This window comes from Salvelinus alpinus, chromosome 11 (genome assembly GCF_045679555.1).
Source record: "Salvelinus alpinus chromosome 11, SLU_Salpinus.1, whole genome shotgun sequence".
In the NCBI taxonomy this organism is placed as follows: domain Eukaryota; kingdom Metazoa; phylum Chordata; class Actinopteri; order Salmoniformes; family Salmonidae; genus Salvelinus; species Salvelinus alpinus.
Window position 1 is genome coordinate 67508338 of NC_092096.1, and position 144179 is coordinate 67652516.

At 43.5% G+C, this 144179-nt stretch overlaps 1 protein-coding gene across 9 annotated transcripts; it reads right to left on the bottom strand.

The window, feature by feature from the left end:
- Positions 1–18710: 18710 nt before the first annotated feature.
- On the bottom strand, positions 18711–72023 carry elavl2 (ELAV like neuron-specific RNA binding protein 2). Of its 9 annotated transcripts, none has more exons than XM_071334053.1 (8): positions 71572–72023; positions 53772–53862; positions 43876–44116; positions 34304–34407; positions 29573–29726; positions 28024–28249; positions 26520–26558; positions 18711–21315 (listed from the first exon to the last, which is right to left on the bottom strand). In XM_071334053.1, exons 2-8 carry the CDS (start codon positions 53841–53843, stop codon positions 20985–20987), a joined length of 1167 nt encoding a protein of 388 aa, XP_071190154.1. In that variant the 5' UTR covers positions 53844–53862; positions 71572–72023; the 3' UTR covers positions 18711–20984. The 9 variants fall into 9 exon arrangements, with proteins under 9 accessions (XP_071190154.1, XP_071190156.1, XP_071190152.1 ...); XM_071334055.1 differs by having other exon boundaries at positions 28063–28249; positions 43876–44119; XM_071334051.1 differs by having other exon boundaries at positions 43876–44119; positions 71572–72022.
- Between the last annotated feature and the right edge of the window lie 72156 nt (positions 72024–144179).

Sequence of the window (144179 nt, forward strand, 5' to 3'; positions counted from 1 at the left end):
GATACAGGGGACCTACAGTAACCTGCTTATACAGCGGGTCCTACAGTAACTTGCTGATACAGTAACCTGCTGATACAGGGGACCTTCAGTAACCCGCTGATACAGGGGACCTACAGTAACCCACTGATACAAGGGGACCTACAGTAACCCGCTGATACAGGGGACCTACAGTAACCCGCTGATACAGGGGGACCTACAGTAACCGGCTGATACAGGGGGACCTACAGTAACCCGCTGATACAGGGGGACCTACAGTAACCCGCTGATACAGGGGGACCTACAGTAACCCGCTGATACAGGGGGACCTACAGTAACCCGCTGATACAAGGGGACCTACAGTAACCTGCTGATACAGTAACCTGCTGATACACGGGAACCTACAGTAACCTGCTGATACAGTAACCTGCTGATACAAGGGGACCTACAGCAACCTGCTGATACAGGGGACCTACAGTAACCTGCTGATACAGGGGGACCTACAGTAACCTGCTGATACAGAGGGTCCTACAGTAACCTGCTGATACAGGGAGTCCTACAGTAACTTGCTGATACAGTAACCTGCTGATACAAGGGGACCTACAGTAACCTGCTGATACAAGGGGACCTACAGTAACCTGCTGATACAGGGGACCTACAGTAACCTGCTGATACAAGGGGACCTACAGTAACCTGCTTATACAGGGGGTCCTACAGTAAAGTGCTGATACAGTAACCTGCTGATACAAGGGGACCTACAGCAACCTGCTGATACAGGGGACCTACAGTAACCTGCTGATACAGGGGACCTACAGTAACCTGCTGATACAAGGGGACCTACAGTAACCTGCTGATACAAGGGGACCTACAGTAACCTGCTGATACAAGGGGACCTACAGTAACCTGTTGATACAAGGGTACCTACAGCAACCTGCTGATACAAGGGTACCTACAGCAACCTGCTGATACAGGGGACCTACAGCAACCTGCTGATACAGGGGACCTACAGTAACCTGCTGATACAGGGGACCTACAGTAACCTGCTGATACAAGGGGACCTACAGTAACCTGCTGATACAGGGGGTCCTACAGTAACCCCCTGATACAGGGGGTCCTACAGTAACCCGCTGATACAGGGGGACCTACAGTAACCTGCTGATACAGGGGGACCTACAGTAACCTGCTGATACAGGGGAACCTACAGTAACCTGCTGATACAGGGGGACCTACAGTAACCTGCTGATACAGGGGACCTACAGCAACCTGCTGATACAGGGGACCTACAGTAACCTGCTGATACAGGGGACCTACAGTAACCTGCTGATACAGGGGACCTACAGTAACCCGCTGATACAAGGGGACCTACAGTAACCCGCTGATACAGGGGGACCTACAGTAACCCGCTGATACAGGGGGACCTACAGTAACCCGCTGATACAGGGGGACCTACAGTAACCTGCTGATACAGTAACCTGCTGATACAAGGGGACCTACAGTAACATGCTGATACAGTAACCTGCTGATACAAGGGGACCTACAGTAACCTGCTGATACAGTAACCTGCTGATACAAGGGGACCTACAGCAACCTGTTGATACAGGGGACCTACAGTAACCTGCTGATACAGGGGGACCTACAGTAACCTGCTGATACAGGGGGCCTACAGTAACCTGCTGATACAGGGGGTACTACAGTAACTTGCTGATACAGTAACCTGCTGATACAAGGGGACCTACAGTAACCTGCTGATACAGGGGACCTACAGTAACCTGCTTATACAGCGGGTCCTACAGTAACTTCCTGATACAGTAACCTGCTGATACAGGGGGACCTACAGTAACCTGCTGATACAGGGGAACCTACAGTAACCTGCTGATACAGGGGGACCTACAGTAACCTGCTGATACAGGGGACCTACAGCAACCTGCTGATACAGGGGACCTACAGTAACCTGCTGATACAGGGGACCTACAGTAACCTGCTGATACAGGGGACCTACAGTAACCCGCTGATACAAGGGGACCTACAGTAACCCGCTGATACAGGGGGACCTACAGTAACCCGCTGATACAGGGGGACCTACAGTAACCCGCTGATACAGGGGGACCTACAGTAACCTGCTGATACAGTAACCTGCTGATACAAGGGGACCTACAGTAACATGCTGATACAGTAACCTGCTGATACAAGGGGACCTACAGTAACCTGCTTATACAGGGGGACCTACAGTAACCCGCTGATACAGGGGGACCTACAGTAACCTGCTGATACAGTAACCTGCTGATACAAGGGGACCTACAGTAACATGCTGATACAGTAACCTGCTGATACAAGGGGACCTACAGTAACCTGCTGATACAGTAACCTGCTGATACAAGGGTACCTACAGCAACCTGCTGATACAGGGGACCTACAGTAACCTGCTGATACAGGGGACCTACAGTAACCTGCTGATACAGGGGAACCTATAACCTGCTGATACAGGGGGACCTACAGTAACCTGCTGATACAGGGGGACCTACAGTAACCTGCTGATACAGGGGACCTACAGTAACCTGCTGATACAAGGGGACCTACAGTAACCTGCTGATACAAGGGGACCTACAGTAACCTGCTGATACAGGGGGTCCTACAGTAACCTGCTGATACAGGGGGACCTACAGTAACCTGCTGATACAGGGGACCTACAGTAACCTGCGGATACAGGGGGACCTACAGTAACCCGCTGATACAGGGGGACCTACAGTAACCCGCTGATACAAGGGGACCTACAGTAACCTGCTGATACAGTAACCTGCTGATACACGGGGACCTACAGTAACCTGCTGATACAGTAACCTGCTGATACAAGGGGACCTACAGCAACCAGGTGATACAGGGGACCTACAGTAACCTGCTGATACAGGGGACCTACAGTAACTTGCTGATACAAGGGGACCTACAGCAACCTGCTGATACAAGGGGACCTACAGCAACCTGCTGATACAGGGGACCTACAGTAACCTGCTGATACAGGGGACCTACAGTAACCTGCTGATACAGGGGAACCTATAACCTGCTGATACAGGGGTACCTACAGTAACCTGCTGATACAGGGGGACCTACAGTAACCTGCTGATACAGGGGAACCTACAGTAACCTGCTGATACAGGGGGACTTACAGTAACCTGCTGATACAGGGGGTCCTACAGTAACCTGCTGATACAAGGGGACCTACAGTAACCTGCTGATACAGTGGGTCCTACAGTAACTTGCTGATACAGTAACCTGCTGATACAAGGGGACCTACAGTAACCTGCTGATACAGGGGACCTACAGTAACCTGCTTATACAGCGGGTCCTACAGTAACTTGCTGATACAGTAACCTGCTGATACAGGGGACCTTCAGTAACCCGCTGATACAGGGGACCTACAGTAACCCACTGATACAAGGGGACCTACAGTAACCCGCTGATACAGGGGACCTACAGTAACCCGCTGATACAGGGGGACCTACAGTAACCCGCTGATACAGGGGGACCTACAGTAACCCGCTGATACAGGGGGACCTACAGTAACCCGCTGATACAGGGGGACCTACAGTAACCCGCTGATACAGGGGGACCTACAGTAACCCGCTGATACAGGGGGACCTACAGTAACCTGCTGATACAGTAACCTGCTGATACACGGGAACCTACAGTAACCTGCTGATACAGTAACCTGCTGATACAAGGGGACCTACAGCAACCTGCTGATACAGGGGACCTACAGTAACCTGCTGATACAGGGGGACCTACAGTAACCTGCTGATACAGAGGGTCCTACAGTAACCTGCTGATACAGGGAGTCCTACAGTAACTTGCTGATACAGTAACCTGCTGATACAAGGGGACCTACAGTAACCTGCTGATACAAGGGGACCTACAGTAACCTGCTGATACAGGGGACCTACAGTAACCTGCTGATACAAGGGGACCTACAGTAACCTGCTTATACAGGGGGTCCTACAGTAAAGTGCTGATACAGTAACCTGCTGATACAAGGGGACCTACAGCAACCTGCTGATACAGGGGACCTACAGTAACCTGCTGATACAGGGGACCTACAGTAACCTGCTGATACAAGGGGACCTACAGTAACCTGCTGATACAAGGGGACCTACAGTAACCTGCTGATACAAGGGGACCTACAGTAACCTGCTGATACAAGGGTACCTACAGCAACCTGCTGATACAAGGATACCTACAGCAACCTGCTGATACAGGGGACCTACAGCAACCTGCTGATACAGGGGACCTACAGTAACCTGCTGATACAGGGGACCTACAGTAACCTGCTGATACAAGGGGACCTACAGTAACCTGCTGATACAGGGGGTCCTACAGTAACCTGCTGATACAGGGGGTCCTACAGTAACCCGCTGATACAGGGGGACCTACAGTAACCTGCTGATACAGGGGGACCTACAGTAACCTGCTGATACAGGGGGACCTACAGTAACCTGCTGATACAGGGGACCTACAGTAACCCGCTGATACAAGGGGACCTACAGTAACCCGCTGATACAAGGGGACCTACAGTAACCCGCTGATACAGGGGACCTAAAGTAACCCGCTGATACAGGGGGACCTACAGTAACCTGCTGATACAGGGGGACCTACAGTAACCTGCTGATACAGGGGGACCTACAGTAACCCGCTGATACAGGGGGACCTACAGTAACCCGCTGATACAGGGGGACCTACAGTAACCCGCTGATACAAGGGGACCTACAGTAACCTGCTGATACAGTAACCTGCTGATACACGGGGACCTACAGTAACCTGCTGATACAGTAACCTGCTGATACAAGGGGACCTACAGCAACCTGCTGATACAGGGGACCTACAGTAACCTGCTGATACAGGGGGACCTACAGTAACCTGCTGATACAGAGGGTCCTACAGTAACCTGCTGATACAGGGGGTCCTACAGTAACCTGCTGATACAGTAACCTGCTGATACAAGGGGACCTACAGTAACCTGCTGATACAAGGGGACCTACAGTAACCTGCTGATACAGGGGGACCTACAGTAACCTGCTGATACAAGGGGACCTACAGTAACCTGCTTATACAGGGGGTCCTACAGTAAAGTGCTGATACAGTAACCTGCTGATACAAGGGGACCTACAGCAACCTGCTGATACAGGGGACCTACAGTAACCTGCTGATACAGGGGACCTACAGTAACCTGCTGATACAAGGGGACCTACAGTAACCTGCTGATACAAGGGGACCTACAGTAACCTGCTGATACAAGGGGACCTACAGTAACCTGCTGATACAAGGGTACCTACAGCAACCTGCTGATACAAGGGTACCTACAGCAACCTGCTGATACAGGGGACCTACAGCAACCTGCTGATACAGGGGACCTACAGTAACCTGCTGATACAGGGGACCTACAGTAACCTGCTGATACAAGGGGACCTACAGTAACCTGCTGATACAGGGGGTCCTACAGTAACCCCCTGATACAGGGGGTCCTACAGTAACCCGCTGATACAGGGGGACCTACAGTAACCTGCTGATACAGGGGGACCTACAGTAACCTGCTGATACAGGGGGACCTACAGTAACCTGCTGATACAGGGGACCTACAGTAACCCGCTGATACAAGGGGACCTACAGTAACCCGCTGATACAAGGGGACCTACAGTAACCCGCTGATACAGGGGACCTAAAGTAACCCGCTGATACAGGGGGACCTACAGTAACCTGCTGATACAGGGGGACCTACAGTAACCTGCTGATACAGGGGGACCTACAGTAACCCGCTGATACAGGGGGACCTACAGTAACCCGCTGATACAGGGGGACCTACAGTAACCCGCTGATACAAGGGGACCTACAGTAACCTGCTGATACAGTAACCTGCTGATACACGGGGACCTACAGTAACCTGCTGATACAGGGGGACCTACAGTAACCTGCTGATACAGGGGGCCTACAGTAACCTGCTGATACAGGGGGTCCTACAGTAACCTGCTGATACAGTAACCTGCTGAAACAAGGGGACCTACAGCAACCTGCTGATACAGGGGGACCTACAGTAACCTGCTGATACAAGGGGACCTACAGTAACCTGCTTATACAGGGGGTCCTACAGTAAAGTGCTGATACAGTAACCTGCTGATACAAGGGGACCTACAGTAACCTGCTGATACAAGGGGACCTACAGCAACCTGCTGATACAGGGGACCTACAGTAACCTGCTGATACAGGGGAACCTACAGTAACCTGCTGATACAGGGGAACCTACAGTAACCTGCTGATACAGGGGGACCTACAGTAACCTGCTGATACAGGGGGACCTACAGTAACCTGCTGATACAGGGGAACCTACAGTAACCTCCTGATACAGGGGAATCTACAGTAACCTCCTGATACAGGGGAACCTACAGTAACCTGCTGATACAGGGGGACCTACAGTAACCTGCTGATACAGGGGGTCCTACAGTAACCTGCTGATACAAGGGGACCTACAGTAACCTGCTGATACAGTAACCTGCTGATACAAGGGTACCTACAGCAACCTGCTGATACAGGGGACCTACAGCAACCTGCTGATACAGGGGACCTACAGTAACCTGCTGATACAGTAACCTGCTGATACAGGGGGTCCTACAGTAACCTGCTGATACAAGGGGACCGACAGTACCCCGCTGATACAAGGGGACCTACAGAAACGCGCTGATACAGGGGGACCTACAGTAACCCGCTCATACAGGGGGACCTACAGTGACCTGCTGATACAGGGGGACCTACAGTGACCCGCTGATACAGGGGGACCTACAGTAACCTGCTGATACAGGGGGACCTATAGTAACCTGCTGATACAGTAACCTGCTGATACAGTAACCTGCTGATACAAGGGGACCTACAGTAACCTGCTGATACAGTAACCTGCTGATACAAGGGTACCTACAGCAACCTGCTGATACAGGGGACCTACAGCAACCTGCTGATACAGGGGACCTACAGTAACCTGCTGATACAGTAACCTGCTGATACAGGGGGTCCTACAGTAACCTGCTGATACAAGGGGACCGACAGTACCCCGCTGATACAAGGCTGATACAGGGGGACCTACAGTAACCCGCTCATACAGGGGGACCTACAGTGACCCGCTGATACAGGGGGACCTACAGTGACCCGCTGATACAGGGGGACCTACAGTAACCTGCTGATACAGGGGGACCTACAGTAACCTGCTGATACAGTAACCTGCTGATACAGTAACCTGCTGATACAAGGGGACCTACAGTAACCTGCTGATACAGTAACCTGCTGATACAAGGGGACCTACAGTAACCTGCTGATACAGGGGGTCCTACAGTAACCTGCTGATACAGGGGGACCTACAGTAACCTGCTGATACAGGGGGTCCTACAGTAACTTGCTGATACAGTAACCTGCTGATACAAGGGGACCTACAGTAACCTGCTGATACAGGGGACCTACAGTAACCTGCTTTTTACAGCGGGTCCTACAGTAACTTGCTTATACAGGGGGACCTACAGTAACCCGCTGATACAGGGGGACCTACAGTAACCCGCTGATACAGGGGGACCTACAGTAACCCGCTGATACAGGGGGACCTACAGTAACCTGCTGATACAAGAGGACCTACAGTAACCTGCTGATACAGGGGGACCTACAGTTACCTGCTGATACAAGGGACCTACAGTAACCTGCTGATACAGGGGGACCTACAGTAACCTGCTGATACAGAGGACCGACAGTAACCCGCTGATACAAGGGGACCTACAGTAACCTGCTGATACAGGGGACCTACAGTAACCTGCTTATACAGCGGGTCATACAGTAACTTGCTTATACAGGGGGACCTACAGTAACCTGCTGATACAGTAACCTGCTGATACAAGGGGACCTACAGTAACATGCTGATACAGTAACCTGCTGATACAAGGGGACCTACAGTAACCTGCTGATACAGTAACCTGCTGATACAAGGGGACCTACAGCAACCTGCTGATACAGGGGACCTACAGTAACCTGCTGATACAGGGGGACCTACAGTAACCTGCTGATACAGGGGGCCTACAGTAACCTGCTGATACAGGGGGTCCTACAGTAACTTGCTGATACAGTAACCTGCTGATACAAGGAGACCTACAGTAACCTGCTTATACAGCGGGTCCTACAGTAACTTCCTGATACAGTAACCTGCTGATACAGGGGGACCTACAGTAACCTGCTGATACAGGGGAACCTACAGTAACCTGCTGATACAGGGGGACCTACAGTAACCTGCTGATACAGGGGACCTACAGCAACCTGCTGATACAGGGGACCTACAGTAACCTGCTGATACAGGGGACCTACAGTAACCTGCTGATACAGGGGACCTACAGTAACCTGCTGATACAAGGGGACCTACAGTAACCCGCTGATACAGGGGGACCTACAGTAACCCGCTGATACAGGGGGACCTACAGTAACCCGCTGATACAGGGGGACCTACAGTAACCTGCTGATACAGTAACCTGCTGATACAAGGGGACCTACAGTAACATGCTGATACAGTAACCTGCTGATACAAGGGGACCTACAGTAACCTGCTTATACAGGGGGACCTACAGTAACCCGCTGATACAGGGGGACCTACAGTAACCTGCTGATACAGTAACCTGCTGATACAAGGGGACCTACAGTAACATGCTGATACAGTAACCTGCTGATACAAGGGGACCTACAGTAACCTGCTGATACAGTAACCTGCTGATACAAGGGTACCTACAGCAACCTGCTGATACAGGGGACCTACAGTAACCTGCTGATACAGGGGACCTACAGTAACCTGCTGATACAGGGGAACCTATAACCTGCTGATACAGGGGGACCTACAGTAACCTGCTGATACAGGGGGACCTACAGTAACCTGCTGATACAGGGGACCTACAGTAACCTGCTGATACAAGGGGACCTACAGTAACCTGCTGATACAAGGGGACCTACAGTAACCTGCTGATACAGGGGGTCCTACAGTAACCTGCTGATACAGGGGGACCTACAGTAACCTGCTGATACAGGGGACCTACAGTAACCTGCGGATACAGGGGGACCTACAGTAACCCGCTGATACAGGGGGACCTACAGTAACCCGCTGATACAAGGGGACCTACAGTAACCTGCTGATACAGTAACCTGCTGATACAAGGGGACCTACAGCAACCAGGTGATACAGGGGACCTACAGTAACCTGCTGATACAGGGGGCCTACAGTAACCTGCTGATACAGGGGACCTACAGTAACTTGCTGATACAAGGGGACCTACAGCAACCTGCTGATACAAGGGGACCTACAGCAACCTGCTGATACAGGGGACCTACAGTAACCTGCTGATACAGGGGAACCTATAACCTGCTGATACAGGGGTACCTACAGTAACCTGCTGATACAGGGGGACCTACAGTAACCTGCTGATACAGGGGAACCTACAGTAACCTGCTGATACAGGGGGACTTACAGTAACCTGCTGATACAGGGGGTCCTACAGTAACCTGCTGATACAAGGGGACCTACAGTAACCTGCAGATACAGGGGCTCCTACAGTAACTTGCTGATACAGTAACCTGCTGATACAAGGGGACCTACAGTAACCTGCTGATACAGGGGACCTACAGTAACCTGCTTATACAGCGGGTCCTACAGTAACTTGCTGATACAGTAACCTGCTGATACAGGGGACCTTCAGTAACCCGCTGATACAGGGGACCTACAGTAACCCACTGATACAAGGGGACCTACAGTAACCCGCTGATACAGGGGACCTACAGTAACCCGCTGATACAGGGGGACCTACAGTAACCCGCTGATACAGGGGGACCTACAGTAACCCGCTGATACAGGGGGACCTACAGTAACCCGCTGATACAGGGGGACCTACAGTAACCCGCTGATACAGGGGGACCTACAGTAACCCGCTGATACAAGGGGACCTACAGTAACCTGCTGATACAGTAACCTGCTGATACACGGGAACCTACAGTAACCTGCTGATACAGTAACCTGCTGATACAAGGGGACCTACAGCAACCTGCTGATACAGGGGACCTACAGTAACCTGCTGATACAGGGGGACCTACAGTAACCTGCTGATACAGGGGGTCCTACAGTAACCTGCTGATACAGGGGGTCCTACAGTAACTTGCTGATACAGTAACCTGCTGATACAAGGGGACCTACAGTAACCTGCTGATACAAGGGGACCTACAGTAACCTGCTGATACAGGGGACCTACAGTAACCTGCTGTTACAAGGGGACCTACAGTAACCTGCTTATACAGGGGGTCCTACAGTAAAGTGCTGATACAGTAACCTGCTGATACAAGGGGACCTACAGCAACCTGCTGATACAGGGGACCTACAGTAACCTGCTGATACAGGGGACCTACAGTAACCTGCTGATACAAGGGGACCTACAGTAACCTGCTGATACAAGGGGACCTACAGTAACCTGCTGATACAAGGGGACCTACAGTAACCTGCTGATACAAGGGTACCTACAGCAACCTGCTGATACAAGGGTACCTACAGCAACCTGCTGATACAGGGGACCTACAGCAACCTGCTGATACAGGGGACCTACAGTAACCTGCTGATACAGGGGACCTACAGTAACCTGCTGATACAAGGGGACCTACAGTAACCTGCTGATACAGGGGGTCCTACAGTAACCCGCTGATACAGGGGGTCCTACAGTAACCCGCTGATACACGGGGACCTACAGTAACCTGCTGATACAGGGGGACCTACAGTAACCTGCTGATACAGGGGGACCTACAGTAACCTGCTGATACAGGGGACCTACAGTAACCCGCTGATACAAGGGGACCTACAGTAACCCGCTGATACAAGGGGACCTACAGTAACCCGCTGATACAGGGGACCTAAAGTAACCCGCTGATACAGGGGGACCTACAGTAACCCGCTGATACAGGGGGACCTACAGTAACCTGCTGATACAGGGGGACCTACAGTAACCCGCTGATACAGGGGGACCTACAGTAACCCGCTGATACAGGGGGACCTACAGTAACCCGCTGATACAAGGGGACCTACAGTAACCTGCTGATACAGTAACCTGCTGATACACGGGGACCTACAGTAACCTGCTGATACAGGGGGACCTACAGTAACCTGCTGATACAGGGGGCCTACAGTAACCTGCTGATACAGGGGGTCCTACAGTAACCTGCTGATACAGTAACCTGCTGAAACAAGGGGACCTACAGCAACCTGCTGATACAGGGGGACCTACAGTAACCTGCTGATACAAGGGGACCTACAGTAACCTGCTTATACAGGGGGTCCTACAGTAAAGTGCTGATACAGTAACCTGCTGATACAAGGGGACCTACAGCAACCTGCTGATACAGGGGGACCTACAGTAACCTGCTGATACAGGGGGACCTACAGTAACCTGCTGATACAGGGGGACCTACAGTAACCTGCTGATACAGGGGGACCTACAGTAACCTGCTGATACAGGGGGACCTACAGTAACCTGCTGATACAGGGGAACCTACAGTAACCTCCTGATACAGGGGAACCTACAGTAACCTGCTGATACAGGGGGACCTACAGTAACCTGCTGATACAGGGGGTCCTACAGTAACCTGCTGATACAAGGGGACCTACAGTAACCTGCTGATACAGTAACCTGCTGATACAAGGGTACCTACAGCAACCTGCTGATACAGGGGACCTACAGCAACCTGCTGATACAGGGGACCTACAGTAACCTGCTGATACAGTAACCTGCTGATACAGGGGACCTTCAGTAACCTGCTGATACAGGGGACCTACAGTAACCCGCTGATACAAGGGGACCTACAGTAACCCGCTGATACAGGGGACCTACAGTAACCTGCTGATACAGGGGGACCTACAGTAACCTGCTGATACAGGGGGACCTACAGTAACCCACTGATACAGGGGGACCTACAGTAACCCGCTGATACAGGGGGACCTACAGTAACCCGCTGATACAAGGGGACCTACAGTAACCTGCTGATACAGTAACCTGCTGATACACGGGAACCTACAGTAACCTGCTGATACAGTAACCTGCTGATACAAGGGGACCTACAGCAACCTGCTGATACAGGGGACCTACAGTAACCTGCTTATACAGGGGGTCCTACAGTAAAGTGCTGATACAGTAACCTGCTGATACAGGGGACCTAAAGTAACCCGCTGATACAGGGGGACCTACAGTAACCTGCTGATACAGGGGACCTACAGTAACCCGCTGATACAAGGGGACCTACAGTAACCCGCTGATACAAGGGGACCTACAGTAACCCGCTGATACAGGGGACCTAAAGTAACCCGCTGATACAGGGGGACCTACAGTAACCTGCTGATACAGGGGGACCTACAGTAACCTGCTGATACAGGGGGACCTACAGTAACCCGCTGATACAGGGGGACCTACAGTAACCTGCTGATACAGGGGAACCTACAGTAACCTCCTGATACAGGGGAACCTACAGTAACCTGCTGATACAGGGGGACCTACAGTAACCTGCTGATACAGGGGGTCCTACAGTAACCTGCTGATACAAGGCGACCTACAGTAACCTGCTGATACAGTAACCTGCTGATACAAGGGTACCTACAGCAACCTGCTGATACAGGGGACCTACAGCAACCTGCTGATACAGGGGACCTACAGTAACCTGCTGATACAGTAACCTGCTGATACAGGGGACCTTCAGTAACCTGCTGATACAGGGGACCTTCAGTAACCTGCTGATACAGGGGACCTACAGTAACCCGCTGATACAAGGGGACCTACAGTAACCCGCTGATACAGGGGACCTACAGTAACCTGCTGATACAGGGGGACCTACAGTAACCTGCTGATACAGGGGGACCTACAGTAACCCACTGATACAGGGGGACCTACAGTAACCCGCTGATACAGGGGGACCTACAGTAACCCGCTGATACAAGGGGACCTACAGTAACCTGCTGATACAGTAACCTGCTGATACAAGGGGACCTACAGCAACCTGCTGATACAGGGGACCTACAGTAACCTGCTGATACAGGGGGACCTACAGTAACCTGCTGTTACAGGGGGTCCTACAGTAACCTGCTGATACAGGGGGTCCTACAGTAACTTGCTGATACAGTAACCTGCTGATACAAGGGGACCTACAGTAACCTGCTGATACAGGGGACCTACAGTAACCTGCTTATACAGGGGGTCCTACAGTAAAGTGCTGATACAGTAACCTGCTGATACAGGGGACCTACAGTAACCTGCTGATACAGGGGAAGCTACAGTAACCTGCTGATACAGGGGAAGCTACAGTAACCTGCTGATACAGGGGAACCTACAGTAACCTGCTGATACAAGGGGACCTACAGTAACCTGCTGATACAGTAACCTGCTGATACAAGGGTACCTACAGCAACCTGCTGATACAGGGGACCTACAGTAACCTGCTGATACAGGGGGACCTACAGTAACCTGCTGATACAGGGGGACCTACAGTAACCTGCTGATACAGGGGACCTACAGTAACCCGCTGATACAAGGGGACCTACAGTAACCCGCTGATACAAGGGGACCTACAGTAACCCGCTGATACAGGGGACCTAAAGTAACCCGCTGATACAGGGGGACCTACAGTAACCTGCTGATACAGGGGGACCTACAGTAACCTGCTGATACAGGGGGACCTACAGTAACCCGCTGATACAGGGGGACCTACAGTAACCCGCTGATACAGGGGGACCTACAGTAACCCGCTGATACAAGGGGACCTACAGTAACCTGCTGATACAGTAACCTGCTGATACACGGGGACCTACAGTAACCTGCTGATACAGTAACCTGCTGAAACAAGGGGACCTACAGCAACCTGCTGATACAGGGGGACCTACAGTAACCTGCTGATACAAGGGGACCTACAGTAACCTGCTTATACAGGGGGTCCTACAGTAAAGTGCTGATACAGTAACCTGCTGATACAAGGGGACCTACAGCAACCTGCTGATACAGGGGGACCTACAGTAACCTGCTGATACAGGGGAACCTACAGTAACCTGCTGATACAGGGGGACCTACAGTAACCTGCTGATACAGTAACCTGCTGAAACAAGGGGACCTACAGCAACCTGCTGATACAGGGGGACCTACAGTAACCTGCTGATACAGGGGGACCTACAGTAACCTGCTGATACAGGGGGACCTACAGTAACCTGCTGATACAGGGGAACCTACAGTAACCTCCTGATACAGGGGAACCTACAGTAACCTGCTGATACAGGGGGACCTACAGTAACCTGCTGATACAGGGGGTCCTACAGTAACCTGCTGATACAAGGGGACCTACAGTAACCTGCTGATACAGTAACCTGCTGATACAAGGGTACCTACAGCAACCTGCTGATACAGGGGACCTACAGCAACCTGCTGATACAGGGGACCTACAGTAACCTGCTGATACAGTAACCTGCTGATACAGGGGACCTTCAGTAACCTGCTGATACAGGGGACCTACAGTAACCCGCTGATACAAGGGGACCTACAGTAACCCGCTGATACAGGGGACCTACAGTAACCCACTGATACAGGGGGACCTACAGTAACCCACTGATACAGGGGGACCTACAGTAACCCGCTGATACAGGGGGACCTACAGTAACCCGCTGATACAGGGGGACCTACAGTAACCTGCTGATACACGGGGAACCTACAGTAACCTGCTGATACAGTAACCTGCTGATACAAGGGGACCTACAGCAACCTGCTGATACAGGGGACCTACAGTAACCTGCTGATACAGGGGGACCTACAGTAACCTGCTGTTACAGGGGGTCCTACAGTAACCTGCTGTTACAGGGGGTCCTACAGTAACTTGCTGATACAGTAACCTGCTGATACAAGGGGACCTACAGTAACCTGCTGATACAGGGGACCTACAGTAACCTGCTTATACAGGGGGTCCTACAGTAAAGTGCTGATACAGTAACCTGCTGATACAGGGGACCTACAGTAACCTGCTGATACAGGGGGCCTACAGTAACCTGCTGATACAGGGGAAGCTACAGTAACCTGCTGATACAGGGGAAGCTACAGTAACCTGCTGATACAAGGGGACCTACAGTAACCTGCTGATACAGTAACCTGCTGATACAAGGGTACCTACAGCAACCTGCTGATACAGGGGACCTACAGTAACCTGCTGATACAGGGGACCTACAGTAACCTGCTGATACAAGGGGACCTACAGTAACCTGCTGATACAAGGGGACCTACAGTAACCTGCTGATACAGGGGGACCTACAGTAACCTGCTGATACAGGGGGTCCTACAGTAACCTGCTGATACAGGGGGTCCTACAGTAACTTGCTGATACAGTAACCTGCTGATACAAGGGGACCTACAGTAACCTGCTGATACAAGGGGACCTACAGTAACCTGCTGATACAAGGGGACCTACAGTAACCTGCTGATACAAGGTGACCTACAGTAACCTGCTTATACAGGGGACCTACAGTAACCTGCTGATACAAGGGTACCTACAGCAACCTGCTGATACAAGGGTACCTACAGCAACCTGCTGATACAGGGGACCTACAGTAACCTGCTGATACAGGGGGACCTACAGTAACCTGCTGATACAGGGGACCTACAGTAACCTGCTGATACAGGGGACCTACAGTAACCCACTGATACAAGGGGACCTACAGTAACCCACTGATACAGGGGACCTACAGTAACCTGCTGATACAGGGGGACCTACAGTAACCCGCTGATACAGGGGGACCTACAGTAACCCGCTGATACAGGGGGACCTACAGTAACCCGCTGATACAAGGGGACCTACAGTAACCTGCTGATACAGTAACCTGCTGATACACGGGGACCTACAGTAACCTGCTGATACAGTAACCTGCTGATACAAGGGGACCTACAGTAACCTGCTGATACAGTAACCTGCTGATACACGGGGACCTACAGTAACCTGCTGATACAGTAACCTGCTGATACAAGGGGACCTACAGTAACCCACTGATACAGGGGACCTACAGTAACCTGCTGATACAGGGGGACCTACAGTAACCCGCTGATACAAGGGGACCTACAGTAACCCGCTGATACAAGGGGACCTACAGTAACCTGCTGATACAGTAACCCACTGATACAGGGGACCTACAGTAACCTGCTGATACAGGGGACCTACAGTAACCCGCTGATACAAGGGGACCTACAGTAACCCACTGATACAGGGGACCTACAGTAACCTGCTGATACAGGGGGACCTACAGTAACCCGCTGATACAGGGGGACCTACAGTAACCCGCTGATACAGGGGGACCTACAGTAACCCGCTGATACAAGGGGACCTACAGTAACCTGCTGATACAGTAACCTGCTGATACACGGGGACCTACAGTAACCTGCTGATACAGTAACCTGCTGATACAAGGGGACCTACAGCAACCTGCTGATACAGGGGACCTACAGTAACCTGCTGATACAGGGGGACCTACAGTAACCTGCTGATACAGGGGGTCCTACAGTATCTTGCTGATACAGTAACCTGCTGATACAAGGTGACCTACAGTAACCTGCTGATACAGGGGACCTACAGTAACCTGCTGATACAAGGGGACCTACAGTAACCTGCTTATACAGGGGGTCCTACAGTATCTTGCTGATACAGTAACCTGCTGATACAGGGGGACCTACAGTAACCTGCTGATACAGGGGGTCCTACAGTAACCTGCTGATACAGGGGGACCTACAGTAACCTGCTGATACAGGGGGACCTACAGTAACCTGCTGATACAGGGGGACCTACAGTAACCTGCTGATACAGGGGGACCTACAGTAACCTGCTGATACAGGGGGACCTACAGTAACATGCTGATACAGGGGACCTACAGTAACCTGCTGATACAGGGGACCTACAGTAACCTGCTGATACATGTGGCCCTACAGTAACCTGCTGATACAGGGGGACCTACAGTAACAGGGTCATTTCTCAGGTTACCTAAACACGCACTTCCATATGGGTTATGGTCTGACGCCTGCAACCTTGTGATATGGGCCACACCATCACCCAGTGCCAGGGACACCAAGACTAGACAGGACACAGACATCTTTAGAACTGTACCTCCCACTTACATTATTTAATTAATGTAAAAAAAAGTAAAATAAACATCTATATTATTAGCAAATAAAATACCTCAAACTAGGTTGAGTGCATTTTGCTATGGTCAGGGATCATTGAGTCGAACTATCTACCTTGTATCTTCCACGGTGGTCTTCCTACCTGCTCTTCCGTGTCTACTGTCTGGTAGCCAGGCACCAGCCGTTCCCTTTGTGGAAAAAAGCAGTATAAAAGGAAAATGAAGGGATGGAGATCAATCACAACCAGCAATAAAGTAAAATCCACATGGACATGCTTTGCAACACATTGCCTCTAGATGGTATTTTCCACTAAATATACACACAAAAGTATGTGGACGCCCCTTCAGAATTAGTAGATTCGGCCATTTCAGCTACACCTGCTGCTGATAGGTGTACAAAATTGAGCACACAACCATGCAATCTCCATAGACGAACATTGGTAGTAGAACGGCCTTAATGAAGAGCTCAGTGACATTCAATGTGGCACCGTCATAGGATGCCATCTTTCCAACAAGTCCGTTTGTCAAATTTCTGCCCTGCTAGAACTGCCCCGGTCAACAGTTAAGTACTGTTATTGCGAAATGGCAACATTGGAGCAACAACGGCTCATCTGCGAAGTGTGAGGCCACACAAGCTCACAGAACGGGACGTGCTGAAGCGTGTAAAAAAAATTGTCTAACTCACTATAGCGTTCCAAACTGCCTCGAAGCAACATCCGAAACAAGAACTGTTCGTCGGGAGCTTCACGAAATGGGTTTCCATAGCCAAGCAGCCGTACACGAGCCTAAGATCCCCCATGCTCAATGCCAAGCGTCGGCTGGAGTGGTGTAAAGCTCGCCGCCATTGGGACTCTGGAGCAGTGGAAACGCGTTCTCTGGAGTGATGAATCACGCTTCACCATCTGGCAGTCTGAAGGATGCATCAGAGTTTGGCAGATGTTAGGAGATGCTACCTGCCCCAATGCAAAGTGCCAACTGTAGAGTTTGGTAGAGGCTACGCCCCTTTGTGCAAGTGAAGGGAAATCTTAATGCTACAGCATACTATGACGTTCTAGATGATTCTGTGCTTCCAACTTTGTGGCAACAGTTGGGGAAGGCCCTAGCCTGTTTCAGCATGACGAAGTGAGGTCCATACAGAAATGGTTTGTCGAGATCGGTGTGGAATAACTTGACTGGCCTGCACAGAGCCCTGACTTCAACCCCCTTTGGGATGAATTGGAACGCTGATTTTGAGCCAGTTCTAATCGCCCTAACATCAATCCCTGACGTCATTAATGCTCTTGTTGCTGTCCCCACACAGCAATGTTCCAACCCCTAGTGGAAAGCCTTCCCAGAAGAGTGGAGGATGTTGTAGCTGCCAAGGGGAGAGGAGGGGACCAACGCCATAATAAATGCCCATGGTTTTGGAATGAGATTTTTTGAAGAGCAGGTGTCCACATACTGTTGGTCATGTAGTGTAATATGAGACATGTTGGAGAAGTTAACTCGAGGGTTGTGCTGAACACACAGGGTCCATCCACAGAGCTGCATTTCCCTTCAACGTATTTATTGATGTACTGAACATGAAAAAAGACAACGTATTCAAAAAACACAAAGAAAATAACATGTACATCCTTTTAAATACTCAAGATATATTCTATCCCGAAAAAATGCTGTGGAACCAAGTAATACTGTACAACTTCAAATAAATAATAATTCTTCACATTTAGAATTGAAATAAAGTGGGTGGGTGGGGGCTCATTTTGCCATGCCTAGATAACGGACCCGAGGGAGGCTCTGACTAAGTTATCCTCAATCAAGACCAGAGAGAGGCCCGGGGCATGAGTAAAATGGGGGCCCCCTCCCCCACAGCAGCAGTGTCACAGCTAATCTATAATCAAAGTTGAACTTGTACAAGTAACCAAAAAGAAAAGAAAAAAAGTCTAAGAAAAGCAGTTGGTAAATATATAATGTATATATATATATATATATATAATGCACAGCACACTGCTCGATAAGGAGACGCATGACTAGTAATGAGCTCAAGACAAAGCAGGATGCAGGTGCAGGACCAGCCTCTGTTCGAGAGAAGCAAGATGTTGTTCGGCAAATCTCTTGCAACCCTTTTTGATATGGTCATGGAACCGCTTCAAGTGAATAAAGCAATATACACCTTTTACGATTTTTTTAAAGACAGGTAATTATGCATTACGTATATATGAATGAAAAAAAAAAGTAAATCAGATAGCTAAAAACTGGTTTATATCCATTCTTTACCACATAAATATATATCTATAATGTTTATATATAAAACAAACTTAAATGTCTATAGTTTTCTTAATAGCAGAAGCAAGACCATCTAAAGACCAAATCACCAACAAATCTGACACTGTAATGCTAGTCCATAGGACAACAAATCAAGTATTTTAACTGAATGTGAACAACTTTCAAAGTCGAACTGAAAATCAAAATAAGGCAATCTCTCCCCAGAAAAATCTATAAATCACACTGTAGTCACTCAAATAAAAAAGCACTTTGCCATAAAGTCCCCCAAAAAATAAAAAAATATGCTAGCTAAATACTCAACATAAAAAAAATGACTTATTTACATAGCTCTAAACCCAGGAGTAATCTTCCCCCATCGTTCATTCAAACTACTTTACTTAAATCAGCTGCCTTCGTCAGCTGGTCCTCTCCCTCTTTCATACAAAGTAGGTAAAACCCTTATTTGTTTAATATAAAGACAAAATGAGTAAATTATATAGTAAGTACACCAAAAACCACCATGAGCTCTGTCTGAAGGGAATTCTTTAGGAAGAACTGATTTTTATCCCCCCCCCCCCTTTTTACCTTAAAGATATTTCCACTATAATTTCCCATGCACTTTTGCAAATAAACCTTTGTATTTTTTCTGTCTGCATTTCCAAATAAAAAGTGAATGGGAGTTGCTAGTTATAACAGCCAGGATGATAGGACAACCCACAGATAATTATACAAATGGAAAACCATCACTGCCATTGATTCTAGAATTGAAAGATAATACAAAGCTCTCAAAAAGTATCTTTTACATCAGAAATCTCTCCAGAAATGTCAACACACTGCAAACTTCCTGGTGTCATATGAAGATATTTCTCAAAGTATCCAAGTCAAAATATTTGTTCCAGGTCCAGTAAAAAGTTACTCCAAATTTGTCTTTTTATAAAAATAGATGCTTTTTAAACCCACATCAAAGAGGTTCTTAGCTCTTTGGCAAGGTACTGCTTTAATATATCTTTTTTTGTGTGTTTTTCCTCTCCATTAATTTTACAATAAGCAATATTATGCAGCCAACCAATAACTAACTCATATTACGATAAACATAATACTAACATTTTTTCTTTTTTTTTTTTTTTACTGAATAATCAAAAAATAAATACTTCGTTAACCACTTAAGACTCAAAAGCACCAAGGCAAATCAGGACACAGAAAAATACAAAAGAAAAATCACTACACAAAGCCTTACAAAACTTCCTGTTTTACAGCAGATGTGCAACAAAACAACAACAAAAAAAACCTTTAGTAACATTTTAAAAGGTCCAGCTTTAAAGACAGGCGTGAAAACCTGCAGTATTTTTTCTGGTTTAACGCAAAGTATTTTAAGAAGTTTCAAAGCCTAGCGATGAAGGAAAAGAAAGAAAAACCAATGTTGGACGCTAAGTATAGTTTCCCTTCGTAACACTGATTTACAAAGATGTTTTTACTAATGTAGAAAGTTTACGTTCGGTACGTTTCCATTTTAGGTTTTTCCATAGAGTTTTCTATAAACAATCCGAGATGGAGATTAGGCTTTGTGCGTTTTGTTGGTTTTGAACGAGACTTGCAGAACTCTGTCCCCGAGGCGATATCCGTTCAAGCTGGCGATGGCCATGGCTGCCTCGTCGTAGTTAGTCATGGTGACAAATCCGAACCCTTTGCACTTGTTTGTGTTGAAGTCCCGGATGACCTTGACGTTTGTGACGGCGCCAAACGGCCCAAACATCTGCCACAGAATACTTTCGTCTGCATCCGGAGCCAGGTTATAGACGAAGATGCACCAGCCGGTGCCCGCGTGCCCTGGGATGTTGATGCCAGCCAGGCTGGTCACCCCATCGATGGCCATGGGGGAAAACCGGCTGTAAAAAAAGACAAGCATGGGTCAATACAAAACCCAAACAGCAGACAAGCATCACTTTAGGTGGCGACAATATTTTTGTCATGAAATACAGTACTGCATTTGTGACTGTTCATTGAAATTAAATAGCTTTTAGGTTTATATAACTGCACAAAAACTGATGTTCACTTGACACAATCACTTGCCACTGCATGTTTATGACCACATTAAGGTCGAGCCAAAATCAAAACGTACCCCATTTAGGGATGACCATTTCAGTCAATTTTGCTGCCCGACTAACTGACCCTCATTAACCAGACAACAGTAAAATGACGCGACCGACAGAAAATACTATCAGAGACCTGTATATAAATGACAAGATGCTTATGTTTCCGACCCAAGGAGGAAGGCAGGTGGACAAGCTTAGGCCCAAAATAATAGAAACGCAAATGGGCTTATTTAGGACAGATTTTGGTGAGCATGAAACCTCTCGCTTCGCCCTCTCTGATACTATGCATGTATACGTGGACTGGACATTTTTCAAACAGCTTAATAGAAACCAGCAACAATAGCAAGCCTATCGTCTTGTTTGATAATAGGCTATATGTCAAAATGCAATTAGAGGAAAACCCAGTTCTAAAAACAGCACAACTTAACGCGAGTAATTCCATGTGACAGATGAAAATCTCAGTTATTAAAAAATAAAAATAACTTAGAAAGAGGAATCTAATACCAACAACTATGATAGGTTGCTAATATGACTAGGATTGTGCCTTTGGCTTCTGGAAAATGAAAGAATGTTGATCTGAAAACCAATAGAACAGGAGAGAAATGCTGGTTAAATGGCATGAGGAAGTCTTTATAAAAAAAAACATAATTGCCTCCATGTTTCTGTGGATGGACTTTCACTAGGCTACTTTGAAGCAAGGTATGACATGCCTTTATTTAAAGTAAATCGTTGAGGTTTCAAAACAATTACACTGCCTCAAGCTCCCAGTGCAAAGTGGTCAAGCAGTGGGTGATGCGCTGAGAGTCAACAATAGGCAGGCTATGGTTGCAACCCTATTCAGGTCGAATGGGAGGCGTCGTTTAATTACAAGTTGAGACTGGAAAAATAATAAAAAGCTCCTTTTAAAATCATGGCCATCAACGCTAACACTCGATTGCATCTAGAAATGGTTATTTGTTGTGCAATGACTGGGCTGACCAATGAATGGGCGCTTACAAAAGGCTTACAAAAGACTACTTGAAGATCAACTCTGGTGCTGTCTGACAGGTGGTAGACTATTCCTCTCCTAAAATAAAATAAAAGTCCCCTTTTCAGGTCCCTGTCTTTCAAAGATAATTCATAAAAATCCAAATAACTTCACAGATGTTCATTGTAAAGGGTTTAAACACTGTTTCCCATGCGTGTTCAATGGACCATAAACAATTAATGAACATGTACCTGTGGAACAGTCGTTAAGACACTAACAGCTTACAGACGGTAGGCAATTAAGGTCACAGTTATGAAAACTTAGGACACTAAAGAGGCCTTTCTACTGACTCTGAAAAACACCAAAAGAAAGATGCCCAGGGTCCCTGCTCATCTGTGTGAACGTGCCTTAGGCATGCTGCAAGGAGGCTTGAGGACTGCAGATGTGGCCAGGGAAATAAATAGCAATGTCCGTACTGTGAGACGCCTAAGACAACGCTACAGGGAGACAGGACGGACAGCTGATCATCCTCGCAGTGGCAGAGCACGTGTAACACCTGCACAGGATTGGTACATCCGAACACATCACACCTGCGGGACAGATACAGGATGGCAACAACTGTCCAAGTCACACCAGGAACACACAATCCCTCCATCAGTGCTCAGACTGTCCGCAATAGGCTGGACTGAGGGCTTGTAGACCTGTTGTAAGGCAGGTCCTCACCAGACATCACCGGCAACCCCAGTCGCCTATGGGCACAAACCCACCGTCGCTGGACCAGACAGGACTGGCAAAAGTGCTCTTCTCTGACGAGCCGTGGTTTTGTCTCACCAGGAGTGATGGTCGGATTTGCGTTCATCGTCGAAGGAATGAGCGTTACACCGTGGCCTGTACTCTGAAGCGGGATCGATTTGGAGGTGGAGGGTTCGTCATGGTGTGTCACAGCATCATCGGACTAAGCTTGTTGTCATTGCAGCCAACCTCAATATGTGCGTTACAGGGAAGAAATCCTCCTCCCTCATGTGGTACCCTACCTGCAGGCTCATCCTGACATGACCCTCCAGCATGACAACACCACCAGCCATACTGCTCGTTCTATGTGTGATTTCCTGCAAGACAGGACGGTCAGTGTTCTGCCATGGCCAGCGCAGAGCCCGGATCTCAATCCCATTGAGCACGTCTGGAACCTGTTGGCTCGAAGGGTGAGGACTAAGGCCATTCCCCCCAGAAATGTCCAGGAACTTGCAGGTGCCTTGGTGGAAGAGTGGGGTAACATCTCACAGCAATAACTGGTAAATCTGGTGCAGTCCACGACGAGGAGATGCACTGCAGTACTTAATGCAGCTGGTGGCCACACCAGATACTGACTTACTTTTGATTTTGACCGCCCCCTTTGTTCAGGGACACATTACTCCATTTCTGTTAGTCACATGTCTGTGGAACTCTCAGTTTGTCTCAGTTGTTGAATCTTATGTTCATTCAAATATTTACACGTTAAGTTTGCTGAAAATAAACGCAGTTGACAGTGAGAGGATGTTTCTTTTTTGCTGAGTTTATAATTAGGCTCTGTATGCTGTCTGACATATTCCTCTCAATTTAGGCTCTGTATGCTGTGCGCGTGATAGATAAAATGCATGACGATTAGCAAAAATATACACACCAATTTAACTTCACTAAATGATGCATATTAACCCAAAAGCAAATGTATTTTCGGTGACTAACCGATTAACCACCATAACCCTACTTTCTCATTGCCACGTGACCACCGTAGGAAAAACATGGGATACTTCCTAAATAGCACAGTGGAGGAATTTCCTGGAAAAACCAGGAGGGAAATCCCACCATATGAAATTAGATGTCAGGTTACAAAAAGACAATAATGAAGTCTCCTGAAAATCTCAGCTCGTAGGTAATCGTGGTTTGCAGTTTGAGAGAGAAAAAAATAAAATGTAAAAAAAGCAAAGTGCACAGGAGAGCATGAATTATTTCAGCAGTTGTCAGATGAGATGAGCTGCTTCAGTTGTCCTCTCTGGGAACATGCGTCATGACAGGTGTGCTCAGAGCATCACAGAACCAAGACACCAGCCCACGAGCAGTAAGAAATCACAAGTCTACCAGTGAAGGAAAGGAGAGCCTTCAGAAGGATGGAACTTCCAATCAGGCTTCAAGGAAGAAAGGGGGGGGGAAATGAAGCTGAAACAAAAAATGCCAGACCGGAGTCAAGTTCCTGAGAGGCGGCTGACACTGCCGTCTGTTGTTTAAAAACGGGACACGATTGTCAATAATGGATCATGGTAAGAGCGCGAGAGGCAGAGCGTGCGAGAGAGAGAAAGGCGGAATAAGAGAGGCAGAAAGAGTGCCCAGGGTTATAGGATCAGGTAGGCACTCACTGTCTGACATGTGACCCGTCACTGGCATCTCTCCTGCCAGCGTGAATCAGCCTCAGAACCCAGAAGCTTGTTCGCCCCTGACCCGCTCTCCTTCACACACACACACACACACACACACACACACACACACACACGATGCGCGGGTTGACCTGCAGTTCCCACGGTGATATCCGTGAGGCGGGTCGAATTGAGAGAAAATAACTTAGAAAAACATCACGTTCTTGTGCAATTTCTATCTATAGGCTACATTGAGGTTTTTCTTTCATTAGTGAAGTCTATCTGGTATTAGTGAGTGAGTCTGAGCTTTAGAGAATAACTGTACATGGGCCCAATAGCCTACACACCAAATACTTTTGGGAACGGGGAAGAAAAAGTTAATGTCCATCCACGGAGGTAAAAAAGGGCAATGTCAACGTTTAATTCAATAAGAGAAAGCTGTGGAATGGAGAGTTGAAAAGGAAGGAGAGTCAGAACAGTAATGTTTGGGAAAGATTTTAAGGGGTAGAAGAGGATGATGGCAGTGCCTATTTTATGTGTGTTGATTGTGAGGCGCTATACAAATTCGACAATCAAGATGGGGACTTCAAAATAGGCCTACGGCACCATAAGGGAACTCTAGCCTACTGTTCAGATGGGTTAAATGGAAACTGAAATCTAGACACTGAATGAAGGTCTATAAACTCACACAGCCTTAATATTAACTCCTGCAGAATTAAACATTTTAACCCAAATGTTTAGACTCGGGAACTGGAGTGGGAGAAATATGATTTCTTCATTCAATATTTTGAATGTGCAGTTCAATAACGTCTGTGTAGAGGTGCAATCTTTATCAGCATCATAAAAGCTGATAGTATTTTCCAACCACATAAAATATGTATCCAAGCCAAACTGAAATCTTATCAGAAACATGTTGGGTCGTTTCCAAAGCTTTCCATGACCTTAAAACAACCGGTCAAACTGATATAATTTGAAAATTTTGCACCAACATTTTTTAAATTTTTTTATTGCATTTTTGCCCCGGTCCCTAAACATCTTTGTTCCACGAAAGATGCAGCGATGACAGAACTTTACAGATGTAAACTAGATTGAAACATTCATTCTATCATTCTGGTGAGCAAGGGATTTATTTTAGTCTTACAGGGCAACATATGACAGAAGAGAAGCTGCATGTATCTAAATTATAGACAAGTAGACTAACAAATAGCTTACCAAAATACAGGAAGTTGTAAGCAGAAACATATCTAGAAATCAGGCCAACAAAATCCTGCATCCCCTGTCAAAATCATCCCGCCATCTGACTGTAGCCTACAGAGCATGTTCTATATTAAGAGGGTTAGGGTCGGGTGCAGCCCTCGGATTGTCACATCTAGTCGGGTGGTTGAGGAACCAACAGCTGACCCGCGCTCCACTAACACACACACACACACACACACACAACCTCCCCATAGCCCTCACACTGGTTTACACAAAACGCCAGAATATTTGACCGACAACCTCAAAATTCTAGTCAGTATAGGGTTCAGGGAACAGCTGAATACAGTCATGGGGAAATGATCTAGGCCTCACCTCGGATGGAAAACACCCAATGAGTCCCCCAAAAATGTCCTAATGCAAAACTGCAACTGTAATAGATGTATTACCTCTTGACTCCATATGCCATGTTGAGCAGATTGTCCAACCTGAAATAAAAGAGGAGTTCAGTTGAAGCAAATACAGCAGTCTGCAGAACATTGAAGTTCAACACATTCATAAAAAGATGACCCCCAAATGAGCATATGTTTTCAGAGATTTGTCTCTCATAATGGACTTGGCCAACGCGAGCTAAGCAATTTAACTCGTTGGGAATCCCCAGGGAAATTACATTCAAATTGCCTTGTTTACATTGTGTGGTATAGACGCACTAACGTTGATGTAAAGGACAAGTGCATTGCCATTATATGTCAACAAGAATAATGAAAAGAAATACAAAAGCCATTGTGCATTACAAGTGCACACAAAAAAGGCAAATAAAAAAAGTGAGTCACTAGGGAAGATGAGTATTGTTAAAGTCCCAGTGCAGTCAAATGTGATTTTCCTGTGTTTTATATACACACACAATTCCACACTATGATGGAATAATACTGTGGAAATTATCATAATGCCATTTTCGTGTTTGAAAAGACCGCCTGGATTCTCTGCCCGTTTTGGTGGGATGGAGTTTTGGCTTTGCATAGTGACCACCAATCACCATGCAGTAAATTAGCTAATAGACCAATAAGAGAGTTCCAAACCTCTACCAATAAGAACAAAATGTTCTCTTTTCTCATCCCCACTCAGTCCAAGCTAAAGGCTTTTTAAAAAATCACTTCAATTGAAAACAAAAATTACAGTAAGGTACTTAAATAATTACCCAGAAGTGGTTTGATATTGAGATTATTTTTTTTTTTTTAAGGCTGCATTGACCCTTCAATAAATATTCAGCTTTTATGATAGTTACATTTCTTACACCAAGACTGCCAAAAATGTGCTAAGACTGTCACCAACATTTCTTACACCAAGACTGCCAAAAATGTGAATTTGGACAGCTCAATAAGAAGTCATTCAGCAGCAATAGGAAGGGTGGCAATACAGAACATAAGCTAATTTGTTTGTTTTTTTGCCTCTTTTCCTTGGTGAGCAAGGGATTTATTTTAGTCTTACAGGGATGGGCACTTAAATAGTTAAGTGTTTTAATGACCAAAATACACAAATCCCTTAGACCCACATTCAACAAGATTAGATATTTGCAACAGGAGGAACACAAAGTAAAAATGTGAAGAGCGTAATTATTTTTGAATAACTCTGGGATGTTTTGATAGTAAGTAAAACAGAACGTTATAGAGTCATGTAGTCTAAAGTATTCCACTGTAAAGTGAGACAATTCAAATGAGGTTTTTAAAAAATGTTTCTCCCCTATGAGGAATAAATGGATTTCATGTCATTGTAGGTAGGCTATGACTTGGTTCTAATCATAAACGCAGTAGGTGGGTTTGTTTTTGGTGTACCCCTTTTACCTGAAGCGCTGTGCCTGCTGTGGTAGGTGGGTTTGTTTTTGGTGTACCCCTTTTACCTGAAGCGCTGTGCCTGCTGTGGTAGGTGGGTTTGTTTTTGGTGTACCCCTTTTACCTGAAGCGCTGTGCCTGCTGTGCGAGGGGTCCGGGGTACCTTCGATTGGGCGACTGGTACAGCTGAGAGAGCAGAGCCTGGCTTGTCTTCTGGCTGGGGTTGTTGGCGAACTTCACGGTGATGGGCTCTGTGGCGCCCGGTGGCTTCTGGCCATTCAGGCCCTTGATGGCTTCTTCGGCTTCGATTCGCCGGTCAAACCGGATAAAACCCACCCCTCTGGAGACACCTGGGAAACACAAACGTCATGTTTACACAGGTGGCAATATCGTGGAGCTCTGTGACTTGGTTAGCTACATGTCATATTACTAAGTAAGCCTAGTCTGAGCCAGAACTGCAGAAAAAGTGAGGCAGCTTGACGTACACAAGTACACCGCCTGTACAGGACGCTAGAGTGAAGACGCTAGTTGCCAGGACCGTGAATCAGAAACACTGCTAGTTTATTGCAAGGCAATGTCAACATACTTGGGAAAATAAAAAGCTGTATATAAAACAGACATTTGTGGTCAACCTGGGTCATCAAAAAATCAAGCCTACAACTGATATTAGAAAATGAAGTTATTTTTCAAAATCAGCACAACAAATCCCACATGGCAACGATATCATTTAGTCAATAAGCTAACTGAACCCATCCGCAGACAAAGAAGTATGAATAAGATTCCTTCTCCAAAACCCACTATAGGCACACATTCTTACACAAAAAAAATTATAATTGTATTGGCAACAAATTACATTTGGAAGCCTTGTCCCTAACCCTTGACTGAATATTATACATTTCTACAGCAGAGAGGTTGTGTTTATTAGTATTTCATAAGGAGCGTACAGATTCCATTTCCACATGGCAGTTTGGAAATGGAGGAGATTATAACATTTATATTATTTCTTGCCATGAAACAGACATTACAGCTACACCTTCAGGGGCAATACGGAGGGAGAGCGAGCCAGAATGAAAGAGCGAGGGGAGGGCAGAGAGCGAGGGCAGGGCAGAGAGCGAGCGGAGGGGAGGGCAGGGAGCGAGCGGAGGGCAGGGCAGGGAGCGAGAGGAGGGCAGGGCAGAGAGCGAGGGGAGGGCAGGGCAGAGAACGAGGGGAGGGGAGGGCAGGGCAGAGAGCGAGGGGAGGGCAGGGCAGAGAGCGAGGGGAGGGCAGGGCAGAGAACGAGGGGAGGGCAGGGCAGAGAGCGAGGGGAGGGCAGGGCAGAGAGCGAGGGGAGGGCAGGGCAGAGAGCGAGGGAAGGGCAGGGCAGAGAGCGAGGGGAGGGCAGGGCAGAGAGCGAGGGGAGGGCAGGGCAGAGAGCGAGGGGAGGGCAGAAGGAAGTTGTAGATAAAGAGGGAAGATGTACATACTATTAAATTACTACACTTCAATCTTTCTACTCTACAATCAATTTCATATTTCATCCAGCTATGTACATCTATGAAAAGCCACAGCAGTAAAATGGCATGTTGGGACACAGTGGTACCTCAAATTTATTCCTGAGGCCTGGCTGGGGGGGGTGGGGGGGGTACTGGGACAAAACACAAAGAGAGAGCGAGTGGGGACTTCCTACTCACCGGTCACTTGGTCCACCAGAATGCGTGAGGTAATGATTCGTCCATACTGAGAGAAGAGCTGCTCCAGTTCTTTCTGAGTCATGGTTTTTGGTAAGCCACTGACGTACAAATTTGCATCTCTAATGGAGGCTGAGCTTGGACGAGCGTAGGAAACCTAGAGCGGGAGCAATTACAAGAGACTGGTTAATTGTCCTCTTCAATACACCAACCACAGACTGGTGTATAGAAGAGGACACTAACCAATGACAGTTCACAGTGAAGAATACCACTAGTGCCCTTACTGAAACGGCGACGACAGCCCTGACACACTACCAGCAGTGGAGAAACGCGCAAAAATCCCCCCCCCCCGTGTTTATGTCTAACGAGTGGAGGGCCAATCAAAAGCAGTGAATTCAATGATCAACATCCAGTGCTCTGAATAAATTGTTGTTTATTTGAACAAAAAATAATAATAAATCTACTTCTGACACAGTTACGGGGAAATTCATATTCACGAGTCTCCATGACAGCTTCTGGAATGTTCCAAACCCAAGGCGGCGTGTGAACAGCGGGGAGGAAACAGAACCTGGGTGGGAGTGACACCAAGTGTTTTCTGTACTGATGAAAACATTTCAGGTTCCAGACCTTTTTGTAGACACTTAGTAGGCTTGTTTGATATAAAAAAGTATTGAAGGATAATATTTATAATAATAAGTGGGCGTTTGCGGGAGGTTGGTATTAGGGATGGGCACAAATATTCAAAAGGGATGTTAGTATTTGATCACTTGAATGAGTTTAGACCCATTTGGGGGAAAAAGAAAAGCTGATTAAATTGTATTATCCTTGTGACATCGTCACACACACACACAACTATAGTGTATTGAAAGCAGGTGGTTCCCGAGTTAATTAAGCAATTAACATCCCATAATGCTTAGAGTCATGTATTAAAATGCTGGGTGGGCCATTATTTTGACTACCATGGCTGTGCCCCCATAGGATGACAATGTCCCCAACCCACGAGTGGTAACTGAATGGTTTCCATGAGCATGAAAACCATGTAAATCACATGACCGTCTCAGGTCACCAGAACTCAACCCAATTGAACAAGTATGGAGTTATGGGAGTTTCTGGAGCGACGCCTGAGACAGCGTTTTCCCGCACCAACAAAAACACACCAAAATGAAGAAGGGTGTCACATCCCTCCAATAGACTTCCAGACTCAATCTATGCCAAGGTGATCTGAAGCAGTTCTGGCTCGTAGTTGCCCAACGCCCTATTAAGACACCTTGCCGTTTCCTTTACTTTGGCAGTTACCTGTATATGGTCCATTCAAGCCAGATCTCATACAGGTCTGTTGTGTATGTTGTGTAGGCTTAGTGTGTGTTGTTCACCTTCCATAGACAGGCTAGCTGGTTCTGACTTGGTTGGGTTGTGTATGTTGTGTAGGCTTAGTGTGTGTTGTTCACCTTCCATAGACAGGCTAGCTGGTTCTGACTTGGTTGGGTTGTGTATGTTGTGTAGGCTTAGTGTGTGTTGTTCACCTTCCATAGACAGGCTAGCTGGTTCTAACTTGGTTGTGTTGTGTATGTTGTGTAGGCTTAGTGTGTGTTGTTCACTTTCCATAGACAGGCTAGCTGGCTCTAACTTGGTTGGGTTGTGTAGGCTTAGTGTGTGTTATTCACCTTCCATAGACAGGCTAGCTGGCTCTAACTTGGTTGGGTTGTGTAGGCTTAGTGTGTGTTATTCACCTTCCATAGACAGGCTAGCTGGCTCTAACTTGGTTGGGTTGTGTAGGCTTAGTGTGTGTTGTTCACTTTCCATAGACAGGCTAGCTGGCTCTAACTTGGTTGGGTTGTGTAGGCTTAGTGTGTGTTATTCACCTTCCATAGACAGGCTAGCTGGCTCTAACTTGGTTGGGTTGTGTAGGCTTAGTGTGTGTTATTCACCTTCCATAGACAGGCTAGCTGGCTCTAACTTGGTTGGGTTGTGTAGGCTTAGTGTGTGTTATTCACCTTCCATAGACAGGCTAGCTGGCTCTAACTTGGTTGGGTTGGGTATGTTAGGGGTGAAGCCTCACTCTGTTCCAGAATCTGAAGGGGCGTAGGGCCTAGGGGGGCAGGGAGAGTCTGAAGGGGCGTAGGGCCTAGGGGGGGGGCAGAGATTCTGGAGGGGCGTAGGGCCTAGGGGGGCAGGGAGAGTCTGAAGGGGCGTAGGGCCTAGGGGGGGGGCAGAGATTCTGGAGGGGCGCCTGAAGAAAAGAGTTCCAGACAGTTGTAGAATATATATCAATTTGCATTGTCCTGGTGGCCCAAACGCCCTACTAAAAGACAGCATGTTGGGGTTTCCTTATTTATGGCAGTTGCCTGTACCATGACATATGACATTCTTACTTTAATAAAAACAAGTTGATTTTCTCTTTCATGTTGGTGTTTCACATGAAGAGATTTTACCATCATAGTGCATCGCTGCCATTCCCCCCCCCCCCCCCATAACTTCAAAAAAGCAATTATAGGCACGCACTCATCCAAGTTCTTCTGTACACAACCTGTAGGTGCGTTTCGCCTTAACACTGGGACCAACTGGTTAGCCAGAAGAACATACATATACATATAAAAATAGTTTAAAAAAAAAACACATCCGTGTAATAGAAAACGCAAGGGTACCAGATAGTCCACTAGACCTGAAGATCAATAGAATACACACCTCAACAGTCTTTTCATTTTCTGAGGATACCCTCCCCTTCTACACAGGGCACGTACACACAGAGTGAGAGTTTAAGCGTGGGGACAGTGTTGAGCAGTGTGGGTGGCTGCCTACAGGTCTGTGTGTGTCAGACCTGTGTATTATCTGGGGCCTTTTACCACGGCTGTATTTCATTAGGTGTCAAACTCGCTAAACGGTCCTCTACCAAGACCAGCTTCGCAATCTGGCCCGATGGATTTGATCAATAAAATTCACTCACTCCAATTAAACTCCAAACACACTACATTTGATGCCAATATAAAGTATATTCTACTGGCTCATGTTCTTTTGCACTTCTGAAAGAGCAGCTGGAGAATTTTGTGTGATATCTCTCTAGATATCTCTCTCACACACACTTTCGGTGGTTGTGGACAACCCTTCCAAATAGTGGATTCGGCTATTTCAGCCACACCCGTTACTGACCGATGTAAAAAAAAACAAAAAAATCCAGCACAGCCACGCAATCTCCATAGACAAACATTGGCAGTAGAATGGCCTTATTGAAGAGCTCAGTGACTTTCAACGTGGTACCGTCATAGGATACAACCTTTCCAACAAGTCAGTTGGTCAAATTTCTGCCCTGCTGGAGCTGCCCCGGTCAACTGTAAGTGCTGTTATTGTGAAGTAAAAACTGCCTCTGGAAGCAACATCAGCACAAGAACTGTTTGTCGGGAGCTTCATTTTATTTTAAAAAGGCAAGTCAGTTAAGAACAAATTCTTTTTTACAATGATGGTCTAGGAACAGTGGGTTAGTGGGAACTGCCTTGTTCAGGGGCAGAAGGACAGATGTTTACCTTGTCAGCTCAGGGATCTGACCTAGCAACCTTTTGGTTACTGGCCCAACGCTAACCACTAGGCTACCTGATGCTCGTTGCTGAATAGAAGCAAGTCCCCGCAGCAATGTTCCCAACATCTATTGGAAAGCCTTCCCAGCAGAGTAGAGGCTGTTATAGCAGCAATGTTCCCAACATCTATTGGAAAGCCTTCCCAGCAGAGTAGAGGCTGTTATAGCAGCAATGTTCCCAACATCTATTGGAAAGCCTTCCCAGCAGAGTAGAGGCTGTTATAGCAGCAATGTTCCCAACATCTATTGGAAAGCCTTCCCAGCAGTTGGACTAGTAACCGAAAGGTTGCAAGATCGAATCCCCGAGCCGACAAGGTACAAATCTGTCGTTCAGGGGCAGAACAAGGCAGTTAACCCACTGTTCCTAGGCTGTCATTGAAAATAAGAATTTGTCGACGGACTTGCCTAGTTAAATAAAAAAAATAAAAAAGGAAAGGCTATTTACTTAACATTCCTGTGTATATTTGAATAAACGTGCCCATTCCTATTTAAGAGGTCGGGGGGGGGGGGGTTTAGAGACGCAGAACACGTTTTCACAAGCAGCCATTTTCTCTCCCTCTTGGATCAGGCCAGTGTATGTACCGTGGAAAATCACATCCAATAAAAATCAGCCCCAGCGTTCACAGGTCCTGACGCACTGCATGAAGCAAATGAGTTTCTCCAGCACATCAATACCGGCTCTGCCAGATGAATACCAATAAGAGAGCCACCTCCCTGTACCGGCATCATACACAGGCGCTCGGCGCACTACAGCAGCACATGCAACCATAGAAACAGCTCTGCTCTACATATTACAGGCTCCCCTCTCCTTGCTTCACAATGACTCTACTTAATACCGAACAGGAAGTTAGAACATTTGGACAGCACACAATTACCATGCAATGGTCCTTTTTTGCAACTGGATACTAAGCGTATGGAAATAGCTTAGAATAACAGAATAGAGTAACATAATACAACATTAGAATATAACAGTAACATAATAGAACATTGTTATATTCTAAAGTAACATAATAGAACATTGTTATATTCTAAAGTAACATAATAGAACATTAGGATAACATAATAGAACAATAAGAATAAAGTTACCAGGTTAAAATTCCATCATAGTGGACAATTGGATGAACAATCCCATTTGATACTTGAGTGATCGGTGGGTGTTTGCTTACCTTAATGGTTTTGGTCTGTAGTCTCAGGCCATTTAATGTGTTAATGGCTTTCTCTGCGTCTTTCGGGTCCACGTAATTCACAAATCCATAACCTAGGCTCTGCCCTGCAATCAGAAAACAAACCAATTAGAATTACTAAAAGTTCAACTGTGGGCAGATCAGGTCTTTCTTTTATTTAACTAGGCAAGTCAGTTAAGAACAAAATTGTTATTTACAAATGACGGCCTACCGGGGGAAAGTGAGTTAATTGCCTTGTTCAGAATGAGATTTTTACCTTGTCAGCTAGGGGATTCGATCCAGCAACCTTTCGGTTACTGGGCTAACGCTCTAACCACTAGGCTACCTGCCACCCCACCAATGCATAAGAGTAGATAGATGTACAACAGTTCAACAGGATGTACAACAGTTCCACTTTAAAGAGCATATGATGAACTTGAAGCCACAATGGTTCTGAGCTAAAGTCACACACACAAAAAAAATCCAGATTATCGACTTTGAATACCACAGATTTAGAAGGTGTTTGGAAGTGGAAAATGTCACTGAGTCTGTTGAACACCGAGGAAAACTAGTCCTGGAGCCCTCCCATTCTCATTACATACTGCACATCTCTGGCCTCATTTCTCTTCATGTTCTGTTTGACTGGCTGGTGATTTAGAGTCTCCCATGGCCCAGTGTATTTAGCTTAAGCCGTATGCTGCTCGTGCTAACTACCTCAGATGTTGGGTAAATCACCAGACGTCCTCCCCCACCTAGCCTGCAGCCCTGTACGCCCCGCACTCTTCTAGCCCTGTACGTCCCGCACTCTTCTAGCCCTGTACGTCCCGCACTCTTCTAGCCCTGTACGTCCCCGCCCCCTTCTAGCCCTGTACGTCCCCGCCCCCTTCTAGCTTCTAGCCCTGTATGCCCCCGCCCCCTTCTAGCTTCTAGCCCTGTATGCCCCCGCCCCCTTCTAGCCCTGTATGCCCCCGCCCCCTTCTAGCCCTGTATGCCCCCGCCCCCTTCTAGCCCTGTATGTCCCCGCCCCCTTCTAGCTTCTCGCCCTGTACGTCCCCGCCCCCATCTCGCCCTGTACGTCCCCGCCCCCATCTCGCCCTGTACGTCCCCGCCCCCATCTCGCCCTGTACGTCCCCGCCCCCATCTCGCCCTGTACGTCCCCGCCCATTTCTAGCTTGCAGCCCTATACCCTGGATATCTACAATAGAGGACATCCAATGTCTTTCAATAACAATGGATTCAACCACAGGATATTCTAAAACATGAATCCACATGCCAACTGGCAGCATTTGAAACAGCTATTAAGGCCTAGGCTCAGAATCTTGGCCCATCTTGACAAAAGGTCGTGAAGTCACCAATTGCCGGAAGATTCCTCTGCTTCGAAGTGAGTCATCTGACACAGACGAGCGCCGAGGTTCAACGTGTTCCCTCTATCATTTATTTCCAAAATCTACAATAGATTGACACCCACTCCTTATGTGCACACTGTCAATTCAATTTCCTCCACCCACTCCATTTAGTCTGCAATTCGACTGGTGGTCAAGTTCACAAGCAACTTCAAAATATATGAATAAATAAAGATAAATAAATTAAGATATGGAAACCTAAAATGAGATTGAAATCTTGGGGGGGGGGTTGGGGAGGGCATTTTCATAATCCCATGGTAGCACCCACAAATTACCCCCTTAAACTAAATTCACAAACGTACACATGTAATGCTTCAACGTGGGATGCAGATTCAACGAAGGGTGGCTTTCTACAGACCTCTCTTCAAACAGTCTGCCATTTCTACTTGCTATAAAAAATTAAAATAAAAAAAAAAGAGAGATTGGGAGATTCACTCCCACTCTGGCTCAATGTGGGCCATCACCGTGAGCCCAGTGCTTACACGGGTTCCTCGGCTGCTATAAAGACCAGTTGATAAACTTAAATTCACCTTGCATATCGGGGAAGCGCAATAGCCAGGAGAAACAGTGAGCCTTTGAAATGAGCCGGTGAGATGACACTTCCATTTGAGCCTGGAGGGCAAACAAATCCTGACTGGATTCTGCTATGTTGAGAAAACTACAGATCTTTCCTATGGATAGTCCTTTCCTATGGATAATCCCTTTGTTCTGATTTGGCAGATGTTTGAGGAGCCCATACTCTAATTGGTTCCCCAGACATTGCAGGCAATCCAGGGGGGGGGGCACATTTAAAACAGGAAGAATGCACTAGAGGACATACAGGTTAATCTCTCAGGATGTCTGGTGATTACTCAACATCTGAGGTAGCTAGCACGAGACACTTCCTGTTGTTCACACTCGTCTGAAGATTTAAAAAAAAATTAAAATAATCCATACCCAACTCACTTGCCAACAGCTAAAAGCTTACCAAAGCAGACAATCACACTTAGTCCAAACTATCATAACAGTACTTAGCCACCTCATAGTTACATTATTTAAACACCGTTGTCAGATTAACAATTCAGACGTATTCCAGACAATTTCCACTAATAATCTCGTCTGTCAAAAGTAACACACCACTCAAGGCTGATCTGTTTGTTTAGAAGACTACCAAGAGAATAAAAGAAAAGTCCCAGTCTCATTATTAGTCCCGGGACAATGCCAGTATTGCAATAGGTTTCATGGCAAAAATGCTGCCGTATGTAAATATTGTGTGATTATAGCTTGGATGACAATGTTTCCAACATTAGGGCCGTTTTCCTAAAGAAGTTAAAACCACTTTGTGTTTTATTTCCTTTGCCACAACAAGAACGAGTATTGCGACGCCAGTATCGTCCCCGACTCCTATCCATTCATACAGTTTCCATACGCATCTCTCATGGGAGAAAAGGCTTAATCCAGACATCATTCCATGTGACAGTAAATAGTATAGCCAGTTCACATGCAAAATGCATCACTTTTTCAAAATGGAGACAAGCAGAATATGGCACAAAGCACAGTAATTTCACAGGTTGTTAGCCTCGCTGCGTATTGTGTATAATTATGGCGAGTGGCTTTTTTTCCCTCAGAGAGAATGGGTATCCCTCATTAGACACAGAGCACAGTGTAGTACCGGGCATGCAGGGACATGGATGCATTTAGCTCAAAACACTGAGAGCATTGTATTTTTAGACTTGAACACACCATTACGAGGTGGAGTTACAGAGAAGCACGCACAGGAGCCTACCAGGAGACAGTCTTTCGTTTGAAAGCTTCTCAGCTATATGTAAGCATGGTAAAATATTCAACACCATTCATATTTTAGAAGGGAGAGGGTTGTTCGTTTACAGGTAGGCCTATTTAATGAAGACTGGTTACACCGGGAATAGATCAATATCATTGACACATCATCTACAGCTCTACTTCAATGTGACTAGTATTACTAGAGAAGTTGGTTGTGTAATTATGAACCGAGCAGGTGCCTTATTCCTAAGGACGATTGACACGGGATTCCTTTTTCCAAACCACCCCATGTAAAAAATATATACACTGCTCCAAAAAATAAAGGGAACACTAAAATAACACATCCTAGATCTGAATGAATGAAATATTCTTATTAAATACTTTTTTTCTTTACATAGTTGAATGTGCTGACAACAAAATCACACAAATTATCAATGGAAATCAAATGTATCAACCCATGGAGGTCTGGATTTGGAGTCACACTCAAAATTAAAGTGGAAAACCACACTACAGGCTGATCCAACTTTGATGTAATGTCCTTAAAACAAGTCAAAATGAGGCTCAGTAGTGTGCCTATATGACCACGTGCCTATATGACCTCCCTACAACGCCTGGGCATGCTCCTGATGAGGTGGCGGATGGTCTCCTGAGGGATCTCCTCCCAGACCTTGACTAAAGCATCCGCCAACTCCTGGACAGTCTGTGGTGCAACGTGGCTTTGGTGGATGGAGCGAGACATGATGTCCCAGATGTGCTCAATTGGATTCAGGTCTGGGGAACGGGCAGGCCAGTCCATAGCATCAATGCCTTCCTCTTGCAGGAACTGCTGACACACTCCAGCCACATGAGGTCTAGCATTGTCTTGCATTACGAGGAACCCAGGGCCAACCGCACCATCATATGGTCTCACAAGGGGTCTGAGGATCTCATCTCGGTACCTAATGGCAGTCAGGCTACCTCTGGCGAGCACATGGAGGGCTGTGCAGCCCCCCAAAGAAATGCCACCCCACACCATGACTGACCCACCGCCAAACCGGTCATGCTGGAGGATGTTGCAGGCAGCAGAACGTTCTCCACGGCGTCTCCAGACTCTGTCACGTCTGTCAGATGTGCTCAGTGTGAACCTGCTTTCATCTGTGAAGAGCACAAGGCGCCAGTGGCGAATTTGCCAATCTTGGTGTTCTCTGGCAAATGCCAAACGTCCTGCACGGTGTTGGGCTGTAAGCACAACCCCCACCTGTGAACGTCAGGCCCTCATACCACCCTCATGGAGTCTGTTTCTGACCGTTTGAGCAGACACATGCACATTTGTGGCCTACTGGAGGTCATTTTGCAGGGCTCTGGCAGTGCTCCTCCTGATCCTCCTTGCACAAAGGCGGAGGTAGCGGTCCTGCTGCTGGGTTGTTGCCCTCCTACACGTCTCCTGATGTACTGGCCTGTCTCCTGGTAGCGCCTCCATGCTCTGGACACTACGCTGACAGACAGAGCAAACCTTCTTGCCACAACTCGCATTGATGTGCCATCCTGGATGAGCTGCACTGTGGGTTGTAGACTCCGTCTCATGCTACCACTAGAGTGAAAGCACCGCCAGCATTCAAAAGTGACCAAAACATCAGCCAGGAAGCATAGGAACTGAGAAGTGGTCTGTGGTCACCACCTGCAGAACCACTCCTTTATTGGGGGTGTCTTGCTAATTGCCTATAATTTCCACCTGTTGTCTATTCCATTTGCACAACAGCATGTGAAATTTATTGTCAATCAGTGTTGCTTCCTAAGTGGACAGTTTGATTTCACAGAAGTGTGATTGACTTGGAGTTACATTGTGTTGTTTAAGTGTTCCCTTTATTTTTTTGAGCAGTATATATATACAGTGGGGAGAACAAGTATTTGATACACTGCTGATTTTGCAGGTTTTCCTACTTACAAAGCATGTAGAGGTCTGTAATTTGTATCATAGGTACACTTCAACTGTGAGAGACGGAATCTAAAACAAAAATCCAGAAAATCACATTGTATGATTTTTAAGTAATTAATTTGCATTTTATTGCATGACATAAGTATTTGATCATCTACCAACCAGTAAGAATTCCTGCTCTCACAGACCTGTTAGTTTTTCTTTAAGAAGCCCTCCTGTTCTCCACTCATTACCTGTATTAACTGCACCTGTTTGAACTCGTTACCTGTATAAAAGACACTTGTCCACACACTCAATCAAACAGACTCCAACCTCTCCACAATGGCCAAGACCAGAGAGCTGTGTAAGGACATCAGGGGTAAAATTGTAGACCTGCACAAGGCTGGGATGGGCTACGGGACAATAGGCAAGCAGCTTGGTGAGAAGGCAACAAATGTTGGCGCAATTATTAGAAAATGGAAGAAGTTCAAGATGACGGTCAATCACCCTCGGTCTGGGGCTCCATGCAAGATCTCACCTCGTGGGGCATCAATGATCATGAGGAAGGTAAGGGATCAGCCCAGAACTACACAGCAGGACCTGGTCAATGACCTGAAGAGAGCTGGGACCACAGTCTCAAAGAAAACCATTAGTAACACACTACGCCGTCATGGATTAAAATCCTGCAGCGCACGCAAGGTCCCCTTGCTCAAGCCAGCGCATGTCCAGGCCCGTCTGAAGTTTACTAATGACCATCTGGATGATCCAGAGGAGGAATGGGAGAAGGTCATGTGGTCTGATGAGACAAAAATAGAGCTTTTTGGTCTAAACTCCACTCGCCGTGTTTGGAGGAAGAAGAAGGATGAGTACAACCCCAAGAACATCAACACAACCATGAAGCATGGAGGTGGAAACATAATTCTTTGGGGATGCTTTTCTGCAAAGGGGACAGGACGACTGCACCGTATTGAGGGGAGGATGGATGGGGCCATGTATCGCGAGATCTTGGCCAACAACCTCCTTCCCTCAGTAAGAGCATTGAAGATGGGTCGTGGCTGGGTCTTCCAGCATGACAACGACCCGAAACACACAGCCAGGGCAACTAAGGAGTGGCTCCGTAAGAAGCATCTCAAGGTCCTGGAGTGGCCTAGCCAGTCTCCAGACCTGAACCCTATAGAAAATCTTTGGAGGGAGCTGAAAGTCCGTATTGCCCAGCGACAGCCCCGAAACTTGAAGGATCTGGAGAAGGTCTGTATGGAGGAGTGAGCCAAAATCCCTGCTGCAGTGTGTGCAAACCTGGTCAAGAACTACAGCAAACGTATGATCTCTGTAATTGCAAACAAAGGTTGCTGTACCAAATATTAAGTTCTGCTTTTCTGATGTATCAAATACTTATGTCATGCAATAAAATGCAAATTAATTACTTAAAAATCATACAATTTGATTTTCTGGATTTTTGTTTTAGTTTCCGTCTCTCACAGTTGAAGTGTACCTATGATAAAAATTACAGACCTCTACATGCTTTGTAAGTAGGAAAACCTGCAAAATCGGCAGTGTATCAAATACTTGTTCTCCCCACTGTATATATATTTTTTTTTTTACTTCTCTCATTCAATTGAATCATGACGGAAAGCTAGAGACTTTATTCTAGGTATGAAGATATTCAACAACCTGTCGAGACAATATACGGCTACACTAATAACTCGTGCTTGGCTTCCAAATGTATAGGTGTCCCCATAATATTTTGAGGCAGCGTGATCATTATTTTAGCGAGCCACAGTAGACGCCCCCCTCCTAATGAAAACACACACACCCCCCCCTCCGCGAGCTGCTGAACAGCGCACCTGAGATGCGTTATTAGGAAGTGAACTTGCCATTTCCAAAAAGTTTAGCTCAGTGGGGAAATCTGGGATTTTTATTGCCATTTAATTAAACTGATAGATTTGGAGATGTTTACCTTCTATTCATTGGCATAAAACATGCTTATAAAACATAAGTACTCACTTTGAAACTTGATAAAAATGTAGGTAATTCATATGAACTATATATGCACAGCACTTTATCATAATCAGTTGTTTTCTTGCTCAAACTGCAAGCAGCACCTGTCAAAGGAATGTCTGGTAAAACACAGGCCTGTTGCACGGGGCAAGTACTATCAGAGGACCTTGGGAGTTTGCCAAAATAAATACTGTACTCGCCCGCCATATAAAAAATAACCGACATGGCAGGTACAAACAGGACTAAAATTTACAAACTTATGAATGTTTGCTCAAATATTATTATTTTTTTTGGGGGGGGGGGGGGGGCAAATTTGTTCACTGAGCAAATTTGTTGTGCTGAGCGTGAACGTGAATGTTGTAAAAAACTCTGCAACTTCCAGCGCTCATTTACTGTGAACACGGAGGCTGTACCAGTTTTAAGTTAAAACTAACAGTGGCCAAACAGGCTAATATGGCTATTTTAATAATTTAGGGCTACCATCAAAAACAATGGAGAAAAAGCCTTCCATAACATTTTACCAGCTGTTCTATCAGTTAGCATACAGTAGCAGGCATACATTGAACATGTACATTCCATGAGACTTTTGAAAAAAACATGCAAGGCTTAAAAATGAAACTGTTTATCCACTTGTCCTTCAGACACGGTGACTGAATGTTTGATGCAAGAAACCACGTTACAAAAATAAAAAAGACAATTCCCATAAAATTATTACAGAAAAGACAAATTATGCTACCCTCTTCATATTGGCTAATTCAAGCCCATTAAAATACAACACCCCTTTAAGACAAAGAGAGAAAAAAAAGCGATTTTCAAAGACAGAAATGTACACATTTTGTGCTCTTGTAGGAAGCACCCCTATTGCTGACTATAAAATATCTATACCTGGGCTAATAACTCACTAACAACAAATATGAACAAAAATGTGCACACGTGGCTACAGTACATGCAGCTTGTTTTGAGAACAAAGCGAGAGCTGCATCTACTCATGACCGCTCATGCTGTAAACACAGTCCAGTTCAAAAGGGACTGACAGATCCATACGATAATTATGCATTTGCATATAGATGTGTTCTGCCTACAACCAAAATCTCGTGCATAGTTTGTTTTGGTATGTTGCATTGAAAGTCGCAAAAATTGTGTTGATTTGATCAACTGCCACGTTAAAAAGGGAAACGTTGATAATGATAACAGGGGAAAAAACTCCAGAAAGTTGAGTGAAGTTGAAATCTCATGTTTCTTTCAGTGGGCTGATATTTCTTCTACGCAGCAGTCTTCTGGAACATTGCTTATGAGTACAAAAACACATTGAGTCAATTCAAATTGTTCCACTTGTTCTGGGTGGTGGGGGGGGGGGGGGGGTCTTATACCATTGGTAGACTCTGAAGGTCATAAGGCAACGCACTACACTGAGGCACGGTAAATAGTTCAGGGTTAAATGAAAATGGATACAATTCTCACTATAGCTACAGACTCACTACCAAGTCCCTGTGTGTGAGCGTTATAACCAGCAGAGAGAGGTCTAGGAAACCTTGATACACTGAGCAGTCATGATCCAGCGACATCGGCCTCATCTACCCCAGGGGTCTCAAACTCTTTCCATGGAAGGTCTAGTGTCTGCTGGTTAATTACCTTCAATTAAGACCTAGACAACCAGGTGAGGGGAGTTCCTAACTAATCATTGACCTTAATTCAATCAATCAAGTACAAGGGAGGATCGAAAACAGGCAGACAACTCTGTCCTCGGTGGAATGAGTTTGACACGTGATCTACATAGTCATGTCCGAGATGTCACGTCAATGTGTGCTTATGCCTTTTGCTTGAGCTCGGCAGCGTTTGCCCTTCCTTCCCACAGCCACTGATCGAAAAATGGTGACATTCAGATTTCCACCTAGAAAAGCCATTCAACAAATACAGGTGTATTACAGTGAAAATGTCACCTCAGGTAAAATTTCTGGACAAAATCCTGTAAAATGTTAACCTCGGAAGTAGTCCTTTTCCATTAAAAGGAAAACGAATGTTTCATGTCCAGGTACCCAAAGGGTCGCCCCCCTTTGGCATTGCTTGTGGCATGATGGATGACAGGAGCAAGCCGTCTTAAAAGAACAAGTTAAACGAGTGATATTTAACAATCAGTCCTTTCTAGAGTAAGTCAATCTGGTTTGCTGCTGGGTAAGTTTCATAATGGCTTTCACTTAGAGATGCCATCTAATTATAACATTTTGCTCAGAGACTTATCGCCTCACTAAATATAATCTTTAAAAGCAAGATCCATGCTTTAATTGGGGATAAAAAGCACAACGTTCCATAATTCATGACACTGGAGAATAAAATGGCATCAAGTTAGCGAGGGAAAAAAATGTATACAAAAGAGACAAATGCCCATGACATCATCCACCCATAAACCACCACATGGCTGTGGTCTCAACTGATATACTCCCGCCCAAAAAATAAACATTAACTTTTAAAAAAAACAATTGAGCACCTCTTAACAATTCAATGGCATCTGCATACCTTACCTGTTATTTTGTCTCGAACTAATTTACAGGACTCAATTTCGCCGATGCTCCCAAACAAACTCTTGAGCTCTTCTTGGGTCATGTTCTGAGGCAGGTAGTTTACTATCAAGTTAGTTTTACTGTCCTCCATGCTCCCCGACTCAACCGGAGAGGAACAGTTGTTTGAGATTGTTGAGGGACCGTTGCTCGTGTTGTTGCAAGTGGGCCCATTGGACAGCTGTGTTTCCATGGCTGCAATTACCTGCTAAAGAGACAGAAAAGTCCACATGCTAACAGACCGAGTACAAATACTATTTCAAAAACATTCATTACTTCTACATACATTCAAAGTTTATTTTTATTTTTTTGAAATTACACATTTTTTGATATTAATGAATTTGGAAATAAACTTGGAAAGCATTTTAAATTCTAAAATGCATTAACCCCGGTATTTGAAAACTGTAAAATACAATTTCGGTAAACCGTTTATTTTTATTTTTTTACAAATAACCCTTAATACTCAAACAAAAACACTTGTTTTGATCTGTGTGTATTTAAATGCGCAAATAAAAAAGGTATATTAAATACCAGATACTCAAATACACATATATTTGAAGCCAGCTAATGTTAATAAATCCAACCGCAAGCTGACAAATTGGATAGTTAAAGGATGCTCATCACATGGAGGATGGAATTCAAACTGAAGCCATATCACGCTTATAGCCTCACACTTTATGGGAAGAGTAAAGTTGGACTGAACTAGAAAAATTCAACAGAATACAATTACATGACCAACAATTAGTGTGAGAATACCCATTATAATAGGCTATTGAACACAATGCTAGTTATCACAGAGTACTCAACATTATTACCATTAGGCCTAAATAATTAAACCTGAAAACACAGCCCTCCCAGATCCGTGTGTTACAGGCATAGGCTATTGTATCCCCATTATATTATTCGGTGGCTGCGGTTCCAGAATATGGGGAACTAAAGACAGATTTCTGCGCAGGGTGTACAAACAAAAATAGGGGAGTGGATCAGAAATTTGACCCCCATTTGCCTTATGCAGCGCAACACATTTTTACATAGAGTTGATCTGGCTATTGATCATGGCCTGTGGAATGTTGCACCACTCTTCAATGGCTGTGCGAAGATGCTGGATATCGGCGGGAACTGGAACACGCTGTCGTACACGTCGATCCAGAGCATCCCAAACATGCTCAATGGGTTACATTTAGTTCACTGAAGAACAGGGACATTGTCAGCTTCCAGGAAGTGTGTACAGATCCTTGCGACATGGGGCCGTGCATCATCGTGCTGAAACATGAGGTGATGGTGGCAGATGAGGCCTATTGTCATGACCTTCAAGATCTCGTCACGGTACCTTTTTGCGCAAAACATTTGAGAGAAATAAGCTTTTATCGCATCTGGAAAATTTCTGGGCTCTTATTTCAGCTCATGAAACCAACACTTCACATGTTGCATTTATATTTGTTCTCACACACAAAAGTTTAGGGTCACTTAGAAATGTCCTTGTTTCTGAAAGAAAAGCCCTTTTGGTCCATTAAAATAACACCAAATTGATCAGAAATACAGTGTAGATATTGTTCATGTTGTAAATGACTATTGTAGCTGGAAACGGCTGATTTGTATTGTGAAATATCTACAGAGGCCCATTATCAGAAACCATCACTCCGGTGTTAGAATTGCACGTTGTGTTAGCTAATCCAAGTTTATCATTTTACAAGGCTAATTGATCATTAGAAAACCCTTTTGCAATTGTTATCACAGCTGAAAATTGTTGTGCAGATTATAGAAGCAATACAACTGGCCTTCTTTAGACTAGTTGAGTATCTGGAGCATCAGCATTTGTGGGTTTGATTACAGGCTCAAAGTGGCCAGAAACAAAAAACTTTCTTCTGAAACTTGTCAGTCTATTCTTGTTCTGAGAAATGAAGGCTATTCCATGTGAGAAATTGCCAAGAAACTTAAGATCTCATACAACTCTGTGTACTAGTCCCTTCACAGAATAATGCAAATTGGCTCTAACCTGAGGAGAGTGGGAGGACCCGGTGCACAACTGAGCAAGAGGACAAGTACATTAGTGTCTAGTTTGAGAAAGACGCCTCACAAGTCCTCAACTGGCAGCTTCATTAAATAGTACCCGCAAAACACCAGTCTCAACGTCAACAGTGAAGCTGCGACTCCGGGATGCTGGCCTCAGTTGTGCAACGGGGCCTCCCACCCCTCTTTCTACTCAGGTTAGAGACAGTTTGCGTTTCTTTCAAAAACAAGGACATTGTTAAGTGACCCCAAACTTTTGAACGGTAATAATTATATATATAATTAAATGGGTTGAGGGTTCAGAAGAGGGTGTGCGCAAAGCATAGTGAGAAACTTGAATGTGTAAAATAACACGCGCAAAACGTTATTTGGACCCTTAGTTCGGATAAAGACGTTTCCGGAAGGGCGCAAACTATTTGTACCCTCTGCCTAGGGCCTATATAAATTTCACTTCTAAGACTATAGCAGAGGGTAAATAAACTTTCAGGATGCTGCAGCAATGTGTAATTTCCCTTCGTGTAACAGAGATGGGACCTTACTAAAGGACCATGAAAAGTGCAATGTGTTACTGTAATCAAGTTATCAACTTCCTGGTTCCATAATTACAGTTAAGTTGGCCCTGGTCAAGACGTTTTAAGGGAAACCAAAATGGTTACTGCAGGCTGCGGTGCTTTCCTCTTAGAGGCCAATAAGAGAAACTCTTCATTGTAATGTCAAGCGGATATCAAGCTGGCAGAAATCACTGATCAACTAAAGTGAGAATCTGCACTGCTGTAGGTTTGCACGATAGGTTGTTTGCAACTAATTGCAAAAAAAATATTTTTTACCAAATATCGCTAGTGAGATTTTCAAAACACTTAGGTGAACTGTTAGAATCATAGTAATAAAACAAGTATATGATTGGAATAGCGTTTCCCAGGGGACCCTAGTGACATTTGAATACTCAAAATTATCTTCACATTCCTGTCCGATTCAGAACATGCGGTAGCACAAATATGCAGATCTAGGTATAGCACCACTGTATTAGAGCTAAAGTTCCCTAACCAGAATTGCATATGTGCAGCTTGCTAAGACTAACTAGCGTTTTGCAGATAGCAATTTGGAAACGAACAGTAACCTACCGGAGAACTGGCACCTGTGCCTGCCTGATTGAGAGACAGGGAAAGGGGGATACCTAGTCAATTGTACAACTGAATGCCTTCAACTGAAATGTGTCGTCCGCATTTTGCCCAAACTCTGAATCAGGGGTGCCGAGGGGCTGCCTTGCTACATTGGCAGTAGAATGGCCTTACTGAAAAGCTCAGTGACTTAATGTGGCACCGTCATAGGATTCCACCTTCCCAACAAGTCAGTGTCAGGTTTCTGCCCTGCTAGAGCTGCCCCGGTCTACCGTAAGTGCTGTTATTGTGAAGTGGAAACATCTAGGACAGGGCTGCCCAACCCTCTTCCTGGAGATCTACTGTACTGTAGGTTCAGTCCCTAATTTAGCATATCTGAATCAACTAGTTAAGGTATTGTTGAGCAGCTAAATTAGTAGAATCAGGTGTTTTAAATTAGGGTTGGACTGAAAACCCACAGGACAGTAGATCTCCAGAAAGAAGGTTGGTGAGCCCTGGTCTAGGAGCAACAACGGCTTAGCCGCGAAGTGGTAAGCCACACAAGCGCTCAGAATGGGACTGCAGAGTGCTGAGGCATGTAAAAAAACAGTCTGTCCTTGGTTGCAACACTCACTACCGAGTCCCAACATTAGCACAAGGATTGTTCGTCGGGAGCTTAACGAAATGGGTTTCCATGGCCGAGCAGCCGCACACAAGCCTAAGATCACCATGCACAATGCCAAGCATTGGCTGGAGTGGTGTAAAGCTCACCGCAATTGGACTCTGGAGCAGTGGAAATGCGTTCTCTGGAGTGATGAATCACGCTGCACCATCTGACACTGACAGTCAAATCCGGGTTTGGCGGATGCCAGGAGAACGCTACCTGCCCCAATACATAGTGCCAACTGTAAAGTTCGGTGGAGGAGGAATAATGGTCTGGGGTTGTTTTTCATGGTTCGGGCTACGCCCCTTAGTTCCAGTGAAGAGAAATCCTAACGACAGCATAAAAAGACATGCTAGAAGATTCTGTGCTTCCAACTTTGTGTTAACAGTTAGAGAAGGCCTTTTCCTGTTTCAGCATGACAAAACAAGGTCCATACAGAAATTTAAATTATTTTACCTTTAACTAGGCAAGTCAGTTAAGAACAAATTCTTATTTACAATGACGGCCTACCAGGGAACAGTGGGTTAACTGCCTTGTTCAGGGGCAGAACGACAGATTTTAACCTTGTCAGCTCGGGGATTCGTTTACTGGACGAACGCTCTAACCACTACGCTACTTGCCGCCCCCAAATGTGACATACTAGATGGTTTGTCGAGATCGGTGTGGAAGAACTTGACTGGCCTGCAGAGCCCTGACCTCAACCCTATCGAACACCACTGGGATGAATTGGAAAGCAGGCTGCGAGCCATGCCTAATCTCCCCAACATCAGTGCCCGACCTCACTAATGCTTGTGGGTAAATGGAAGCAAGTCCCTGCAGCAGTATTCCAACATCTAGTGGGAAGCCTACTCAGAAGAGTGGAGGCTGTTATAGCAGCAAAAGGGGGGACTACCTCCATATTAATGCCCATGATTTTGGAAGGAGATGTTAAACGAGCATGTGTCCACATACTTTTGGTCATGTAGAGATGGATATATAGATACACGCACACCAAGAAAAAAAGCAACATGTAAAGTGTTGGTCCCATGTTTAATTAGCTGAAAGATACGATAAAATGTTCCATACGCACAAAAAGCTTATTTCTCTCAAATGTTTTGCATAAAATGTGTGTTTGCATCCTTGTTAGTGAGCATTTCTCCTTTGCCAAGATAAACCATCCACCTGATAGGTGTGGCATATCAAGAAGCTGATTAAAACAGCATGATCATTACTCAGGTGCACCCTGTGCTAGAGACAAAAGGTCACTAAAATGTGCAGTTGTCTCACAACACAATTTCACAGATGTCTCAAATTGAGGGAGCGTACAATTGGCATGCGGACTGGACTGCAGGAATGTCCACCAGAGGTGTTGGATGAGTATTTCATGTTCATGTCTCTACCATAAACTGCCTCCGTTGTTTTTGAGGATTTGGCAGTACGTTCAACTAAAAGGCAAAACCACGTCTAACCAAGCCAGCCCAGGACATCCACACCTGGCTTCACCTGTGGGATCGTCTGATTGGCTGGGCCTGGCGCCCCAGTGGGTGGGCCTATGCCACCCATGGCTGCACCCCTGCCCAGTTGTGAAATCCATAGATTAGGGCCTAATTAAATTTAAATTGACAAATGTATGTATATGAACTGTAAATTGGTTGCATTTATATTTTTTGTTCAGTATGTATGCATACAAACACTGCATACGGAAAGTATTCAGACCCCTTGACTTTTTCAACATCGTTAGGTTACAGCCTAATTTTAGAAACTGATTAAATAGTTTCCCCCTCAATCTACACACAATAACCAATAATGACACACCAAACACAGGTCAGGAATATTTTGCAAATGTATATAATTATTATAATTTTTTTTAATGAAATACTCAGTACTTTGTTGAAGCACCTTTGGCAGCCTCGAATCCTATTGGGTATGACACTACAAGCTTGGCACACCTGTATTTGGGGAGTGTCTCCCATTCTTCTCTGCAGATCCTCTCAAGCTCTGTCAGGTTGGATGGGGAGCGTTGCTGCACAACTATTTTTCAGGTCTTAAGAGACGTTTGGTCGGGTTCAAGTCCGGCTTCTGGCTGGGCCACTGAAGGACATTCAGAGACTACCCACTCCTGTGTTGCCTTGGCTGGGTGCATAGGGTCATTGTGAACCTTCGCCCGTCTGTGGTCCAGAGCACCCTGGAGCAGGTTTTCAAAGAACTCGCTATACTTTGCTCTGTTCCATCTTTCCCTCGATCCTGACTAGTCTCCCAGTCCCTGCAGCTGAAAAACATCCCCACAGCATGATGCTGCCACCACCATGCTTCACTGTAGGGATGGTTTTGGCCAGGTGATGTGCGGTGCCTGGTTTCTTCCAGACGTGACACTTGGCATTCAGGCCAATGAGTTCCAACTTGGTTTCATCAGACCAGAGAATGTTGTTTCTCATGGTCTGAGAGTCCTTTAGGGCTCCCGAGTGGCGCAGCGGTCTAAGGCACTGCATCTCAGGGCTAGAGGCATCACTACAGACAGCCTGGATTTGAACCAGGGTATCAACAACCGGCCGTGATTGGGAGTCCCATAGGGTGGCGCACAATTGGCCCAGCGTTGTCCAGGTTAGGCCGGAAGAGGCCGTCATTGTAAATAAGAATTTGTTCTTAACTGACTTGCCCAGTATATATTAAAAGTGTTTTATTTAAGGTGCCTTTTGGCAAACTTCAAGCGGGCTGTCATGTACTGTTTACTGAGGAGTGGCTTCCATCTGGTCACTACCATAAAGGCCTGATTGGTAGAGTGTTGCAGAGGTTTTCCTTCTGGAAGGTTCTCCCATCTCCACAGAGGAACTGTCAGAGAGAGTATAGTTTTTTGGTCAACTCCCTGACCAAGGCCCTACTTCCCTGATTGCTCAGTTTGGCCGGCCGGCCAGCTCTAGGAAGAGTCTTAGTGGTTCCAAAATTCCATTTAAGAATGAAGGCCACTGTGTTCTTGGGAACCTTCAAATGCTGCAGACATTTTTTGGTACCCTTCCCCAGATCTGTACTGCGACACATTCCTGTCTGAGCTCTACGGACAATTCCTTCGACCTCATGGCTTGGTTTTTGCACTGACATGCACTGTGAACTGTGGGACCTTCCAAATCATGTCCAAACAATTGAATTTACCACAGGTGGACTCCAAGTTGTAGAAACATTAAGGATGATCAATGACAGCAGGATGCACCAGAGCTCAATTTCAAGTCTCATAGCAAAGGGTCTAAATACTTATGTAAATAAAAGGTGCTTATTTTTCATAATTTGCAAAAACTTTAAAAACCTGTTTTTGCTTTGTCATTAGGGGTTAGTGTGTGGATTGAAGGGAAAAAATTATTAAATCCATTTTTGAATAAGGTTGTAACGTATGAATGCACTGTGTGTATACATACAGTTGAAGTCGGAAGTTTACATAAATTCGTTTTAAAAATGACTCCAACCTAAGTGTTTCAGCCACTCCACAAACTTCTGGTAAACAAACTATAGTTTTGGTAAGTTTGTTAGAACATCTACTTTGTGGATGACACAAGTCATTTTTCCATAAATTGTTTACAGACAGATTATTTCACTGTATCACAATTACAGTGAGTCAGAAGTTCATACATTAAGTTGACTGCCTTTAAACAGCTTGGAAAATTCCAGAAAATTGTCATGGCTTTAGAATCTTCTGATAGGCTAATTGACACCATTTTAGTCAATTAGAGGTGTACCTGTGGATGTATTTCAAGGCCTACATTCAAGCTCAGTGCCTCTTTGCTTGACATCACGGGACAATCTAAAATATCAGCCAAGACCTCAGAAAAAATATTGTAGACCTACACAAGTCTGGTTCATCCTTGGGAGCAATTTACAAACGCCTGAAGGTACCACGTTCATCTGTACAAATAATAGTACGCAAGTATAAACACTACGGTTTGCAACTGCACATGGGACAAAGATCGTACTTTTTGGAGAAATGTCCTCTGGTCAGGGCTTTGTGATGGCCACTCCAATACCTTGACTTTGTTGTCCTCAAGCCATTTTGCCACAACTTTGGAAGTATGCTTGGGGTCATTGTCCATTTGGAAGACCCATTTGCGACCAAGCTTTAATTTCTTGACTGATGTCTTGAGATGTTGCTTCAATATATCCACATAATTTTCCTACCTCATGATGCCATCTATTTTGTGAAGTGCACCAGTTCCACCTGCAGCAAAGCATCCCCACAACATGATGCTGCCACCCCTGTGCGTCACGGTTGGGATGGTGTTCTTTGGCTTGCAAGCATCCCCCTTTTTCCTCCAAACATAACGATGGTCATTATGGCCAAACAGTTCTATTTTTGTTTCATCAGACCAGAGGACATTTCTCCAAAAAGTACGATCTTCGTCCCCATGTGCAGTTGCAAACCGTAGTCAGGCTTTTTTTTTTTTTTTAATGGCGGTTTTGGAGCAGTGGCTTCTTCCTTGCTGAGCGGCCTTTCAGGTAATGTCGATATAGGACTCGTTTTAGTGTGGATACAGAAACTTTCGTACCCGTTTACTCCAGCATCTTCACAAGGTCCTTTGCTGTTGTTCTGGGATTGATTTGCACTTTTCGCACCAAAGCACGTTTATCTCTAGGAGACAGAACGAGTCTCCTTCCTGAGCAGTATGACGGCTGCGTGTTCCCATGGTGTTTATACTTGCGTACTATTGGTTGTACAGATGAGCATGGTACCGTCAGACGTTTGGAAATTTCTCCCAAGGACGAACCAAACTTGTTGAGGTCTACCATTTTTTATTTTTAGGTCTTGGCTGATTTCTTTTGATTTTCCCATGATGTAAAGTAAAGAGGCACAGAGTTTGAAGGTAGGCCTTGAAATACATCCACAGGTACACCTCCAATTGACTCAAATTATGTCAACTAGCCTATCGGAAGCATCTAAAACTTGGAATTTCCCAAGCTGTTTAAAAAGACACAGTCAACTTAGTGTATGTTAACTTCTGACAATCTGGAGCTGTGATACAGTGAATTATAAGTGAAATAATCGGTCTGTAAACAATTGTTGGAAAAATGTCCGAACCCGACTTGCCAAAACTATAGGTTGTTAACCAGAAATTTGTGGAGTGGTTGAAAAACAAGTGTTAATGACTCCAACCTAAGTGTATGTAAACTCCCGACTAACTTTATGTGGACACCAAAATTAATTTAAACCGTTTTCTGATAGAAATGTGGCATTATTGGACAAAAAATTGCAAGGGTGCCAATATTTTTGGCCACGACCGTATATATAGTAATGATTAGGGGGGGGGGGGGGGGGGGATTTAATCATCATTTAAAAAATATAAAAAATTAAGGGGGCATACCACAATATTATTTTGGCTGAAATATCGCTACTTTGACGGCAAGGGTCGATCTGTTTTTTGCTAGGTTGCGTTAGCCAGCACTAGTTGGCAGTAACTTCACCAAAACTCTGGTATTTTTCATCTTATAGCTTGTTCTCCATCATCTTTGTAAATAGTGAGCCAACATTTTCTCAGCACTTATTTCCATGACTGATCAAAATCACATTTTCTCATTCTCACACGTCTCTCTGCAGCAGACCTAGTGAGCAATATGTTTGGAACATGAAATCGCAATATTGAATCACAATACATATAGAATCGCAAAATATATCCTATCGGCACCTAAGTATCGTGACGTCCCTGGCAATTCCAAGCCCTAACTGACCGTTAAAATCAGTAGGTCATCTCCATCATTCAAGTGTGTGAATACAAATACAGTTGCTAGACTACAACCGTGAGAATACTGGGACTACAAAAGCATAAAGTACAAGGGGATAGGATGTCATACTTCTCCTACAAAAACTACATCTCCCTACAAGTATTTCAAATGCTATACTACTTTCTAAGTGCATACATTCAGACAGTCATTATCAAAGTGACAGTTTTAGACCATACCAAAATGGACAGACAAGTTTCTCGTAACCAAAATGGAAAAGCACCGTAAATTAGCCTAAAATTGAACACAAAAGACAATTCTGGCAAAATTGGTGAGAGCTAGTCAGTCATTGGTATGGCCTGAGACGTTGAGCATTTATCGGCCAAATGAATTGAAGATGAAGTGCAACCAACCCCAGTCCAAGGCTCTGCCGCCCACGAACCACTTCTAAGCAGAGAAGCCACGTCGCACAGTCTGACTGCCATGTTAGTTTGGAGTTGCCGTCTGCAAATATGGGACACAAAAAAGTACTGTGTGTTAGATTCAACGGGGAACAAATGCAAGTCAGTGGGAGATCACTTCATTGATGGGAGGTCATAATAAGGAAGTCATCTTTAGGAAGGAGCAGAAATGAGACGGAGGAAATGAGACGGGGAGGAAATATCTGTAGAAAGTTAGAATCAAGAAAAATCAGGCCACGCAAACAGGAACAACAAGCATGAGTAATGATAATTAGTTGAATGGATGGGATGCGTCAGAGTAAAATCCATTGAGTTGCACAGTACAGCTTACATCTGAAGCTCGCCAGATAGAGCCAACTGCTTTTATTATGCCGACACATTCACTAACCAATGATCAAGTAGCTCACAAAAGCACTGAACCACCCCCCAATCTGACGTCATTCAAATTACATTGTGTCTCATGTGATCAACCAAACTGGGCTACAGTCGGGTCTTTATAACCCTAAGCCAGGTTATAACCACAACAAGTCAGGTATATCCAAGCCTGCTACATCAAATCACTAATAATCAAAGTGGATACCTTTTGCCACAGTCGAAGTGTGAGGAAGGTCCAGTTCAACCCCAACAAAAGCATGACAGATCTCCCTCTGGAGACTGGTATTAAAACTAAAATATATATAAATAGATTTTTTTTCTATGTAGTCAGCAAATGGAAACATCACCTAGTTAAAAAATAAACCATCTTTAACTGCCATAACTGTAACCAGAAAACAAAGCTAAGCATGATGGGAAAAAGGAAACATCTCAAAGCAGTGGAAGTGTTAAAAAATAATTTAAAAATAATAAAAAATAAAAATCACTGACCAAAAATAGAGGCAACAATTTCAAAGACCGTTACATTTAATAGAATGGAGGGGGAAAAAAAGAAATTTGGAAGAAAAAGAAATAATTTTAAAATAAATTTATATAAAAATAAAAAAAAATAAAAAATAAAAATAAAATAAAAAATCGGTCAATTAAAATAAATTCATTAGGCCCCAATCTATGGATGTCACATGACTGGGAATACAGATATGCATCGGTTGGTCAGATACCTTAAAAGGTAGGGATGTGGATCAGAAAACCAGCCAGTATCTAGCGCGACCATTTCTCATGTAGCGTCACATTTCCATCGCATAGAGTTGATCAGGCTATTGATTGTGTCCTGTGGAATGTTGTCCCACTCCTCAACGGTGGTGCGGATTTGCTGGATATTGGAGGGAACTGGAAACCGCTGTCGTACACGTTGATCCAGAGCACCCCAAACATGCTCAATGGGTGTATGAGTATGCAAGCCATGGAAGAACTGACATTTTCAGCTTCCCGGAATGTTGTACAGAGCAGTGTGACATTGGGCAGTGCTTCACCATGCTTTAACATGAGGTGATGGCGGCAGATTCAGGATCTCAAGGTATCTCTGTGCATTCAAATTGCCATAGATAATTGGCTAGCTTATGCATGCCCCATACCATAACCCCACCATGGGGAATTTTTTTCCACAATGTTGACATCAGCAAACTGCTCGCACACACGATGCCATAGACGTGGTATGCGATTGTGAGGCCGGTTGGAGGTACTGCCAAATTCTCTAAAACGACATTGGAGGCGGCTCATGGTAGAGAAATGAACATTCTTGTGGTCAGCATGCCAATTGCACGCTCCCTCAAAACTTGAGACATCTGTGGCGTTGTGTTGTGACAAAACTGCACATTTTAGTGGTCTTTTATTGTCCCGAGGACAAGGTTTCCCCTGTGTATTGATGATTCTTGATATGCCACAGCTGTCAGGTGGATGGATTATCTTGGCAGCGATAAACAAATGTCACTTTTTAGGGGAGAAATAAGCTTCTTGTTTGTCTGGAATATTTCTGGGATCTTTTATGTCAGCTCATGAAACCAAACACTTTACATGTTGCGTTTATATTTTTGCTCAATGTACATGTATCAAGTGCTACTCAGTTTTAGTGCAAACATGCAATCAGGACACATGGGGTCTTATCGTGAAGTCACTACCTTTGCGACTACTCATAACACCAACGCAGAAACAGCGTCAAAATCCTAATATGTTACAGTTATGTCTGAGCCCTGATGGCCAGCACATTCTAATTTACCATTACATGTCATTATCCCAAACATCATATTGACAAGTCAATTAAATGTATGCATTTCTGTAAATATGGACACAAGACTAGGCCCATTTGTTGCATTTTAAATCAATATTTTATTGGTAGGAACAGACTGTTTGAGCTCTTGATGTCACAACTGCAAAATGGTTCGATACTCAGGGTACGACAGTTTAATGCACACGAGAATCTGCAGCCCACTCAAATACACGCACAATAGTGCAATCCAGAAGCAATGTTGCCATTGGCAACAGACTGACGTTGAACTATGAAAAAGACAACTTGCTTTGAATTGAAACAAATACACTTTAAAATCAATGGTTTACCGTCTCCCCATGAATTCCAATAGTCACTTATGTTTACTTAGCCTAACAACAAAGCTGAAAAGAAAAACCCCTTCAGGTTTTACCCATGACTGTTAGCGCCGTACATCATAACCCACATGATGTACCTTAACACATCTCAATTGAAACTAACCTTGCTGCATTTATCCATTGGCTACAGTGTTCGAGGAAGATTACAAATGATTGAATTTTGATGAGACAAACCAAGCTAGCGTTCTTTCTTGTTAGATAACTATAGGTCGAGCAAACAGGTTAAAAAGTTAAAATTGTTAAGACGGCAGCATTTGTAATGAATATTTAGAGTATCACAATGCATGTTTCCCCTAGATTTCTGTTTCAGGCAGTCAAAAAAAAGCCCCAAAACCAGCAACCAGGACAGTCAACCTAAAACCAACCGAGTAAGCCAAACTTCTACAGTGAGGCAACAACAGGCTTTAAGGTAATAATGTCCCTCTACCAAGGTCAATGCTGTAACTAAACTAGGACTCTACAGCTGACCGCGCAGATTTACACAGCTCTTTACAACAGTAGTGGCAGACACAAGGACATCATAATGAGATCAGTTAGGCTGAACATGGCAGGACTAGAATTATTTCCAACAGGGTGTGTATAACATGGCTTTTCTGCTCTTAGTTATGCTTGAACAGCCCTTCATCTGACTGGTGTGGTTTTTATCATTAAATGGACAGCCCTTCAGATGAACAGCAAAACAATGGATTCAATTCATTTTCATCTCCAGACCAAATATCAATGTAGGGCCTACACTTCACCTCAAGGTTAATAATCCATTGTGAGTTGTTAGGAAAAAATTTAATAAATACAAAAAAAATGGTCGCCGACTGTCAGAACTAGCTGGTTTACTGAAAACACACTACATGGCCAAAAGTATGTGAAACATGCCATCGAAAGGCTCATTCCAAAATCATGGGTAGAAAATATGGAGTTGGTCCCCCCCTTTGCTGCTATAACAGCCCCTGAAGAGTGGAGAAGGCTTTACACTAGATTCTGGAACATTGCTGCAGGGACTTGCTTCCATTCATGAGGTCGGGCACTGATGTTGGGCGATTAGGCCTAGCCTGCAGTCAGTGGTCCAATTCATCCCAAATGTGTTCGTTGAGGTTGCGGTCAGGGCTCTGTGCAGGCCAATCAAATTCTTCCACACCAAAATCGACAAACCATTTCTGTACGGACCTTGCTTTGCGCACAGGGGCAATGTCATGCTGAAACAGGAAAGGGCCTTCCCCAAACTATTGCCACAAAGTTGGAAGCACAGAACCGTCTAGAATGTCATTGTATATATGCTGTAGAATTAAGGTTCCCTTCACTGGAACTTATGGGCTCAGCTCAAACCATTATTCATCCGCCACCAAACTTTACAGTTGCCACTATGCATTGGGGCAGGTAGTGTTCTCCTTGCATCCGCCAAACCCAAATTCCACTGTTCCAAAGTCCAATGGCAGCGAGCTTCACACCACATCAGTCGACGCTTTGCATTGCGCATGGTGATCTTAGTCTTGTATGCGGCTGCTCAGCCATGGAAACCCATTGCATGAAGCTCCCAACAAACATTTGTGCTGACGTTGTGTCCAGACGCAGCTTGGAACTCGGTAGTGAGTGTTTCAACCGAGGACAGAATTGTTACGCGCTACACACTTCAGCGGTCCCATTCTGTGAGCTTGTGTGGCCTACCACTTTGTGGCTGAGCCATTGTTGCTCCTAGACGTTTCCACTTCACAATAACAGCCCTTATGGTTGACCGAGGCAGCTCTAGCAGGGGTAGAAATTTGGCAAACTTCCTTGTTGGAAAGGTGGCATCCTATGACGTGCCACATTGAAAGTCTGAGCTCTTCAGAACGGCCCATTCTACTGCCAATGTTTGTCTATGGAGATTGCATGGCTGTGTGCTTGATTTTATACACCCGTCAGCAACGGGTGCGGCTCTAATAGCCGAATCCACTAATTTGAAACTTCCTCAAGAGCGCCATCTGTCATCTCCTAGGTTGACAGAAAACAGCCTTCACTCTTGCTATAGCCTCTGCAGAGTCAAACAACATATAGGAAGAGCCTCTAACGAGACACTTCTTTTGGACCTTAAGGTGACACCTTAACTCCTCCTCCACATTTACTGGATTGGTTGAACAGCGCAGAAGAGAAACTCCGCCCAAAGTCCCCCCCCCCCCAATTTCGTCAAGACTAGTATATTAGGGGGCTCTAGTTTCAGGTGTTTATTTTACACCCGCTACATTAGGTTAATCTTGCTATGACCTAATAAAATATATATACATCTGGCACAGGAGGTTGGTGTCCCCTTAATTGGGGAGGAAGGGCTCATGGTAATAACTGGAGCGGAACGGTATCAACTACATCCACCACAGTTTCCATGTGTTTGATGCCGTTCCATTCGCTCCGTTCCAGCCATTATTATGAGCCGTTCCTCCCCTCAGCAGCCTCCACTGAAACCTGGCATATTTGTTAAGAAATCTACACATTGTGCTACCTTGCTGTTACCCTTCATACACCATAATTTTAGAATAAATCCCATCAATAAATCAAAAAAAAATACATTCAACTGAGAATACCAAGACAATCAGGTTGTAAAGTTAGGCGCCCAGCAGTTTCACTGGCTGTTGAGGTGGGACGCTAACGTACCACATAACCTCTCTTGGGTAACAGGCCCCGTATTCACAGCAATCTAGAATCAGATTAGCCTTTTAGATCATAAGAACCTGATCCTAGTTCAGCACTACTGTGAAACACTGAATGCAGGACCCTGATATGAAAATAATTAAACAGGAGAAAGGTAAAACACCATAATGCTTTTAAAAACCTGTCAACCTTTTACAGGTCAGTGCAGATGAGAACAAGAGAATGAATCCCATTTCCATATCAACTCACTCTCCCCTAATAGAATGTTCACATTACATCCCAACAAATCAAAAACAAAAAAACACGCACCAAATATCCTAGTCTCTCCAAATTGGGCCAAAACAGACGACGGCGCCACCAAACACCCAAATATTGAGGGAAGACAGACTTGCTGTGTCACCTCCCATTCTTAGCGTCACCTTTAATTAGAAGTACAAAGTATAAACATTGGCCATTGTCCCACTGGAGACATTGCTACAAGGCACAAATATTTCATTAGATAAACACTTAGAAAATGGAACTTGGCAAGGCTCTGCCTCAAAATCTGTCCCAATACAGGCTTTGTGCATGTGCAGCCAACCAGCAGCCTCATCCTGGCATTTGAGCATGGTGCATCTTGTCCCCCTGGAGGCCTTACTGAGCAGTTTTTGAAAATAAAAATATATATAAACTCAGTTTTCTTTTTACCAGTGTGCTAGGCTAAACCCATCCACCTCCGTTTTACCTCACTGAGCAGGCTCCCTTTTAAGACTCATTAAAATGCAGCATGCTTAGTTACTGGTTCTCTCAAATCCCACAGCCCTCTCAGGACTATGAACGTCATGAAAAGCAACTACACCCGGCAGCCATGAAAAGCAACTACACCTGGCAAAGACTGCAGAGAAAGCTTAATTTAGGGAGTAAATGTGTCCGTTTAAATAAAAGGTGAAAAGATGTCTATTTCTGACACCCTTACTAGTCAATATTTCATGACCAGCTGCCTTTAGAGCCTAAAGATACTGGCTCGGTCATATTTTCATACAAAGTTGATGTTGCACTACTGATGCTGAAATCTAGCGCCATGTTGTTTCAGTTAGTTGGATTAAGTACCTCTACTCAAGCCTGGTCTTGGAGGGCCAAAGGGGGGGGGGGGGGGGGGGTGGTACAGGTTGTCTCACTGATTAGTGTCCAGGCTAATTAATAGGGTTCAGAAGACACTTTTCCGGGGTGTTTGAATGTGGGAGAGACATTCTACTGAATGAATCATGCCAGTTAATCAATTGAGACAGTGGGAGTCCTGTGGATGCGGCAATCCCTCTGAACTCTCGATTAGCTCCAACTGGAGTTCACTGCTTTCACGAGAACATTACAGTGAAAAAAGGTTATCCGTTGCCATTTCTACCCCTTACTAAAATACACAACAATCTCAGACTTTACTGAGTTACAGTTCATAATAGGAAATCAGTCAATTTAAATAAATTCCTTAATCTCCTACGGATGTCACATGACTAATAACACAGATATGCATCTGTTGGTCACAGATGTCTTATTTTTTTTAAAGAAGGGGTGTGGATCAGAAAACCAGTCAGTATCTGTTGTGACTATTTGCCTCATGCAGCGCGACACATCTCCTTCGCATAGAGTTGATCAGGCTGTTGATTGTGGAATGTTGTCTCACTCCTCTTCAATGGCTGTGCGAAGTTGATGATATTGGAACACATTGATCCGGAGCATCCCAAACATGCGCAAATGGGTGACATATTTTGTGAGTCTGCAGGGCACAGAAGAACTGTCATTTTCAGCTTCCAGGAATTATGTACAGATTCTTGCGACATGGTGGTGGCGGTGGATGAATGGCACGACAATGGGCATCAGGATATTGTCATGGTCTCTGTGCATTCAAATTGCCATTATAAAATGCAAATGTCTACCATAACCCCAGTATTGGGCAATCTGTTCACAACATTGACATCAGCAAACCGCTCTCCCACGCGACACAATACACGTGGTCTGCCAAATTCTCTAAAACAATGTCGGAGGCGGATTATTTTAGAGAATTGTCTATTCAATTCTCTGGAAACATTCCTGCAGTCAACATGCCACTTGTACGCTCCCTCAAAACATGAGACATCTGTGGCATTGTGTTGTGACAAAACTGCACATTTTAGAGTGGCCTTTTGTCCCCAGCACAAGGTGCACTTACGCAATGACTGTTTAAAATCAGTTTCTTGATATGCCACACGTGTCAGGTGGATGCATTCTCTTGGCAAAGGAGAAATGCTCACTAACAGGAATGTGCACAACGTTTGAGAGAAAATATAAATTGTGCGTATGGAAATTTCTGGGATCTTTTATTTCAGCTCAGGAAACCAACACATTACATGTCGAGTTTATATTTTTGTTCAGTACACACACACACACACACGAGTCTAGGTGGTGATTCAGCTTTAATTTTTCCCTAAGAATAGACTCATTGTGCACATGATGCTTTTTTTTTATGACAAAGAATTCTACCACTGCAGAACTACCAACCACAAAGAAATGTTACTAACATGAGACAATCAAACAAAGGTGGCAAGATTTATTACAGCCAGTGATTCAATGCAATAAAAGCATTTACAGAAATCACATTAGTTCCGACAAATACCTACAGGTTAAGTTCATTAATAAAACTTAATTTAAAAACTAGAGCTGCAACCCAGTGTTTTCCCATTAGCGCCAGCCTTCACCTAGTCAGACGATTATTTTTTTCGACTTCATATTAACGTAGCTACTTTTCGTTTAAAAGTTTAAATTAAGATAGTCCGTCAAGCTAGCATGAGCGATATGCATCTTCTAGCGATCCGTTGATAGGATAGGCGCCTGTCGACGCAAGCGATGACAGGGAAACGCAGTCTGTTCTGCCTCCCGGTACAATTTGTGGGTGTTGTGATTGGTCGCAGTAAAATGTCTTTATACGGTGGGGGAAAAGCATGAGTGAATTTGCACATCCCATGTAATGCAAGTGGTACCGATGAGTCTAAATCCACTTAGCCTAAATTGTTGACACATTTTATTTTATTTCGACACGTTTCATACAGCCAGCCACAGAGTTGTGACGCAATCTATTTGTATGTCCTGAGCTTTGATTCACAACAGCAAGTGTTGACTCATTTTTAAAAAGGTGTCCGATTGAATAGTCTCTCTCTCCTACGCCCCTTTCGCCATTCAAATCCTGCAATGTGGATGGATATATAATATTATAAACTGGGAGGTTCGAGCCTCGAATGCTGATTGGCTGACAGTCTTAAGCGCCTTAAAATTTGCATATGCTACTGGTAGGCTTAGACTTGTTGGCGATTACCTACAAACACAACAAAAAATTTAAACATTTGAAGATGGCGAATCATCAGTGCAGGAACAATAGGTAGTGGAGAGCCTCATTCTGTTCCAAATGTGATCGGTACGGCCCTCACGGGTTCCAGGCGTTAAAACGGGATTCAAAAAAATATTCTATCAAGTATTTCTCTTAGTAGGGAACCAACTAAATGGCTTGAAAATTAACTAAATTTGCCCAAGTGTATCATAAAACATGAACAGAATGCATCCACGATTCATACTTCCTGCAACTTTCTCAAGAGGCAATGAGAAACGTCGACGTCCGCGATGTGCTCGTCTCCGTCTGTGTAGCCGTTAGCGATGACGCTGGTGGAAACAGGCTAACCTTCTCAAAATGTTAACGACAAAGTAGCCTATGCTTACCTGCCAGAATGACAATGATTATTTTAATCAATCTAGTGGGTACTTGCTTTGTAAAACTCTACCATTACATGTGCGCTACAAACACGTCGCTATACAACAACCGCATCTCGCTAAAAGTGTGCACTTGAATTAAAAATGGTAACTACACGCATAAATCTACATTTATCAGATTTTTCCCCAGAGCTCTCCTGTTTTTAACATTGTGGATTATTTTTTATTTGTTTATATATAACAAATATGTTCTAATAGAAAAGTGTAATTTGAGAATGAAAAACTGAAAACTGGGGAACACAGAAGCCTGGGGAAAAACAAACAGAACCCAAATGTGGGAAAAGACCAAGATGGAATCATGCAAAAACTGATTTTATAGAGCCCCTACCTAATGATAATGTATTACATTTAGGCTACATAAAACCATAAATATATAATAAGACCAGGGCTCTAAATAAATAAAAACTTAGAACTGATACTCCCAAAAAAGTGAGGAACACCACAAAGTAAGATTTATTTTTATTGATTGAGATAACTACAATTCATATAGGCCAAATAAAGGCTACTTGTGAAGCATGTGGTGGGCTAGAAACTAATATGTAACCATGTAAAAATATTTGTTTATTATAAAGAGCCAACGACGAATACCCGTTGTTGAGATTACAAAGTCATTTGTGGAATATTAGGTTGCTACATTGTGTAAAAGCACTATTTCCTGTTGAGATTCATGACATAGAAAATTGTACACCGTCTCTTTACAAGTTCTCGCTGTGCCCCCAAATATTTGGATATACTGTTAAGGTTAACAGGTTTAGCTTGTTAGCCAACGGGATAACATGACTGAACAAAGTGTAAACAAATGGTAAACGACGTCGACGCATGAGTAGTTTAAGAACAGCCCACTACATGGTTTATGAATGTAAAAAGCATTCCCAGTGAGCCGCTATAGGAAGTAAAAAAATGTTGCGCTCTGTAATATAGGTCAAATCCTTTGACCTGGTTGAACTAGAAGCAAGCCGTTTTCACTGTAGTAACGGAGCAACCAAGACACTAACGACTCTGCATTTGCTCGTCTCTGGGGCACGCAACACTACAGCGAATCCACATTACAACAATCGTCATCTGGGAGACTTTCCCCCCCCCCATAATCGCATAGCCCCCAAAAAAACTCCTGGTCACAAAGCAAAATATCTAGTTGCATATGCGACCAAAATGGTGGCACTTTAGACCACTGCTTAAGACTGAAAACCCTTTCATTTTAAACATTAATTACATTTTTCAAGATAAATGTGGGCCATTTACACAATTTGTTTTAATAGAATAGATAACTTGAACAGTGACAATTCATATCTTGCAGTAAAAACTGTAAATAAGACTAATCAAGAAGACAGGTTTAATGTTCTCTTAGAAAATAGTTCTGATCATATATGCCTAGAGCCCTAGACGAAACCGAAAAATACAAAAACACACTGAATTCATACATTTAAAACTGTAAATGTCTTGTCTTTCTACACTGTCACAAATTGTTTCTATATGGGAGGTACACGCGATAAAGTTCTCAATAATTTCGTTGTGTATTTCGGATGGAGGGGGATAAAAATGTATCTAACCCTGGGGGACACGCACTCATGGATCGGGGACGCCTGGCTGGCTACTCCTATGTACTTGCGGAAAACCCTGGTAGCGTATGGGCCAGATAATTCCACTACACTAGGCAGTTCAGAGTAAACAGCGGAGCATGCTGTGGGAAAAGGAACCTCACCTTCCACAAGCCTCATTAAATTAAGGATTAAAAAAATGAAATATGAGCAGATAAAGCAAATGCAGATTAAGGCAATTTTCTGTGAACAGAAAGAAAAAAAAACGTAATGGATTTTATATTTTCTGTTTTTCAGCTTGTGAAAAACTGAGTAGCCTAATCAGGTTTCTCTGGTGAGTGCTTTGCAATGACCACTGACTGACATCAGTGAGTGCATTTAGTTAGTGTACAAACGCATTGTACAGAGTTGCAGATATTAGCAGTAGGTTTTTCACTATTAGTTTACACTGTTAAAGTAGTCTACTTGAGCATGTGTGTTAAAGGGATAGTTCAGGATTTTGGCAGTGAGACCTTTTATTTTCTTCCTCAGTCAGATGAACTCGTGGATAACATTTTTCATTTGTCTGTGTGTGCGCAGTTCGAAGGAAGCTGCTAACTAGCGTTAGCGCAATTGCTAACTAGCGAAACTACCTCCAATGTCCTTCATACGGGACGCAGATACATAAAAACGTTGCCCACGAGATCAGACTCTGGGGAAGTCGATAAAAAAGGCCTCATTTGCCTCGACTAAATAAGTTCAGACTTCCATGATCTAAGTATACGATATTTCTGAAAGGACGTTTCTGAACCAACGCTGATGCGAAACAAACATCTGCTGACTAGATAGTCAGCCATGCACAAGCAGCCCCCCTCAGTGTTGCTCAGCTAAATGACACTATTGATCTCTTAGGACTGCAGTTAGCACTTCCTGGAAGGAGCATGCAAATGTACAGGCCGTACTAGACTACGGGGAGAATCATAGTTGTGTGTTGATAAGGTCAGGGTGTTCCAAAGGGCCCTTTTCAGTGTGTGTGTGTGTGTGTGTGTCCTTGAACATTAATGCATAGCACTTCATCACTTACAATGAGCCCTGACATTTCTTTGTTCACGTCACAGGAGTAGCTACTCTACCACCACAAATTGGCTAAGACAACCAAGCTACACACACACACACGACTCTTGCTATTACAGTACTGCAGCCATGCAAAAGTTAACGAAATGGCGCCTTTTGAGAGACAGGACTAAGAAAATACGATACACACGTAAAGTGTTGGTCCCATGTTTCATGAGCTGAATTAAAATTCTAGAAATGCTACATACGAACATAAAGCATATTTCTCTCAAATGCACAAATGTGTTTCCATCCCTGTTCAGGAGCATTTCTCCTTTGCCAAGATAATCCATCCACCTGACAGGTTTGGCATATCAAGACGCTGGTTAAACATGATCATTACACAGGTGCACGCTGTGTTGGGGACAATAAAATACCACTAAAATGTGCAGTTTTGTCACAACACAATGCCACAGATGTCTTAAGTTGAGGGAGCGTACAATTGGCATGCTGACAGCAGGAATGTCCACCAGAGCTGTTGCCAGAGTTCTGAATGTTAATTTCTCCACCATAAGCCCGGTACCATAATGTTTTAGAGAATTTGGCAGTACGTTCAACCGGCCTCACAACGTTAGACCACGTATAACCACGCCAGCCGAGAACCTCCTAATCTGGCTTCACCTACGGGGGGGGGGGGGGGGGGGTCATCTGAGACAAGCCACACGGACAGCTTATAAAACTGAGTATATCCGTCTGTAATAAAGCCCTTTTGTGGGGAAATACTCATTCTGACTAGCTGGGCCTGGCTCCCTAGTGGGTGGGCCTGGGCTACACCCCTGCCAACTCATGTGAAATCCATAGATTAGGGACTGTTGCATTTATATTTTTGTTCAGTATAATAGAAAAAGACCACTACTTTACCCGTAGAAAATATTTCCTTTAAAATGATGTTTTCTGAAGTGGCACCGACTGTACAGGGAAAATAGCTATGAAATGGCCAGCAGTCCCGAGCATGATTGGCTGTTAGAGCATATTGCACTAAGTTTCATAAGACATTCCCAGATGCCATTCAAGTCATACCAATGCTGTCAAACAAATAAAGGAGACAAAAAAAATGTTAAGCCTCACTTATGTAAAGGCCAAACTGTATATATATTTTTTTGTTCCATCTTTCCTAACATAAAACTCCTATTTGCCAAGAGAACAACTTGATGTTGATAACTGGAGAGTTAAAACATTTCTAGGATAATTAAATTGCAGTGAGTTAGAGGCTGGGCTGGGTCTGGAAAGTGTAGGTCCTCTAGTTACATTAAAGTAGAGAATCAGACTTTTGGTGGGGTAGAACTTCTACTTAATTAGCTAAATAATTTTACAAGCTAGAAATACTTTTTTTTTTATTTTTTTTTTTTAAGTAAGACCAAGGAGTTCTACTTTGAGTGTATGATGTAAACATTGATTTAATTTTTTTTAGTTATTGCTACCTGCTTTGATCACTTCATTAGAAGGCAGAGAAGTTCTGTCATGGCTGTAATAAGACACGTCGAAACAGCATCTGCTTCATTTGAAAAAACAGAATCGCCACATGCCATGAGTTGAGGGAGGTCTTCTACCATGACGCAGAGACAGGTCCAAGGACACTGCGGCGCTGGCCTTGGGTAAATGACCTGCACACACTGTGGGGAGGGACACCTTGTGGCCAACATATAGCATGAGCCCCACATACCATCTACACCACAGGACTCAACCTTCACTGCAGAGAGGGAGAAAGAGCTGGGAGGAGGAGAGTAATATTTTTCAGCTGGAACCAACCACTGTAAACTAACCCATTTCTCTTGACAGGGCTGCACACTGACATGGCCTTTGGAAGTTAACTCACTCTCATGCGTTTTAGGGCGTTCTGTCAGCAGTCTTTATTTAGAAAGGCAAAATGCCTGGACTCAATAATACAGCGAGACAACCACTCGTATCCCCTCTTATGTCCCTCACAGTATCTGTTGAAATCATGGAAGGAACATGAGCTATATGAGGAAGGGAATTGCCCAAAAGCAACATCTAGGCTAATAAATGAATAACATTTCTTGGAAACTGTTAGGGACTTGCAGGAATGAGTCAAAAAGAACCAAGCTCAATTTATGTTCCCCGAACATCAACTTAAAAATGGCAAGCAAATTTTAGTTTCTATTTACCAACTACCACCTTGCCAATGAATTATTTTAAACCTAGTTATTATTTATTTTTTTAAACCTTGTCCTAAGCCTGCATTTCCCCCAAACTCAGTCCTCAGGACCCCAAGGGTTGCACATTTTGTATTTTGCCCTAAAACTACACAGCTAATTCAAATTATCAAAGCTCAATGATTAGTTGATTACATGAATCAGCTGTGTAGTGAGTGCTAGGACGAAAAAAAAAAACGTGCAACCCTTGGGGGTCTGAGGACCGAGTTTTGGGAATCTCTGGCTTTTAGTGTGGCAATATTGTTCAGGGAGGAGAGATGAGACTTGAGCTAGCCTACTAGAGGGAAGCACTGAACCACGCCCTCCCCCCCCTCCCTCCAAGACCAGCGAGACACTTGAGTCAGCAGCCTACTAGTAAATATTAACTGGCCACGTTTACAGTTGTTGCCTTGACGATTCGTAATCTATTCATGACCTTCTGACTGATTACTCACTGCAGACTGCCTACTCACTGGAAAACAAAAAAACGCCTGAGACAATGCTGAAGCATCTTGACAGACACTGCTTGTTCAGTACCCAAGGTCAGATAGCATCCCTAGTGCTCACGGTTGTTAACTGAGTGTATAGCTGGTCGAACTATTAAAAAAAGACCGATAAGTAACAGAATCTAACAGAAAATTATAAACCCACTAGATGAAAAGTTGTGTCCGTAAACTACTTTCATTTAGGAGGTGTGGACAAATGGGTTAACAAGATGAGTGAACTAATGGATAAATACAGTAGTAACAAGATTTCAAGACATTGAATTTCAGTAGTAACAAGATTTCAAGACAAAGTCAAGACATTGAACCCAGTTAGATTTATGTGCCATTTCTATTCAAGCATATTCTGATTGGAGGCCACTTAAGATTCATTATAAACTGGGTGGTTCAAGCCCTGAATGCTGATTGGCTGACAGCCGTGATATAACAAAACCTATACCAGGGGTATGACAAATACTGTATTTGTAATGCTCGAATTACGTTGGTAACCAGTTTATAATAACGGTAAGGCGTTGCATCATGCCATATACCACACACCCTCGTGCCTTATATGGATGTTTTAATACAATGAGGCGTCAACACGGAACACACGCCTTACAATAACATGAGGGTGGGATGCATATTGTTATATTTTAATACCATAGCTAGCTATAAAGATTGGATGTTCAACCAACCAGAACCAGCAATTACCTCAATAGCTGGAATATACCTCAATAGGTGTGCGTTTCACGGAGGGGAATGCCACACTGCATGCAGGGAGACGAGAGCTGCCATGACAATTAGTTCATCTTTGCCACCTGCGTTAATTGCTCGAGTAACAAATGTGCTGACCTCGCGCTGCATTACCAATCAATTATCTCCTGCATCGTGTGCTATGGGTGAATATGCACCGTGATTTGTTATCTCGAGTCTGTGCATATAACTAGATACAAGTACTACAATTAAATGTATTGACTGTGAGAGAAGCCAACTCGTGGGTACACATCTTGACATGAACCGCATGACAATCTGTATGCCGGTATAACGTTACTGCATAGCCAGCAATTGACCCGTGGCTAATTAAAACACGCTGCCCGTTTCAAATTGCCTTCTACGTAGTAGAATGTTACCGGTCGTAGAAAAGTACAACCATTTAAACCCAGGTTCCTCAGCCGAACCGTCACTAACTAACTGTATAGCACTGCGTTGCCTATCGAATAAGCCAACCAGGTAACTAAACCCGTGACTGAAGATTGGTTAACTAGACTAACAGTAAGCAGGTTAGCTAGTGTGGCCACGTTGTTATAACGTTATATTGTCTACGGCAGCTAACGTTACCTATTTAGTTAGCTGGCTATATCCACTTAGTTGGAATACATTAGTTCACTTTCTAATGTTAGTCGGCTACAATGGACTAGCTACCTGGACCAGTACAAAACATTGACTAACAAAAAAGGGCAAAAGCATCATGCATGTGCAAATTGTAGCCGGCTAACGTTAGAAAGTGAACCAATACATACTGTGGTACCACGCTGTGATGTCCCTGCAAAGGTTGGCTCGTGACCACCAAACCAACTAGCTAGCAAGCTATAGCATTTGAAAGCGCATGCCATTTTCTTTAGTTGTTTTTACGGTTTGGCTTCTTCGTTGGATACAGTAAAATATTATTTACAGTTCTTACCTTGGGTAATAAATACAGTTTACAACAATTTGTATAATTGACGAAAGTCCATGCAACTAAATGACCGATCCTTCTCCAAAGTTTGCGACGTCGAGAATGGTTGGACAGTGGCGGGAACGTAACTACCCTAAATAAAGCGACAAGATAGGCAGCCAATAGCAGCGTTATCCTACTTGGAATTTTAGGATATGGAATATTCCACTTGTCAACCAGCCCAAATAGAAGGGAGGCACATTTTAATTTGCATCAGGTGCACAGACCATGGGTCATCCAGGTCTAGGTTTCAGACATTAAGAAGAAAAACTAGCTAAACATGTTTTGTTTTGTTCATGAATCAAAATGAAGACCCTGCAGCCTAGTGCAATGCATTGTTTATTTTGCCATCATGTTTTTTTTTTTTACAATTTGGAGTTCCTCCATTTTGACTAATTGAAGGGGCAATCTGTTGTAGCAAACAACAAAGCCCATTTCCACCACTATTTTGGTTAACAGCTGAGGAATGGCCCAGGATTACCAGTCTCAAATTCTTAGACAGATCAAGGATACAAAGACTGACCCTCCATGATAATATTATAGTTTTAACCATGTTGATGTTAGTGTTTGTTTACAAACAATAGTAAAAAAACGTATTTTAATTCATTTAAAAGTTCAAATTGATGTATGAATCTCAGATTGCCCATTTAAAGCAGGGTGCAGGTGAAAGGATTGGGGTACTTTTAATTATGCTTTTAAATGGATAGAGAGCCCTTAAAAGTCCCACCACTGCGTCTCTGATTTACAGCCTTTTTTTTGGAAGACATCACAGGACGATGGTGGCACCTTTAATTGTGGAGGACCGCTTCGTTGTAATGGCTGGAGTGGAATGATTATGAAATACATCAAAACACATGGTTTCCATGTGTTTGATGCCATTCCATTCTCTCCGTTCCAACCAGAATTATAAGCGAACCTCCCCTCAGCAGCTTCCTTTGCTAGACATCCACCTGAATGTGGGTCTTCGTGTTGCATAGGCTATTCTCAGGTAGTCTGGGTTTAAAATGCAAATCAGACGTGAATTCGCAAGCAAAATGTTTCACACATTAGACCTACATCATCGATTCTTCAATTAATTCCAGGGCCTGTTTAAAAATAGCCAATCCAATCGTATTGGCAAACGAGTGAGTGCATAAATTACATGTGTTTAGTTGTATTTATCAATTAGTGTATTTAGAGATGAATGCACCAAGTTTTAAATCGATAAAGCAGCCAAGGTTACCATCAATCCGTAGTTGATCCCCCCCCAAAAAACTATGGCACTTTTTTTTGTCGTGCAGTTTAGACCATAACCTATCTCAGTTAAGTAGGATAGGGTCTGGGATTGCGACCCTAATCATGTAAACTGGTAATAAGCTAAATAACCATCCATGTGCAGAGACCGGCTTACTTATCAGTAAATGTGTCACTCCCATTGCATAGAAAAGAAGACTACAGAATATATAACCAGTTTAACCAATACTATTGAAGACAACGCGCTGCCTATAGCCTATCAAATGCATATTGTAGTATTCACACTCGTGGCTTGGTTACCAAGAAGACATGCGAAACCCAAAGATTCGCGTTCACCTGACACGCAGAATGTAGCTTGACATGGGTAGCAAAGAATCTAGGCGCAGATGGATTGATCTAGTCGAGACATTCATATTTATACACCGCAATTCTACACAATTCATCCCTGGAAAAAAATACACTACAACAAAAATGTAATTGGAACATTTGCCTATGGTCCTCATGCGATGAGAGTGCAGGCTACGATATCAAACAATAGCCTACAAATCATATTGTTATAAAACTTGGAAGTCACAAAATATCGATTTCACATAGGCTAATAATGAATAAATGTCTTACCGTTTCTAGAAATGAAAGTTACGGACGTCCTTAGCCAAACAATCTCTTTAAAAATAGAGAATGATGAAGACACTTGCAAATAGGCTATAAAAAGATTAATTCGGCCTTTCTCTTAGTTCAAACTTGGAAACAGAAAATCAACACATAAACAAGATAAAATGATTAAATTAAATATTTATTTAACCAAAATACAGAAATGAGTCCCTTTCAGCCAATGGATTAAATAAAATCAAAATAACTGAAGAAATAAAATGAATCAAATAATTAAAAAAGCTGGCTTCTGCCTGTCTTGCTCTTTACAGGTTCACCACACAAATACGCGACATCACTAAGTGAAAACCAATGTAAGGAGGAGGTTGTCTTTAAAAGGAAGATAGTCCTGTCAGCAAATATATAGGGCCGTATCACAGCAACGCTATACCTCTCCGCTCTCGCTGTTTCATCCATTCAACCTACACACACGAGCACGCATGCACGCGGAAGTATACCCGGAGTAGCTCCGTCCACCGTGATGCATCGAGGTGCCTGAATGTAATTGGCTATAACGCGTCCTCATCGGGTTTCTATTGGTTCTATTTGATGCCATTCAAAAATATCGTTTTTTTTTCCTTAATATGGAATTTGATGTCTAACAATACTGACTTGCCACATAATATCTGGCACGCAGGAATGAAAAAAATGTCTTGCTTGATAATTAATTTGTCGTGGATTGAACAGAAAAAATATGCTTTAGAATCTTGCCATTTTATAGGTTACAGTAAGATCCCTTTACCTATTGAAAGAGTCGATCATGTAAGGAGACATTTCCAACACGTGGGAACGTATTTTCAATTGAATGAAGTAGGCTATAAACTAAAGCCCCGCTCAACTTTTCGTTATTCTTTGAGGCATCTAAACTGTTGAGTTTACTTCACAGCTTTTCAAGTTAATATAGCCTAGTCTACTCCGTGTGCCATAGGTCTACGATATTAAAATGCTATATCCTACAGATCTTTACTGCACATTATAAAAGCCAATATGTTGCACCAACGCAAAATAGTGTGTGGATTAAGAGGCATTGCTGTCGTATTTCCATGCACACCGCACGAAGAAATCCAGAAATCGGAATTCAGCCCACAGCTTTCAGCACCAAGGACAGCGAACCAGCGTTCTGACAGAGAGCACGAGGTTTTCCTCTGCGCTTTGTACTTACTAAGCGCGTGTAGACATTTCGCCTACTGCTTTCCCCACAGCGTTTTAGCTATGTTATTCATAACAAGGTGTACGTAGGCATAAGCATTGCCCAAGTACAAGTAGATGTCACGTTTTCAAAATATCTACATGTTGAATAGTGGATAGACCTACATTGTGCATCTTCAAAAATGGTATGGATAACTATACTGTGTGTGTAAACCTACATAACCTATAATAGGTTATTGCCCCCAAACAACAGGTCCAAGGCCTGTTTTGTTATTTATCTGTGCAATGGTTAAAGTCAGGGCTAAGGGCGTGAAACATGATCCTAGATCAGCTATGAAAGACAGAATATATAGCACTACTAAGAGTCTTTTTTAGGGATGGGCAATTCCAACACAGAATGATAATGACTCAGATTTTTCCACTTTAAAATGTATTCCAATCAAAAAACAGTGATTGCAAAGTTAAAACATACCATACAACTCTATCCACCCAGACGACTTTTAAAGGCCCAGTGCAATCCAAAACATGATTTACCTGTGTTTCATATACATTTCCACACTATGAGGTTGGAATAATACTGTGAAAATTATGATAATGGCCTTTTAGTGTAAGAGCTGCTTGAAAAGACCGCCTGGAATTTAAGTCTGTTGGTAGGTTTGAGTTTTGGCCTGCCTGGTGACATCACCTGTCGGTAAATTAGTTAGTAATCCAATAAGAAAGAGAGTTCCAAACCTCTCTACCAATAAGAGCTAATTTCCAGTTGTTTTCCCCTCCCCACTCAGACCACTCCCACACAGTCCTAGCAAAATTCTTGCTTGAGAAATTGATCTTTACTAAGAAGCTATTTGTTTATTTTTTTTGACCATTTTAATTTAAAAACAAATCATAGTAAGGTACTTAATTGTTACCCAGAAATTATTTGATATTGAGATAAAAATGGCTGCATTGAACCTTTAACAATTTCCACTGAACATTTGACCGAAACACATTTACTTGAAGAACAGTGCAGAGGCAAAGTTTGGTAACAGAATGACGGCACCAACAGCACAATTGACACATTTTAAAGTGACAAATCTGAGTATCAGCATCACCCTGTGCATGTTCTCAAAATGGTCGTCAAGCAGGCCAACATAATAGAAGCCTCGTCTGCATTTACATCAGAATTAATTTGAGCACTCAGTGTTTTATTTAGGTAATGCAACCTGATGGTAATTCGCCAAAGTCTTGCACGTTGCTTTGTTGTAGTGAATGACAATTTCAAATTGCATCAAAAGTTCCACTGACACAGCCATAACAGAGTGAATTATGTTACACAATGGCCTCATTCCAATACTTTAAGAATGCAGTTCTCCTTACTGCTTTCCTTGAAGAAATCCCTGATCTGACATGGCTGCATTGGTTGTGTTAACACCTATCAATTTGTGTTCAATCTGGGATTAGTTCATGGGAGGGAGAAAAGAGTGTTTTAAAGCAGTGTTTCCCCAACCCTGGTCCTCCAGCACCCTAAACAGTACACATTTTTATTTTAACCCTGGACAAGCACACACACACGATTCAACTTGTCAACTAATCATCAAGCCCTCAAATGAGCTAAATGAGGGGTTTGTGTCCAGGGCAACAACTATAATTTGTACTGTTGGGGGTACTGGAGGACCAGGGTTGGGAAACACCGTTTTAAAGTATTCAAATTGGACAAAAGTCTCATATAGTTTAAAAGTAGATTTAAAAAAAGGGCTGATAGGAAGATGGAAGAAAATCTGACTGCATTCAAACACCTAAAAAAAAAAAAAAACATTCCCTGTTCAATTGTTTTTCAAAATGCTTCCTTCCTTGAAATAATCACAGGTTAGTTGTATTTTAGAAAGTGATAGAGTGGTAACCCTGAAGAACAGTGCGCTGTCTATGCCCTTCTCCTAAAGTTCGTACTTGCACACTTTGTTTCATTAAATGGTGGGTCGTTCCACCTCAAAAAGCAGAATAAATGAGGATTTCCACACCCACCATCTCAGATTGTTCTGAAATCGTTTCTGTTGTCGGAAACAAAATTAGCATTCTGGAAACATTATTTGTTGGAAAATATGATCTGAGAAATTAAGCTAAATGATTGCACCCAAATTGGCCATTTTCAGTTATAGGATTCATATAATATTCAATAATTTTAGTACCTAACATCCGATTTGGACCAAACGTTTTTCGAACAATGAGTAAGACATAAGGAATCCAAATAAATAGTCAAAAGCCATCCACGCATCCCCCACACTCCACTCTTATCCCACCTCAACAACGAGTACACAGTATCAGTTCTCTATGTTTTACAAGTAGTATGGAGCTGCGGCTTAGAGTATTGTTTCTTCATCCTATGTAATGTATTCTCAGTGTATTTGGTGATGCTTTTTTTGTTACCTTTTTTTGGTTTTTGTTTATGTCCCATCCTACGTCCGGATATTACTAGGTTCTGACCACTAGATGGTGCTGTTCCTGCTATTAGGTGATTATTTTTTAAAGAATCCCCCCTTCCTCCATTGTTAAAGGGATAGTTAACCCAAATAAATGTACATATTGGTTTTCTTACCCTGTAAGCAGTTTATGGACCAGGTATGAAAGCAACCCATGCTTTGGTTTTGTTTACCTGTCCACTGTTTCAAATGCTAACCTTTCAGCATTTATGTCACAAATCCAATGCAAGTCAATGGTACCTATATTAGAATTTTCATCCTTCATGCATCCTTTCCGTTCCCCCCCGTCTCCAATAGACTCTCGCAAAGGAGGTACAAATGTCAATAGTGGTTATTTTGAGACATTAGCATGCTCTGTATTCGAGACCCTTCAGTGCCAATGGCTCCCGTGTTGCATTCTGGTGATTACAATGTAACCCGCTGGGACCAGAGTGAAATATGTCAGTGTGCCCTTCCCTGAGAAGGCTGAAGGAGATAATGAGCATAATTATTGTAAAAGACTGCTTTTAAAAAGAGCCTGTTACTTGGCTAACTTATAGGCAATGATCACGATCGGTGTTATAAAAACAGGGAGAGACAGGCCAGAGGGAAGTTGAAATGAGATATCATACATTTCCGTCAAATTGAGATTGTTGAAAGGTAAACTGTGAGAGGGTTCCTACTGTAATAGATTTTGATGGGTGATCTCTGAGAATATTTGATAAAGTTAACGAACAGTAAATCAAAATCAAATGACAATAGTAAACATATTGTCTCCCACGAATGAAGCAGTGCGTCCCATTTCCCAACTTGTGCCAATTGAGATATCGTGTGACTAACACATTTTTGTTAATTACCATAGCTCCTGCTTTGGTCCATTCACCCATGTTTCGTCAAAATAGTCCCAGTCCTGTCTGAGATATCACATGTGACCAGGGGCACCGAATGGGGGGGGGGGGGGGGATTAGGAAGATTCAAAGGGCAGGGGCCCTAACAAATTATTTCAACATTAGGAAAAAAAAATTCAATATTAAATTAATAACCTATCATTATTAATATAATATTTTATTTACAATGCACTAATAAAACTAACGGTTTCTTTTTATTTTCTTGTTTTTGGCAAAAAAGGTAAACATCCAGAGAGTAAAGGAAGAGATGCCGGCTCTTAGAGATGGATGGGAGTCTCTCCTGTCTGAGGCAACACTGATTGCTACGCAAATGGATGTTGCACCTCAATTTATCAAGGAACACAGTCGCCAGAGGAAAAGGAAGAGAATCCACGATGAGACCTCTCAAGAAGAGACGGCTCAGGACAGTGCAGCAACAGTGTTTCGAAACGCAGTGTTTTTTACTGCTATGGACAACATAAGTGACTTGGACACTAGGCTCCACACCACTGCAAAAAATTGTAGAATCATTTTCTGCTGTTCTGAAAGTTGGGCAGATTAGTCAGGATAAAGTCCCTTCTGTGTGCCAACCACTGATCATGAAGTATTCCAGAGATCTGACACCTGTTGTTTCAAAATTAAGTAAGACACCTGAACACTGTATATGCTGCCACTTTCCCCTCTAACTTGTCCCCTCTTGGTCTCCTGAAAGCATTTTGTAAGATGCAGCTGTAAAGCATTTTTGGATGCTTTTTAAAGCATTGCTTTACGTATATTTTGCACACTGCCTGTGACTGTTGCTTGTGGCGAGGAAGCTTTCAGTAAGCTAAAACTGATAAACAACTATTTGAGGTCCACTATGTCCCAGGACAGGCGTTGCAGTCTTGCCATGCTGTCCATTGAAAGGCAGTTAGCTAGAAAGCTGGACTTCAAAGACTTGATCGGTGACTTTGCTAGCAGGAAGCGTCGGCGCTGGGCTCTCGGTGAGTAAGGCTGAGCAAGGGCCAGTGATAGCTGTTAAATGGCATGGCTATGGATATTGGATCACTACACACATGATGCCCCACAGGCTGAGAACAAGACTGAGAACATGATAATGGCTGGATTGCCGTAACATTAGTTGCGCACAATCAAAACCCCAAGTGGAAGAAACATGTTGATTTGATGACCACTTGACTCTAGCGCCACCATCAGGCCTTTTCATTTCCATTTCCATTTTCCATTTTTACAGCTACTTATTGTCTCGTTGGTATGTATACTTAGTTCAAAAATCCGCTGCTGATTTTATTATTTTGTTTGTTATATCATTCTATAAATGATGTTCTTTTAATGGAAGAGGTTAATGTATATTTAAGTTATATTTATTTTAAGTTATTCATTAATGTTAAGAGAATTTCCCATTCAATAATTTTCCCATTAAAATGACATTTATACTATAAAAGATGGCCTTTAGCACATTTCTTATAGACGGTATCAGTCTTGCATCAAAGAGTGAATTCCACTGTATGCAGAATGTTGCATGCATGTCTGCACAGTGTTATATTTTCACAGCTCACTGTCAGTAAATATCGTACAGTAAATATTGACCTACAAGAGAGCTGCAAGCCTGCGAAGGTAGGACTTATTTAAAGCTTTGAATGGGTCGATTGGGTTCTGGAGGTGTGTGGTTACAGCAATTTCGCAGGGTTGGTGTGGCCTGTGGTGATGGGGCCCCAATGTGATATCTTTCCATAGTGGCCAAAATCTCCGGGGGCGCCCCTGGGTGTGACTAACGGTACAAGCGAACGGATGGACACAGATCCACAGCCCCTTGCCCCATTTCATTGTGGAGGACAAAATACAAGTATATTAATTGTTATTTTCTATTCAGTTTAGATTTAGAAAATGTGGTTGTGATGAAGTTTTCAACTTCAACCGGATGTTCACCATCTTCACAGAAGCCCCAGCACTCAAGGAAACATGACTTGAGGCCTGTTTGAAATGCATCCTTCCTTGAAGTGATCACAGATCACATTTTATTTTGGATTGGTTAAAGTAAAGGGAGAATGACCTTGCTTTCACGTATCCAATCACTTACAGGGAAACACTTACAAGGAAAATATTTTGACTCCTTGACCTTTTCAACATTTTGTTACGTTACAGCCTCATTCTAAAATTGATGAAATTGTTTTTTCCCTCTCATCAATCTACACACAATACCCCATAATGACAAAGCAAAAACAGGTTTTTATAAATGTTAGAAAATATATTAAGAATAAAAAAAACTGAAAAATCATGTTTATATAAGTATTCAGACCCTTTACTCAGTACTTTGTTGAAGCACCTTTAGCAGTGATTACAGCCTCGAGTCTTCTTGGGTTTGATGCTACAAGCTTGGCACACCTGTATTTGGGGAGTTTCTCCCATTCTTCTCTGCAGATTCTCTCAAGCTCTGTCAGGTTGGATGAGGGGTGTCGCTGCACAGCTATTTTCAGGTCTCTCCAGAGATGTCAGATCAGGGGTCAAGTCGGGGCTCTGGCTGGGCCACTCAAGGACATTCGTAGACTTGTCCCGAAGCCACTCATGCTTTGTCTAGGCTGTGTGCCTATGGTCATTGTCCTTTTGGAAGTTGAATCTTCGCCTCAGTCTGAGGTCCTGAGCGCTCTGGAGCATGTTTTCATCAAGGAGCTCTCTGTACTTTCCTCTGTTCATCTTTCCCTCGATCCTGACCAGTCTCCCAGTCCCTGCCGCTGAAAAACATCCCCACAGCATGAGGCTGCCACCACCATGCTTCACCGAAGGGATGGTGCCAGGTTTCCTCCAGACGTGACACTTGGCATTCAGGCCAATGAGTTCAATTTTGGTATCATCAGACCAGAGAATCTTGTTTCTCATGGTCTGAGAGTCCTTTAGGTGCCTTTTGGCAAACTCCAAGCAGGCTGTCATGTGGCTTTTACGGAGGAGAGGCTTCCGTCTGGCCACTCATCATAAAAGGCCTGATTGGTGGAGTTTTTCAGAGATGGCTGTCCTTCTGGAAGGTTCTCCCATCTCCACAGAGGAACTCTGGAGCTCTGTCAGAGTGACCATCAGATTCTTGGTCACCTCCCTGACCAAGGCCCTTCTCCCCCGATTGCTCAGTTTGGCCGGGCAGCCAGCTCTTGGAAGAGTCTTGGTGGTTCCAAACTTCTTCCATTTAAGAATGATGGAGGCCACTGTGTTCTTGGGGACCTTCAATGATGCAGACATTTTTTGGTACCCTTTCCCAGATCTATGCCTCGACACAATCCTGTCTCGGAGCTTTATGGAGAATTCCTTCGACCACATGGCTTGGTTTTTGCTCTGACATACACTGTCAGGTAGACAGGTGTGTGCCTTTCCAAATCATGTCCAATCAATTGAATTTACCACAAGTGGACTCCAATCAAGTTGTAGAAACATCAAAAGGATGATCAATGGAAACAGCCTGCACCTGAGCTCAATTTCGAGTCTCATAGGAAAGGGTCTGAATATTTATGTAAATAAGGTATTTTCTTTATTATTGTTAATACATTTGCAATTTTGGGATTTTTGTTATGGGGTATTGTGTGTAGATTGATGAGGAAAAATGTATGAATTAATTTAATCCATTTTAGAATAAAGCTGTAATGTAACAAAATGTGGAAAAAGGGAAGGGGTCTGAATAGTTTCCTGTATATACACTGAATGCACTGTATATACATTGTGTGCTCACATCAAGGAAACAAGGACGGATACATTAGAACAGGGCTTTGATTTATAGTCACCTTTGACCCTGGGTCCCTTGGGCACCTATTTCATGTCGTTATTATTCCCTTACCCCGAACGGCTCAGAGAGTTGAGGTGGAACTGAGATCATTTCCTTCTATAGCACTCCCTAGGAGGTCTGGTTGACGCTGGATGATGTCATTGATTGTAGCACATGCAATGTGGCTCCTGCTGGGAAGAAAGAGTTCCCACTGTGGCCATTATGGACAGCTTGAGTGATGTCACACCAGGGACGAGAGAGAGAGAGAAGGCCTGTCTGGTCACAAATATACTATAAGTACAGTAGATATGGGCATATTGAAAAAACACAAAGGGGTTTTAAAAAGTATCTAAACATTATTTTTGAATAAAATATATAAAGTTCACACGTATAATCATATCTGCATGGAGAAAAACGGTAAAATGAAAACGTAATCTGTTGATGTATACAGCAACTTGTATATAAATATTTGTTTTATAGAGCAAGGTTATCTTTGGTAATTTATCCATCTGATACATTGTACTGTATTTGTCCTGCTTATATAGGAAGGACACAGTACCACAGAGAAGAACATATTCATCCTGGGCCTGTAAGACATCCTGGGCTTTGACTACAACATGTAAAGGATTTTCCCAAATAATGCACAGCATGGGGTAAACTGATAGTTTAAGGGACTATCATATGGTCAAAACAGTATACAGGGTCTATCATACTGTCAAAACAGCATACAGGGACTATCATAATGTCAAAACAGCGTACAGGGACTATCATATGGTCAAAACAGTATACAGGGATTATCATATTGTCAAAACAGCATACAGGGACTATCATAATGTCAAAACAGCGTACAGGGACTATCATATGGTCAAAACAGTATACAGGGTCTATCATAATGTCAAAACAGAATACAGGGACTATCATACGGTCAAAACAGCATACAGGGACTATCATACGGTCAAAACAGTATACAGGGTCTATCGTAAGGTCAAAACAGCGTACAGGGACTATCATAATGTCAAAACAGCATACAGGGACTATCATACGGTCAAAACAGCATACAGGGACTATCATAATGTCAAAACAGTATACAGGGACTATCATAATGTCAAAACAGCATACAGGGACTATCATACGGTCAAAACAGCGTACAGGGACTATCATAATGTCAAAACAGCATACAGGGACTATCATAATGTCAAAACAGTATACAGGGACTATCATACGGTCAAAACAGCATACAGGGACTATCATAATGTCAAAACAGCATACAGGGACTATCATACGGTCAAAACAGCGTACAGGGACTATCATACGGTCAAAACAGCATACAGGGACTATCATAATGTCAAAACAGCATACAGGGACTATCATAATGTCAAAACAGCATACAGGGACTATCATACGGACTAAACAGCATACAGGGACTATCATAATGTCAAAACAGCGTACAGGGACTATCATACTGTCAAAACAGTATACAGGGACTATCATAATGTCAAAACAGCATACAGGGACTATCATAATGTCAAAACAGCATACAGGGACTATCATACGGTCAAAACAGCATACAGGGACTATCATAATGTCAAAACAGCGTACAGGGACTATCATACGGTCAAAACAGCCTACAGGGACTATCATACGGTCAGAACAGAATACAGGGACTATCATAATGTCAAAACAGCATACAGGGACTATCATAATGTCAAAACAGCGTACAGGGTCTATCATACGGTCAAAACAGCATACAGGGACTATCATACTGTCAAAACAGCATACAGGGACTATCATAATGTCAAAACAGCATACAGGGACTATCATACGGTCAAAACAGCATACAGGGACTATCATAATGTCAAAACAGCATACAGGGACTATCATAATGTCAAAACAGCATACAGGGACTATCATAATGTCAAAACAGCATACAGGGACTATCATACGGTCAAAACAGCCTACAGGGACTATCATACTGTCAAAACAGCATACAGGGACTATCATAATGTCAAAACAGCATACAGGGACTATCATAATGTCAAAACAGCGTACAGGGACTATCATACGGTCAAAACAGCCTACAGGGACTATCATACGGTCAGAACAGAATACAGGGACTATCATACTGTCAAAACAGCATACAGGGACTATCATACTGTCAAAACAGTATACAGGGACTATCATACGGTCAAAACAGTATACAGGGACTATCATACTGTCAAAACAGTATACAGGGACTATCATACGGACTAAACAGTATACAGGGACTATCATACGGACTAAACAGCATACAGGGACTATCATACGGTCAAAACAGTATACAGGGACTATCATACTGTCAAAACAGTATACAGGGACTATCATACGGACTAAACAGTATACAGGGACTATCATATGGACTAAACAGCATACAGGGACTATCATACGGTCAAAACAGAATACAGGGACTATCATACGGACTAAACAGCGTACAGGGACTATCATACGGTCAAAACAGAATACAGGGACTATCATACTGTCAAAACAGAATACAGGGACTATCATACGGTCAAAACAGAATACAGGGACTATCATACGGACTAAACAGCGTACAGGGACTATCATATGGACTAAACAGCATACAGGGACTATCATACGGTCAAAACAGTATACAGGGACTATCATACTGTCAAAACAGTATACAGGGACTATCATACGGACTAAACAGTATACAGGGACTATCATATGGACTAAACAGCATACAGGGACTATCATACGGTCAAAACAGAATACAGGGACTATCATACGGACTAAACAGCGTACAGGGACTATCATACGGTCAAAACAGAATACAGGGACTATCATACTGTCAAAACAGAATACAGGGACTATCATACGGACTAAACAGCGTACAGGGACTATCATATGGACTAAACAGCATACAGGGACTATCATACGGTCAAAACAGAATACAGGGACTATCATACGGACTAAACAGCGTACAGGGACTATCATACGGTCAAAACAGAATACAGGGACTATCATACTGTCAAAACAGAATACAGGGACTATCATACGGACTAAACAGCGTACAGGGACTATCATACGGTCAAAACAGAATACAGGGACTATCATACTGTCAAAACAGAATACAGGGACTATCATACGGTCAAAACAGCATACAGGGACTATCATACTGTCAAAACAGAATACAGGAACTATCATACTGTCAAAACAGAATACAGGGACTATCATACGGTCAAAACAGAATACAGGGACTATCATAAGGTCAAAACAGTATACAGGGACTATCATACGGACTAAACAGTATACAGGGACTATCATACTGTCAAAACAGCATACAGGGACTATCATACGGTCAAAACAGCATACAATATATACCTCGCTCTATTCACTTGTTGAGACGAGTACTTGTTGACACAGTTTAAAAAATTGGCGCCTTGGGATTTCAAATACTTTAGTTACCTCATCAAAGAGCTTGCGAGCAGTAAACGATGTTTGTGACTATCTTGACAAATCCATGCATGCAGACTAATAAATTGTGATGGGAGTTTGGTGTTATTTCCATGTCCTGTGAGCCTTGATCAATAGTTGATTGGGATTAATTTATTCAGCAACTTTCAGATAAACAAAATAAAACACAGGCACTTTGTATACTAAATAACAGAGGCTCATCTTATTGAAAAGCTGTTCTGCTCTGATAAAAAGTCCTTAAAGAAACTGAAATCCCTGAAAACAGTTTCTTTCATCTTGATCCTGTGGGAAATTTCCCTGCTTGTGGTGTAAAGAGCGAGTTTTTTGGATCATTAAAATAGGGCATGAAATCTCAGTGAAACATCTGAAGATCCTGATCATTTTCAACAGTTGCCCTTCCCCTCTCTCTCTCTTCTGAGACATTGAGGAGATCTTGTCCAACCTGAAGCTCCATTCCCTCTCTGAAATAGCCTGGTATAAATAGTCTGAGTTTCTAAACAACTAAATTGACCAAGGTCGGTTGAATTATTCGAATTTATTTCATTATTTTTATTATTTTTTAAACTTTTTTGGGACTCAATGCACACAGTGTGCAGTTTCTCTAAAGATAAATCAGATCAAACCCCAACTGTGCGATGTAGTAGGGAGTTGTAGTTTCTCTAAAGATAAATCAGATCAAGCCCCAACTGTGCGATGTAGTAGGGAGTTGTAGTTTCCAAAAGGCCAATATTTCTACATAGTTTAGCGCAGAAAATGTGGTCATTAACTACAATGACCATAATCCATATTGCACGCCTACTTGTCCGGTCCGTGTGTTTCTTTAACGCCTGCTATGTTAGGTTAGTGTGGGGCAGACTGAGGTAGGTCGTGCAGATAAGGAGAGCGAGAAAAGAGACAGATGAATGCATTTTTCGAGAGGAATAGAGAGCAGTTGCTTCGCCAGGTATCTCTACCAGAAAATACATGATCTAAGTGATTGATAGTTGGTATTCAGCAGTCATAGTAGTATGTCTTATTTACTTTGAAGAACTACTAAAACAGTGATTTTGTCAGACAGCATAGGCAGGTCTATAGAGATGAGATGACATGGAATTAAATAAAGTAATCATATAAAACTAATGTAATAAACACAACTGAAATATTTTGTTAAAGTAATGCGAATGAATGATGTTTAATAAGTGATCAGCAGTAATGGACAGTAACTACCATCATGGGACTTTTATTAATGGTTGTGTTCTGTGTTGTTACAGCATTCAATGGACATAATGCATGGCGCATTTAATGTACTGTATAACAACAACAAAAAATATCGAAACTAAAATCGAACTGACCTCAAAAGCACTAATTCGCTCAGCACTAGTGCAGGGGCTTCCAGGGGCTGAAGCAGTATGGGGTCCAGGAGGCAAAAAAAAACAACCAAATGATATAGTACATATTATATATGCAGTTTATCTTTTCTGCAACCGCCAACCACAGGAGGACTCAGGAGCTCTCAATGAGTATAGACAGCCTGCTGCTGCCGGTTGGGGGTAACTGTGGAGCCCCACCTTGGTTGGGTAACTGATTCAGGGCCCGCCCTAGCCTTAAAAATAAAATAAAAAGCCCCGGGGGGCGCAGGGGAGAGGAGCAGGTGCAAGGGGAGATACCGATCGATTTGGTTGTCCACCGATAAAATAAGAAATCAGGGCTTTACTCGGCGCTGACTTGGCAAGCCTTCAGAGGGCTGAGGAGATTAGAAAAGAGAATTTCCCGACAACAAACAAAGGGCATGGTTAAAGAGCCCAGTCCTGCCCGCTTGCCACTTTGTCTCTTTCTAAGTGTGATTAGATCTGAGTCTTTCCGTCCTGTCTGGGAGGAGGAGGGGATCTGAACTCTGGCTCTATAAATGTCAATATACTCTTGTTTTAGATGCCTTTATTCTTCTGAGATGAGACACAGAGCTGGAAAAGGTTCAACGTTATAGGCAAAGTGACGTTCATCTGCAGTCATGTGTTCTAAAGTGGCAATCTGTGATTGCTACATCCGTTTTTGGACTTTTAAATTCATTATATACACTGAGTGTACAAAACTTTAAAAGAACACTTTACTAATATTGAGTTGCAGACCAGCCTCAATTCATCGAGGCATGGACTCTACAAGGTGTTGAAAGCGTTCCACAGGAATGCTGGCCCATGTTGACTCCAATGCTTCCCATAGTTGTGTCAAGTTGGCTGGATGTCCTTTGGATGGTGGACCATTCTTGATACACACAGGGAACTGTTAAGCGTGAAAAACCCAGCAGCATTGCAGTTGTTGACACAAACGGGAGCGCCTGGCACCTACTACCATACTCCTTTCAAAGGCACTTAAATCTTTTGTCTTGCCCATTCACCCTCTGAATGGCATAATCAATGTCTCAAGGCATAAACATACCTATTTAACCTCCCCTGATATAACAAGTGACATCAATAATGGATCATAGATTTCACCTGGACTCACCTGGTCAGTCTATGTCTTTTGGGATCCTGAGTGGCGCAGCGGCCTAAGGTACTACATCACAGTGCTAGAGGTGTCACTACAGACCTGGGTTCGATCCCGGGCTGTATCAAAACCGTCCGTGATCGGGAGTTCCATAGGGCGGTGCATAATCGTCGTCCGGGTTAGGGAAGGGTTTGGCCGGGGTAGATTGTCATTATAAATAAGAATGTGTTCTTTACTGACTTGCATAGTTAAATAAAAGGTTAAATAAAATACAAAATAAATGTGTACACACTGAGTGTACATGGCAGGTAGCCTAGCGGTTAAGAGCCAGTAACTGAAAGGTCGCTTGTTCGACTCCCCGAGCCATCAAGGTGGGGCAAAAAAAAATCTGCCTTTTGCCCTTGAGCAAGGCAGTTAACCCCCAGCAACAACTGCTTCCTGGGTGCCAATGATGACAGCTAAGCCTCCCCCCCAATATCTTTGTAAACAATGTATAGCCTCAGAACTGTCATTTAGATCTCATGGATGGTCAGTCTTTGCATCCATTGTGCAGTCTATGAATTGGAGTGTGGTTACAATTCTCCAGCCCCATCCCTCAGCCGTTAACCAAATCAGTGACATGGTGATGCTTTTTTGTTGTTTGAACTGCAGATTGCCCCTTTATGTTACACTGTAGTTTAATTGTAGCTTCTAGGTTCAAGGGATCATCATGTAGGTTCAGTGGTGTAAAGTACTTAAGTAAAAAGGCTTTAAAATAACTACTTAAGTACTTTACATTTTTGACTACTTTTACTTTACTACATTCCTAAAGAAAATAATGTATTTTTTACTCGATACATTTTCCCTGACACCCAAAAGTACTCATTACGTTTTGAATGCTTAACAGGACAGGAACATTTTCAAATTCACACACTTTTATCGAGAGAACATTCCTGGTCATCAAACGCCGGTGCTATAAATTCTCGGACTACCCAAAGATTGCTAGATGCCCTTCCAGACTCCCTCCACCTACCCAAGGACGTCAGAGTACAAAAATCAGTTAACCACCTAACTGAGGAACTAAATGTAACCTTGCGTAATACCCTAGATGCAGTCGCACTCCTAAAAACAAAAAACATTTGTCATAAGAAACTAGCTCCCAGGTACAGAAAATACCCGAGCCCTGAAGCAAGCTTCCAGAAAATTGGAACAGAAATGGCGCTACAGCAAACAGTCTTCCGACTAGCCTGGAAAGAAAGACAGTACCGTGCAGTATCGAAGAGCCCTCACTGCTACTCGATCATCCTATTTTTCCAACTTAATTGAGGAGAATAAGAACAATCCAAATGTATTTTTGATATTGTCGCAAAGCTAACTAAAATGCAACATTCCCCAAGGGAGGATGGCTTTCACTTGAGCAGGGATAAATTCATGAACTTCTTTGACGAAAAGATCATGATCATTAAAAATAAAAATTACGGACTCCTCTTTAAATCTGTGTATTTCTCCAAAGCTCAGTTGTCCTGGATCAAGGGAGACACTCAAGTTTTTTAATACTATATCTCTTGACACATTGATGAAAATAGTCTTGACCTCTAAACCAATTTGTAAGTCGCTCTGGATAAGAGCGTCTGCTAAATGACTTAAATGTAAATGTAAATGTAAACCTTCAAGCTGCATACTGGACCCTATTCCAACTAAACTACTGAAAGAGCTGCTTCCTGTGCTTGGCCCTCCTAAGTTGAATATAATAAACGGCTTCCTATCCACCGAATGTGTACCAAACTCACTAAAAGAGGCAGCAATAAAGTCTCTCTTGAAAAAGCCAAACCATGACCGAGAAAATGTAAAAAACTATCGGCCTATATTGAATCTCCCATTCCTCTCAAACATTTTTGAAAAAGCTGTTGCGCAGCAACTCACTGCCTTCCCGAAGACAAACAATGTATACAAAATGCTTCAGTCTGGTTTCAGACCATGTCATAGCACTAAGACTAAACTCGTAAAGGTGCTAAATGACCTTTTAATGGCGTTAGACCAAGGCTCTGCATCTGTCCTCGTGCTCCTAGACCTTAGTGCTTCTTTTGATACCATCGATCACCACATTCTTTTGGAGAGATTGGAAATTCAAATTGGTCTACACGGACAAGTTCTGGCCTGGTTTAGATCTTATCTGTCGGAAAGATATCCGTTTGTCTCTGTGAATGGTTTGTCCTCTGACAAATCAACTTTAAATGTTGGTGTTCCTCAAGGTTCCGTTTTAGGACCACTATTGTTTTCACTATATATTTTACCTCTTGGTGATGTTATCCGGAAACAGAAGGTTAACTTTCACTGCTATGCAGACGATACCCAGCTGTACATTTCGATGAAACATGGTGAAGCCCCAAAATTGCCCTCCCCGGAAGCCGTTGTTTCAGACATAAGGAAGTGGATGGCGGCAAATGTTTTAATTTTAAACTTAGACAAAACAGAGATGCTAGTTCTAGGTCCCAAGAAACAAAGAGATCTTCTGTTGAATCTGACAATTAATCTTGATGGTTGTACAGTCATCTCAAATATAACTGTGAAGGACCTCGGCGTTACTCTGGATCCTGATCTCTCTTTTGACGAACATAATCAAGAATATTTCAAGGACAGCTTTTTTCCATCTTCGTAACATTGCAAAAATCTGAAACTTTGTCCAAAAATGATGCAGAAAAATGATCCATGCTTTTGTCACTTCTAGATTACTGCAATGCTCTACTTTCCGGCTACCCGGATAAAGCACAAAATAAACTTCAGTTAGTGCTAAACACGGCTGCTAGAATCTTGACTAGAACCAAAAGATTTGATCATATTACTCCAGTGCTAGCCTCTCTACACTGGCTTCCTGTTAAGGCTAGGGCTGATTTCAAGTTTTTACCGCTAACCTACAAAGCATTACATGGGCTTGCTCCTACCTATCTTTACGATTTGGTCCTGCCGTACATACCTACACGTATGCTATTCTGTCCCTAGAGTTTCTAAGCAAAAGCTGGAGGCAGGGCTTTCTCCTATAGAGCTCCAGTTTTATGGAATGGTCTGCATATCCATTGGAGAGACGCAGACTCGGTCGGGACCTTTACGTCTTTATTAAAAAGACTAATCTCTTCAGTAGAGCCTAAGATTGATTGTAGTCTGGCCCAGGGGTGTGAAGGTGAACGGAAAGGCACTGGAGCGACGAACCGCTCTTGCTGTCTCTGCCTGGCTGGTTCCCCTCTCTCCACTGGGATTCTCTGCCTCTAACCCTATTACAGGGGCTGAGTCACTGGCTTACTGGTACTCTTCCATGCTGTCCCTATGAGGAGTGCGTCACTTGAGTGGGTTGAGTCATTGACGTGATCTTCCTGTCTGGGTTGGCGCCACCCTCGGGTTCGTGCCGTGGGGAAGGTCTTTGTGGGCTATACTCGGCCTTGTCTCAGGATGGTAAGTTGGTGGTTGAAGGTATCCCTCTAGTGGTGTGGGGTCTGTGCCTTGGCAAAGTGGGTGGGGTTATATCCTGCCTGTTTAGCCCTGTCCGGGCAGGTCCACAGCATCTCCCGACCCCTCCTGTCCCAGCCTCCAGTATTTATGATGCAATAGTTTGTGTCAGGGGGGCTATGGTCAGTTTGTTATATCTGGAGTATTTCTCATATCTTATCCGGTGTCCTGGGTGAATTTAAGTCTACTCCCTCTAATTCTCTCTCTTCTCTCGGAGGACCTGAGCCCTAGGACCATGCCTCAGGACGACCTGGCATGATGACTCCTTGCTGTCCCCAGTTCACCTGGTCATGCTGCTGCTCCAGTTTCAACTGTTCTGCCTGCTGCTATGGAACCCTGACCTGTTCACTGGATGTGCTACCTGTCCCAGACCTGCTGTTTTGTATTCTCTCTCTACCGCACCTGCTGTCTCTAACTCTGAATGATCGGCTAAGAAAAGCCAACTGACATTTACTCCTCAGGTGCTGATCTGTTGCACCCTATACAACCACTGTGATGATTATTATCATCATCATCATCATCATCTGACCCTGCTGGTCATCTATGAACATTTGAACATCTTGGCCATGTTCTGTTATAATCTCCACCCGGCACAGCCAGAAGAGGACTGGCCACCACTCAGACCCTAGTTCCTCTCTAGGTTTCTTCCTGGGTTCTGGCCTTTCTAGGGAGTTTTTCCTAGCCACCGTGCTTCTACATCTGCATTGCTTGCTGTTTGGGGTTTTAGGCTGGGTTTCTGTACAGCACTTTGTGACATCGGCTGATGTAAAAAAGGGTTTATAAATACATTTGATTGATTGATTGATTCCTACTGCCTCTGATTTGGTGGACTCACTAAACATAAATTATTAATTTGTAAATGATGTCTGAGTGTGCCCTTGACTCTCCTTAAGTAAATAAAAAATAAAAAATAAATTGTGCTGTTTGGATTGCCTAATATAAGTCATTTGAAATGATTTATATATTTTTTGCAAATACATTTTGATACTTAAGTATATTTAAAACAAAATACCTTTACTTTTATTCAAGTACTATTTTACTGGGTGACTTTCACTTGAGTCATTTTCTAATAAGGTATCTTTACTTTTACTCAAGTATGACAATTGGGTACTTTTTTCACCACTGTGTAGGTTCAAGGCATCATCGTGTCGGTTACAGGCGTCACCGTGTAGGTTACAGGTGTCGCCATGACAACTGTGTGTGTATTGCCACTTGCTCAAAGCCGAGTCCGTCACGTCAGAGTACAGGAGCTCAAGTGATGCTTACAGTAGAGACAAGGGTTTTTCTGTGGAGAGTCGTTTGAATACTTGGCGGACATATTGTGCTAGAGTCCCGTTGGAGACAACCTTTTTACAGTAGGTGGTTGACTGTCACAGGAAATGATATGTTGACACAGCCAATTGCAACGTGTGTGACAGATAACATGGAAATGACCGCACAGTGTCAGGGCAGGGGGCTACGTTTCACAGCACCAAGACCAACCAACACGTTTCATACTCACCAAGAGTCAGTGTGCGGCACTGGATATCACTATAGAAAGAACATTATGGGGTCTATGTAACATTCAGGAGCAAGGGCTATTTAAAACAGAATCCTGTGCGGTGCCGTCTTTGAGCCAAAATGGCCGCCGCGCTTCACCCAGGTACATGTCCCAAGGTGTCCCCGACCTTGTATTAAAAATGGCATAGAAATACAATGTATTATGCATTAGCCCTAATTCAATTCACTTAGGATGTTGCAGGCCTAAACACAGAATCATCAGAGCAGTAATATTTTTCAAATTAAAAGGGACGATTTCATTAGAAGACAAAAAAAAAAGTGGATAAATGTTATACATTGTTGGTCAAACAAACGAGTGATGGAATGTTTATTCAGTCGTGGCAGTTTGCTGAGATAATGGATTCTTCGGCCAATAATGAAATTTAACAAAATAAAAACGTTTCAAACATTACGCCCCACCATTTCAGTTATAAATTGTTAGCGATGTCACATCAATACAGATCGCCGTAGAAAGGTTTGTTTAATCTATGCAATTAGACCAGTGGTCACCAACCGGTCGATAAAAAACCCCTATACAACAAAGCTTTTCACATTTCTATTTTCATTTATTTATCTGGCGCTGTTGAAGGTAGGTAGATTCAGCTGCACTGCATGCAGGGTAGGTGAACTATTACAATGTCATGTGTCTGACGGTACAAACTCTGCCTTTCCTGGTGGGCCCGGAGAGCAAAGGAAGTGCACTATAGGCCTACCACTGGCCAATCGGATGGCTCAGTCGACAGTGTCTGCAGTAACGTATCAGGCCTGAAAGAAAGTTAAAGCAAAGACTGTGTCCCTTGAATGCACCATTTACCATGGCAGAGGTGAAAAGGGCAATAGGTAAGGCTGGGTTAACTTCACCTGGGAAAGATGAGGTGTTCTATGTTATGTTGGCCCATCTTCGTGATGAAGCACTGGATGAGGTATTGGTGTTGTACAACAGAGTGTGGGAGGAGGGGAAACTACCAGGCAGCTGGAGGGAGACAGTAGTGGTACCAATCTACTACCAGACAACAGGAAGGAGACAGTAGTGGTACCAATCCGGAAGCCAGGGAAGGACCCAACGAGGCCAACAAGCTTTCGGCCAATAGCCTTATCATCACATGTATGTAAAATTATGGAACGTATGATTACGGCGAGGCTAACTTACTTCCTGGAGAACAGTGGGTTAGTATCGCTACATCAGAGTGGATTCAGGAAGGGTAGAGAAACTATGGACCAGTGCTCTGCTTAGAAGCAGAAGTCTGGAAGGCTCAGGTGAACAAGGAGACTGTTGTAGCTGTCTTTTTTTGATGTGAAGAAGGCGTGTGATATGATGTGGAAGGAGGGGTTGTTAATCAAGCTTGATATTATGGGGGTAAGAGGAAGAACGTACAACTGGATAAAGGATTTCTTGTTTGGAAGGTCGATCCAGGTGAGGGTGGTGAAGTCTCTCTCCGGCAGCTACATGGTGGATAATGATACACCGAAGGGGAGCGTGATTAGTCCTCGTTTGTTCTCAATCATGATCAATGATGTTTACTCTCAGGTACATCCGGATATTAGGTCGTTATTTGCAGATGATGGGGCCTTATGGAAGAGGGGAAGAAATGTGCCATACATAGTCAGGAAGGTACTGGAAGCAATTGATGAGGTAGAGCAGTGGGCATTAATGTGGGGATTCAGGTTCTCTGTAGAGAAAACTCAGACAGTCTTCTTTACCAGGAGGAAAGTGGGATATGAGGTATGCTTGAGGTTATATGGGAGAAACTTGGGAGAGGGTGGGGTCCTTCAGGTTCCTTGGGGTATACTTTGACACTAGACTGACCTGGGCAGAACACATTGAGAGGTTGGGGGCCTGCAGGTTCCTTGGGGTATACTTTGACACTAGACTGACTTGGGCAGAACACATAGAGAGAGTGGTGGGAAAGTGTAAGAAAGTGCTAAATGTGATGCGCTGTCTGACAGGGAAGGAGTGGGGGGCTGGGCGTTCCTCATTGAGGACCATGTATGTTGCATTGATCCTGTCTGGCGGGGAAGGAGTGGGAGGGCTGAGCGTTCCTCATTGAGGACCATGTATGTTGCATTGATCCTGTCTGACGGGGAAGGAGTGGGGGGCTGGGCGTTCCTCATTGAGGACCATGTATGTTGCATTGATCCTGTCTGACGGGGAAGGAGTGGGAGGCTGGTCGTTCCTCATTGAGGACCATGTATGTTGCATTGATCCGATCTGTAATGGACTATCGCAGTATAGCGTATGGTTCGGCAGCCCAGACATCATTAGAAAGGCTAGATGTCATACAGGGACAAGGACTCTGCATATGTAGTGGGGCGTTTCTGACGTTCCCAGTGGCTGCACTACAGGTGGAGATGGGGAAAATCCATTGCATATTAGGAAACTTGGGGAGGGGAGAATGGCAGGAAGGCACAGAAGAGAGGAGGCTATATTTACAAGATTAAGGGTGGGACACAGCCAGTTGAATAAGACCTTACATATGATAGGAAAGCATCCAACAGGAAGTGTGATTATTGCCAGGAAACAGAGACCGTGGAGCATGTATTGCTACAGTGTGGGCAGTATCAGAGGGAAAGAGAGAGGCTGAGATCTAGTATGAGGGAGAAGGGGATACAGGAAATTAGTTTAAGGAGTATATTGAGTAGTACGTCATTAGATATAGTCTCAAATATTTTGTTATCTTTTTTAAGAGCAGCGGAGATGGCAGGTAGGATTTAGTTTATCCTTGTCTCTAGCCCACACTCCAGTACAGGTGGCGGTAATGCACCATAATGTTGGATGCCAACTGCTGATGAACCCCACAGAAGAAGAAGACTGTCCTTTTTGGTCAGTGTCAGCGGAGGAACGTTGACAGGCCGACCTCAATCTGCTGAACTCTCCCACCGCTGAGACTGACCGTCAGATACAGGCACCATCAGCCCAGCAAAATACAAAATAAAAAGTAAAATGATTTAAAATGTACACTCACTCAGCTATGCCACACAAGTAAGTAATACAACAGTGGATCCATTACCTGTATGATCATATAGCCTACCTCAAGTAAAATAAAAAATAATACAAACAAATGGTCCAAACAACAGTGCATTGGCAATTCAAGAGAATTAAGATCTTACCAGTGCAGTTGATCGGTTCAGAAGAATGATCGGAAGGAAATCCACAAAGCCCCACCCCCCAAAACATTTACAGGCCTGTGGAAATAGCCTTCCAAAGGCCTGTCAGACAATCCACAGAAAGGAAAAAAACGTTTCCTTACTTCTCCAATACATGCATGAGACAAGTCTCACCTGTCCAGCGTCACAAGAAAACTAGGTTCTTCCAACTAACAGAAGCTTCCCAGGTCGACAAAATCTTTATTCTCCCACCTTTCTCCTGTCAAAATCCACCCTGGACTTGACACACCCACTTCCTATAGCCACTCAAAGCAGGAAGTGACAATGGGTGTGTCTAGGCCGAGGGAGTGATTAGGGTGGAGCCTACAGCCCCAAACACATCAAGACACTATAGAACCTTGTAGGTTACACAATGATTATGTATTGGGCCTATAGCCTACTGCACAAACCTCATTGCTATAGTACTGTTTTTATTGTTGCATAGGCTTGGGCTATGTTTTTTAAGTCATGTTTAGAAGAAAAAAAAATCTGAATGGTAGATTACATTTTTTACTCAAAAAGTGATAATGTTGGTGACCACTGAATTAGACAATCCATCCCAACCCGGTGAATGGCCAATGTATTTCATTTATTAAGGGCCTAAGGCGGATCGTTTCTCCAGTTGTTGTGGTCTTGTGTAGGGGCGCTATACACCCCTAAAATCTAAGGGGGCACAAAGTACGTGAGGATGGCTAGGGTGTGGTCTGGAGGCTGTCTGGGCCACCCGACTGTATATTGGAGAATTCTATTTTAATCGTATTTCTTATAATTTATTGCACTGACTCTCTTGCACAGACTTGATGTATACTCACTGGTCATTAACCACACTCTAACACATACTACGTTGACACTCAAACACACACACACGCACGCACGCACGCACGCACGCACGCACGCACGCACGCACGCACGCACACACACACACACACACACACACACACACACACACACACACACACACACACACACACACACACACATTCCTTCACGTACAGTACATTCTGGAAAGTATTCAAATGCCTTTGACCTTTTCCACATTTTGTTTCAGGCTTATTCTAAAATGTATTAAATAGATTTTATACTCATTAATCTACACATAATACCCCATAATGATAAAACAAAAACAGGTTTTTAGAAATTTGATCAAAGTTTATTAAAAATAAAATGCTGAAATTTTACATTTACATAAGTATTCAGACCCTTTACTCAGTACATTGTTGAAGCACCTTTGGCAGCGATAACAGCCTTGAGTCTTATTGGGTATGACGCTACAAGCTCGGCACACCTGTATTTGGGGAGTTTCTCCTGTCCTTCTCTGGGGAGCGTTGCTGCAGAGCTATTTTCAGGCCTCTCCAGAGATGTTCGATCGGGTTCAAGTCCGGGCTCTGGCTGGGCCACTCAAGGACATTCCCGAAGCCACTCCTGTTTTGTCTAGGCTGTGTGCTTAGTGTCGTTGTCCTGTTGAGGTGATGAACACTCTGGACTAGGTTTTTTCAAGGATCTCTCTGTACTTTTTTTGTTCATCTTTCCCTCGATCCTGACTAGTCTCCCAGTACCTGCAGCTGAAAAACATCCCCACAGCATTATGCTGCTACCGCCATGTTTCACCGTAGGGATGGTGCCAGATTCCTTCCAGACGTGACGCTTGGCATTCAAGCCAAAGAGTTCAATCTTGGTTTCATCAGACCATATAATCTTGTTTCTCATGGTCTGAGAGTCTTTAGGTGCCTTTTCACAAACTCCAAGCAGGCTGTCATGTGCCTTACTGAGGAATGGCTTCCGTGTGGCCACTAGTGCTGTAGTGCTGCAGAGATGGTTGTCCTTCTGGAAGATTCTCCCATCTCCACAGAGGAACTCTGGAGCTCCTTCAGAGTGACCATTGGGTTCTTGGTCACCTCCCTGACCAAGGCCCTTCTCCCCTGATTGCTCATTTTGGCCAGAAGGCCAGCTCTAGAAAGAGTCTTGGTGGTTCCAAACTTCTTCCATTTAAGAATGATGGTGGCCACTGTGTTCTTGAGGACCTTCAATGCTGCATACATTTTTTGGTATGCTTCCCCAGATCTGTGCCTCAAAACAATTCTGTCTCGGAGCTCTACGGACAGTTCCTTCGACCTCATGGCTTGGTTTCTGTTCTGACATGCACTGTCAACTGTGGGACCTTATATAGACAGGTGTGTCCCTTTCCAAATCATGTCCAATCAATTTCATTTAATTTCTCAAGGATGATCAATGGAAACAGGATGCACTTGAGCTCAATTTCGAGTCTCATATCAAAGGGTCTGAATACTTATGTAAATAAGGTATTTCTGTCTTTTATTTTTCTGCAAACATTTCTAAAAACCTGTTTTCGCTTTGTCATTAGTGGGTATTGTGTGATTGAGGTGGAACAATATTTATTGAGTCCATTTTCAAAAAGGCTGTAACATAACAAGATGTAGATAAAGTAGGGGTCTGAATACTTTGCAAATGCACTGTATGCTGCTGCTACTCTGTTTATTATCTTTCCTGATTGTCTAGTCACTTTTACCCTTACCTACATGCACAGTACCAGTCCAGAGTAACATTCAAGGTGTTTCTTTATTTTGACTATGAAATAACACATATGGAATAATGTAGCAACCCAAAAAGTTTTAAACAAATCAAAACATATCTTAGATTTTAGATTCTTCAAAGTAGCCCCTCTTTGCCTTGATGACAGCTTTGCACATTCCCACAAATAGCCCTTACAAAGCCTAGAGGTGTGTTGGGTCATTGGTTTGCACTTAGTGAGACAAATGATAGTCCTACTAAGTGCAAACCAGATGGGATGGCGTATCGCTGCAGAATGCTGTGGTAGCCATGCTGGTTAAGTGTGCCTTGCATTCTAAGTAAATCATTGACCGTGTCACCAGCAAAGCACCCCCACACCATCACACCTCCACCTCCATGCTTCACCATGGGAACCACACATGCAGATCCGTTCACCTACTCTGCAGAGATCATCCATTCACCTACTCTGCAGAGATCATCCATTCACCTACTCTGCAGAGATCATCCGTTCACCTACTCTGCAGAGATCATCCATTCACCTACTCTGCAGAGATCATCCGTTCACCTACTGCAGAGATCATTCATTCACCTACTCTGCAGAGATCATCCGTTCACCTACTCTGCAGAGATCATCCGTTCACCTACTCTGCAGAGATCATCCGTTCACCTACTCTGCAGAGATCATCCATTCACCTACTCTGCAGAGATCATCCGTTCACCTACTCTGCAGAGATCATCCATTCACCTACTCTGCGTCTGACAAAGACGCCGGCGGCTGGAACCAAACATCTCCAATTTGGACTCCAGACCAAAGGACATATTTCCACTGGTTTACTATCTATTGCTCGTGTTTCTTGGCCCAAGCAAGTTTCTTCTTCTTATTGGTGTCCTTTAGTAGTGGTTTCTTTGCAGCAATTTGACCATGAAGGCCTGATTCACGCAGACTCCTCTGAACAGTTGATGTTGAGATGTGTCTGTTACTTGAACTCTGTTAAGCATTTATTTGGGCTGAAATTTCTGAGGTGCAGTTAACTCTAATGAACTTATCCTCTGCAGTATAGGTGACTCTGTGTCTTCCTTTCCTGTGGCAGTCCTCATGAGAGCCATTTTCATCATAGCGCTTCATGGTTTTTGCAACTGTACTTGAAGAAACTTTCAAAGTTCTTGAAATATTCCGTATTGACTGACCTTCATGTCTTAAAGTAATGATGGACTGTCGTTTCTCTTTGCTTATTTGAGCTGTTCTTGCCATAATATCAAATCAAATCAAATCAAATTGTATTAGTCACATGCGCCGAATACAACAGATGTAGACCTTAAAGTGAAATGCTTACTTACAAGCCCCTAACCAACAACGCAGTTTATAAAAAAAAATACATATAAGAATAAGAAATAAAAGTAACAAGTAATTAAAGAGCAGCAGTAAAATAACAACAACGAGGCTATATACAGGGGGGTACCGGTACAAAGTCAATGTGCGGGGGCACCGGTTAGTTGTGGTAATATGTACATGTAGGTAGAGTTATTAAAGTGACTATGCATAGATGATAACAACAGAGAGTAGCAGCGGTGTAAAAGAGGGGGAGGGGGCAATGCAAATAGTCTGGGTAGCCATTTGATTAGATGTGCAGGAGTCTTATGGCTTGGGGGTAAAAGCTGTTGAGAAGCCTCTTGGATCTAGACTTGGTGCTCCGGTACAGCTTGCTGTGCGGTAACAGAGAGAGCAGTCTATGACTACGGTGGCTGGAGTCTTTGACAATTGTTTGGGCACATATGGACTTGGTCTTTTACCAAATAGGGCTATCTTCTGTATACCCACCGTACCTTGTTACAACACAACTGCTTGGCTCAAACGCATTAAGAACGAAATAAATTCCACAAATTAACTTTTAACAAGGCACACCTGTTAATTGAAATGCATTCCAAGTGACTACCGCACGAAGCTGGTTGAGAGAATGCCAAGAGTGTGTTAAAGCTGTCATCAAGGCAGCATCATGTAGAACAATCTCAAATATAAAATATATTTAGATTTGTTTAAAAAAAAATTGGTTACTACATGAATCCATATGTGTTATTTCATAGTGTTGATGTCTTTACTATTATTCTACAATGTAGAAAATAGTAAAAATAAAGAAAAACCCTTGAATGAGTAGGTGTGTCCAAACTTTTGACTGGTGTTGTATATGTTTTTAACAGGACAAATCTGAGGGGTTATGTGTCCCTGTGCCCCCTACTGTATGGGCATGACACCTGAAGCTTAAAGTATACACTGTTCCTAACAGTTCTAGGATCAGATTACCCAACCCCAAATATTTACCTTAATCTCTAAACTGATAAACATGTATCTGACCCTGGACCTGTGCTTAGGGGAAACTTCCACCAGCTCCACAAGACCAGGAAGGGTGTTGAGAATGGAGGGTGATGAGAATGACCAGGAAGGGAGGGTGTTGACAATGGTGGTTGGTGAGAATGACCAGAAAGGGACCCTCCCTTTCTGGGAGGGTATGACCAGGAGTGACCAGGAAGGGAGGGTGTTGACAATGGTGGTTGGTGAGAATGACCAGAAAGGGAGGGTGTTGAGAATGGAGGGTGTTGTGAATAGAGGGTGGTAGGAATTGAGAACTACAGGTGTCAATCATTACAGGTGTCAATCTCACATGGAAAACCAATGTCCATTCACTAAAGATTAAAAGTGGATACACGAAACAGTCACAAGGGTACACATCCCTCTTGAGGGTTCACACACTGATGATGTTGGCTTGATGTGATCTCAATGGTCACAGTGCCGGAGGCGTTTGCAATCAGAGGTACAAACATTCTCTTCACATAGCTTGCGTGACCCGCAACCAATAGCACATCTTAGTTTGGAGATGAGCCACAGCTAAATAGATTTGTTTGTGTTTTAGTGTAAGCCAGTTCTGAGGTGTAACTTTTGTTTTGAGCAAAATCTTGGAGAGAACTGAAAAAGTAAGCCTGAGACATTTGAGCCGTTTCACACGTGGAGTTACCGTAAATGTTATATTAAACGCAGACTCTTAAATATCCACCTGACCATTTTAATAGCCAGGCAACGCCAGCCATTTCAGCAAATAATCGGCCGTTTCAAATAAACGCCAGGTCTAAATGCATTGTTTAGGATGTTACCATGAATTGTTGACAAGGTTGAATATTTTATTTGTAACATAAAAAAAATTATGGAAATCATTTGTTTTTATCGCCAGTAATAAACTGCTAGCCATTGTCTGCTAACATCTGAGAACTGCTCGCTAACTGGCAAGCACAAAAACAGTCAACAGCTTCGGGAGTACAGACCCCCAGAAATCGGCAGTAAAGAACTGTCAAAAATGCACAATCAAAGAGGAGAATAATTATTCTGTCAAGGAAAAGTTTTTTTTTCTTCTCTCTCACGAAATAGAGGCATACTAACACAAAAGAAGACGTGGCACAGTGTGTAAATGATAACACATTAGTGCAGGAAATTAATAAATGTATTAAAATGCTGGAATGAAACAATTAACTATGCAAATTAGCAAACGCTGTGTGTATTAATACATATAAGTGAATTTGTCCCAATAAGAGGCCAAACCAAAACAAAACAAAAAATGAGTCACTGTCCCAATGCTGTTGAAGCTCACTGTAGTGCCTTTCCCCCCAACACCAACTACATCAGAGCAAAACCCTCATTTCAAATTCGCTTCCATGAGATTCCCTGAGAATATCGCTAATACTGGCCAGTTTAGGCATCTCACAATAGGCCTAATACTGTGTTTGGAACCATACTTCCTGTTGGAACTTTTCATTTTAATACCCTGCAGCCTCTCACAGAGAAATATCAGTCTTGTCTATCGTTTGGATTTCCACTGTGACAGCTACAATGTGTAGGTCTAGACTCCACTGTCCTATTAATGTTACTGCATTTAATATAATGCTGTGAAATAGCACAGAGCGAAGAACCCAAAAATGGTGAAAAGATGGCGCCTCATTTGCCAGAAGAATGATGATAAGTCTTCAAGAACTGTTTTTCACATCGCAGAGAGTAGAACTCCTGCCACCTACTACTAGACAATAGGGACTAGGACTGAAAGAAAAATGATTAAAAACACAAAATGGCCTGTGTTACATGATTAAGTGTTGTCGATGACTGGCCTAAAAATAGAAGACGATTTGGGTTATACAGCGGGTTGCTCTTCTGTTGCCATTGGTAACCAATTTGTGCACCTCAACCTTTTTTTGTTGCCCCATTAATGACATGTTTATTATAGACGCCTTACTATAACTCTCACAAAACAGAGTGTAGAACTCCTGGTAGTAAAAAAAAAGCCTTTGAGTAATCCACTGCTGTAACTGGGAGAACTAAAACCTCCTGGGAAGAGGAGAAGACAGGCTTTTTTGAGAACATTCAAATCAATAATAATCCACTAAAGGGGTAAATCTCACAGCATTAATCTTTGCCATTCACCAACGAGGCATAGAGTAATTAATCAATGCTGAAAACGAGGGGAAATTGCCAATTAATCTTTAATTCTCTACAGAGACAGAGGGAGTGAGGCTATAGCAAGACTACGTTCAGTTGAAAGCTTGTGGTCTTTTCAATACATGGAAGATGGAAATGCGATGTTATTTATTTCAGCTGATTCGGCTCATCCGGCCGGTGTAGTTTGCACTTTTGGTACCATTCCATTGGTCCTAAAGTGCCCGATCCGCACAGCTGGCATGCCATGCTAAATGAAACACTCAGGACAGGTAGCCTGGAGGATATAGAGGCGGAGTCAGCAGGCAGAAGGGCCGGACAATTAAAAAAAAACAAGGGAAATGAACTGTCAGCTGGAGGACAGTTCATCTCTCTGATCCCAGGATGAACCACTGCTGTTGAACCCATGAGCAAGATACTTAACCCTTACATTGCTCTCCATCCAGGCTAGATAGCCTACAACACAGCTGAACCTATGTCCTTTAGTGTGCGTGTGTTTCGAGGTGATTGGTTAAAGGCAGAAGACACATTTCTATTCCAACCTCACAACTTTGCTGTATGTGGCTTGAAAACAGGAACTGTACACACTGTACCAGTCCAAAGTTTGGACACACCTACATTCAAGGGTTTCTCTTTATTTTTACTATTTTCTACATTGTAGAATAATAGTGAAGACATCACAACTATGAAATAACACATATGGAATCATGTAATAACGCCAAAAAAGTGTTACACAAATAAAAATATATTTTATATTTGAGATTCTTCAAAGTAGCCACCCTTTGCCTTGATGACAGCTTTCCACACTCTTGGCATTCTCTCACCCAGCTTCACCTGGAATACTTTTCCCACATTCTTGAAGGAGTTCCCACATATGCTGAGCACTTGTTGGCTGCTTTTCCTTCACTCTGCGGTCCAACTCACCCCAAACCATCTCAATTGGGTCGAGGTTGGGTGATTGTTGAGGCCAGGTCATCTGATGCAGCACTCCATCACTCTCCTTCTTGGTCAAATAGCCCTTACACAGCCTAGAGGTGTTGGGTAATTGTCCAGTTGAAAAACAAATGATAGTCCCACTAAGCACAAACCCGATGGGATGGCGTATCACTGCAGATTGCTGTCGTAGCCATGCTGGTTAAGTGTGCCTTGAATTCTAAGTAAATCATTGACAGTGTCACAAGCAATGAACCCCCACACCATCACACCTCCTCCTCCATGCTTCACAGTGGGAACCACACATGCAGAGATCATCCGTTCACCTACTCTGCGTCTCACAAAGACACGGTGGTTGGAACCAAACATCTCAAATTTGGACTCATCAGACCAAAGGACATATTTCCACTGGTCTAAGCAAGTCTCTTCTTCTTATTGGTGTCATTTAGTAGTGGATTCCTTGCAGCAATTCGACCATGAAGGCCTGATTCACGCAGTCTCCTCTGAACAGTTGATGTTGAGATGTGTTTGTTACATGAACTCAGTGAAGCATTTATTTGTGCTGCAATCTGAGGTTGGTAACTCTAATGAACTTATCCTCTGCAGCAGAGGTAACTCAGGGTCTTCCTTTCCTGTAGCTATCCCCATAAGAGCCAGCTTCATCATACCGCCTGATCTACTTCTGGCGCCGACCGAGATGGCCGCCTCGCTTCACGTTCCTAGGAAAATATGCAGTATTTTGTTTTTTTATGTGTTATTCCTTACATTGGTACCACAGGTAATCTTAGGTTTCATTACATACAGTCGGGAGGAACTACTGAATATAAGAGCAACGTCAACTCACCATCGTTACAACTAGGAATATGACTCTCCCGAAGCGGATCCTGTGTTTTGCCTTCCACCCAATACAATGGATCTGATCCCAGCCGGCGACCCTAAACAATGACGCCGTAAAAGGGGCAAACGAAGCGGTCTCCTGGTCAGGCTTCGGAGACGGGCACATCGCGCTCCACTCCCTAGCATACTACTCGCCAATGTCCAGTCTCTTGACAATAAGGTTGATGAAATCCGAGCAAGGGTAACATTCCAGAGAGACATCAGAGATTGTAACGTTCTTTGTTTCACGGAAACATGGCTCACTCGAGAGATGCTAACGGAGTCGGTGCAGCCAGCTGGTTTCTTCACGCATCGCGCCGACAGAAACAAACATCTTTCTGGTAAGAAGAGGGGTGGGGGTGTATGCCTTATGATTAACGAGACGTGGTGTGATCATAACAACATACAGGAACTCAAGTCATTCTGTTCACCTGATTTAGAATTCCTCACAATCAAATGTCAACCACATTATCTACCAAGGGAATTCTCTTCGATTATAATCACAGCCGTATATATTCCCCCCCAAGCAGACACATCGATGGCCCTGAACGAACTTTATCTGACTCTTTGTAAACTGGAAACCACACACCCTGAGGCTGCATTCATCGTAGCTGGGGATTTTAACAAGGCTAATCTGAAAACAAAACTCCCTAAATTCTATCAGCATATCGATTGTGCTACCAGGGCTGGTAAAACCTTGGATCATTGTTATACTAACTTCCGCGACGCATATAAGGCCCTCCCCCGCCCTCCTTTCGGAAAAGCTGACCACGACTCCAATTTGTTGCTTCCAGCCTACAAACAGAAACTAAAACAGCAAGTTCCCGCGCTCAGGTCTGTTCAACGCTGGTCCGACCAATCTGATTCCACGCTTCAAGACTGCTTCGATCACGTGGATTGGGATATGTTCCGCATTGCGTCCAACAACAACATTGACGAATACGCTGATTCGGTGAGCGAGTTCATTAGAAAGTGCATTGACGATGTCGTACCCACAGCAACGATTAAAACATTCCCAAACCAGAAACCGTGGATTGATGGCAGCATTCGCGTGAAACTGAAAGCGCGAACCACTGCTTTTAACCAGGGCAAGGTGACCGGAAACATGACCGAATACAAACAGTGTAGCTATTCCCTCCGCAAGGCAATCAAACAAGCTAAGTCCCAGTATAGAGACAAAGTAGAGTCGCAATTCAACAGCTCAGACACAAGAGGTATGTGGCAGGGTCTACAGTCAATCACGGATTACAAAAAGAAAACCAGCCGCGTCGCGGACCAGGATGTCTTGATCCCAGACAGACTAAATAACTTTTTTGCTCGCTTTGAGGACAATACAGTGCCACTGACACGGCCCGCTACCAAAACCTGCGGGCTCTCCTTCACTGCAGCCGAGGTGAGTAAAACATTTAAACGTGTTAACCCTCGCAGGGCTGCAGGCCCAGACGGCATTCCCAGCCGCGTCCTCAGAGCATGCGCAGACCAGCTGGCTGGTGTGTTTAAGGACATATTCAATCAATCCTTATCCCAGTCTGCTGTTCCCACATGCTTCAAGAGGGCCACCATTGTTCCTGTTCCCAAGAAAGCTAAGGTAACTGAGCTAAACGACTACCGCCCCGTAGCACTCACTTCCGTCATCATGAAGTGCTTTGAGAGACTAGTCAAGGACCATATCACCTCCACCCTACCTGACACCCTAGACCCACTCCAATTTGCTTACCGCCCCAATAGGTCCACAGACGACGCAATCGCAACCACACTGCACACTGCCCTAACCCATCTGGACAAGAGGAATACCTATGTGAGAATGCTGTTCATCGACTACAGCTCAGCATTTAACACCATAGTACCCTCCAAACTCGTCATCAAGCTCGAGACCCTGGGTCTCGACCCCGCCCTGTGCAACTGGGTCCTGGACTTCCTGACGGGCCGCCACCCAGGTGGTGAGGGTAGGTAACAACATCTCCACCCCGCTGATCCTCAACACTGGGGCCCCACAAGGGTGCGTTCTGAGCCCTCTCCTGTACTCCCTGTTCACCCACGACTGTGTGGCCATGCACGCCTCCAACTCAATCATCAAGTTTGCGGACGACACTACAGTGGTAGGCTTGATTACCAACAACGATGAGACGGCCTACAGGGAGGAGGTGAGGGCCCTCGGAGTGTGGTGTCAGGAAAATAACCTCACACTCAACGTCAACAAAACAAAGGAGATGATTGTGGACTTCAGGAAACAGCAGAGGGAGCACCCCCCTATCCACATCGACGGGACAGTAGTGGAGAAGGTGGAAAGTTCCTTGGTGTACACATCACGGACAAACTGAATTGGTCCACCCACACAGACAGCGTTGTGAAGAAGGCGCAGCAGCGCCTCTTCAACCTCAGGAGGCTGAAGAAATTCGGCTTGTCACCAAAAGCACTCACAAACTTCTACAGATGCACAATCGAGAGCATCCTGTCGGGCTGTATCACCGCCTGGTACGGCAACTGCTCCGCCCACAACCGTAAGGCTCTCCAGAGGGTAGTGAGGTCTGCACAACGCATCACCGGGGGCAAACTACCTTCCCTCCAGGACACCTACACCACCCGATGTCACAGGAAGGCCATAAAGATCATCAAGGACAACAACCACCCGAGCCACTGCCTGTTCACCCCGCTATCATCCAGAAGGCAAGGTCAGTACAGGTGCATCAAAGCAGGGACCGAGAGACTGAAAAACAGCTTCTATCTCAAGGCCATCAGACTGTTAAACAGCCACCACTAACATTTAGTGGCCGCTGCCAACATACTGACTCAACTCCAGCCACTTTAATAATGGGAATTGATGGAAATTATGTAAAAATGTATCACTAGCCACTTTAAACAATGCCACTTAATATAATGTTTACATACCCTACATTACTCATCTCATATGTATATGTATATACTGTACTCTATATCATCTACTGCATCTTGCCATCTTTATATAATACATGTATCACTAGCCACTTTAAACCATGCCACTTTATGTTTACATACCCTACATTACTCATCTCATATGTATAGACTGTACACTATACCATCTACTGCATCTTGCCTATGCCGTTCTGTACCATCACTCATTCATATATCTTTATGTACATATTCTTTATCCCTTTACACTTGTGTGTATAAGGTAGTAGTTGTGGAATTGTTAGGTTAGATTACTTGTTGGTTATTACTGCATTGTCGGAACTAGAAGCACAAGCATTTCACTACACTCGCATTAACATCTGCTAACCATGTGTATGTGACAAATAAAATTTGATTTGATTTGATTTGATTTTGATTTGATGGTTTTTGTGACTGGACTTGACAAAACTTTCAAAGTTCTTGAAATGTTCCACATTGACTGACCTCTATGTCTTAAAGTAATGATGGTCTGTCATTTCTCTTTGCTTATTTAACGTATTAAGAAGGAAAGAAATTCCACAAATTAACTTTTAACAAGGCACACCTGTTAATTGAAATGCATTCCAGGTGACTACCTCATGAAGCTGGTTGAGAGAATGCCAAGAGTGTGCAAAGCTGTCATCATTGAAGAATCTCAAATATTTTTTAATTTGTTTAACACTTTTATGGTTACTACATGATTCCATATGTGTTAGTTCATAGTTTTGATGTCTTCACTATTATTCTACAATGTTGATAATAGTTTTTTTTTTAAACAAAAAAAACCTTGAATGAGTCGGTGTGTCCAAACTTTTGACTGGTAGTGAATCTGCAGTTCCCTCTCCTGTGACATGCAGTCTCATAACCTGACTAAAACCTTTTCCCATCTTTGGCCAGACCAAAAAGACTCCATAGAGTTAAATCAGTAAGGTCCACTTGTGTTGATCCACTTGACAGGTATGTGCAGAGTACTGAGTGCTCCCCCCCCCCGCCCCCCCTCTCGCTCTCTCTCTCTCAGCTTCTTGACAATCTCAGAGAAATAGTGCCATACTAAAGAAAAGCACAGCTGAAGACGTATGAAATGAATGCACTCGACATCTTCAAGCAGGAAAAAATGGGAGGGATGTAAGGGAATGAGAGAGAAAAAACGAGACAGTCGTGATGATGTCCTCCATTCTGCCTGTCCACTTTTCAAACTGACTCTTTCATTTATTACCTGTTCTTATAATTATTTATCCACTTACTTAAACCATACCAAACCGAAATGGCACAAAGGTATTCTGATTCAACCATACCAATAGAAACAGCCTTCGAGGACTCTGCCTGACTCTACCTCTCACTGTAACAGCCTTCGAGGACGCTGCCTGACTCTACCTCTCACTGTAACAGCCTTCGAGGACGCTGCCTGACTCTACCTCTCACTGTAACAGCCTTCGAGGACTCTGCCTGACTCTACCTCTCACTGTAAAAGCCTTCGAGGACTCTGCCTGACTCTACCTCTCACTGTAACAGCCTTCGAGGACTCTGCCTGACTCTACCTCTCACTGTAACAGCCTTCGAGGACGCTGCCTGACTCTACCTCTCACTGTAACAGCCTTCGAGGACTCTGCCTGACTCTACCTCTCACTGTAACAGCCTTCGAGGACGCTGCCTGACTCTACCTCTCACTGTAACAGCCTTCGAGGACTCTGCCTGACTCTACCTCTCACTGTAACAGCCTTCGAGGACGCTGCCTGACTCTACCTCTCACTGTAACAGCCTTCGAGGACTCTGCCTGACTCTACTTCTCACTGTAACAGCCTTCGAGGACTCTGCCTGACTCTACCTCTCACTGTAACAGCCTTCGAGGACTCTGCCTGACTCTACTTCTCACTGTAACAGCCTTCGAGGACTCTGCCTGACTCTACCTCTCACTGTAACAGCCTTCGAGGACTCTGCCTGACTCTACATCTCACTGTAACAGCCTTCGAGGACGCTGCCTGACTCTACATCTCACTGTAACAGCCTTCGAGGACGCTGCCTGACTCTACATCTCACTGTAACAGCCTTCGAGGACGCTGCCTGACTACATGAGGCAGTGGTTTAGAATGAAACTGCCAGGAACTGACAGCTTCGGAGCCCAGAGAGAGAGGCACAGACATAACAGGAAGCCCTGTCAAACTCCGGGGCCTGCCGTGCAGCTCCCTGCCTCTCATTAGAAGCGAAGGATGACACAGACACAGGCACTGGAGGAAGAGAGAGGAAGAAAACGTGAAGATAGTGAGAAAGAGGGGAAGGAGAGAGGACATGGAGAGAGAGAGAGCTCTTCTCCCGAGCTCCCACTGATAAGCTTTCTCGAGCTCAGTTCCACCCAGTGATACCACTAAAACAAAGCTTTGAGCGAGGAGCAGGATTTATAATGTAGCTTAGTATGTATAGTGTGGCCGGTAGTTCTCAGCTACAGCATTTACAGTGTGCATACCGCATGTGGATTTGTGTTCATTCTGTGTTTATTATGTTGTCTGTATATCCTGTTTATTGTCTGTCTGTATATCCTGTTTATTATCTGTATATCCTGTTTATTATCTGAATATCCTGTTTATCATCTGTCTGAATATCCTGTTTATCATCTGTCTGAGTATCCTGTTTATTATCTGTATGTCCTGTTTATCATCTGCCTGTATATCCTGTTTATCATCTGTCTGAATATCCTGTTTATCATCTGTCTGAATATCCTGTTTATCATCTGTCTGTGTATCCTGTTTATCATCTGTCTGTATATCCTGTTTATCATCTGTCTGAATATCCTGTTTATCATCTGTCTGAATATCCTGTTTATCATCTGTCTGTATATCCTGTTTATCATCTGTCTGAATATCCTGTTTATCATCTGTCTGAATATCCTGTTTATCATCTGTCTGTATATCCTGTTCATCATCTGTCTGTATATCCTGTTTATCATCTGTCTGTATATCCTGTTTATCATCTGTCTGTATATCCTGTTTATCATCTGTCTGTATATCCTGTTTATCATCTGTCTGTATATCCTGTTTATCATCTGTCTGTATATCCTGTTTATCATCTGTCTGTATATCCTGCTTATTGTGGCTGAACCATTTCAGTGAGTCAAATTACTATACATGCAAATGTTTTTGGGGATTCTGATTCTGAGAAGAGGGGAAAAAAACACATAATTGAAAATTGTACCATGATAGGCCAACGTGGTTCCCACTGAGTAACAGCCCATCCCACAGACACCAGTAGCAGCAGCTTCTGGTGAATGTATCTCCAGTGTGTGTGTCTGAGAGAGAGCCCGCGCGAGAGAGAGAGCCCGCGCGAGAGAGAGAGATGCAGCCCCCCAACATGCTGTAGTCTAGAAAGCAAGTAGCTTGTGAAAAAACGGAGAATGAATGAAGACAGTCAGCTCTACAGTCCTATTGTCAGTTCTAGTGTATCTACGTCTCTTGTGTTTCCAAAAGAATTCTATACATCTATATATACAAAGATACGTAACGAGTACCTAAGAATACGTTTTGTGTATTTAATTAAATGGACAGTGTGTTGTGATAGTCTGTGTGTTGTTGGACTTCTGCTCTTGTTGCATCTAACGGGCACTCAAGGCAGTCGAAATGTGACAGTTTTCCTGTGGGGATCCATGGAAGCACAGAGTGACGAATCTGTATGCGTGGCGAAAAACCAGCCCATCGGTGGCGCGAATGTCGCTGTCATAAACTGTGAAGACGGTGCCAGTTGCTGTCAAACGGCAGGTACTGAGTCGCGCTGTCGGTAACTATGACATTTTATGCTCTGCCGAACATGCAAGGACCACCGTGTCACAGCTCTGAGAAAAAGGACCATCGGTGTCACAGCTCTGAGAGAAAGTTTGGAGAATACATACAAGCGTTTGGCAGACAGCAACCGCGACAAAATGGCCTCCTGTTTGAATGGGTCAGGAGAGAGAGTCAAGGCAGAAGTTCTTCTTCCTCTTTTGACTTTATATATATAGGTTTTGAGAAACTGCAGAACATATTTTATAACACTATTGCAGTGTGAATACTTAATTTAACCTGGACTGTAACTCATTGACCAATGGTAGCTACTGTGTCTCTGAATCTGTATGCTCACAGGGCCAATCACCAGAGCATGAGTGCTGAGGGCGCAACAGTTTTTCACCTACCAAAAATGTATAACACATACGAAAGAAACAGTCATCGTAAATCATTGTCTGACTGAACACAAAGATAAACCAAAAGTTATGTCTCGACACAACATTGTATTACTCAATCTTGACATGACTGATGTCCTCACTAGTAGCATTTACTTGGATCTTGCTAGCCTATTCGGTAATATCAATCTTTCAGTTTCATACTGTTATTTGCACAGGTCAAGAAATAATGACATTTTCTTCATAGGGTATCATCTTCATAGGGTATTCTCTTCATAGGGTATCCTCTTCATAGGGCATCCACTTCATAGGGTATCCTCTTCATAGGGTATCCTCTTCATAGGGCATCCTCTTCATAGGGTATCCTCTTCATAGGGCATCCTCTTCATAGTGTTTCCTCGTCATAGGGAATCCTCTTCATAGGGCATCCTCTTCATAGTGTTTCCTCGTCATAGGGCATCCTCTTCATAGGGTATCATCTTCATAGGGTATTCTCTTCATAGGGTATCCTCTTCATAGGGCATCCTCTTCATAGTGTTTCCTCGTCATAGGGCATCCTCTTCATAGGGTATTCTCTTCATAGGGTATCCTCTTCATAGGGCATCCACTTCATAGGGTATCCTCTTCATAGGGCATCCTCTTCATAGGGTATCCTCTTCATAGGGCATCCTCTTCATAGGGTATTCTCTTCATAGGGTATCCTCTTCATAGGGCATCCTCTTCATAGTGTTTCCTCGTCATAGGGCATCCTCTTCATAGGGTATTCTCTTCATAGAGAATCCTCTTCATAGGGCATCCTCTTCATAGGGCATCCTCTTCATAGGGTATTCTCTTCATAGTGTTTCCTCGTCATAGGGCATCCTCTTCATAGGGCATCCTCTTCATAGGGCATCCTCTTCATAGGGTATCCTCTTCATAGGCATACTCTTCATAGGGGTTTCTCTTCATAGGGTATCCTCTTCATAGGGCATCCTCTTCATAAGGTAGCCTCTTCATAGGGCATCCTCATATAGGGCATCCTCTTCATAGGACAACCTCTTCATAGGGCATCCTCTTCATAGGGTATCCTCTTCATAGGGCATCCTCTTCATAGGGTACCCTCTTCATAGGGCATCCTCTTAATAGTGCAGCCTCTTCATAGGGCATCCTCTTCATAGGGTACCCTCTTCATAGGGCATCCTCTTCATAGGACAGCCTCTTCATAGGACAACCTCTTCATAGGGCATCCTCTTCATAGGGTATCCTCTTCATAGGGCATCCTCTTCATAGGGTATCCTCTTCATAGGGCATCCTCTTCATAGCGCAGCCTCTTCATAGGACATCCTCTTCATAGGATATCCTCTTCATAGGGTATCCTCTTCATAGGGCATCCTCATATAGGGCATCCTCTTCATAGGGGTTTCACTTCATAGGGCATCCTCTTCATAGAACATACGAAAACCACATGTTGAGATACATATAGTCGTGATACATAACTATATCCCCGCCAAAATTTGCTCCACAGCCATTATAGCTTTGAACAGAAGTACTAAACGACATGGCTTCTCAAACCTTCAACTTTGGTACTAAACGACAAGGCTTCTCAAACCTTCAACTTTGGTACTAAATGACAGGGCTTCTCAAACCTTCAACTTTGGTACTATACGACAGGGCTTCTCAAACCTTCAACTTTGGTACTAAATGACAGGGCTTCTCAAACCTTCAACTTTGGTACTAAATGACAGGGCTTCTCAAACCTTCAACTTTGGTACTAAATGACAGGGCTTCTCAAACCTTCAACTTTGGTACTATACGACATGGCTTCTCAAACCTTAAACTTTGGTACTAAATGACAGGGCTTCTCAAACCTTCAACTTTGGTACTATACGACATGGCTTCTCAAACCTTAAACTTTGGTACTAAACGACAGGGCTTCTCAAACCTTCAACTTTGGTACTAAATGACAGGGCTTCTCAAACCTTCAACTTTGGTACTATACGACAGGGCTTCTCAAACCTTCAACTTTGGTACTAAATGACAGGGCTTCTCAAACCTTAAACTTTGGTACTAAACGACAGGGCTTCTCAAACCTTCAACTTTGGTACTAAACGACAAGGCTTCTCAAACCTTCAACTTTGGTACTAAACGACAGGCCCTGGCAAGGAACATTTTAAAAGCCTGTCTCTTGGCATCGAAGAAAACATTTAGCAGTTTTCAAGCTAATTTCCTGCAATTCTACAGATTTTGTCATGTGGCAGAGAGATGTTGTTGTTTTAGCTTTAAAACAAATATCCTGAAATTCTACACATTTTCCCATAAGGCAGAGAGAAAAAGTTTCCATTTTAAAGCTTAAATTACAGTGCTTTTTTATTTGTTAAGTATTGAGTGGAAAAATTGAGGCCTATAGGTCCACTGTGGATATTCCTGTGAGCCTCCCAGGCACGTTACCCAGGGTTAACAACATTAGAAGATTACTAATATTACATTGTATTGTATTACACCCTCTACAGTTATTCCACAGATCCCTTGGCCAAAATGTGTTGAATCTGTTATTGTTATTAATGTTCATAAAACACATACATAGCGCTTGATGTTTTTTTTGCGACTGCAGTTTGAAGAAACTTTCGAAGTTCTTGAAATTGTACGGATTGACTGACCTTCATGTCTTAAAGTAATGATGGACTGTCGCTTCTCTTTGCTTATTTGAGTTGTTCTTGCCATAACATGGACTTCTGTATACCACCCCTACCTTGTCACAACACAACTGATTGGCTCAAATGCATTAAGAAGAAAATAAATTACACAAATGAACTATTAACAAGGCACACCTGTTAATTTAAAGGCATATATATATATATGGGGTCCGTGCCAGATAATAAAATAATTATATAGATTCAGGACCTCCGCGGACCCCACTTTGAGAACCCTTGCTATACTAAATGGCATGATGTTGTGTTGTAAAAACTACATTGAATAATAATGTCCAATTCCATCCCATTTTCTATTTCATGGAGTTTGGTGAAGTTTCCTGCATGTGCAGGAGGTTCATTTCAGACGAACCATTTCCAATATGAACAGCAATGAAGTAAGAGCACCATTCAGGCCCTGTGAAGTGGTTGATTACTCCTTGTGGTCTATACACCACTTCAACATCAGCTTTTCCCCTCCCAGGTTTACATCAGATACACAGCAGACTGATGTACGGCTCACGATGTCACCCACCCCAGCAGCAGTCACCAGAGCATGGCGGGAACACTCACTCTCCGGGGAGATGACCACAACATCACTTCCTGCACAACATCACTTCCTGAACAAGAGAAGGAAGTGAAAGTAAGAGAGAGAGACATAGTCCGAAGGGGGGCGGGGCATCGTCAGGACAGAAGCCAGAAACATTAGGTACGTCCCCTCCATATGCTGCTCAATTATTGATGGGTTTTAATGGTGTGACTAAGATGTGGCCAAGATGTGGAGGGGAGTTGGCACAGTAGCAGGGATCCCTAACAGCAACCGTATGGGAGACGTGCTTACATCCATTCCCTAAAAGACGAAGAGGGAAAGAGGCACGTTTTGGTGGAAGCAATAACATTTAAATGTCAAAAAATTATTTCTGCTATAATATTTTATAATATTAGAGTATCCACAGCAGCAAAGGCCATGAATGGCCACAGGGGGGAAGGACATAAATTACTACTTCCTCTGACAGTTCATAATTCCATTTCCAATATCTTTTCTTTTAAAAGTTTAAGGTCGCTTTTGATAGCTGTACTTGCCGTATCTGATATATGGCATTGAAATGCTTTCCCCCCATCGAGTCGGATGACACATGACAACCAGAGTGAAATCTCCATTATTATGGCCGACCGTTTGGCACCCTGCATAATCTTACACATCTGAATACACTATAATTACACCTAAAGGGTATCTGACGCAAGCCTTTCTTAAGGATAATGAATATTGACTTTAACAACAGACTTCAGGTCAGAGGAAATGGCTTTTTGTAATATTTTCTTTGAATGGTGTCCTAGTGTTTTTTTCAACCTCCATGTTTCCTCACATGAGTCACTGTCGCTAAAGAAATCACAGGAAATAGAGTGTGCACAATATAAAACGGGTCGCTATAGCAACACACAACAGGAGATCAGGACATTGACTGGACACCATATAAAACACAACAGGAGATTAGGACATTGAGTGGACACCATATAAAACACGACAGGAGATTAGGACATTGAGTGGACACCATATAAAACACAACAGGAGATTAGGACATTGAGTAACACCATATAAAACACAACAGGAGATTAGGACATTGAGTAACACCATATAAAACACGACAGGAGATTAGGACATTGAGTGGACACCATATAAAACACGACAGGAGATTAGGACATTGAGTAACACCATATAAAACACAACAAGAGATTAGGACATTGAGTGGACACCATATAAACACGACAGGAGATTAGGACATTGAGTAACACCATATAAAACACGACAGGAGATTAGGACATTGAGTGGACACCATATAAAACACGACAGGAGATTAGGACATTGAGTAACACCATATAAAACACAACAGAGAGATTAGGACATTGAGTAGGACACCATATAAAACACGACAGGAGATTAGGACATTGAGTAACACCATATAAAACACGACAGGAGATTACGGACATTGAGTGGACACCATATAAAACACGACAGGAGATTAGGAACATTGCAGTAGGACACCATATAAAACACGACAGGAGATTAGGACATTGAGTAGGAATACATGCACATATAAAACACGACAGGAGATTAGGACATTGAGTGGACACCATATAAAACACGACAGGAGATTAGGACATTGAGTGGACACCATATAAAACACAACAGGAGATTAGGACATTGAGTGGACACCATATAAAACACGACAGGAGATTAGGACATTGAGTAACACCATATAAAACACAACAGGAGATTAGGACATTGAGTGGACACCATATAAAACACAACAGGAGATTAGGACATTGAGTGGACACCATATAAAACACGACAGGAGATTAGGACATTGAGTAACACCATATAAAACACGACAGGAGATTAGGACATTGAGTGGACACCATATAAAACACGACAGGAGATTAGGACATTGAGTAACACCATATAAAACACAACAGGAGATTAGGACATTGAGTGGACACCATATAAAACACGACAGGAGATTAGGACATTGAGTAACACCATATAAAACACGACAGGAGATTAGGACATTGAGTGGACACCATATAAAACACAACAGGAGATTAGGACATTGAGTAGACACCATATAAAACACGACAGGAGATTAGGACATTGAGTAACACCATAACACCAGGTAGGCTGAGAACACCACACGACAGGAGATTAGGACATTGAGTGGACACCATATTAAACACAACAGGAGATCAGGACATTGACTGGACACCATATAAAACACGACAGGAGATTAGGACATTGAGTAACACCATATAAAACACGACAGGAGATTAGGACATTGAGTGGACACCATATAAAACACAACAGGAGATTAGGACATTGAGTGGACACCATATAAAACACGACAGGAGATTAGGACATTGAGTGGACACCATATAAAACACGACAGGAGATTAGGACATTGAGTAACACCATATAAAACACGACAGGAGATTAGGACATTGAGTAACACCATATAAAACACGACAGGAGATTAGGACATTGAGTGGACACCATATAAAACACGACAGGAGATTAGGACATTGAGTGGACACCATATAAAACACAACAGGAGATTAGGACATTGAGTGGACACCATATAAAACACGACAGGAGATTAGGACATTGAGTAACACCATATAAAACACAACAGGAGATTAGGACATTGAGTGGACACCATATAAAACACAACAGGAGATTAGGACATTGAGTGGACACCATATAAAACACGACAGGAGATTAGGACATTGAGTAACACCATATAAAACACGACAGGAGATTAGGACATTGAGTGGACACCATATAAAACACGACAGGAGATTAGGACATTGAGTAACACCATATAAAACACAACAGGAGATTAGGACATTGAGTGGACACCATATAAAACACGACAGGAGATTAGGACATTGAGTAACACCATATAAAACACGACAGGAGAGTAGGACATTGAGTGGACACCATATAAAACACAACAGGAGATTAGGACATTGAGTAACACCATATAAAACACAACAGGAGATTAGGACATTGAGTAACACCATATAAAACACGACAGGAGATTAGGACATTGAGTGGACACCATATTAAACACAACAGGAGATCAGGACATTGACTGGACACCATATAAAACACGACAGGAGATTAGGACATTGAGTAACACCATATAAAACACGACAGGAGATTAGGACATTGAGTGGACACCATATAAAACACAACAGGAGATTAGGACATTGAGTAACACCATATAAAACACGACAGGAGATTAGGACATTGAGTAACACCATATAAAACACAACAGGAGATTAGGACATTGAGTAACACCATATAAAACACGACAGGAGATTAGGACATTGAGTGGACACCATATAAAACACGACAGGAGATTAGGACATTGAGTGGACACCATATAAAACACGACAGGAGATTAGGACATTGAGTGGACACCATATAAAACACGACAGGAGATTAGGACATTGAGTAACACCATATAAAACACAACAGGAGATTAGGACATTGAGTAACACCATATAAAACACGACAGGAGATTAGGACATTGAGTGGACACCATATAAAACACGACAGGAGATTAGGACATTAAGTGTACACCATATAAAACACGACAGGAGATTAGGACATTGAGTAACACCATATAAAACACAACAGGAGATTAGGACATTGAGTGGACACCATATAAAACACAACAGGAGATTAGGACATTGAGTAACACCATATAAAACACGACAGGAGATTAGGACATTGAGTAACACCATATAAAACACGACAGGAGATTAGGACATTGAGTAACACCATATAAAACACGACAGGAGATTAGGACATTGAGTGGACACCATATAAAACACGACAGGAGATTAGGACATTGAGTGGACACCATATAAAACACGACAGGAGATTAGGACATTGAGTGGACACCATATAAAACACGACAGGAGATTAGGACATTGAGGGGACACCATATAAAACACGACAGGAGATTAGGACATTGAGTGGACACCATGTAAAACTGACATCATCAGGGTCCTGAATATCAACATTGCTCATACATTACAGTATCTGACTTCTAGAAGAAGGTTTGAGATGTGTACCTTGTGTAGGTGTGTGGTTTGAGATGTGTACATTGTGTAGGTGTGTGGTTTGAGATGTGTACATTGTGTAGGTGTGTGGTTTGAGATGTGTACCTTGTGTAGGTGTGTGGTTTGAGATGTGTACCTTGTGTAGGTGTGTAGGTGTGTGGTTTGAGATGTGTACCTTGTGTAGGTGTGTGGTTTGAGATGTGTACCTTGTGCAGGTGTGTAGGTGTGTGATTTGAGATGTGTACCTTGTGTAGGTGTGTAGGTGTGTGGTTTGAGATGTGTACCTTGTGTAGGTGTGTAGGTGTGCAAACTTTCAGACAGTCTCAGTCCCTCACTTCCCAACCAGATAAACTCTCACATAACTCCCCTGATCACTGGCTGGTGTCTCTGTGTGTGTGTGTGTGTGTGTGTGTGTGTGTGTGTGTGTGTGTGTGTGTGTGTGTGTGTGTGTGTGTGTGTGTGTGTGTGTGTGTGTGTGTGTGTGTGTGTGTGTGTGTGTGTGTGTGTGTGTGTGTGTGTGTGTGTGTGTGTGTGTGTGTGTGTGTGTGTGTGAGCGTGCGTGCGTGCGTGCGTGCGTGCGTGCGTGTGTGAGCGTGCGTGCGTGCGTGCGTGCGTGCAGTAAATGTCATACAATTTCTGTATTCATAATAGATAGATTGCAACTGGAATAACCAACAAGTGTTTTTTGTTGCTGGAAATTGCTTGCGAAAAGGGGACCACCTCCACATCCCAACCAGATAAACTCTCACATATCTCCCCTGATCGCTGGCTGTGTCGCGTTAGTTGAATTCTAATTGGCAAATAAAGGGCTCCACTCTCTCAGCTACCTCGAGCTACAGTCAGAGAGGCCATTTAAAGCATGTTTCTGTTACTCACATTCCCTCAGGGATCTGCTGTGTGTGGTTCAAGGTTGAGAAACTCTTAGCAAGCTGGCTTTGTACAGTAGCTAAATCCAAATAATTTACCATGTGGTGCACTGTCACTGAGACTGGGAAGTGTGTGCGTGTGCGTGTGCGTGTGCGTGTGTGCGTGTGTGTGTGTGTGTATCAGATGTGTTCTCAATGTCATAGAATCCCAGTATTCTAAATAGCTTGTAACTAAAAGTTCCAAAGAGTCGTTTTTTTAATTTTATTTATTTTTATCCCTGGTTGACAGCCCTGGTTGACAGCCCTGGTTGACAGCCCTGGTTGACAGCCCTGGTTGACAGCCCTGGTTGACAGGACTGGTTGACAGCCCTGGTTGACAGCCCTGGTTGAAAGCTACACCCGCAATTGTGTCTGCTAAATATGTGAATGCGACCAATACAATTAGATTTGATTTGATTTTAGGTTGACAGCCCTGGTTGACAGCCCTGGTTGACAGCCCTGGTTGAGCTTCAATGACCGAGTCAATGACTGAGTCTGTAGCGCAGCACACTACAACAGACTTTTAAAGCTAATTTAAACTTGAAGAGACATGAAGTCGAGGAAAATGCCTTTAAAAGCTGCACTGTCGGATGTAAAGTGCTCTGCCCTATAGTGCACCTTGGATTGAATGCCGGCCCTCATCTCTTCATGACAATGCACATTCGCTCATTCTGTGCTAATGGATGTCTGCCTTGCACTGATCTCCACAGTCAGTGGATGAAGATGCTGAGAAGATCCGTGATCATTGATCAGATGCAGTGTGATTTAATGGTCCGCCCACCCCCATCTTCCTTTAAAGAACATTTAGATCATAGAGTAACAAGAAGCCTTCTTCAGGTCAACTGGCTGCAGGGAAGGTCTGCTACCAAGAGGCCACTCCACTTCACTCTCCTGCTCAAAACGTGTGGGCTGCATTGAAGTGGAGCGCTGGAGCGTGAGTTTGGCACGCTCGACGACCCCGGGGTCAACTCCGCTTTCTCTTTCCATTCTCGTCAGTTAGTAACGTGGGGAAAAAATCAGTTATGACACTTGCAGACGGATTAGTCTATCAAATAACATGACTTACATAATTTCTGATCAGTTATGACACTAGCAGACGGATTAGTCTATCAAATAACATGACTTGCATCATTTCTGATCCTTTTAAATTTTTACTACCCCTTCCTCTGGTGGAAAACATAAAAAATACAATTATACTTATTATACAAAACATTAGGAACACCTTCCTAATACTGAGTTGCCCTCAGAACAGCCTAAATTCGTTGGGGCATGGACTCTAAAAGGTGTTAAAAGCATTCCACAGGGATGCTGGCCCATGTTGATTCCATTGCTTGCCACAGTTCTGTCAAGTTGGCTGGATGTCCTTTGGGTGGTGGACCATTCTTGATACACACTGGGGAAACTGTTGAGTGCGAAAAACCCAGCAGCGTTGCAGTTCTTGAAACACTCAAACCGGTGCGCCTGGGCACCTACTACCAAACCCCGTTCAAAGGCACTTTAATCTTTTTTCTTGCCCATTCACTCTCAGAATGGCACACATACACAATCCATGTCTCAGTTATCTCAAGGCTTTAAAAATCCTTCTTTAACATGACGCCTCCCCTTCATCTAAATGGATTGAAGTGGATTTAACAAGTGAAATCAATGAGGGATCATAACTTTCACCTGGATTCACCTGGTCAGTCTATGTCATGGAAAGAGCAGGTGTTCATAATATTTTGTAGACTCAGTGTAGATCTCTCTCTGTTCAATGAGACATAGCCCTTCCATTTCTTGACCAGTTGTCTGGGACATGGATGTTGTTTTGATGTGCCAATTCCTAGGCAAGTTCTCTGCATTTGAGGCTTACTAACAAGTTTAAACGGGTCTGAGAGATTCCTGGTGTGTTTATCAAGCTCAGACTCCGTGTCATCAGATAATACCTTGTGTTCCTCTGCTACTCTATCACAGCCTCTCTTTACCAAGCTCAGACCTTGTGTTCCTCTGCTACTCTATCATAGCCTCTCTTTACCAAGCCCAGACCTTGTGTTCCTCTGCTACTCTATCATAGCCTCTCGTTATCAAGCTCAAACTCCATGTCATCGGATAAAGGAGTTCGGGGCGGCAGGTAGCCTAGTGGTTAGAGTGTTGGGTCAGTAACAGAAAGGTTGCTGGATCAAATCCTGACCTGACAAGGTAAAACGCTTTTGTTCTGCCCCTGAACAAGGCAGTTAGCCCACTGTTCTCCAGTTCCTCTGCTAATCTATCACAGCCTCTCTTTACCAAGGTCAGACCTTGTGTTCCTCTGCTAATCTATCACAGCCTCTCTTTACCAAGCCCAGACCTTGTGTTCCTCTGCTAATCTATCACAGCCTCTCTTTACCAAGCCCAGACCTTGTGTTCCTCTGCTAATCTATCATAGCCTCTCTTTACCAAGCCCAGACCTTGTGTTCCTCTGCTAATCTATCATAGCCTCTCTTTACCAAGCTCAGACCTTGTGTTCCTCTGCTAATCTATCATAGCCTCTCTTTACCAGGCCCAGACCTTGTGTTCCTCTGCTAATCTATCATAGCCTCTCTTTACCAAGCTCAGACCTTGTGTTCCTCTGCTAATCTATCACAACCTCTCTTTACCAAGCCCAGACCTTGTGTTCCTCTGCTAATCTATCATAGCCTCTCTTTACCAAGCCCAGACCTTGTGTTCCTCTGCTAATCTATCACAGCCTCTCTTTACCAAGCCCAGACCTTGTGTTCCTCTGCTAATCTATCACAGCCTCTCTTTACCAAGCCCAGACCTTGTGTTCCTCTGCTAATCTATCGCAGCCTCTCTTCGCACAGGTACGTGTTCATTACGTTTTTTTTGTCAATGTACCTTTTCGGTGTTATTCAGTCTATTCGTTCATCCCTTGCTGCTGCTCTAATGGACTAATTCCCTTCTCTCACTTCCTTGGCTGATCCTTCGAGAACGTCAAGGGGGGCTAGACCCCTTGCTTGTTTTACGTTTGTATACACGGGGTGATGTCTGCTCTGTAACAATAACAATGCACTATATTGAGTTCATATGCATGACACATTGCAGAAAATACTATGCACAAAACGGACTAAATATAATCATAATTTGTATGGGCTATTGTGGCCATTGGCTCAACTTACCCCAAGGCAACTATATTAGCCCACACAGGAGGAACTTTCATGCTCGGTTTAGGACCCTATATTGTAGCTTATAGAGACCCCCAACTGACGTATAAAGCCATGTTAAAAATCTCTATTTTGGTTTAGATACAAGCATCATGAAACGTTTGTTTTTTTGGGACTCATTTTCTTCCCACTTTCTCCATGTTGTTTCGTCCTTCACAGACTCCATGAAATGATGAACTCTACCTAAATATTTGGTTACATGATTAATTTTGTGTACGGTTTCTTAGAAAACACGGGTTGGCTCAACTAACCCCTTGCATATGTTACCATTTGACTATTTCCTTTTTCCAACACATCCTTCTATTTTACTGCGATGTCTTACAAGGGTCTTGAACCTCTCTATTTGGACCATTGCTACGGAGATTGGCCTAAAATAAACACTTACCAAAGAATATAATTATATTTGATTAATGGTGGTTTTTCAGATCTCCTAACAGTACTGTTTTGTAGGTCCATCTGAACACAGACATGACTTAACAACCAGAGGGGAGTCTTAGCCTGGACCAGGCTGGTCTTATCATGCTTGATTTGGTGGAGTCTTAGCCTGGACCAGGCTGGTCTTATCATGCTTGATTTGGTGGAGTCTTAACCTGGACCAGGCTGGTCTTATCATGCTAGATTTGGTGGAGTCTTAGCCTGGACCAGGCTGGTCTTATCATGCTAGATTTGGTCGAAGAAAAGCAGCCAACAAGTGCTCAGCATATGTGGGAAGTCCTTCAAGACTGTTGGAAAAGCAGAAAAGTATTCCAGGTGAAGCTGGTTGAGAGAATGCCAAGCATGTGCCAAGCTGTCATCAAGGCAAAGGGTGGCTATTTGAAGAATCTCAAATATAAAATATATTTGTTTAACACTTTTTTGGTTACTACATTATTTCATATGTGGTATTTCATAGATTTGATGTCTTCGCTACTATTCTACAGTGTAGAAAATAGTGAAAATAAAGAAAAACCCTTGAATGAGTAGGTGTTCTAAAACTTTTGACCGGTAGTGTACTTTTGTGAAACAAATATACATTTACCAAGTTTTTCCACAAAGAAAATGTGTTGCCTGAAGCTACAATTTCTAGCTTTATTATAAAAGTCCCACGTGAAACTGTACATGAGAAAATAATGGAATAAAAGACCGCTATAACTGCACGATCTCCATGACCGTCACATCCCCTTTAACAGCTTTATGAATTGTCAAGGCCCATTTCACAGAGCCATTGATGATCCAACTCTTCATTTTAACAGCTGCTCCATGTCCAAAACAACAAGGGAAAGGGGATGGGGTGGAGAATGGAGATTTCAAACTCAAAGAAACACTTCAACCCAAGGCCTTTATTTGTTTTGCCATTTTTTGTCGTTGGGGAAGTTACAGGTACATTGTTAATTTCAATGTATACGTTTAGGCTGCCACTCAAAATAACAACAACAGTAAGAAACACGTACAGAGTTGAAGTGATAACTGCGTGGTATAAACAACAACAACAACCCCCAACATCCCATCCCATCCCCCAACCCCACCCAGCCAACATGTCTCCACCCCCAACATCCCATCCCATCCCCCAACCCCACCCAGCCAACATGTCTCCACCCCCAACATCCCATCCCATCCCCCAACCCCACCCAGCCAACATGTCTCCACCCCCAACATCCCATCCCATCCCCCAACCCCACCCAGCCAACATGTCTCCACCCCCAACCTCCCATCTCATTCCCCCAACCCCACCCAGCCAACATGTCTCCACCACCAACATCCCATCCCATTCCCCCAACCCCACCCAGCCAACATGTCTCCACCCCCAACCTCCAATCTCATTCCCCCAACCCCACCCAGCCAACATGTCTCCACCCCCAACCTCCCATCTCATTCCCCCAACCCCACCCAGCCAACATGTCTCCACCACCAACATCCCATCCCATTCCCCCAACCCCACCCAGCCAACATGTCTCCACCCCCAACCTCCAATCTCATTCCCCCAACCCCACCCAGCCAACATGTCTCCACCCCCAACATCCCATCCCATCCCCCAACCCCACCCAGCCAACATGTCTCCACCCCCAACCTCCAATCTCATTCCCCCAACCCCACCCAGCCAACATGTCTCCACCCCCAACCTCCATTCTCATTCCCCCAACCCCACCCAGCCAACATGTCTCCACCCCCAACCTCCAATCTCATTCCCCCAACCCCACCCAGCCAACATGTCTCCACCACCAACATCCCATCCCATTCCCCCAACCCCACCCAGCCAACATGTCTCCACCCCCAACCTCCAATCTCATTCCCCCAACCCCACCCAGCCAACATGTCTCCACCCCCAACCTCCAATCTCATTCCCCCAACCCCACCCAGCCAACATGTCTCCACCCTCAACATCCCATCTCATTCCCCCAACCCCACCCAGCCAACATGTCTCCACCCCCAACCTCCAATCTCATTCCCCCAACCCCACCCAGCCAACATGTCTCAACCCCCAACATCCAATCTCATTCCCCCAACCCCACCCAGCCAACATGTCTCCACCCCCAACCTCCAATCTCATTCCCCCAACCCCACCCAGCCAACATGTCTCCACCCCCAACATCCCATCCCATCCCCCAACCCCACCCAGCCAACATGTCTCCACCCTCAACATCCCATCCCATCCCCCAACCCCACCCAGCCAACATGTCTCCACCCCCAACATCCCATCCCATCCCCCAACCCCACCCAGCCAACATGTCTCCACCCCCAACCTCCAATCTCATTCCCCCAACCCCACCCAGCCAACATGTCTCCACCCCCAACCTCCAATCTCATTCCCCCAACCCCACCCAGCCAACATGTCTCCACCCCCAACATCCCATCCCATCCCCCAACCCCACCCAGCCAACATGTCTCCACCCCCAACCTCCAATCTCATTCCCCCAACCCCACCCAGCCAACATGTCTCCACCCCCAACCTCCAATCTCATTCCCCCAACCCCACCCAGCCAACATGTCTCCACCCTCAACCTCCAATCTCATTCCCCCAACCCCACCCAGCCAACATGTCTCCACCCCCAACATCCCATCCCATCCCATCCCCCAACCCCACCCAGCCAACATGTCTCCACCCTCAACATCCCATCCCATCCCCCAACCCCACCCAGCCAACATGTCTCCACCCCCAACATCCCATCCCATCCCCCAACCCCACCCAGCCAACATGTCTCCACCCCCAACATCCCATCCCATCCCATTCCCCCAACCCCACCCAGCCAACATGTCTCCACCACCAACATTCCATTCCCCCAACCCCACCCAGCCAACATGTCTCCACCACCAACATTCCATTCCCCCAACCCCACCCAGCCAACATGTCTCCACCACCAACATCCCATTCCCCCAACCCCACCCAGCCAACATGTCTCCTCCACCACCAACATCCCATTCCCCCAACCCCACCCAGCCAACATGTCTCCACCACCAACATTCCATTCCCCCAACCCCACCCAGCCAACATGTCTCCACCACCAACATCCCATTCCCTCAACCCCACCCAGCAAACATGTCTCCACCACCAACATTCCATTCCCCCAACCCCACCCAGCCAACATGTCTCCACCACCAACATCCCATCCCATTCCCCAACCCCACCCAGCCAACATGTCTCCACCCCCAACCTCCCATCCCATTCCCCCAACCCCACCCAGCCAACATGTCTACACCCCCAACATCCCATCCCATTCCCCCAACCCCACCCAGCCAACATGTCTCCACCCCCAACCTCCCATCCCATCCCATTCCCCCAACCCCACCCAGCCAACATGTCTCCACCCTCAACATCCCATCCCATCCCATTCCCCCAACCCCACCCAGCCAACATGTCTACACCCTCAACATCCCATCCCATCCCATCCCCCAACCCCACCCAGCCAACATGTCTCCACCCTCAACATCCCATCCCATCCCATCCCATTCCCCCAACCCCACCCAGCCAACATGTCTACACCCCCAACATCCCATCCCATCCCATTCCCCCAACCCCACCCAGCCAACATGTCTACACCCCCAACATCCCATCCCATCCCATTCCCCCAACCCCACCCAGCCAACATGTCTACACCCCCAACATCCCATCCCATTCCCCCAACCCCACCCAGCCAACATGTCTACACCCCCAACATCCCATCCCATCCCATTCCCCCAACCCCACCCAGCCAACATGTCTACACCCCCAACATCCCATCCCATCCCATTCCCCCAACCCCACCCATCCAAAATGTCTCCACCACCAACATCCCATTCCCCCAACCCCACCCAGCCAAAATGTCTCCACCACCAACATTCCATTCCCCCAACCCCACCCAGCCAACATGTCTCCACCACCAACATTCCATTCCCCCAACCCCACCCAACCAACATCAAAGCAGCAATTGTCTCTGATTAATTGAAAGATTCAAGGAGCTATCATCGTTAAGTAACATAATAGTTGCAAAGCATTAAATATTCATGCACTTCTAAATGAATTTTGTAACTTTTCCCCAGACGCATTCAACTGTAGGGCACTCCCACATCATATGGAGGAATGTGCCTACCTGATTTAGGGGACACAGTGAACAGCTGGGGACCAACTTCATCATGAAACATTTCCTTGGTGTTAAATACAGTCTGTGAACAATCTTAAAATGTGTAAATTGATAGTTCGGATTATGGGATGCCAAGGTCATATTTTTCCTTATTCTGTTCCAGTTAATGGTTGATCCGATTCAATTAGATCCGTGGACCATACTTTTTTCAATGGCTAACTCAGAATATGAGCCTTCCAAAAGTGTTTTATATATTAAAGAGATCAGACCTTTCGGGAGCACCAGATCATTTATTTATAAATCCAATCATTGGATAGTTCAGTAGTTGAGTTTACCAAGGGACTCCAGAGGCCAGTATAGATTACTTTAGTTGTAAACATAGAAAAAAGGAATGTCCTGGTAATGTCACGCCCTGACCTTAGAGATCCTTTTCATGTCTCTATTTTGGTTGGTCAGGGCGTGAGTTGGGGTGGGCGTTCTATGTTTTGTTCTGTGTGTTGTATTTCTATGTGTTTGGCCTGGTATGGTTCCCAATCAGAGGCAGCTGTCAATCGTTGTCTCTGATTGAGAACCATACTTAGGTAGCCTGTTCCCACCTGTGTTGGTGGGTAGTTGTTTTCTGTTTTGTATATTGCACCTTGCAGAACTGTTCATTTGTCGTTTTGTTGTTTTTTGTTCAAGTATTCGTATTTATTAAAAGTATTATGAATACTTACCACGCTGCACCTTGGTCTTCTCCTTCTCCCGACACCAGCTGTTACAGGTAATGTGTCTTTCAAACCTTGGAATGTTCTCCAACCTGTCTCCAATCCTCCAAACTGTCCATGATAATCGGCAAGAGTACGGATTCCACATTTTGACCATTGGGGGGATGCAAAATGCCGCCCTTCAGATCGCAAGTCATTATTGTAAAATATTGGAGAATGGGCATGCCATTTTGATTCCCAGTTACATTGTTTTTCAATTTTGCACCAAAAATAAATTGTGTGAGCAATAATAGGACCCAAAGCATAGTTTAAATTGTTATGGGATCAGTGAAGACTACCTCTTCCAGGGCAATAGCAGCCACCATATTTCTCTCTATACTCAGGCCAGGAAGCAGAAACATCATGTCTAAATCAATTGAGGATGAGGCAAAATACTAGTGCCTGAAAATACGACTAAAAAGGTTTGGTATGGATAGTCCTCCTACATCTTTCCGTCTTTGTAAGATTGTTAATTTTATCCGAGTTCGTTTTACTTACCACATACATTTTGAAACGGCATTATGAATTGTATCCCAATAGCCAGAAGAAGGAGTCATGGGAAGCATTGAGCTACAGAAATTCACTTTGACAATAAGATATTCTGCCGGTGAAAGAAACTGGGATGTTTTCTACTGAGATCGGACTGAATTGATTTGAGCTTTCTGATAAAGTTTCTGGCGACGGTTTTCTCCAAGGAAGGAAATATATATATATATATACTCCCAAATATTGAAAATGGTAAGCGATTGGGATTCCATAAGTACAGATATAGTCCTCCATCAGGGTCTTGAGAGAATGTAGGGCAGCTTTGGTTAGATAAATTCAGCTTCGTCATTAAGTTACAAAATGTATCTATGCATTTGGGAGCGATTGAGATACATTGTCTAGATATAGTAAAATATCGTATGCGTACAACGAGATGAAATGATCAGTAGATTTTAGCGGAATTTGTGTTATTTCCTTATATTGACAAATTGCCTGATCCAGGAGTTCCATGGATAATAAGATAAGCAAAGGTGAAATTGGATCACCTTGTCTGCTGCTTGTAGTGATTCTGAACAGAGCAGAGAAGATATTGCCTGTTATAACTAGGGCTGAGGGATTGGCATAGCATTTTAATCACATTAATGAAATTGGAGCCAATTCCCATATGTTCCAAGACAGACCAGAGATATGACAGTTCAAGACTATGAAAAGCTTTTTCTGCATCGAGAGATATACAGCCCAAGGAGCTGTTTCTGATGAAACATTTAAGATATGTTATAGTCGACAGAGGTTATCCGAGAATAAGCTTTTTTAACAAACCTGCTTTGGTCCATGTGGACCAATTTGGGTATGTAAGTTTTCGAGATGACAACATTTTGGAAAACAGTTTAATATCTGTGTTTGTCAAAGATAGTCAGAACCCTGGGTGGCATCCTTATCTTTTTTTAATACAGTGATCCCTCGCCACTTCGCGGTTCACTTATCGCGGATTCGCTATTTCGCGGATTTTCATAATGCATTTTTTTTTTTTTTTTGGTGCATTGTGCTCTGCATTCTGATTCGCTAAAAACTCACTCCCGCTTCTTGTATCAAAACATGCTACGAATTGTGCTATCATTTTGTCGTCTCGTGCAGTTATGTGTACGTACATAAAACAGCTTGGCAAATTTACATTAAGTTGGCCAGGAAGGAAGGAAGGACTAACGCTTGGTCGCTTAGCAACCATGGTGCGAATGGCCACTGAACTTAAGCGAGTAGCTGAGGAATGGGACCCTTTGATGAGCCGTTCATTACAGTTCTCCAACGTAATCGATGGTGGCATGTCGGTGTACAAGGATCTTTTTGCAAAGAAGAAAAAAGAGCGACAACAGCTGCCTATCACTATGTTCTTCTCCCGAACAAACACACCTGCACCGCGGGCTTCAGAAGAAGAGAACACTGCAGAGCGCAGTCAGGATGCAGCGGCCCAGTCTGAAGAGCAGTGAAACGGCCTACACGTGAGTCACTGTATTTGTATACATGTAATAGTTGCTAATTGTAAAAAAAAAAAAAGTTTTCTATTTCGCGGATTTCACTTATCGCGGGTCATTTTCGGAACGTAACCCCCGCGATAAACGAGGGATTACTGTAAACGCAAAGTTATTTATGTATTCACGTCTCTTCCAAATGAACCTTTGTGAACGGCTATGTTAATCATTTCAAGCAATAGTGCACCTAATTGACTTGATTTGCCTTTATCATCATATCCAATGCCCATTTGAGTTCATTAAGAGAGATTTGGACTCCCAGTGAGGTGGCTTCCTCTGTTGAGAGAAGAGGAGTTCTTCATTATTTTAGAAAGGACTTAGTCTGGCTTGGTGTGGATTTACAATCAGAGGTGTACAGTTCTTTATAGAAGCAGGAGAATTTGTGTTCTGATAGAAATTCCCCCTGTTTCAGATTCAATAGTGGGATAAATCCCCAACTTCTGAGTGATTTCTACACACGTCTCTGTTGTAAATGAGGGAGCGTAAAATAAACTAACAAAGAACTAGTAACCCGTAGAAAAGCCATCTGCGATTTTAGCCTGGGAGGTTAGGTTGGAGGTTTGACGATAAATACAGAGGAATTAACAATGGTGGACTAGCTTGTCTGTGACCTCCTGTCGCCGCGTGATAAATACCTGGCATTGGTCGTGGTCGTGGGAGCGCCAAAGGGGGTTCTGGGGGGATTATGGGATGGGGTGGGCTCTGTGTTTCAGTTTGGCGCAAGGGCCCTTTCCTCCACTCGTCCCCGTTGACCCCCATCCAACATATTTACTGCCAGTAAATACACCAGATGGCAGGGGTGTACAGAACAGGTCACACAACAAAAATGAAGTCCTGGAGGAGTTCTCTGAATCGGACACATGTTGGTGGTAGAAGTGGAATAGCAGTTATGTTTCTTTATGGTCTTTTGAGTTTTATTTCCACCTCTCGCCATGTTATTGCTCGTTACGAGTTTCTGGTTGCTGATTGGTGTGCTTGCCTCAAAACTGGCTGGTCAGAAAGAAAGCCACAACAAGATGGTATGGGCAACTTCCCGCCGCATGACAAAAGTGAACTGTGCTCGGTAATTGTTGTTTAATTGTCGGTGAAATGTTGCTATCTGGCTGACAAGTGACAATGGACGTTAGGAGGGGGACTGCTACTAATTCCACTCAGTTCAATATGTTTCCTCTACATCTAACTCACTGAGGTGCTTGTCAAACTGAGTTGAATAATTGCAACTTTACCACAGACACATTATGGCTTTCTACCAACCCATTTCTTTGTGGTCAAAATTGCAGTCAGAAAATGGGACACAGCCATTCAACATCTGGTAAGGTCTGGTAAGGTTATGAGCAACCTACCTCACAAGAAGTCAGATAGTCATACAAAGCCAGACTGCTATTTGACAGCCCATTCGCTGTTGTGATCTGTGCCATGATCCCGTAGATATTGTCTCCTTATTCCATGCTGCCGTGTTCTTTTGAAGAGTGTTAAGTGTCTTTTTTTTTTGTCTATTTCTACAGAGGAATAAAGAACCTGACAGAATGTCAAGCTGCTCGTGGAACAGAAAAGCAGAGCTTGCATGAGTCTCTCAGCTCAAAGCCATGGAAATTGCAGAGGAGTCATGTACAGATTGCAGAGCAGTCATTTTGGGCTCCCGAGTGGCGCATCGGTCTAAGGCACTGCGTCTCAGTGCTAGAGGTGTCACTACAGACCCTGGTTTGATTCCGGGCTGTATCACAAGCGGCCGTGTTTGCGAGTCCCATAGGGCGGCGCACAATTGGCCCAGCGTCGTCCGGGTTAGGGGAGGGTTTGGCCAGGGTAGGCCGTCATTGTAAATAAGAATTTATTCTTAACTGACTTGCCTAGTTAAATAAAGGTTCAATATAAAATAAATCAACATCAAGATTGGTCATCATGCTGCTAGAGGATCTGGCATGGTTCCTTCTCCCACTCCTCTCTGGCTGTACAAAAGCTGCTTTCCTACTCTCCCTTCCTCCCTCCCTCTCGCCACTCTACCCATCTCGCTTTATCAAGGCAGGGAGACCCTCCTGGGAGGCTCTGATCTCCTGTGCACTTCCTGAAGAATTAATGACTTCTAATGTACCAGTTAATGCAGAAAAGGCAGAACATCCATCATAACTGACAATTTAATGGCGCTTTCATAGATGGGGCACTCATGTCTTTTTTTTTACTCTCCTTCACCAATTTCACCCCTTTTTTCTCTCTCTCTCATGCATGCTCTGTCACAAAAGCATATTGTTAGCCTCTTTTGACTTGAAGGAGAATGTCCTCAGAATGTTTTGGAGGATTGTTTCGGTAGGAAGGAACTACTTCGTGAAAAAAACAAAAACAAAAAAACAGACTACTGTACATTGTTTTGGCTCGTGATGAAGAGCATTGAGCTCTAAACCCTATTCTGTGTACATGAGAGGAATATGTCAATATTCATGTTGTTGAAAGTAACAGCAGTTCACAGATAGTGCTGATGTCCTGTTAGGATCCCATAGCAGTGGTTTAATGACATCGACTGCCTTTACAGGTATTAGCTGACTTCTACATATTTCTATAAGGTGTTCTATTTATCATGTTCACAATATATTCTGTCAGTTTACACAGAGAAACACAACCAGTACATCACCGGGGCCAAGCTTCCTGCCATCCGGGACCTCTATACCAGGCGGTGTCAGAGGAAAGGCCCTTAAGATTGTCAAAGACTCCAGCCACGCTAGTCATGGACTGTTCTCTCTGCTACCGCATGGCAAGCGGTACCGGAGCGCCAAGTCTAGATCCAAAAGACTTCTTAACAGCTTCTATCCCACAAGCCATAAGACTCCTGAACAGCTAATCAAAGGGCTACCCAGACCCCTCTTTTACGCTGCTGCTACTCTCTGTTTATTATCGATGCATAGTCACTTTAACTCTACCTACACGTACATATTACCTCAATTGCCTCGACTGGCTGGTGCCCCCGCGCATTGACTCTGTACCGGTACCCCCTGTATACAGCCTCGCTATTGTTATTATACTGCTGCGGTTTAATTATTTATTACTTTTATCTTCTATTTTTAACTTTTTTTTTCTTAACTTCTTATAGCATTTTTGGTTAAGGGCTTGTAAGTAATCATTTCACTGTAAGGTCTACCTACACCTGTTGTATTCAGCATTTCACTGTAAGGTCTACCTACACCTGCTGTATTCAGCATTTCACTGTAAGGTCTACCTATACCTGTTGTATTCAGCATTTCACTGTAAGGTCTACCTACACCTGTTGTATTCAGCATTTCACTGTAAGGTCTACCTACACCTGTTGTATTCAGCATTTCACTGTAAGGTCTACCTACACCTGTTGTATTCAGCATTTCACTGTAAGGTCTACCTACACCTGTTGTATTCAGCATTTCACTGTAAGGTCTACCTACACCTGTTGTATTCAGCATTTCACTGTAAGGTCTACCTCCACCTGTTGTATTCAGCATTTCACTGTAAGGTCTACCTCCACCTGTTGTATTCGGCATTTCACTGTAAGGTCTACCTACACCTGTTGTTTTCAGCATTTCACTGTAAGGTCTACCTACACCTGTTGTTTTCAGCATTTCACTGTAAGGTCTACCTACACCTGTTGTATTCAGCATTTCACTGTAAGGTCTACCTACACCTGTTGTATTCAGCATTTCACTGTAAGGTCTACCTACACCTGTTGTATTCAGCATTTCACTGTGAGGTCTACCTCCACCTGTTGTATTCGGCATTTCGCTGTAAGGTCTACAACACCTGTTGTATTCAGCATTTCGCTGTAAGGTCTACCTACACCTGTTGTATTCAGCATTTCACTGTAAGGTCTACCTACACCTGTTGTATTCAGCATTTCACTGTAAGGTCTACCTACAGCTGTTGTATTCAGCATTTCACTGTAAGGTCTACCTACACCTGTTGTATTCAGCATTTCACTGTAAGGTCTACTACACCTGTTGTATTCAGCATTTCACTGTAAGGTCTACTACACCTGTTGTATTCAGCATTTCACTGTAAGGTCTACCTACACCTGTTGTATTCAGCATTTCACTGTGAGGTCTACCTACACCTGTTGTATTCAGCATTTCACTGTAAGGTCTACCTCCACCTGTTGTATTCAGCATTTCACTGTAAGGTCTACCTACACCTGTTGTATTCAGCATTTCACTGTAAGGTCTACCTCCACCTGTTGTATTCAGCATTTCACTGTAAGGTCTACCTCCACCTGTTGTATTCAGCATTTCACTGTAAGGTCTACCTCCACCTGTTGTATTCAGCATTTCACTGTAAGGTCTACCTCCACCTGTTGTATTCAGCATTTCACTGTAAGGTCTACCTCCACCTGTTGTATTCAGCATTTCACTGTAAGGTCTACCTACACCTGTTGTATTCAGCATTTCACTGTAAGGTCTACCTACACCTGTTGTATTCAGCATTTCACTGTAAGGTCTACCTCCACCTGTTGTATTCAGCATTTCACTGTTAGGTCTACCTCCACCTGTTGTATTCAGCATTTCACTGTAAGGTCTACCTACACCTGTTGTATTCGGCATTTCACTGTAAGGTCTACCTACACCTGTTGTATTCGGCATTTCACTGTAAGGTCTACCTCCACCTGTTGTATTCGGCATTTCACTGTAAGGTCTACCTCCACCTGTTGTATTCGGCATTTCACTGTAAGGTCTACCTCCACCTGTTGTATTCGGCATTTCACTGTAAGGTCTACCTACACCTGTTGTATTCGGCGCTTCACTGTAAGGTCTACCTACACCTGTTGTATTCGGCATTTCACTGTGAGGTCTACCTACACCTGTTGTATTCAGCATTTCACTGTAAGGTCTACCTACACCTGTTGTATTCGGCGCATGTGACAAATACAATTTGATTTGATTCGCATAATACACCATCATTCCACAGAGACTAAATCTCCTTATTGGGTAAACTTCAATTCAGTAAATACATTATATTCAAGTATAATGATATTCATAAATATATTCTTGTTTTATATAAAACCAAACAGCCTATTTATGTAAAATTACATAACTTAAATACCTTTTTTTTATACCCCCCCATGTTAACGTTAAATTCTATTGTGAGGTACATTATGAGCAGGCAAAGAACAGGACACCTTAACTATACACTAGAAACAATGCAGTTAAGATCCACACTAAGGATAGGTGACAAGAAAGAAAGCACTGGTGCCTTATGTGTCTTCTCTATCTGGGCAGAAATGGACTGGCCATAGGGTAGTTCTGGCAAATACCAGATGGACCAGTGGGCCTGTCTAAATGTGGGTTGTGATGCAGAATGATCATTATTAATTAGAGGGGCAATATTTCCTGGAACAGATCACTGGGGGAGATACTGATGTTTGGTTGTGTGTACTTTAGTGGGTTGTTGGGTGGGTGTTTGATTGTGTGTGTGGGGGGGGGGGTTGGTTGTGTGTACTTTAGTGGGTTGTTGGGTGGGTGTTTGATTGTGTGTGTGTGGGGGGGGGGGGGGGGGTTGGTGGGTGTGTGGGTGGGGGGGGGAGGGGGGGGGGGTTGGTTGTGTGTGTGTGGGCGGGGGGGGGTTGGTTGTGTGTGTGTTGGGGGGGGGGGTTGGTTGTGTGTGTGTGTGTGGGGGGGGGGGGGGTTGTGTGTGTGTGTGGGGGGGTTGGTTGTGTGTGTGTGTGGGGGGGGGGGGGGTTGGTTGTGTGTGTGTGTGTGTGGGGGGGGGGGGGTTGGTTGTGTGTGTGTGTGGGGGGGGGGGGTTGGTTGTGTGTGTGTGTGTGTGTGGGGGGGGGGGGGGGTTGGTTGTGTGGGGGGGGGGGGGGGTTGGTTGTGTGTGTGTGGGGGGGGGGGGTTGGTTGTGTGTGTGTGTGTGGGGGGGTTGGTTGTGTGTGTGTGTGTGTGTGTGGGGGGGGGGTTGGTTGTGTGTGTGTGGGGGGGGGGGGGGGGTTGGTTGTGTGTGTGGGGGGTGGGAACAGTGGTTGTGGAGTACATTCACATCCCCCCACCTGCAAGTACACACACCAACTGAAACTAAAATCAAATCAAAAATTGGAAAATCTATTTAGTTAACAAAAACAAAAAAATTCAGAAACTAAAACTAATAACTTTTTTTATCATTGACTGCAAAACGAAATAAAAATAAATAAATTAAGTTGTAGCTTTTTAATAGGGTTTCAAATGGGGTTTCAAGCTTTTTTTTCTAATGGGGTTTTCGAGTTTCTGAATCTGGCGGGTAAATGCTGCCAGTAGATGGCAATGTTTCAAATAGACCTAGTATAGACCTAGTATAGACCTAGTATAGACCTAAATAGACCTAGTATAGACCTAAATAGACCTAGTATAGACCTAAATAGACCTAGTATAGACCTAAATAGACCTAGTATAGACCTAAATAGACCTAGTATAGACCTAAATAGACCTAGTATAGACCCAAATAGACCTAGTATAGACCTAAATAGACCTAGTATAGACCTAAATAGACCTAGTATAGACCTATATAGACCTAGTATAGACCTAAATAGACCTAGTATAGATCCAAATAGACCTAGTATAGACCTAAATTGACCTAGTATAGACCTAAATAGACCTAGTATAGACCTAGTATAGACATAAATAGACCTAGTATAGACCTAAATAGACCTAGTATAGACCTAAATAGACCTAGTATAGACCTAAATAGACCTAGTATAGATCTAAATAGACCTAGTATAGACCTAAATAGACCTAGTATAGACCTAAATAGACCTAGTATAGACCTAAATAGACCTAGTATAGACCTAAATAGACCTGGTATAGACCTAAATAGACCTAGTATAGACCTAAATAGACCTAGTATAGACCTAAATAGACCTAGTATAGACCTAAATAGACCTAGTATAGACCTAGTATAGACCTAGTATAGACCTAAATAGACCTAGTATAGACCTAGTATAGACCTAGTATAGACCTAAATAGACCTAGTATAGACCTAAATAGACCTAGTATAGACCTAGTATAGACCTAGTATAGACCTAAATAGACCTAGTATAGACCTAAATAGACCTAGTATAGACCTAGTATAGACCTAGTATAGACCTAAATAGACCTAGTATAGACCTAAATAGACCTAGTATAGACCTAAATAGACCTAGTATAGACCTAAATAGACCTAGTATAGACCTAAATAGACCTAAATAGACCTAGTATAGACCTAGTATAGACCTAGTATAGACCTAGTATAGACCTAAATAGACCTAGTATAGACCTAGTATAGACCTAGTATAGACCTAAATAGACCTAGTATAGACCTAGTATAGACCTAAATAGACCTAGTATAGACCTAAATAGACCTAAATAGACCTAGTATAGACCTAAATAGACCTAGTATAGACCTAGTATAGACCTAGTATAGACCTAAATAGACCTAAATAGACCTAGTATAGACCTAAATAGACCTAGTATAGACCTAGTATAGACCTAAATAGACCTAAATAGACCTAGTATAGACCTAGTATAGACCTAAATAGACCTAAATAGACCTAGTATAGACCTAAATAGACCTAGTATAGACCTAAATAGACCTAAATAGACCTAGTATAGACCTAAATAGACCTAGTATAGACCTAAATAGACCTAAATAGACCTAGTATAGACCTAAATAGACCTAAATAGACCTAGTATAGACCTAAATAGACCTAGTATAGACCTAGTATAGACCTAGTATAGACCTAAATAGACCTAAATAGACCTAGTATAGACCTAGTATAGACCTAGTATAGACCTAAATAGACCTAGTATAGACCTAAATAGACCTAGTATAGACCTAAATAGACCTAGTATAGACCTAAATAGACCTAGTATAGACCTAAATAGACCTAGTATAGACCTAAATAGACCTAGTATAGACCTAAATAGACCTAGTATAGACCTAGTATAGACCTAGTATAGACCTAAATAGACCTAAATAGACCTAGTATAGACCTAAATAGACCTAGTATAGACCTAGTATAGACCTAAATAGACCTAAATAGACCTAGTATAGACCTAGTATAGACCTAAATAGACCTAAATAGACCTAGTATAGACCTAAATAGACCTAGTATAGACCTAAATAGACCTAGTATAGACCTAGTATAGACCTAAATAGACCTAGTATAGACCTAAATAGACCTAAATAGACCTAGTATAGACCTAAATAGACCTAAATAGACCTAGTATAGACCTAAATAGACCTAGTATAGACCTAGTATAGACCTAGTATAGACCTAAATAGACCTAAATAGACCTAGTATAGACCTAGTATAGACCTAGTATAGACCTAAATAGACCTAGTATAGACCTAAATAGACCTAGTATAGACCTAAATAGACCTAGTATAGACCTAAATAGACCTAGTATAGACCTAAATAGACCTAGTATAGACCTAAATAGACCTAAATAGACCTAGTATAGACCTAAATAGACCTAAATAGACCTAGTATAGACCTAGTATAGACCTAGTATAGACCTAAATAGACCTAGTATAGACCTAGTATAGACCTAGTATAGACCTAAATAGACCTAGTATAGACCTAAATAGACCTAGTATAGACCTAAATAGACCTAAATAGACCTAAATAGACCTAGTATAGACCTAGTATAGACCTAAATAGACCTAGTATAGACCTAAATAGACCTAAATAGACCTAAATAGACCTAGTATAGACCTAAATAGACCTAAATAGACCTAGTATAGACCTAGTATAGACCTAGTATAGACCTAAATAGACCTAGTATAGACCTAAATAGACCTAGTATAGACCTAAATAGACCTAGTATAGACCTAGTATAGACCTAGTATAGACCTAGTATAGACCTAAATAGACCTAGTATAGACCTAGTATAGACCTAGTATAGACCTAAATAGACCTAGTATAGACCTAGTATAGACCTAGTATAGACCTAAATAGACCTAGTATAGACCTAGTATAGACCTAGTATAGACCTAAATAGACCTAGTATAGACCTAAATAGACCTAGAATAGACCTAGTATAGACCTAAATAGACCTAGTATAGACCTAAATAGACCTAGTATAGACCTAAATAGACCTAGTATAGACCTAGTATAGACCTAGTATAGACCTAAATAGACCTAGTATAGACCTAAATAGACCTAGAATAGACCTAGTATAGACCTGAATAGACCTAGTATAGACCTAAATAGACCTAGTATAGACCTAAATAGACCTAGTATAGACCTAAATAGACCTAGAATAGACCTAGTATAGACCTAAATAGACCTAGAATAGACCTAGTATAGACCTAAATAGACCTAGTATAGACCTAAATAGACCTAGTATAGACCTAAATAGACCTAGTATAGACCTAAATAGACCTAGTATAGACCTAAATAGACCTAGTATAGACCTAAATAGACCTAAATAGACCTAGTATAGACCTAAATAGACCTAAATAGACCTAGTATAGACCTAGTATAGACCTAGTATAGACCTAAATAGACCTAGTATAGACCTAGTATAGACCTAGTATAGACCTAAATAGACCTAGTATAGACCTAGTATAGACCTAAATAGACCTAGTATATACCTAAATAGACCTAAATAGACCTAGTATAGACCTAAATAGACCTAGTATAGACCTAGTATAGACCTAGTATAGACCTAAATAGACCTAAATAGACCTAGTATAGACCTAAATAGACCAAGTATAGACCTAAATAGACCTAAATAGACCTAGTATAGACCTAGTATAGACCTAAATAGACCTAGTATAGACCTAAATAGACCTAGTATAGACCTAAATAGACCTAAATAGACCTAGTATAGACCTAAATAGACCTAGTATAGACCTAAATAGACCTAGTATAGACCTAAATAGACCTAAATAGACCTAGTATAGACCTAAATAGACCTAGTATAGACCTAGTATAGACCTAGTATAGACCTAAATAGACCTAAATAGACCTAGTATAGACCTAGTATAGACCTAGTATAGACCTAAATAGACCTAGTATAGACCTAAATAGACCTAGTATAGACCTAAATAGACCTAGTATAGACCTAAATAGACCTAGTATAGACCCAAATAGACCTAAATAGACCTAGTATAGACCTAAATAGACCTAGTATAGACCTAGTATAGACCTAGTATAGACCTAGTATAGACCTAAATAGACCTAGTATAGACCTAGTATAGACCTAGTATAGACCTAAATAGACCTAGTATAGACCTAAATAGACCTAGTATAGACCTAAATAGACCTAAATAGACCTAGTATAGACCTAAATAGACCTAGTATAGACCTAGTATAGACCTAAATAGACCTAGTATAGACCTAAATAGACCTAAATAGACCTAGTATAGACCTAAATAGACCTAAATAGACCTAGTATAGACCTAGTATAGACCTAGTATAGACCTAAATAGACCTAGTATAGACCTAAATAGACCTAGTATAGACCTAAATAGACCTAGTATAGACCTAGTATAGACCTAAATAGACCTAGTATAGACCTAGTATAGACCTAGTATAGACCTAAATAGACCTAGTATAGACCTAGTATAGACCTAGTATAGACCTAGTATAGACCTAAATAGACCTAGTATAGACCTAGTATAGACCTAAATAGACCTAGTATAGACCTAAATAGACCTAGAATAGACCTAGTATAGACCTAAATAGACCTAGTATAGACCTAAATAGACCTAGTATAGACCTAAATAGACCTAGTATAGACCTAGTATAGACCTAAATAGACCTAGTATAGACCTAAATAGACCTAGAATAGACCTAGTATAGACCTAAATAGACCTAGTATAGACCTAAATAGACCTAGTATAGACCTAAATAGACCTAGTATAGACCTAAATAGACCTAGAATAGACCTAGTATAGACCTAAATAGACCTAGAATAGACCTAGTATAGACCTAAATAGACCTAGTATAGACCTAAATAGACCTAGTATAGACCTAAATAGACCTAGTATAGACCTAAATAGACCTAGTATAGACCTAAATAGACCTAGTATAGACCTAAATAGACCTAGTATAGACCTAGTATAGACCTAAATAGACCTAGTATAGACCTAAATAGACCTAGTATAGACCTAGTATAGACCTAAATAGACCTAGTATAGACCTAAATAGACCTAGTATAGACCTAAATAGACCTAGTATAGACCTAAATAGACCTAGTATAGACCTAGTATAGACCTAGTATAGACCTAAATAGACCTAGTATAGACCTAAATAGACCTAGTATAGACCTAAATAGACCTAGTATAGACCTAAATAGACCTAGAATAGACCTAAATAGACCTAGTATAGACCTAGTATAGACCTAGTATAGACCTAGTATAGACCTAGTATAGACCTAGTATAGATCTAGTATAGACCTAAATAGACCTAGTATAGACCTAGTATAGACCTAAATAGACCTAGTATAGACCTAAATAGACCTAAATAGACCTAGTATAGACCTAAATAGACCTAGTATAGACCTAAATAGACCTAGTATAGACCTAAATAGACCTAGTATAGACCTAGTATAGACCTAGTATAGACCTAGTATAGATCTAAATAGACCTAGTATAGACCTAAATAGACCTAGTATAGACCTAAATAGACCTAGTATAGACCTAAATAGACCTAGTATAGACCTAAATAGACCTAGTATAGACCTAAATAGACCTAGTATACCCTAATTTTAACCCTAAGCCTAAAATAGCCTTTTTTTACAAGTGAGGACCAGCAAAATATCCTCACTTCTCTGAGTAGTTGTTGGTTTACTATACTTGTGAGGACTTCTGGTACTCACAAGTATTAAAAAAAACGTGCACACACACACATACTGTACACACACACACACACACACACACACACACACACACACACACACACACACACACACACACACACACACACACACACACACACACACACACACACACACACACACACACACACTCCTAGGATACTTTTTAAAAACTAATCTTCTTCCCCTCTTAGAAAGGTCTCCTCTTCCCTGTGTATAAAGGAATGAAGTGGATAAGGTACGAACTCAGTCATGCTCCAAGACAAATGACACTAGACCTGAACATCAGGACCTAGAAATTGAAACACGACACTAACCCCCCCCAAAAAAATCTGTGAATGTGGAGATATAGCGAAGAACATTTTGGGTGTCGTGGGTTTTGGTCATAAAGGATGAGCCTGCGTTTGCCAAATGAAGGAGCCATTTTGAGGGAATTAAACCTTATTTAAATTTCAGAGACTGCATGGAGTTCCACAGTAAAATAGCCTCCGCTAACTGGCGGACAATGTTGAGCAATAGCTCATTCATTTCCTTTATACTTTCTTGGTGAGCTCTCTGCTCCAGAAATCACAGGAAATTGATTCCATTATCTGTTTCATTTTCAGCTTAGTGCCTGCATATGAAATGCATCCCACCCTCCATCTCACCCTCCATCCCATCCGCCATCCCATCCGCCATCTCACCCTCCATCCCACCCGCCATCTTAACATCTTTGCCATTGAAGTGACATTAGCATTACCATGGCAACAATCCCTACAGTACAGGGAAGGTTTATCATGTTTAGCTAGGTCCAGTATTTTTTTAGGTTTATTCTCATTCAGTACCTCTATCACACATCTCTCACTATAGAGTTTGTTGCAAACCTCCTTACAGGAGACAATTTGTTAAATATTAAGTGAAAACTACCCAAAATGCATTGTGTGCCACATTGACATCAAATTAAGACATGGTAAGGAATCTGCTGAAGAACCTTTCTGTTGTTATGTTGAGGCCCTTTGCTCAGGACCTGAAATGAATAATATCACATCTCAAATGTTATGACAACTCTACAGATTCTCAAAGATTTATTGGTGTCCTCAAACTAAACTTAATTTAGAGTAGCTTGATGTTGTCTACTAACAAAGTATTAACCTTTTTAATTGTGAGGTTAACATAATATATTTACACTGAAGTCTTTGAACAAAATACCATATATAGTGCCTTCCGAAAGTATTCAGACCCCTTGAGTTTTTCCACATTTTGTTAGGTTACAGCCTTATTCTAAAACGTATTTAAAATAAAAAAAATCCCTCATCAATCGACACACAATACCCCATAATGACAAAGAAAAAACTGGTTTGTAGAAATGTTTGATAATTTATTAAAAAAAGAGTCTTGGGCCAGCTCCTTGCCCCGTAACACATGAAATAGTCTTGGGCCAGCACCTTGCCCCGTAACCCCTGAAATAGTCTTGGGCCAGCACCTTGCCCCGTAACCCCTGAAATAGTCTTAGGCCAGCTCCTTGCCCCGTAACCCCTGAAATAGTCTTGGGCCAGCTCCTTGCCCCGTAACACATGAAATAGTCTTGGGCCAGCACCTTGCCCCGTAACACATGAAAGAGTCTTGGGCCAGCTCTTTTCCCCGTAACACCTGAAATAGTCTTGGGCCAGCACCTTGCCCCATAACCCCTGAAATAGTCTTGGGCCAGCACCTTGCCCCATAACACCTGAAAGAGTCTTGGGCCAGCTCTTTTCCCCGTAACCCCTGAAATAGTCTTGGGCCAGCACCTTTCCCCGTAACACATGAAATAGTCTTGGGCCAGCACCTTGCCCCGTAACCCCTGAAATAGTCTTGGGCCAGCTCCTTGCCCCATAACACCTGAAATAGTCTTGGGCCAGCTCTTTGCCCCGTAACCCCTGAAATAGTCTTGGGCCAGCACCTTGCCCCGTAACCCCTGAAATAGTCTTGGGCCAGCACCTTGCCCCATAACACCTGAAAGAGTCTTTGGCCAGCTCTTTTCCCTGTAACACCTGAAATAGTCTTTGGCCAGCTCTTTTGGGATGTCATCCATTGTTGATTACGATCACTCATATTTGAGGATTGAAAGAAGCCATTATTTGAACAAAATGTGCAAGTTACTCAAATCACCACTTGAAGTAAAATGTGCCATTCAGCACAGATGTTGTCTCTGCTCATCAAATGAAGAAAGAAAGAGACAGGGAAGAACAAAATGTTTTGATATTCAAGGACATTGACTCAGCACCTTGCAAATCCACATTTCTAAGGTGGGGACATTTCCTCATTCTCTCAATTGATAGCTTCATTTCATAGTGAAAGCTAATTATTGGCGGGCATAATTTCTTTCTACATTCATGTCATCACCCACTGAAATACAAAGCTGCACACAAAATAACGCAGTATAATCGCTGTCACAAAACAACTATTATCTCAGACTACGATCTTTAGGTTTATCTTTCAATATGTTGAATAATGCCTGGCTATCCACATGGTACGTGTGGGATTGTGTTTACGTGTATGCATGAATGTGTTTGCACGTTTTCTTCTGAATGTGCATTCGTGAGTTTAATCTCAGAAACTCTGAATTAAAATCTTGCGTAATTGGATCAGATTAAGTTCTGGGGGGAGAAAAATACTAGAACGAGGAACAGAAGAATCGAGATAGCTCCACCCCTCTCTCTTTGCAATTTCCGGGCAAGTCTATGCCCCCCCCCCCTTACGAAATTAGATGCGAACACCTGAGAAATCATGATTTGTCAAAATGATCAGTTACAAAATAAATCTGCACATCGGAAACAAAGCTCCTCATTTAGTCTTCAAATAGAAGTCGATTGACAGGCGCTATGATACCAGTTATGTTAGGTGCGTCTGTCCACAATAGATGAACATGTTTTAAACGGGGAACATTTTATTATGGATACGACTTGTAGAACTACCGTTTGGGCACCCATTTGTATCCATAAAGACATTTGAACTATATTTTCCGATTGCTAAAGACCTTCTTTATGCCTTGAGACAACTCTCATCATATCCCTTCTCTGCAGTTTTTCCTGTTCATAGCAAATGTGAAATGGAATTACAATTTCATAGGCGAACAAGCAAAACAAAGAGTTGCCTCAACCTCCCATGACATTATCTTGTGAAAACAGGGCCTGGACAGATTTAAGATTCACTGGGGCTGCAATCTGCATGCTAAGGCCCATCAATTTTTCATGGCTCTCACACTATGAGCACTCACAGCCAGAAGGGGGTAATGCAAAATTGATTTGTGTATTAAAACTGCTTAGCCAAGCAGGCGTCACTGGGAAATGTAATGATTACCCCCTTGGGATAGGAGGGCCATGTATGGCCAAAGCGATGGAGGAGAAAAGGTGGATTTTTCCTTTCTGCAAATACACCAAGACTTAGCCAGTAGTCAGACACCCCAGCCTGGTCTCATAGACTAAAGGTAACATAGTAAATGTAAATCTGATTCCCTTCAAATTAGTATGATATGTTACATTTGGTATGGTTACATAAGACAAAAGGTTACTTAATAAGGCAAAAACTTAAAGGACGTTGGTTGGTCAGGGAGGATGGGTGGGCATATAACAGAAACGTCTAACAACACAAAGGTTGCGTGTTTGAATGTCATCACGGACAACTTTAGCAATTTTTATAATTAGCAACTTTGCAACTACTTACTCCTTTTTAGCTAACCCTTCCCCTAACCCTAACCTCAACCCTTTAACCTAACTTCTAACCCTGTCCTTATCCCTTAACCCTTACCTTATTCCCTAACCTTAACCCCTATCCTAGCTAATGTTAGCCATTTAGTTAATGTTAGCATTAGCCACCTAGCTAATGTTAGCCACAACAGATTTAAATTTGTAACATATCATATATTTTGCAAATTAGAAACGTATTGTACGAATTGAAATCCGTAACATATCATAAGAAATGGATGATGGACATCCACAAATGAA

Bases quoted from the DNA above. Each gene is read 5' to 3' on its own strand.
- elavl2 (XM_071334051.1), bottom strand. From the start codon at position 53,843: ATGGCAGTCAGACTGTGCGACGTGGCTTCTCTGCTTAGAAGTGGTTCG. The intron at 34,408-43,875 runs GTAAGGTATGCA...TTCTGATTGCAG, and splicing joins AGTTCGAGACAAAATAACAG to GGCAGAGCCTAGGTTATGGA. The intron at 29,727-34,303 runs GTAAGCAAACAC...CTCCCGCTCTAG, and splicing joins TACAGACCAAAACCATTAAG to GTTTCCTACGCTCGTCCAAG.